This window comes from Notolepis coatsorum (assembly GCF_963971535.1).
Source record: "Notolepis coatsorum genome assembly, chromosome: 11".
Lineage (NCBI taxonomy): Eukaryota > Metazoa > Chordata > Actinopteri > Aulopiformes > Paralepididae > Notolepis > Notolepis coatsorum.
In genome coordinates, this window is record NC_140175.1 from 9,011,442 (window position 1) to 9,155,620 (window position 144,179).

At 43.1% G+C, this 144,179-nt stretch overlaps 1 protein-coding gene and 1 long non-coding RNA gene across 2 annotated transcripts; one reads left to right on the forward strand and one right to left on the reverse strand.

The window, feature by feature from the left end:
• Nucleotides 1–36,484: 36,484 nt before the first annotated feature.
• On the forward strand, nt 36,485–99,873 carry LOC311236494 (uncharacterized protein; the record flags this gene model as incomplete). The annotated part of the gene is made up of 7 exons (XM_084324172.1): nt 36,485–36,566; nt 43,907–44,022; nt 50,606–51,257; nt 94,477–94,620; nt 94,935–94,966; nt 99,311–99,422; nt 99,572–99,873. 7 exons carry the CDS (start codon nt 36,485–36,487, stop codon nt 99,871–99,873), a joined length of 1,440 nt encoding a protein of 479 aa, XP_084180298.1.
• Nucleotides 99,874–100,207: 334 nt separating this feature from the next.
• Nucleotides 100,208–100,606, reverse strand: LOC311236918. Its single transcript, XR_014620264.1, has 3 exons — nt 100,577–100,606; nt 100,426–100,491; nt 100,208–100,336 (listed from the first exon to the last, which is right to left on the reverse strand). It is a non-coding gene; the product is annotated as an uncharacterized lncRNA (long non-coding RNA).
• Between the last annotated feature and the right edge of the window lie 43,573 nt (nt 100,607–144,179).

Sequence of the window (144,179 nt, forward strand, 5' to 3'; positions counted from 1 at the left end):
CTCCTCGGCTCCATTAAGTCCCCCCTCTCCAACAGGCGCACCGCGCCGTGATTCGCTAATCAGGTAATCACTCTGATGGGTATTTAGTGACAGGTGCGTCCGGAAGCGGACGCCCAAACATGGGCAGCGCCCAGCCATTGGGTCGCCACATAGCGCCCATCAATCACCAAGCCCAGGGGTGGCTTGGGGTTGCCACAATATCCATATCTGTTGTTTGTATATACCTGCATATATCTTCATATAACTCTATGATAGCATGTACTATAGTGTTGTATATACCATATGTATATTTATATTTATCATTTATATATATATATCCATATCTGTTTGTATATACCTGCATATAATCCTTCTGTATACCCATTACCTACTTAAACACCTGCATATAACTATGATAGCATGTAGTATAGTGCTGTATATACCATATGTATATTTATCACATAATCTATATATATCCATATCTGTCTGTATATACCTGCATATAATCCTTCTGTATACCTACTAAAACACCTGCATATAACTGTATGATAGCATGTACATTAATCATAGATCCATTAGCACTTTGGGATCCTAGTGAATGAAAAGTGCACTACAAATATAATTTATTATTATTATGAGTTCTCAATGAGAGCAGAGGTGCAGCGATGCTGCTGAGACATTTAACTAGTTTATTAAACATGTTTGGTGAAAAAATAAACCAAACAGATTGTTATTCAATATAGAATAAACATTTTAAAGTGTTAAAACAGGGTCTATGCCCACGGTTGTGAAGTCTGATGGCTGCTGGCACGAAGGACTGGCCGAGGTGGTTAGGGGAGTGTCGGGGGGGGGGGGGGGGGGTATGAGTATGGCTGAACATGCTCTTCTTGGCTAGCTCCTCATGGAGGGGGTGGGAGGGGTTCTCCAGGATAGCGCCCAGCTTCCTTCTCATCCTCCTCTCTGCCACCACCTCTAGTTTGACCAGCTCGAAAAGGGTCTATTCACATAGTGTTGTTTTTCCAGTCTCTCTCTCTCTTTTTCACATTCCATGCATGTGTGGAAACAGAATCCCCTCTCTCTACTCACCAACTACATAATAGTTTCTCTCTCTCTACTCATCCTAGAGATCAGTTTCTCTCTACTCATAGATATCATAGTATCTCTCTGCTCACTCTAGAGATCATAGTTTCTCTCTGCTCACTCTAGAGATCATAGTATCTCTCTCTACTCACTCTAGAGATCATAGTATCTCTCTGCTCACTCTAGACATCATAGTATCTCTCTCTCTACTCACTCTAGAGATCATAGTATCTCTCTGCTCACTCTAGAGATCATAGTATCTCTCTACTCACTCTAGAGATCATAGTATCTCTCTGCTCACTCTAGAGATCATAGTATCTCTCTGCTCACTCTAGAGATCATAGTATCTCTCTCCACACGTACCAAGTGTTATCACTTCATCCACTCCAATGCAGTGTTTCTCCCGTTAAGCTAGCACAGCACCTCTCTCTCTCTGAGCTTCCCCCCCATTAACTCTGATTGGTAGCCAGTTTAAAAAGAGCTATAAGGACATGATTCTCACCAGTAGGTACAAACATGAACCAGTTTAAAAAGAGCTATAAGGACATGATTCTCACCAGTAGGTACAAACATGAACCAGTTTAAAAAGAGCTATAAGAACATGATTCTCATCAGTAGGTACAAACATGAACCAGTTTAAAAAGAGCTAACGACATGATTGTCACCAGTAGGTACAAACATGAACCAGTTTAAAAAGAGCTATAAGGACAGGATTCTCACCAGGTACCGGGATGAAGAAGGGCTTTGACAATCACCAGGTGTTTACATAGATTATTATTTATTTATTGACTTTAATATTGTGGGTACATATATTTAAATGTATAAAGAACAGTACATGTATGTGTAGATATGTGTATGTATGCATTTAGACTTAGAATGATGTATATCTACAATCACTTAGTAGTAGAGAAAGGGTAGGATTAAATATGTTTATACTTCTTCCTACTCCTTTTCAGACATAAAGTTAACATATATATTTATTGTTTGAACTATTTTGGTTTGTTGTTGCTATATATATATTGCTTTATATATTGCTTTATTTATTGCGGTGAGACAACACACTCGGCCACAACAGTGATATTTTGACGATGATGATGATGATGATGATGATGAACCCGTCAGGGTGGCGGTGTTGAGGCGGCAGGCGGTGGAGCCGTGCTTTCTGGCCGCCTCCAGGTTTCCAGCCAACCTCCGGTCCCTAGACTGGGAAGATAAAGTGGATGGGAGTTAAAAACCAGCACTAACAGCACCCATCACTTGTTCCTATAGTTAAAAACTAAATAAAGGGCTACAGGTCAAATAAATTATAATAAGAAGAACATTGAAATATATATATAATACTAGTACTACTAATAATAATAATAAAAAACAGCACTAGTCATTTCCGTCTTTAACAGGAAACTAGTCTAGTCTATTCTAGTCTTTAACTATAGGGGCGAGTGATGTGCTTCAGTTTTTCCTTCAGACAAGTCGAACCCCGTTTTTCCATCTCACTTCTTGTGGCACAGATCTGCATGATTATGTTTACATGAGTAATGGGATTTCAATTCCATGATGTCCCACATTTTGGACTGCCAGGACCATATCTGTGGAGGAAAAAACTATAAAAACCTTTGAGGAGACAGGACAGTAGACCATGTCACACCAATAGGCTGATGCATACAAATCTATGCCCCTCCTCCACCTGGGACCATCTGACCACCTCTCTTCGTTGATGCTCCCAAAGTACACCCCACTCATCAAACGTGTGAAGCCCTCAGTCAGAACAGTCATAATATGGCCTGAGAGGACAGACTCTGAGCTGCAGCAGCTGTTCCAACACACGGACTGGAGTATGTTTGACACTCAGGACACCCTGGACTCCCACACGGACTGGAGTATGTTTGCCACTCAGGCCGCCCTGGACTCCCACACAGACTGGAGTATGTTTGCCACTCAGGACACCCTGGACTCCCACACGGACTGGAGTATGTTTGCCACTCAGGACACCCTGGACTCCCACACGGACACCGACTCCTATACCTCCTCCGTTGTTGACCACATCAATTAAAATATCGATAGTGTCGCCACCATTAAAAATATCACTACATTCCCCAATCAGAAGCCGTGGTTGAACAAAGAGGTCCGTTCACTACTAAAGGCACGTGACACTGCTTTTAGATATGGTGACGAGGAGGCCTACTGTGCAGCCAGGGCTAACCTGTATAAGGGAATCAAGCAGACCAAGCACAGCCACAAGCTAAGGGTTGAAGAGCACGTCAACAACTCCGACCCCCGATGCATGTGGCAGGGCATCCAGGCCATCATGGATTACAAATCCACCAACAACTCTCCCCCAACCACTGACTCCTCCCTCCCTGATGAGCTCAATGACTTTTATGCCCGATTTGACAGAGACAACCAGGAGGCGCCCACCAAGGCTGCCCTCCCTGCCAACCTCCAACCCTCTCTCTCTCCCCCACTGACGTGTGTACGGCACTGAGCAGGACTGATGGACGTAAGGGAGCTGAGCTGGCAGTGTGCTCAGGAGGTGCGCTGAGCAACTGTCCGGGGTCTTAACTGACACTATTCAACCTGTCACTATCCCAGGCAGTTGTCCCAGCATGTTATAAAACCACCTCCATTGTGACAGTGCAGAAACACATCTCTGCCTCGAGCCTTAACCTAACCAGCCTGTCTTGTTAGTTTAGACAGTGGTCACTGAAATGTCACATGAGAGAGTGTGTTTGTGTGTGTGTGGTGTGTGTGTGCGCGCGTGCGTGTCTCTCTTCTATCAGGTTTGCCAAGGTCAAGCCAAACTGTGGTCAGCTAGCCATTCTGAATAATGCTATAATACTGTTGAAATAACTATTACTAATCAATCAAAAATACACTATAATATCAAATCTATTGGCCATATGAACATAAATTGTTACTACAGTTGTTTACATTACAATTACATAGTCATTTAGCTGACGCTTTTATCCAAAGTGACTCACAAGTTGTGTACAGCAAGTCAGCAGGAAGGGTACAGCTCTGGCAGCTAAGTAACATTGTTCCTCAAACAGTGTTGAACTTGGGTGCTACAGTCTTGGGTGCATAGTAGTATAGACAGATTCGCATAGTAGGTAGTAATATAGGCAAGGTAGATTACTTTGTAGCAAAGTGCATGATAGTAAGATGGTACAAAGGTTAGTAAGTAATAAAAAAAATATATATAAATTTCAGATATTGATTGAAGAAGTGTGGCGGCGGCAGAAAATTGGGCGGGTTTTGTCAGTCCTGACTGGTGGGAAGTTTGTTCCATCATTGTGGAGTGAGGACTGAGAATAGCCTGCTTCTCTTTGATGACCCCCCTGGAGCTCAGGTGGGAGTGGGTCTGAGGCGGCCAGAAGATGTAGAGTGTAGGGGTCTTGGGGGTGTGTAATTAGAGATTATTGACCGGAGGTAGGAGGGAGCTGTTCCCCTCCTGCATACAGTAAACATACAAAATAAATAGCAAAGACTATATTAAATAATAAGATAAAGTGAGTGGGCAGGTACACTATACCTGAAGTCTTTAGTGTCCAGGGTCAGGCAGGGTTCCCACTCGTCCTGGAAAACCTGGAAATCCAGAGACTAGATTTCCAGTCATGGAAAACCTGGGAAATTACCAAATATGCTGGAAAAAAGATGATGTTGTCCTGGAAATGTACAATTGTATTTTAGTCCCTAGATGTGCATTTTGATTGAAACTCAACTGTTGGTAGGATTATAGCAGTACCACCCAATTTTGGGCCTGCGGGCCAAGTTTGGCCCACGTTCCCTTTGTTTTGGCCTAACATGGTATTTGACAAGCACATGCTTATTGTCTTATTATTTAAAGTGCTGTAAAATCCTGATGTAATGACTACAAAACATACATTTTGTGATGGGTGTAGCAGGTACTTGTAATGAACATGAGACACTTCATCAGGAACCCTGCATAATTAAAAAAGGAGGAATACATTTGGGGTTAAATGTGTCAATACCAGGCCTACTGGTAAATTATATGACCGGTTGTGAGCAAGTGCTGTCCTGAATTGTCAAGAAAAAGTCCTGGAAAAGTCCTGGAAAACCTTTTCTCAAAAAGAGTGGAACGCCTGTCAGGGCAAATCTCTCTCCCTCTTTCTCCAGTTTGTAGGAGACTGGATGGCCACAGAGGCTGGACACGCTCCACCTCCAAGATAATAATAATAATAATAATAATAAATGTATTTTATATAGCACCTTACATAAGGTATCTCAAAGCACTTTACAGACATTGCATTACAGTACATGGACAGACACAGTACATGGACCTTTACAATGACAACATGGTGGTGACACTACAGAGAAAGGGAGACAGCTTAGAAACGAGACAGAGACAATTAAAAAATAATAATAATAGAAAATAATAATAATACTAATATGTGTGTACAGATGTGAAAATGTAAGTGATGCAGGGGTTGGAGGGTCAGGAGTGAGGGTATGCAAGTTTGATTCAAATGACAATACTCCCCATGCTTGATCATAGTCTACAGATCTGCATGTAAGACCTCACTCCACAAACTTGATGTCCTCTACCACTCTGCTATCCGGTTTGCCACCAGTGCCCCTTTCAACACTCACCACTGCTCCCTTTACTCCTCCGTCAACTGGCCATCCCTGCACACTCGTCGCAATATGCACTGGTTCATGCTCATTTACAAAACCCTCCTTGGGTTGTCCCCCCCCCCCCCCTTACCTATGTCACCTGTTGCAAATTACATCTGCCACTTACAACACTCGTTCTGCTCAACACATTCTCCTAAAGATTCAGAAAACATACACTGCACTCGGTCAAACGTCATTCAAGGCTGCTGCTGCCAGGGACTGGAACAACCTACAGAAATCTATCAAACTGGTCACCTTTATGCCTATAGTCAACATTCAAGCACTCTCTGATGAACATTCTCACTGATTCCTGCAACTGTTTCTCAAGCCAGTAACACCCCCCCCCCCCCCCCCCCCTGTCTGTCATGGTGCCCCTCTCACTGATATATTACTTGTTGTATGTATATTTATATTGTAATAACATATATTGTATGTCGGAAATGTTTAATCCTGAATTCCTTTTCATCCCCCCCGGCCCCCTCCCTTCAAGAGGCGTTGTCGCTTGTCAGGCCATCATTGTAAATACGAATTTGTTCTTAATTGATTTGCCTGGTTAAATAAAGGTACAAAAATTGAACAGGTGGGTTTTGAGGTGGGACTTAAATGTTTCTACGGACGGGGCTTCTTTAAGTAACATATCTTGGATAGTTTGGGGTCAAATAGAACACCAGAGTTGTTCACTATGGGGGAGGGGAGGACAGAGTGGTTGTTGGTGGATATGGAGCAGTCAGGGTTTTTACGGAGAAGGTGAGGTGGGCCTATTAGAAGGATTTCAGTTTTAGTACTGTTAGTTTGAAATGTCTTTATTGGGAATAACCCCTTGAGATGAAACCATCTCGTTTTCAAGGGGGTCCGCAAAGACAATACAGAGTTATTTGACAATCTTATATAACAAAAACACCAAACAACAAATAAAAAAATACAAATAAAAAAAACTAGACAAAACAAAACAGAAACAAAAGCAACAAAACAACAGAGTAAGCAACGCCAGCCAAGAAAATAAAAGAATCCAAAGATAAAAAGCATACAACAGTATGTCAACAACAACAACACAACGACAAGAACATGAACTGCAACACCAGCAATGGTTAATCTATCTCATATTATTCTATTGAGGTCCAAAGCATAAGCAGATAGTCTCACCGTGAGAGGACAACATATTTTTAAACAATTTAAAAGATGATGTTGAACGGATGTGGACAGGTAGATTGTTCCAGTTGGCTGGGGAGGGCATTCCAGATTGTTGAGTTGGAGAAGGTTGTGATTCATCTAGATTTGTATTTCAGGAGGCAGGAGGAGAGGGCAGTAGTAGCAGCAGTGGTGTCAGGAGGGGATCTTATGTTGACGTTTGTCCATCAGCTCCAGACTGCTGTGGAGCTCCTGCATGTTCAAGTTCAAGTTCAAGTTCTTTAATAGTTGTCATACAGAAGTACAGAATACTTTCATACAAAATGCTTCTTACTGTTACGCTCCAGAGACTGTGCTAGACAAGATAGTATCAAATAACATAATAACATAATATAGCATGAATTTAGAAGAAGAAAATGAGGTCACAGTGTTCGGTATAGACATATGTACAATGTTCTGAGTTACCATATAATATACAATACACAATACTATGCAGTGTACTAATGTACAGTACTATCTAGTGCAAAGCAGAAATGGGATGAGGTACAATTTTAGGTACAATTTACAGTAAGGTGTACGAGTTGTAGTGCAATCCTTCATCCATAAATATAAAGTGTGGGGAGTGGGTGCTACAGTGTGTTTGTTTAAAGTGGGTGTGTGCTATAAAGTGTGTGGAGTGGGTGCTACAGTGTGTTTGTTTAAAGTGAGTGTGTGCGTGTGGATGTGTGTGCTATGTGTGTTTGGTGGTTGTTGTTGTTGTGTAGTGTTCATTCATTGTTCGTTTAGCAGCCTGATGGCCTGGGGATAGAAGCTACTTCTGAGTCTTTCTGTGCTCGCCTTGAGACTCCTGTATCGCTTGCCTGACGGCAGCAGTTCAAAGAGGCAGTTGTTCGGGTGGCTCGAGTCCTTAATAATTCTCTTAGCCTTCCCCTTGCAACGCTTGTAGTAAATGTTCTGGAGGGTGGGGAGCCCCCCTCCAATTGTGCGTTCGGCTGAACGTGTCACTCTTTGTAGTCTGCTTTGGTCTTTTGCAGTGCTATTCCCAAACCAGGAGGTGATGTTGCCGGTCAAGATGCTCTCTATTGTACATGAGTAGAAGTTCTTAAGGATCTTCTGGCTGACTTGGAACTTCCTTAGGCGCCTGAGGAAGTAGAGGCGTTGTCGTGCCTTCTTCACCACACTGTTAATGTGTGTGGTCCATGTCAAGTCCTCGGATATGTGGGCTCCGAGGTACTTGAAGCTGTTGACTCTCTCAACCGGTGCCCCGTCGATGCTGAGGGGGCTGTAGTCCTTGACCCCCGACCTCCTGAAGTCCACAATCATCTCCTTTGTTTTGCTGACGTTCAGGGAGAGGCTGTTTTCCTGGCACCATCCCGCCAGGACCTTGACCTCTTCCAGGTAGGCCCTCTCGTCGTTGGCAGAGATCAGGCCCACCACCACTGTGTCGTCAGCAAATTTGACGATTGTATTGCTACTCCGCTGAGCCACACAGTCGTGTGTGTACAGGGAGTAGAGGAGGGGACTCAGAACACAGCCCTGGGGGGCCCCTATGTTGAGGGTGATGGATGAGGAGGTGCAGTTGCCTGCTCTCACCACCTGGGGTCTGCCAGTCAGGAAGTCCAAGACCCACTGGCAGAGGTCATAGCCCAAGCCCAGGTCCCTGAGCTTGGCTATGAGTATGGAGGGGACTATGGTATTGAATGCCGAGCTGTAGTCGATGAATAGCATTCTCACATAGTTCCCCTGCCTCTTGTCCAGGTGTGATGCTGCTGTGTGCAGCACATGGGATATGGCGTCCTCCGTGGACCTGTTGGGGCGGTATGCAAATTGCAGGGGGTCCATGTTGATGGGGAGGGAGGAGCAGATGTAGCCCTTTACTAGCTTCTCGAAGCACTTCATGGCTATGGAGGTGAGAGCTACACGGCGGTAGTCGTTGAGGCAAGCAGGCTTGGATTTTTTGGGTACAGGGATAATAGTGGACTTCTTCAGGCAGGTGGGGATGACAGCCTGTTCTAAGGACAGGTTAAATATGTCAGTGAATACTGGGGCCAGTTGGTCGGCACAGACTTTTAGGACGCGGCCGGGGATGCCGTCTGGACCTGCTGCCTTCCTGATATTCACTTTTTTAAAGGTCCGCCTCACCTCATGCTCTGTTACCCTGAACACTGCGCCTCCATCAGCAGCCGACCCCCCCCCCCCCATTGCCGAGGCTTGTGAGCTGGTGTTGTTATTACCAGCATCAAACCTTGCATAGAAGGTATTGAGGTCATTTGCTAAGGAGATGTCACTGTTCAGTTTGAGGGAGGCGCCTTTGTAGTCTGTCATCGTTTTGAGCCCCTGCCACATAGCTCTAGAGTCAGCTTGTTCAAACTGGAGTTCAATTTTATCCCTGTAGCGTCGTTTGGCCTCTGACACAGTCCTCCTTACGTTGTATCGCGCCACCTTGTGGTCATTCATGTTGCCTGCCTCTAGGCCGTCGTTGTATGCTTTGGTGCGCTCTCTCAGAGCTTCACGGACGGATTTGTCTACCCAGGGTTTTTGATTTGGGTAAACTTTCATTTTGGTAGTGGGGATTGTTTCTTTCACCCTAGTACAAACATAGTCCAGCACTGTCTCCGTGTAGGCATTAATGTTATCTGTGTCGCGGAGCACGTTCCAGTCTGTGTTGTGAAACACTGACCGGATCGTATCCTCTGACGTCACATCCCATTTCTGCACCTCTCGCGAGACTACGGGAGTACTTTTAATTTTCTGTCTGTACTTCGGTGTAAGAAAAATTGATGCGTGATCTGACTTACCGAAGCCACTATCAGAATGAGCCTTGTAGCCACCTTTAAATTGCGTGTAACAGTGATCTAGGATGTTACCGCCTCTGGTGTTGCAAGTCACATGCTGATAGAAGTCGGGTAATACCTTTCTCAGATTGGCGCTATTGAAATCTCCCAGAACTAAAATGGCGGCGTTAACATTCGCCTCTTGGATTCTGTTTACCTCGTCGTGTAGTCTGGAGAGCGCAACCTTGTTGCTGGCTTCAGCTTGCGGTGGAATATACACTCCGACCAGGACGATCGCCGTTAACTCCCTCGGGAGGAAGAAAGGACGACACTTGATGGTTATATATTCCAGTTCTGGGGAGCAGTGGTTGGATAGTTCCTTCACGTTCGTTGGGTCACTCCAATTTTTGTTAAACATGAAGGCAATACCCCCTCCACGTTGTTTACCGGACTCTGATGATGACCGATCCTTTCTATGGATAAAGAAGTGATCCGCTGGTTGAATCGCGTGATCTGGAACCTCCGGCGTCAGCCATGTTTCGGTGAAGCAAAGAACATTGCAGTCTCTAACGTCTCTCTGGAATTGAATCCTTGCTCGGATGTCGTCCAGTTTATTGTCAATTGATTGTACATTGGCTAGCAATATACTGGGTAGTGGCGTTCGGTGTCGTCTGGTTCTCAGTCTATTACGGATCCCAGCTCTCTTCCCTCTCCGCCTGATGATTCCTTTGTTCCTGGGGTCGGAATCTGGTCCCATTGTCCTCAAGATCTCCACAGGCCATTGCTGCGGTTCAGAAAGCTGATCCAGGGAGTAATCTAGTCGGTAAGTTTCCCGTAATCCGATGTCTATAAGTGACTGACGGTCATACACATTAAATGCACCTACTGTTGGTACAGACAAAACTCTTAAAACTATAAATATTAACAAAAGTAAGCACAATCTCGACGGAGCGCACAGACAGGCGGCCGGACATAGCGGCGCCATCTTTCTTCTTGTTTGATTGATTGATTGATTGATTGAAAGCTTTTGTGAGGTTTCTGTCCTTGCTCTCTCACCCGTTCTGTTCCTTTAACCACCTCGCTCTGTTTTCTGTTATCAATTCAATTCCCTCATTCACACGCTTCTCCCCAGTGACGTCGTCAGAGACGTCGCTGATTGGTTCTCTCAGGTCCGCACGCTTTTCAATCACATTCCCCAGCTGTCACTGCTTGTCAATCAATCAATCCCGTATTATTTATACCCCGTTTCTCCACTCTAAGTTTGTTGGATCGTCTTGATTTTTCTCTATTGCATTCCCCGTTTTGCTGCTGCTGCTGCTTTTGCTCTCTGTGCTTATCTCCAGGATAGTTCCAAGAAGCCTTCCTCTTGGACACCTTTCCCCGTGGCGCGCGCTCGCTCCGCTGTTGTTCCAGCACCATTACGCATTACGTCTGGGTGAGTTTTTATTGACTGTCTTGATCAATTCCGTTTTTCGTGTGTTACTATTACACTGAAGATTACCACCTTTTTGTCAGACAGTCACTCACCCAGCGATCCCTTTTTGTTTGTTCCCTCTGGGATATATTTTTGGGACTTTTCATCTCCCTCTGTGTGTTGCTCACACCGAAGATATTATTCACTTGGGATAGTGTTTGGAATTTTGCTCACTGTGTGTATTTACACGAAGATATTCACTTGGGGATTGTTTTGGAATTGTGCTCACTGTGTGTAATTACACGAAGATTAGTTCACCCTGTTCTCCTGCTCGTTCAACCTGCACCCTTGTTGACTCGTTCCCTCTCTCCCTCTCTCGGTCTCGCAACACATCGGAGATTCTGCCGAGAGAATTCTGCAGAGCGGTTCAGACGTCAACTTCTGCTATTCCCAACTACCACCACGGGAGAAGCTGCAGAGCAGCAGAACATTTCCCCCTTTGCTTATGTACCTGTCTTGTTTGACTTGCCTATCCTGTACTCTTTATATTAGTCTCAAATAAACAAGCCCTTGTATTTGGCAACTCTGAATTCCTACTCTCTTGTGTCGTGCGTTTGGGGTCGGTGTCAAACCATAACAGCTTTATCAGATTGCAGAATGGGTACAATACAGTACGGCTCAATACAAACAATTGTTAAGGGGATGCAGACCAGAAAAATACTTCCGTCTTGTTTACATCAGGGTCCCCCACCTGTTTCTCTGCAGTCGATCCCGCTGGCAGAGAAGAGGTGGGACCTCTGGCCAGAGACTGCAACACTGTATACCGTATACATTTATCTATATCAGTATGGATATATCTGCATATATACCTGTATACAATTCTGTACACTGTACACACTGTATATATACTTTATCTGTTACATGCACTCTGGTTAGAACTTATTTTCATTCTACTGAATTTGTGTGATGATAATAAATCTGAATCTAATCTGATCTAGGACGTTTGTTGTGAGAGTCAGTGTGTCTGTTTAGAGAGAATAAAGCATATCCTCCAAAAATGACTTTAGTTAGTCAGTGTTTTTGTGTAAACCTCCCATTGACTGTGACAATATTGTCACAAGGAAAGACGAAATTACCTACCTGGGTTCCATCCTAGAGGCAAATCTTTCCTGTGACAAAATGGCATCCAATGTAATAAAAAAAGTCAACCAACGAACTAGATTCTTGTACCGGATCTCCTCTCTGGTAAACAAGAATACCCTGAAGACTCTGGCAGGAGCACTCATTCAAGGGTACTATGACTATGCGTGCACCTCATGGTACCAAAGCACCTCAAAGGCGCTTAAAACAAAATTACAAACATCACAAAACAAACTGGTCAGACTACTACACCTCACCCCTGCCCACTTTGCCAACCTAGGATGGCTTAGAGTAGACGACAGAGTACAGCAACTTGCAATGGGCCTGGTCTACAAGATACACTATACGACCGGGGTGCCCATGTACATGTCAAAATACTTCCCAAAGGTCAGTGAATACCACAACCACTACACCAGAGGAAGCTCAACAAATCATGTTAAACCCAGATTCGGCTCAAACAAGGGACTAAACACGTTTCGCAATTATGCCACAACAATGTGGAACGCCCTACCCAAAGCTGTAAAGGAATGTGAATCCCTGCCCACATTCAAAACCGCCCTTAAAGAGCACCTACGGGAGGCTGCAATTCGAAACTGGCCACCGTAAATGCCCAAAACCCCCACCACCTCCTAATAGACAGTCTCCTCCCCACCGCATGTATATATTCCCTCCCCGCCGTATGTATATTTCCCTCCCACCCACCCACCCCCTCCTAATGTACAGTCCCCTCCCCATCATATGTATATACTCTGTCAGGATCTAGGGGTAACAGTACTGTATATTTGAATACCGCCTATGTCACAAATGTATCAGTACTAAATACCTATATGTCCCTATGCCATAAATGTCATGTATGTTGTGTATGTCATAAATGTCTATATGAATTGAAAATGGGGGACCCTGATGGAAACAAGACAAACGTCTTTCTCAGGTCTGCATCCCCTTAACAATTGTATGTATTGAGCCGTACTGTATTGTACCCATTCTGCAATCTGTTAAATAAAGTTTTCATTCATTCATTCATTCACTGCGCTTCATTTGACACTTACTGCACTTCGAGCGCCATCTGCTGGCAAAGTTAGAGTTGGTCCAAGGAGCGCATTGAGGAAGTCCCCGCCCAGCGGAAATGACGTCAGGCTTTGTGTAGCTTCTTCACCTCGTTGTATGTTGCTAATGGGCTAATGCTAACTTGTGATTCAATCTGAACAGATCTAGAATGTAGAGATCGTGTAAAGAACGGACTAACTAAAACCTGCAAACCCAAATAAACTGTTTCCTGGTTTACTGTCACCACCTTCCAGAGGGAATGAGCCCGAAGTCCGGCTACTTCTAACCAGTAGGTTACATGAGCGGTGTTGTTGTGTCGGACTCCCTGCAGAAGAACCACCTCGTGTTGTTAGCAGAACGCTGCTGGACTCTACCACGTTCAGAACAACACAGGAGAAGGGAAACAAAGGTAGGTTCACGTCGACCTCTCCGTTTTGTTACAGTAACATCTGCTTGTATTAATCTACTGACCGCACATCTGATCTGTTGGGCGTTTCTGCCACTTTTCCACCAGACTGGGCCTTGACCAGAGGTAGCTGGAGCAGCTAACACGCTAAGTTGCTATGCTAATGTTAAGCTAATGCTAATGTTACTACTGAGTTTGTAATGTGATCATATGTGACGTTAGGTCAGAAACTGGTGCGACTCTGTGTATAGAGAGAAATGTGCGTTTATTCAGCTCGTTAATCATAACGACCGAACATCTCTGTTGAGCGTTTCAGCCACTGTGTCGGCTTTACTTGAGAGGCTATGCTAATGCTTCTATTGAGCCGTACTGTATTGTACCCATTCTGCAATCTGGTAAATAAAGTTTTCATTCATTCATTCTAGGATGAGATTGGCCTCCAGTACGGCCATCTGCACCTCCTGCTTCTATTCACTTGTTTCATCTCCTCCAGTAAGGCCATCTGCACCTCCTGCTTCTGTTCACTTGTTTCATCTCCTCCAGTAAGGCCATCTGCACCTCCTGCTTCTCTTCACTTGTTTCATCTCCTCCAGTAAGGCCATCTGCACCTCCTGCTTCTGTTCACTTGTTTCATCTCCTCCAGTAAGGCCATCTGCACCTCCTGCTTCTGTTTACTTGTTTAATCTCCTCCAGTAAGGCCATCTGCACCTCCTGCTTCTGTTCACTTGTTTCATCTCCTCCAGTAAGGCCACCTCCTGTTTATGTTCCCTTCTTCGATGGAAGTGTGGATCCAAGTAACTAGCTTTGTTCAGCAGCATGAACACCCTCTTTTCCTCACTATACCGCTCCTCCAGATCGGTAATGATCTGTGTCTTCAGTGTTTCCCCTGAAAAAAAATTCAGCAGCGGTGCTGTGCCTCTAGGGGGGTCCCGGGGCATGCCCCTCGTAACGTTTTTTTTTTTTACATTTTAAAGTTAAATGCATCAATCTGGTGCACTTTGAGAGCAAAATAAAGAGGCTAGATCTATGATGAACTTTGTGCTCAAAACACAAAATCGACTAGACTGCAGCGGCAGTGCTTTCTCCCTGCAGCCTTTTCCTCAGGTTACATTAAGCACCCCCCACAGCCCAAATAAAATGATAATTTTTTTTTAATAGTCTAGACTCTAGTAAGTTCATAGCAGCGGCGGTCCTAATGCGCCGCTGCTGAATGCATATAGGGGAAACTTCTTCATCAACGCCCGTGGGTCGCCTGGCGTTCGCTTGCCCAGGCGAGAGTAGAAGGTGTTTTAAAGGCTGTGCGGCCGACGCAGTTCGATATGTTGCCACTTTGAAAGAACCCATGTATCTGTAGTAAATAAATATGCATTCATATTAGGACAGGTTTGCATTTGTCCAGCCTACATTTACAATATATTATTCACACAAAGTATTGTCAACAATTACAATTAAATTGTTACAATTAGGTCCACCATTCTACCTATTTTTTTGGATCAGCACTTGTTGAAGCATGCACGCCAGTGTTGAAAAGACAGCTCTGTTGATCCAGTATTTAAAAACGGGTAGACAAAACTGGTGGCCCTATTAATTGAATGGAAGAGACACAAGACGTAACTGACATAATTGCTAGCATTGTCCACTAGCATTGTCTGTTGTAAATAATGGAGTTCCACAAATCATGTCCAACCCAGAATCGGCTCAAACAAGGGACTAAACACGTTCCGCAATTATGCCACATCAATGTGGAACGCCCTACCCACAGCCGTAAAAAAATGTGAATCACTACTAGGGCTGGACGGTATGGTCTAAAATGTATATCACGGTATAATTTGAAGCATAGACGGTAACGGTATATTACAGTATATTAATTAATCTTAAAATGTCTATTTTTTTTATCCACTTTTTCTCCCCATTTTCTATTTTTCTCCCATCCCAATTTCGTATTATCCAATTCTACTCTCCCCTGTCTCGAACGTTGTTAGACCATGCCTCCCACTGGTCGGCTGCAATGTGGATGAAGCCTTGCATCACGTGTCCCCTCCGGTACACAAGGAGGCAGCTGTCGCATCTTTTCACCTGCACAGCACGACCTCTCAGTGGCGAGGAGTAACGCGTGGGAGGCTCACGCTGCCCCCGTTGCTTCCTGATTCTGCTGTACAGGCACACCAACCGACCTGTAGGAGTCGCTGTCCACAACGTCCGATCCCCACCCACCGGCTTTCCCACCCCCTAATACTGCCAATTGTATTAGTATGAACGACCAGCCAAGCCGGAAGCAACACCGAGAGCTGGGCTCGAACCCAGAATCTCCTGCGTTAGTGGCGAGCGCCTTGCCCACTGCGCCACTTAGCCGCCCTAAAAATGTCTATATAAATGCTTCTGAAGGGGTAAAGATCTGGCAGCTATTACTGTACTCTTGTATTACTAGGACATATTTCACATAGTACAGAGGTATTTTAAGAACATTTATTGTGCAAAACTGCAATAGAAAAATGCAAAACCTTTTCTCAAGTTACTTCCATCTCTGAAAAACACTTTTCATGAAATACAATCAAATCAAGCAGCACAAAGTGAAAATAAAAACTACTGCAGGACACGAGGTTTCTTTCCCTCAAACAACGCAAACACAATAAAACTCCAACATAACTTAACTTTAGTGTTTGACAACGTAGAGAGAGAGCGTGATGCAATAGGTTTACGTTTGAGGTTTGAGCGTCCTAAGTTGCTGTAGTTGATGTCACACCAGGATGTCAATGTTGTCAACACACAGAGTTGGAAACGAGAGTAGCCCGATGGATAAAGCGATATAAAGAAACGAATAGCCAATAAATGCGAAGTTATCTTTGAACCTCTGTTGTCAAGCCTTGTCACTATAACCTCCCTTTCCTCACTAATGAAACTGGTGCCGCACAGTCACGTAAGATCGTTAGCATAGCGGCTAATGTTAGCCCGTTGCTGCGCTAAAGCAAGTCTCCTCTCAGCCTCCTTAACCAAATTGAAATGCCCAAACTATATGACAAGGTCCGTGAGCAAGTGGAGAAAAACTCAGTACAATTAAACACTGCAACGACCACTGCAAACGTCGAGTGAATCGTCAAGTAACGTTAACGTCATTGCTACTGCTGTGACTAGCTGCTCTAGTCTACCGGTCACAAGGTATGAAGGTATAGTCAAAATCCATACCGTATACTAGGGGTGGACGGTATGGTCAAAAATTTATATCACGGTATAATTTTAAGCATAGACGGTAACGGTATATATCACGGTATATTCATTTATATAATTTCTTTTTTTTTTAAATTCTTCTGAAGGGGTAAAACACTGGTATGGCAGCTATTATTGTACTCTTGTATTACTAGGACATATTTCACATAGTACAGAGGTATTTTAAGAACATTTATTGTGCAAAAATGACAGCAGGACAGGAGGTTTCTTTCCCTCAAACAACTCAAACTAGTAAACACAATAAAACTCCAAGTCTCCAACATAACTTAGTGTACTGTACTGGTACTGTACATGTTTACTTGGCCTCATTGCTTGTACCCTTAAACAATAAAATATAGCAGCATAAAATCAAATTGAAAAGTAAATTCAAGTACAGCAGGACAGGGGGTTTCTTTCCCTGGCTCAAACACAATACAACTCCAACTTAACTTTAGTGTACTTGTTTACTTGGCCTCATTGCTTGTACCCTTAAACAATAAAATATAGCAGCATAAAATCAAATTGAAAAGTAAATTCAAGAACAGCAAGACAAGAACTTTTTTCCCCAAACAATATACCAACTCTCATAATACAAAATTACTAAATAAAACAGTGCAAGTGTTACTCTCTCTTATAGAGCCATATGGAATCCACGATCACGGAATCGCGGAATTGAGCAATAAAAATGGAATCCACAATTTTTTTTTTTTTTTTTTATTTTTTTTTTACTTTTTATTTTTTTATGTTGTGGGACTTGTACAGCACTTTGTTCAACTTTGTCAGTGCTGTAAAGTTTAAACCTTTTAAAATCTTAGACAAACAAAACACTTTGCTTTCATGAAATATTGTAAGCCGTCATTTGAGGCTTTATAAAAGCAGCACAATGAACACAAATCTGTCAGTGCCGAGTCCAACCTCATCTTAAATAACAAACAGCATTGCTTGTTGTAGTTAATAAAGAGAGGCAGAGTTGATTTTGCAAAAATATATATAATTTTTTATTTTTTTTTAAATAATCAAATTTTTTTTTCATATTCGAATCCCATGCCCATCGAACGAAGCTTCAAAGTATTTAAGACGGCCCTATTAAATGGACTGTTATATCTTATTAAATTGTGGACATTTATTCATTCCCACTTATTAGACACTATTTCTGATGGTAAAATGAGCGTACAAAGCAAAATACAGAATTCTGAAATATTAAAACGGGAAAAAACGGAATTTGGAAAAAAATTTAATGGAATTTGGAAAAAAATAAAACAGATTTCGTATGGCTCTACTCTCTTAGTGCAAAAATAAATAAGTAAACATTCCTTTTTGTGATGCTTACTTAACCAGCCTAATTTATTAAGCCAGCTACACTACAGGTTATTAGCCAGGAAGACAAGTCTGTCAACGGTATCTGGCTTCAGAGCAGATCTGTGGCAGGTCACAATGTTGCCACCAGTGCTGAATGCCCTCTCTGAAGGGGCACTAGTGGCAGGAATACAAAGGTACTTCCTGGCCAAGCCTGCCACTCTTGGGAAATTAGCTTGGTGCATCCTCCACCACTGCAGTGGATCTGTTAGAGCCATATGAAATCCGCGTTCACGGAATCGCGGACGGAATCGCGGAATTAACCAATAAAAATGGAATCAACTGCAAAACGTGGAATATTGCAGAATTTGGCCTAATCTGGACTGAAATTTCGTTTTTGGGTGGAACGTTTGGTGTACACGCGACCGGGGAGGCGGGGACGCTACAGCGTGTTACACACAACACAGCCGCGGTGCTCAAGCGTCTGGCTGCTTGTGTTAACATCGTCAAGAAGCTAAACTATTCCACAATAAGCCCTCAATTCAGAGCAGAACAGTATCCTAATGACTTTTATGCCTCCGGTGATAAGGTGTTTTGCTAATTCTTTCAACGTTCCGTGGACTGGACCCGCAAAAACACTTGCGACACTATTGTCATTAAATAGCTATAACGTTAGGACGTTTAGCTTCTAGCTAAATCTAGTGCACCCATCCATTTGTTTAATGCAAACGACTGCCCTTTATAAACTAAATACACTTAAATAGCTATGTAACGTTATAGGACTATATGGAAATGATAGCTTCTAGAAGTTCTAGCTAAATCTGGTGCACCCATCAATTTGTTTAATGCAAACGATTGTCATTATACACTGCCCTTTATAATCTAAATAAACTTAAATAGCTATGAAACGTTACATTACATAGGACTATAGATGGAAATGATAGCTTCTTGCTAAATCTAGTGCACCCATCCATTTGTTTAATGCAAACTATTGTCATTATACACTGCCCTTTATAATCTAAATAAACTTAAATAGCTATGAAACGTTACAGTACATAGGACTATAGATGGAAATGATAGCTTCTTGCTAAATCTGGTGCACTCATCCATTTGTTTAATGCAAACGTTTGCCATTATACACTGTCCTTTATAAACGAAATAAACTAAACTAAAGGTGCCTAAATTATGCATTACTATATTTCATCACAATATAATAGATATAGCTAGGTTACTGACATTGTCATTGTGATAATGTCAGTAGTAGCTAGCTGTATCTATTGTTTACACTTGAAATATGTATTTTTATTTTGTCACAATATTAATTGAAAAATATTGTGTAAAATTGAACTGTATTTCTGAGTTGAAGCACTTAAAAACATTAAATGGACTGTTATATCTTATTCAATTGTGGACATTTATTCATTCCCACTTATTAGACACTATTTCTGATGGTAAAATGAGCATAAAAGGCAAAATACAGAATTCTGAAATATTAAAACGGAAAAAATGGAATTTGGGAAAAAATAAAATGGAATTTGGAAAATAATAAAACGGATTTCATATGGCTCTAGGATCTGTCTCACCATCGACCTCCATTGCCTGCAGGTAGCTCTTGAGCTCAACTTCAATTGCATCTCTGTTGGAGAGGGCAACTGGGCCAGTTTGTTCAACTGTCTTTTTGAAAAAGCTACCCAGACTTCGCTTTGCTTTCTTCTGTGGTGCTGCAGTCGTCCCTGCAGTTTCTACTGCAGCTCCTCCCGCCTGCTGCTCCTCTGTGGATGCTGCTGCTGCCTGCCTTTCTAGCAATCTCTCAATCTCTGCTGCAGCTCTGGTTTTAATGAAATCTTTCCTGTTATCAGCGATGTACGTTGTTTTGAAACGTGGATCTAGGAGGGAGGCCATGTCGAGAAGGTCATCGGTTTTATGGTCATCGTATTTCTCGTTTAAATTAGAGATGTTCCGATACCATTTTTCCCTTTCCGATCCGATTCCGATACCTAAGCTTTGGGTATCGGCCGATACCGATATTTATCCGATACCAGTGCATAAAAAAAAGAAATAAAAAAAAAATTATATAAATTATACTTTTTTTTTTTTTTTTTTTTTTCAGATACTGTTATACTGTTTTTTAGTAATAACTAGAACGTATGGTATTTATTCAACAACAGGTGATTGTATAGATTTGTATTAGTATCATTAATCAATGAGTATGGGCTGCAGCACTGCAGATATACCCTACTCCAATGATCCACACGGACATTAAACGGTGTTGCACTCGCTACTCAGTGGCTCTGCAGATATACCCTATTCAGTCTGTAAGCTAGTGGCAGACGTTCATGTTGTGATTTTTGATGCAAAATAAATATTCAACATTCTCTTTTGAAACTCCGCCTCAGACTCTTATCCTTTGGCACTTGCTGTACTTTGCTTGCAGGTCTGCAGCCATTATTGCTGGATTATGTGAATAGCACCAACTTTAGACACGGTAACGTTATCAAGCTAAGCTAACTGACCTAGCTCGCCTTCCCGCATCGACATTAAGATAACGTTAGTAATAGTCAGCTAACGCTAGTCCGTAGCTACTTAAATACAATTCACCGTGGGTGCATTATTGTTGATAGACGGTCACGGACAGTGTTAGGTCCTGGAGAAAGGACAGGCGATCATCTGATTTGATGTAACGTTAAAAGCGGATGTTGTTCCAACTAGCTATCTTTCCAGCTAATGCTATCATAACACCAGCCAAACACATCCCGATTCCCGTCCGAGCTCCCCGTCACACCGCACTGTCGGGGACAATGGAATTTAAGAAAGTGTATCTGCTGTTAAAATGACACAGCATCACACTTTAAAACATGTTCATTTTATAATCCTCACTCTCCGCAGGACTTGGCAGGAGATAAATTACATCATGGGATCGGAGGCTAGAATTTACGTGTACTCGCCGATACCGATACTAGCATTTTAGGCAGTATCGGCGGCATTTCCGATACTAGTATCGGTATCGGAACAACTCTAGTTTAAATACTCGAGGATGGACCTCTTCAGCTCTTTTGTCAGGTCTGTGTCACTGTCATCTTGAGCTGGAGACAGAACAGTGTTGTTGAGAAGATGGAGCACAGGTTCGAGGTGTGACATACTGACGTATTCTTCCCCGGACAGTGCATCTGTGAACTCCAGCAGGGGGCCGAGGGTCTTGCTCACAGATGCCAAAACATCCATCTCTTGCCATGATGGTGCCAGGTGCCGTTTTTTTTTATCAGCTTTAAAGGTCAACCTCCACGTTGTATTTTTGTTCAATAAACAATGTGGACTAGGCCAACAGTGGCTTTCATGAAGAAGGGGGAAAAAAAGTATTGAAATTGACCCAGTTTTAGTGTTTTTATCAAACATTTTGTCTGCCCAACACAATCACCACGCACGTGCATATTTTAATCAATGGTTCATAACGTGCATGTGTAATCGAAATTATCGTCACAACAGGTGCAGGACAACAGGGGGCTCACCAGGGGGCGCTGAGAGTCACACAGCTAGTGGCAGGCAGAGAGCCTTGCTACCATAGATATATGCTTGCTACTACTAGCCGAATGGAAATGTATCTGTTTCACCTCACTATTGCTCCGTGATTATAGCCATCCATCCATCTCTAAAGCTAACCACTATTTGTAAAAGCCACAACCACGTTACCATATTTGTAATAATGTAAATCATTGTGTCGTTGTACACATATTGTTTTTATAACGTTAGTAGATAACATAGCTTAGCTTGGTAGCTATTGTGCTAACAACATATTTAAGTGCCGTTTTCTGTGTGTTTCAATAAATGCCCAGTTCTTGGCTTACTCTCATACCTGTCTTGTGTTGTGCGATTGGGGTCGGTTACAAACCATAACATATATATTTATTGTATTATTTAAAAAATTTGTATTCCTGTAGTTTTGACTAACCAGATTTATCATGACAAGAGCGTTACTACTATGAACAAAACCAAGACAACAGTTTTGACTCTTCAAATAAAGTGACCATATTTATTTTTCCAAATAAATATAATTTGAATCACAAAATTCACAATCCGTCAATAACTTGTAAACATAACACTGCAAAATGTAAACATTTGCCAATTGCCATAGTGAGGTTCATCACTCAGTGATGTAAAAATAAAATAAAGGCCTCTAGAACTGTTGCAAATCTTTGCATAAGCCTGGGATTCAAATTCAATAATGGCAGGTAAAATCGGACAGTCAGATATGTCTCTATGTAAACAAAGTATACAAACTGAAAGTGCATTCCTCACAGTATCAAAAACAAATAAATAAGCTACTGAAACAAGTTCCACACAGTAACAAACAGTCATTTTACAGAACAAAGGATTAATTATATTACTTATAATAATCCATATAAATGACAGTGAGTGAACCCTTTTTTCCACTAAACTACTAAAGCATTGAGGTTTCAAACTTTCAATTGTTTTTGTTTTTTTCTCAGAGAGAGATATTGTCTGCTCTGAGAGTGGAGACCACTAGTCACCACCACTAACTTGTGTTTCAGAAACCTTGTTTAAATATGCTGATACTAACGCATATACATGTGAAAAAGTAGAGCCAGGTACTAATATCTAATTGTGTGCCCAGGTAAACGAGAAGCCATTCTTCCTGTTTTCAATTATCAATATTAAGCCCAAATGCCAGTGATGTATATCCAGGAGCGGTCATATTCCACGTGGAGTGAACTCCTATTGAGCGGAGCATGTAACGCCTTACTTTTATACATAATAAAGTACCTTGGACCTAATGAGGAACTAAATGTTAACAAAGTATATAGAACAAATATTATTCACTTGATAGTTTTTGAATTCGAGGTAAACAGATGGATAGGTGTTTACTGAATGTGTCATTAGGAAGTGAAGTAGAAGCCATTCTGGATGGATTTCAGGTCATCCGGTCTGAGACTTGAGTGACGATAATCAATAGTTTAACATCAAATTCCTCAATGGGTGCTTAATCATGATTATTATGCCCTCTAAAGTAAATGTTACTGTATTTATAAAGGACCTTTCAATACAGTTAAGTAACAAAAGAGCTTCCCAAATCAAAATAAAAACAGGACTTTACACATTAAGAAAATGCCTGCAGGTTGTTTTAAAAATGGAATCAAACTTTATTTATATAGGGCCTTTTGTGCAAGATTAAAATACAAAAGTGCTTAACGAAGAAGTCATCAAATAAATGCAACACAATAATTGAAATGGGAATAAAACAACAACAAATAACTAGTGGTAATGAAGTAATGAATTAGATAAGAGCTAATAAAATAGCATGGTGAGACAGAGACTCTGACCGCTATGAGGGCCGTCTCTGTGGAGTGACCAGTCCTGAAGCCTGACTGATTAGGGTCTAGGAGGTCATTCTGTAAGAGATAATCAGAAGGTTGGTTGGATACAGCACGTTCAAGTGATTTAGAAAGGAAGGAGAGAGGGGGGGCAGGTGGCGCACGGAGATTACGTACGTCACCAACACCGGGAGACACTAGGATTCGCCTGTTCGAATCCAGCTCCCGGCGTTGCTATCAGCTTGGCTGGCCTCTCACACTGATACAATTGGCTGTATCAGGGGGTGGGAAAGCTGAAGGGTGGGTCCTGGGCGTTGTGGACAGCGACCCCTACAGTTCGGTCGGGGCGCCTGCTCAGCGAGGGTTGGAACTGAGGAGAGATAGTGTGGCCTCCCACACGCTACACTCTCCCCGGTGAGAACCTGCGCGGCCAGGTTGGCCTGCCCCAGGCTGCACATGCGTCGGAGGAAAGCATGTGACGGTCTCCGGTCTCCCGGACCAACGGTAGGGGAAAGTATGCAACAACCAGGAAGGGTGGGATGCAGGCCTGTACATTGCGACATATATGTCGCACGTGCGACACTGACGTCAGTCTGTGCGATGAATGAATTGACTTCAGTAGCACTGGTGCGATGGCCCGTGGAGCAAGCAAAAAAAAATAAAGTGTGACGGTAAATTGAATGGACCACAGCGCCACGCTATCCACTTGGTACTTGTAGTCTCGTGCGATTAAAAACAATGTCCCGTCTCGCGTAGAGTCCATAATCAAACACCAAATCCCATAATCCCTAGCGAACAATATCCCCGCGACTAAGTTGCGAGCTCAATGTACACTGACTGGGTGACTTCGACAAGATGAAGCGCTTTTTTAAGGTATTAAATCCAACAAAAGAAGTACAAGATCAAAACCCCAAACGAGCCCGAGAGGGACCACCGTTAATAGAAACGAGACAAAAGGAGAAGATTAACAAGATGTACAGATATAACGCAGAGTGGGAAAATGATTTTCCGTGGATATTTTTTAATGAGGAAGCACAGCTATTATTATTCTGTCACTGGTGCCGGGAGACTCCGGAAAAGATCCGATCAGAGAATCCCTTGACTCGCGGGTAACAATATCCTAAAAAGGGATAACATTAATAAACACAATACGTCCCATCGACACATTCTTGCCCGGGATGCCTTCAACGCTAAACAAACTCCTGAGCGCGGGCCGGCACCCTCTTGCACTCGCTGAGTAAACAGACGACCAGAGCGGATGATGCTGATCTCCGTGAGGTAAAGTTTAAGATGAATGTGGCATATTGCATCGCCAAGGAAGAAATGCTGTTCACTAAATTTAAGCCGCTAATTTTACTCTGTAAAAAGAACTCCATCGTATGGCTACTTAAATTCCCCTCCGGGATCAATAAAGTATTAATTATCTATCAATCAATCTATCTATCTATCTAATAACGAGACAATATGCAAATAAGGTAATAATAATAATAATTAATTTAATTTATAAAGCCCTTTTCATTCATGCAGAGTTCCTTGTACTTAGTTCTGATTAATGCAATAGTGTGTGTGTGTGTGTGTGTGTGTGTGTGTGTGTGTGTGTGTGTGTGTGTGTGGATCTGAAAAAGTGGCCAGCAGACATGATGCTGGAACTGTGACACGTGTGCAGTGCACACACACACACACACGCACGCACACACACACACACACGAATAATTATAATAATAATAATAATAATAATAATAATAATAATAATAATAATAATAATAATAATAATAATAATACATTTATTTATTTGGTTCCACAAATATGTACAGGTGTTTGTATGCATTATATCTATTTGTTATGTTGGTTTCTAGGTGTTTCTAGGTTGGTTTCTAGCTTTCCCTGTAATCTGAGTCCACACCAGCGCTGCCTGGTCTCGGACTGCTTCATATCGGTTATATGGTTATGTCCTTGTTCTTTTTGTTTTACATTATGGGCAAATAAAGAAAGAATTTGTCTAAAAGCATTTCTTGTTAAAGTTTGGATTTTGTGTGCCCTGTATGCAAGATTCATGTCCCTTGCCAGTCACATACCTATTTAAGTAATGAACTGCACTACTTGTGGTTGTTTTTAGAGATTTTAGAGACGTTTTATACTCGTGCTACAAGATTTTGGCCTGTGCTACAAAACTATCAACCTCTGTAGCACCAGTGCTATGTGCAAAAAAAGTTAACGTACAGCCCTGAAAAATCGGGAAAAAAAGGAGGGGAAGAAAGATTAAAAAAAAAAAAGAAAGGAAGGAGAGAAGAGAGACAGGATGATAGTTGTCTATGACGTTGGGGTTCAGGGTTGTTTTTATGAGCGGTGTGACTCTGGCTTGTTTCAGGGAGGTGGAAACCAGACCGTACCAAAGTAGTGCCAGACCGAATCACCCACGTCATTAGTTTAACCATTTATTATAATGCAGAATAAATGTCAATGGTAATAGTTATTCTTGGTGAGGTGGTTCTACTCTTAGGGGTGCTCCCTGCTGCAAGAGAGATTAAAGCATAAGGTTTAATGTTGCTCCATGTGAGTAGACCTTTTAGGCCGTGGTGGGACATCTTAAATCCAAATGAAAACCTATAGCGAGCTGAAAGGTCCCACTCTATCCTTCCTCATAATAACTATATGACTGAACACAGCTCTTCTGCTCAACGTTGACACTCTGAGCCTCCAGATGTGTTCTGCACAATTTCCACTAGAGGGCAGAATGTCCCCATGTATCACCTGAACGTCACTCCTTACAGTGATACAGGTATAAAGACACTATTGTAATAGTAGCTGCTCTAGGGACGTGTTGGCACAGGGTGAATGAAAGTGATGGTGAGCAGAGAAGAGTCACGGGCAGATGACTGGTCAGGTTTGAAGACAGGAGAGAGTTCCACTTGTGGGTTTTATTCATCACGGAAATGTGTGTGTGTGTGTGTGTGTGCTGCAACAGACAGAAAGATTTATCAATTAATGGATACAACTCATAATCTCACTCTTAAATGCAATAGTTATAGGCAAATTAGATACTTTAAATATAAGTCTTTATTTGTCATCAGATTAACACAAACGCACACATGCGATGGGCGACCTACAGGAACACGCATGCACTGAGTCGCTGACAAAATGTTCTCTGCACCTCCCATCCCGTCGTCCTTCCCCCCCAAGGGCAGCCGGAAGCAGACAAGGGCTGCAGCGTGTGCCGCCGGGACCAATCCATGTGCTCCTGTCCGTCTTCGTCAGGGATGCGACAGCATTAGCGATCTGTTGTGCATGTTTTTCCATTGGGGTTTATCTTATTGGGTAAGCCTTGCAAGCACGGGGAGAACATGCAAACTCCACACAGAAAGGCCCTGGAGATACCCCACCTGGGTACCTGGCAACCTGGTCCCCAAGCGGGATTCGAACCCACGACCTTCTAGCTCTGAGTTAACCACTATACCACCGTTTGTTTTATGTATGATATTGTAAGGAAGGGGCAGGACTAGATAAGTAATTGCTTCCTTCTGCTCCTTCTCGAACTCATTTAGTAGGGGGTGGGTGGGGGACACTACACTGTACATTGGAATATTGACAAAGCCATACTCGGTCATTTACTGTACATTGGAGGGGGTTGGGTTAGGACATTTGCAGGGGCCAGTTTCGAATTGCAGTCTCTCGTAGGTGTTCTTTGAGAGAGTTTTTGAAAGTGGGTAGTGATTCACATTCCTTTACAGTTTTGGGTAGGGCGTTCCACATTGATGTGGCATAATTGCGAAACGTGTTAGTCCCTTGTTTGAGCCGAATCTGGGTTTAACATGATTTGTGGAGCTCCCTCTGGTGTTGTGATCGTGGTATTCACTGACCTTTGGGAAGTATTTTGACATGTACATGGGTACCTTGGTCGTGTAGTGCATCTTGTAGACCAGGCCCATTGCAAGTTGCTGTACTCTGTCGTCTACTCTAAGCCATCCTAGGTTGTCAAAGTGGGCAGGGGTGAGGTGGGTTTTAGGAGTAAGGTCAAGCAGTAGTCTGACCAGTTTGTTTTGTGATGTTTGTAATCTTGTTTTTAGTGCCTTTGAGGTGCTTTGGTACCATGAGGTGCAAGCATAGTTGTAGTACCCTTGAATGAGTGCTCCTGCCAGAGTCTTCAGGGTATTCTTGTTTACCAGAGAGGAGATCCGGTACAAGAATCGAGTTCGTTGGTTGACTTTTTTTTATTATATTGGATGCCATTTTGTCACAGGAAAGATTAGCCTCTAGGATGGAACCCAGGTAGGTAACGTTTCTACAGCCAGACTGTTTACATTAACACTATCAGTGCCTACCTTGTTTACCTTTTTACCCCGTTGAATGCCATCATCCACTTCAATGTTAGCGCTAAAAACGCCTAATCTATGTTTTAAATTATGGCTGTGTCTAATCTGCCCGTCGCTTATCAATGACTTGTTTGCAGTCAACATTGTCGAAACGGATTGTTTATTCGGGTTCATTTTCGTTTTATAGCATTTTGAAAAGCCCTCGTTTTCAAGGAAAATATAAAGATTCTGTGATAAAAGACATTTACTGGAATATTCTAGAATACACAAAAACATTGTAATTTTTCGGCCTATTTATGAATCGTTTTCAAATAAACGCTAGATTATCGATAGTATATGTGTACGTATGCACGCTATAGAGGCGATCTGAAAAATCTATCTTATTTCCTCATCAGCGATCACAGCCAAACAGCCACATCACACATAGGGCAAACGCTGAAATCTCAGTGAAAACAGGTCTGATTATCCTAAGACTGGTAAAATAGATTCCTTACCCGAGATCAGATGTTATCCAAAAAGATTATTCCAATTCCTGATCGCCATTCCAAATATCGATCACGCTTATTGGCTGCTGTAAATATATATTCCAGGCTGATTTCCGTCTCGCGATCAGATCCCTCTTGATCAGACGTCTCGCCAGCACAATGGAGCCAGTTGGCTCCACCTCTACAGATCTACAGATCCCAGGTCAGTCTAATCGACTGACCTGCAGTTACACAGGGATAGACGATAGGGGGCGCTTTTTTCCCGAGGAGCTGCTGTACCAACGGGAGACTCGGTTGATGAAATATGAATTCAGAACGCTAACAAAAAATTAAAACTATAATTGTCGTCCCTGGCACTCAAAGTGTTAAGGAGCTTTTAACTCGCTTCTCTGGTACTTAACCGTTATCAAAGGACAAGTTAAACAAAACACATGCGTTATCGGTCACCGTCAACTCCTCCGTGCAAACTTTGAAACTTCTGACTTTGAACCCGATTATGAACCAGATCAAGCAGCTTTGTTGTGAGTCGGAGCAGAGACATTAACACTTTGATTGCCACGCCCGAGTTTTCTCGGGTTTACCCCCCGCGGGTTGAATGCCCAACCCGAGAATATTCGTATTTTCTCCTCTTTTTTTTGATTGGCGATCTGAAATCATATTGCATCAAGCAAGCCTACTGTTGGATATCCAGGCGCTCCCGGCGCGCAGATGTGAAAAAAGCGCCCCCTATCGTCTCCCAGATGGTAATTCACCCTTTTAGATTGAACTCAATGTAAATGGCTGAGAAAAAAGAACCCGCCCTCCACATTGTACTTCTCACTCATGCAACCGGTGTCTACCAGCGTCATGCTGGCCTCTTGGAGCGGCGGGGAATATCTGTTATACAGTATACATGGTTGATCACTAAAATGAGCGATTTTTTCGAATGCCGATCGGGAATTGGAATAAACCATTTGGGTACCATCTGATCTCAGGTAAGGAATCTATGTTACAAGTCTAAGGATAATCTGACTCGTTTTCATGGAGATATAAGCGTTTCCCATATGTGTCCCCCAGGCTGTTTCACTCTGCGCCCCGTCAGGAAATAGGATAATCGTAAACAAGACGAAAGTCTTTCTCTGGTCTGCATCCCCTTAACACTTTAACTGCCGAAAACGCCGGAACTCGTCATTCCCCGGCATGCTCAAGTTGCCGAGGACGCCGGAACTCGTCTTTGATATCAATATTTCAAAAATCTGTTATCGGAATCATATTTCCCCTCTGCAGCCTTCACACACAGTTCTGATCTCCTCTCAATCCTCTAGCGGTTCAAGAGCGCCATCTGGTGGCCGATCGGCAGATCGAAAAACCGGATGTCAACCTTTGAACCGGCAGGACTCACTCCATATAAGGTCCGGGCACTCGCTAATGTTAGAGAGACTCAGTCTTCACACAGTGAACATCGATCGGTGGAAATAACTCGAAAAAACAACATGATTTGGACGTATATACTATTATACAACCTGGAAATAGATCCGGTATTTCGACATCCCATAATTGAAAACTGTCAACTCCACGCTGATCGCCCAACGGACCAAGGAGACTGGGGTGAGTTTTAGCGTTATATTCTAACGTGTTCTTTACTAACTGCTATGATGAACATATGACCCACATTAGATGAATGGTATAACGTTGCCCACGGAATTATAAACGCCCCCTCGCCCATCCGGTCAACATCAGATGACGTGTAGTAAATTCTAGAAGTACGTCCAATTGAAATTTTTGATCTCGCACAGATTCCTACCGAACTGTATTTCATCATCAATATAATGCATTTGGGGCTATAAATCACGTTCTGGAGAAAGCTGCAGAAAGAGATGAAAACATACTTATACTTTAGACCATATTTTAGGATGAATATGTGAATGAAAAAGTTTAACGTTGCTACACCATGAACAATACATATAGGACCTTGAATGGGCCCTAATAATGGCAATCTAGCAATAGAATTTAAAAAGTTATAGCCCTGCAAAGAAGGGGAACTTCTCCATGTTAAATAGAGCTGGCAACGGATGGTATATCATGAATTTAACCTTAGGCCTAACAAAAATAATAGTTGGTTTCAGGTTGGTTGTCAGTTTGGCCATGGGTAGGTAGGGAATTTATTTTATTTTTTTATTTTATTCTTTCCCACGGCGACTATGGATAGGGAATTTCTTTATTTAATTAAAATGTTCACAACAACATGGATGCATGTACTCTGCCAGCATGTTTAATATCCATAATACTAAATGTTTGACTAAGATTTCTATGAAACTTTATTCAAAAAATACGGGTCGCACCTAAATCGGCAGGGTCGGTCGGCAACCTGAAACCAACCATTATTTTTGTTAGGCCTTAGGCAATCAAAGTGTTAACAATTGTGTGTATTGAGCCGTACTGTATTGTACCCATTCTGCAATCTGTTAATTAATGTAATCAATCAATTGCGATCTTGCGTTACTTGCGGTCAATAGAAAATAATACGCTCCTTGAGCTCACCCTCTGAACTCACCCCTTTCTCCTGAACTCACCCCTCTCTCCTGAACTCAGCCCCTCTCTCCTGAACTCACCCCCTCTCTCCTGAGTTCACCCCCTCTCTCCTGAACTCACCCCCTCTCTCCTGAGCTCACCCCCTCTCTCCTGAACTCACCCCATCTCTCCTGAACTCACCCCCTCTCTCCTGAGTATACAGTACTGTTACCCATAGATCGTAACAGAGAATATATACATATGATGGGGAGGAGACTGTACATTAGGAGACTGTACACAAAGTGACGTCTAGGGCTGACCTTCGAAGCTTTTTTTGGCAATCGAAGCTTCGGGGCCGAGCTTCAATTTTAATTCGAAGCTTCGAAAAAAGATTAAATTTTTTTTAAAAAAATATTATTTTAATTTTTTTTTTAATATGTTTTTTTTTTTTTTTTTTTTTTCTTATGTTGTGGGACTTGTACAGCACTTTCGTAAACTTTGTTGTTTTTAAATGTGCTCTATAAATAAAGTGGGTTGGATTAATTAATTAAGTAGCCCCTTTCGTGACTGTGATGCATCCAACAAGGTTTCACTCGGCTGTGTGATTTAATTCAAGGTGGATCGCTGTTGTCGTTTGAACAACTTCAGATTTCATGGGAACTACCAATCCCCCAAATCAAGAATGTTTAAGATGAATGAAGTAAGATTTTGATTATTTGAAATATGGCCTGTGTAGACTAAACTATGCACAGAATTATGTCAGTCTACAAGGTCCGGATTCTACATGGTCCGGCAATGTAGACCTTGTAGACTCCACTACAGACCAATTATCAGTGAATGTTCATGCATTTTTAAGAAGGGCAACTTCCACAAAAAAACAAAGAACTCACCAAAACATCTCAGTAGCACCTTATCTAAATGTTATATTTCATATATGGAGATTCATATTTATTTATGTATTGCATGCATTTCTACATTTTATTTCCTATTTTGTTTATTCATCCCAGTATCTTTCTTTCTTATGTGTGGAATTCTACAAGGCGCGCGCACACACACGCACACACACTTACACACACACACACTTACACACACTTACATTTAGTCATTTAGCTGACGCTTTTATCCAAAGCGACTTACAAGTTCTGTACGACAAGACAGCAAGAAGGGTACAACTCTATCAGCTGAGTAACAATGTTCATCAAAGTGTTGCGTGTTACAGTGTAGGTTAGTTTATTAGGACAAGTGCATGACAGTAAGGTTAGTCACGGTTAGTTTTTTTTTTTTTTTTTTTATCATTTCAGATAATGGTTGAAGAAGTGAGTCTTTAGTCGACGGCGAAAGATTGGACGGGATTCGGCTGTCCTAACTGGGATGGGTAGTTCACACACACACACACACACACACACACACACACACACACACACACACACACACACACACACACACACACACACACAAATCGAAGTAAAAAAAATAAAAATTACTTTTTTTTTGAATTTTTTTTTTTTTTTTTTTTTACTTCGATTTTTTTTTAATGTTCGAAGCTTGTGCCATCGAACGAAGCTTCGAAGTATTTAAGACAGCCCTAGTGACGTCAGACTACACCTCCCTATTTAGGAGCAAATTGTTTGCATGATTAAAAACGATGGTTCAAACATCCGTTCGAAAAACCCTTGCGAATGTTCGAATCCCAAAAACAGGCTTGGGGACAGCTCTAACTGGAGCTGAGCTGAATGTGTTAAAATAGACATAAAAAAGTGAAGGATTGGACTTTGTGAGCTAACTGTAATACAATGTTATTTTTTTACAATCATTTACATAACATCTTAAGAAATTACTGGGAATGGGAACTGACAAAAAAGGTGGAGGCTGCTGACCAGATTTTTAGGTGAAGCACAAATTATTATATTATATTATATATTAAATTATATTTTTAAAACATCCCCCACTGTGTGTCAGTGGTCAGTGGACACAGATGAAAACATATTAGCATTAGGTGACAGCGCACCTGACCAGATGAAAACATATTAGGTGACAGCGCACCTGACCAGATGAAATCATATTAGGTGACAGCGCACCTGACCAGATGAAATCATATTAGGTGACGGCGCACCTGACCAGATCAAAACATATTAGGTGACAGCGCACCTGATCAGATCAAAACATATTAGGTGACAGTGCACCTAACCAGATCAAAACATATTAGGTGAAGGTGACAAGGAAGCCACAGACTCATACCCCCCCGACACTCAACTAACCGCCTCGGACAGTCCTTCATACCAGTGGCCATCAGGCTCCACAACAGTGGGCAGGGACTGCTGCCAGACATTGACCTAGAACTAATAGGAACCCAAGTAGGACAATAACACTACCTTATGCATACTGTACCTTATGTGGATACTGTGATACTGTGAATAATGAATAATGTATATTTCAGTTAGTTAGATAGTAAATGATAACACTACCTTATGCATACTGCACCTTATGTGACATTGTGAAAATTTATTTCAGTTAGGCCCCGTTTAGACGGAAACGCTAGAAGGTGAATCCGCAAAAATATTTTTTCAGATGTGCCTTTCGTTTATACGGAAACGGCGTTTTTACGGGGTGAAACCGTAAAAAAGTGAGACCACCTTCCAGGGTGGAATTCCTAGAAACGGTAAACCTTTGCGCTCTCGTCTAAACTGTCAAACCGCATAAAACGGTGACGAAAGGGTCGTCAAGGCTCTCGTCGCGCCTACTGCTTACATCACAGGCATGCGCCAGTAGCCTAGAAGCGTAAACAAAGCATGTCTGATTCTATCCATGGCGATCACCTGAAGGCTACATTGGCAGTACTTTTAAATACACAAGAATCTGTCCCGTGGCTATCACAACTATTATGACTGGACCCACTGTCTGTGAGTGACTCTGCTTTGGTCCAATCACATTCCCCACCCACACTCTGCGAATCAGAGCTAGATGGCTTACCAGTGCTAATAATGTTCCGCAGCAGCATTAGAAGACTCATCGATACTTTATCTTCAACCATCAGCCATGCCAGATGTTCATGCATAAAACCAATACTTGTCCTGTATGAACAGCCTAGTACCAGGCGTGCCGCTTTATTCTGAGCAACCTGCAACTTTTTTAAATTCGATTTTGTAGCTGACGACCAGATAACAGGGCAATATTCTAAATGAGACACAACCAAAGAATGAATAACAGATTTCATTATGGAGGGAGTGATAAAAGCAGAACATTTCCTAGTCATAAAAATTCCTCTACCCATTTTAATGACAATATTATTTATATGTTCACTTGTTCAATTTGTGTGGTGCCAATTGACAGTTTTAATTGAGGATGCATGCCCAACATGTGTCTAGATCCAAGCACAATGGCGCTATGATGCCTGAATTTCCCCAAGGGGATCAATAAAGGAATATCTTATCTTATCTTAAAAGGAAAGATGAAATGACCTACCTGGATTCCATCCTATAGAGGCAAATCTTTCCTGTGACAAAATGGGATCCAATGTAATAAAACTAAGCCAACCAACGAACTAGATTCCTGTACCGGATCTCCTCTCTGGTAAACAAGAATACCTTGAAGACTCTAACAGGAGCACTCATTCAAGGGTACTACGACTATGCTTGCACCTCATGGTACCAAAGCACCTCAAAGGCACTAAAAACAAGATTACAAACATCACAAAACAAACTGGTCAGACTACTGCTTGACCTTACTCCTAAAACCCACCTCACCCCTGCCCAATTTGACAACCTAGGATGGCTTAGAGTAGACGACAGAGTACAGCAACTTGCAATGGGCCTGGTCTACAAGATACACTACACCACTAAGATACCCATGTGCATGTCGAAATACTTCCCAAAGGTCAGTGAATACCACGACCACAACACCAGAGGGAGTTCCACAAATCATGTTCAACCCAGATAAAATCATTTAAAAAGTTTAAAAAAAATAATAAAAAAAATTATAACTTTTTTTTAATAAAAGAAAAATCGTCATAACTTAGAAATGAGATTGCATAGGTCTATGAATTGATATCGCGATTCTGTTTCGATTAATTGCCCAGCCCTACTGTACAGTAAGTTAGCTTGGTGATCATCATTGTGATGTAGGCTAAGCTGGCTAGCTACTGTTAGCATACAAGCTTTTACAAACACTGTACTTACTTTTTCATCCACAACTTTTTTTCTGATCCAGATGCATAAGTCCACTTCTTCATGTTGCTCAGTTGCTGGTTTATACTTCGGTCCTAATGTTGGCGCAAAGTTTAATTTAGCCTACTGTGTTGTTATAGCTGTACAGCTTACTAAACTACTAGCTTGCTCTTTCAATGCTGCCTTGCACACAGTCAAACCAGTCCAGCTGCAGTTCCGTAGGTTAGGTTTAACTGGGGCCAATCTCAAGTTTCTCAAGTTTCTTTATTAGTTGTCATACAGAAGTACAGAATACTTTTATACAAAATGCTTCTTTCTGTTACATTTTGTATAAAAGTATTCTGTACTTCTGTATGACAACTAATAAAGAAACTTGAGAAACTTGAGATTGGCCCAGGAACTGCAGCTGGACTGTTTTGACTGTGCAATGCAGCAATCTCTGATTGGATTTGAAGGTTGTCAATCATTCAACCCGCGTTCGTGGGTGGCTGAGGCAAATCTGCACAGGCAGTGCTTAGATGACTCAAATAGCCTATTTTGATTGGGTAATAGAATGAAAAGAACTGCCTGTGCAGTGAAAGTTTCACTTAGTGATTGACAGCTAGCCATGACTGACTGCAGCTCTGACCAAAGAGCTCAGAGCTGTCACTTTTGGCCATTTTTGAAGAAAAAAAAATTCACTGGAATTTTTTTTACAGAGGAAAACATTTCTAATAATTTTTTTTATAATAATAATAATTAAAAGAAAATATATAATTATATATATATATATGTAAATTAATAATAATTATGAATTATGAGTGAATTTGTGTTTCACGTGTTGTCATAGAGAAACCTCCACTGTGGTAAAGGTAACGCTTAAAATGTATTATTGCAGCGGCAAAAGGCGCAGTGAAAATGTTGGGTGCACCTAAATTATGTGCTGGTGCACCTAAATGAAAAAGTTGCAACCAATGTAAAAAGTTAGTCTGGAGCCCTGGTCTGTGATCAGTACATAACTATCCTACATGTCTGTGATCAATACTATCCTACATGTCTGTGATCAATACATAGAACTATCCTACATGTCTGTAATCGATACATAGAACTATCCTACATGTCTGTGATCAATACATAGAACTATCCTACCTGTCTGTGATCAATACATAGAACTATCCTACATGTCTGTAATCAATACATAGAACTATCCTATGTCTGTGATCAATACATAGAACTATCCTATGTCTGTGATCAATACTAGAACTATCCTACCTGTCTGTACTTTTTACTGTTGCATGGTTTGGAGAGCTAGGAGGCAACATTACGCTCTAGCCTAAAGCTAACATTTCCTTTTTTTCCATTTTAAACCTTTATTTCAACTTGTTAGGAAGTGGCGGTTTCCCTCATGTAGATTAGATTAGCTGTCATTATACAGCACAAGTACAGTACAACAAAAAGAAGTTTGGCAGATGTAGGCTATTGTCGGTACATTATGAACCATGACATGAAGGTATCTTTTTCTCTTCACCTGCTGTAATTTAGCCTTCAGTTTTTTGGCAAATAATCCACTGCGTCCACCATGATTCATTTGTTTTGTGCATCTTTGTGTCAACGTCTAGAGAAACCCCTAATGGATTGTCCAGACGTCCACACGCTTCCCATCACCCGTGGCAACAAGGATGGTCTGCTGGACATAGATGAACTTACCAGAGGTGATCATTTTACCACTTCATTTACATTCTTTACATTCTTTAAAGTAATTCTGTTCTTAATTTTTATCATTCCTAAATACCTCATGGATGTCAATCAATCTACATTTTATTACGGACTCAGGGTCCATATAAAAGACAATACATAGAATGAATTACATATAAAAGCACCATAAAAAACATAGTTTAAAAGATAAGTCTCACATAAAGACAACGGTCTCTGGTGGGGTTGAAGGACAACCAAGATCTCATTTACCTGGCAAATACATTTCTACATACAATCTCTTAAGGCAGCTTGGGATGGAAGTCCTGCAGCCACAAACATCTTACTTGCACTACACCACCCTCACTGACACCCCCCACTGTGTTACATTAACACACCCTACTGGACTATATACTTGTCCACTGTATTGTTACTCTTTCTAATTAGTGTATATAATTGACCACATCTGCCCAGTTGCACAGCCCTGGCCTATTCCTATTACATTTTACATTTTTACTTATAATTATACTATATCTATTGTGCTATATTTAGTTATTTAGTTTATATCTCATATAATTGTATTCAACCTCTTATATACAGTCGTACAGCCCTGGCCTATATTTTATTTCATAAATATATTATTCGATTGTGCTTAACTCATTCAGCGCCGGGGATTAGACGGGCCCTGTTGTAGCTAGGCCAACGCTTTAAAAGATGGGAGTGCGTCACCTTGTTTGCAGGGCTATATTATATTCTATATTATAGCTATGGATACAATACTATGGCCCATTTGACATCAAATATCTATCGCTCACTATGTGAAAAAGAATAAATTTTTTCATCCATACGTTCCTGTGTTATACCGTGGTGAATATAAGTAGAGATGTTCCGATACCATTTTTCCCTTTCCGATCCGATTCCGATTCCGATACCTAAGCTTTGGGTATCGGCCGATACCGATATTTATCCGATACCAGTGCATACATAAAAAAATTAAAATAAAAAAATTATTATATAAATTATACTTTTTTTTTTTTTTTTTTTTTTTAAGATACTGTTGTACTGTTTTTTTAGTCATAACTAGAAAGTAATGGTATTTATTCAACAACAGGTGATTGTATAGATTTGTATTAGTATTATTAATCAATGAGTGGGCTGCAGCACTGCAGATATACCCTACTCCAATGATCCACACGGACATTAAACGGTGATGCACTCGCTACTCAGTGGCTCTGCAGATATACCCTATTCAGTCTGTAAGCTAGTGGGAGATAGAACGTTCATGTTGTGATTTTTGATGCAAAATAAATATTCAACATTCTCTTTTGAAACTCCGCCTCAGACTCTTATCCTTTGGCACTTGCTGTACTTTGCTTGCAGGTCTGCAGCCATTATTGCTGGATTATGCACCAACTTTAGACACGGTAACGTTATCAAGCTAAGCTAACTGACCTAGCTCGTCTTCCCGCATTGACATTTGATAACGTTAGTAATAGTCAGCTAACGCTAGTCAGTAGCTACTTATACAATTCACCGTGGGTGCATTATTGTTGATAGCCGGTCACGGACAGTGTTAGGTCCTGGAGAAAGGACAGGCGATCATCTGATTTGATGTAACGTTAAAGCGGATGTTGTTCCAACTAGCTATCTTTCCAGCTAATGCTATCATAACACCAGCAAAACACATCCCGTCCGAGCTCCCCGTCACACCAGCACTGTCGGGGACAATGGAATTTAAGAAAGTGTATCTGCTGTTAAAATGACACAGCATCACACTTTAAAACCTGTTCATTTTATAATCCTCACTCTCCGCAGGACTCGGCAGGAGATAAATTACATCATGGGATCGGAGGCTACAATTCACGTGTACTTGCCGATACCGATACCAGCATTTTAGGCAGTATCGGCGGCATTTCCGATACTGGTATCGGTATCGGAACAACTCTAAATATAAGTGGTTTTACAATGGTCTGGGGTCATTCCTGAAATGCTCAGGAATAGCCTTCTGCGTTTATTATACTATAACCGTTGCCGTTTCTTGCCTGGACCCGCTACTATTCTCAAATCAAATAGTTTTTTGATGCTTTGATCGTCACCAACGGCATACGTTGTGGAGTAACGTTACACACACACGTTCGGATCAAGGTGAAGACATGGTTGGATCAATGCAAGATTGATATCATATAGCCCTTACCTTGACTAGGATGTACCCCAAAAAGAATATTCCAATTATCTGATCGCGATTCATAGTATTGATGTCCATCGTCGCCAACATTATCCACCACACATCATGCATCGGGAGCATTTGACACTTCTCAATCCGACCGGTATAACTGCTCCACTTGCCCAAAAAAAAAGCTGACTCGGAGACATTTGATCGACGCACAGGCCAAGATACAAGGTTTCAAAGGGTGCTAGATACCGCCATCTAGCTGGATGCGGCCGGTATTGCACTTTGGCGATCTCAGACTCATTCCCTATGGTAACGCCAAGGTCCCCGGATGAATAATTAATAAAAATATCGAATAAACGACCAAAACCCGAGATATCTCTGGTCTGGCGCCCAACCGCTGGCGAGTTAACCCGACGTATCTCGGGTTTGGCGCCCAACGTGTTAACGTAGCTCATATTTCATTTTATTTTACTCCACCACTTTATTGTATTATCTGACTGTTAACACATTGAGTGCCACGCCCCTTCCGGGAAGTGACCCCTTCCTTGCCGTCCATTAATCCCATGTAAACGTAGTTGTAGTTTGTAGAGCTAAACCTATATTTTATAGTATAGCTAGGGGTCTAATAACGGGGTAGAGTCTCTGACAAAAACGGATTCTTTTTTCATCCGTACATTTCCGTTTTATACTGTTTTGAAAATATAGTTTGGGTGCTTCTGAGTCATTCCAGGGAAAAGACTCTGTTTGTGTAATTCAATAAACACGTCATTTTTCGCCTGATTATCGGATCTTCCTGAAATCAACGCTAGATCATAATTATTATCCTTCCTTGTGCACGCATGCCAGGGCCGCCTCAAGGGGCGTGCGAGCAGTGCGGTCGCACAGGGCCTCGCAGGGAAGGGGGCCTTGTGAGAAAAAAATAATAATAATAATAATAGTACTTGTTGTTCGGATCTTTCAAGAATGTTCTATTTGAATCCCTCCGAAAAGGCTGACAGGCACCACACAATGGATGACTCAATGGTTAGTCATTAGAGTTTGTTTATTTGAACAAACTAGTTGAGATGTTTTCTCCACAATACAACCTTTATAATTCCCACAGTTGACCACAGGCTTACCATAGGTCAAAAACCTGTGAAACAGAACAAAATGCAGTGCATACACATTAATCATAATATTAATATACAATATATATATTAATATCAATACCAATCAATCAATCAATCAATATTAATATTAATATCAATATACATATTAATATATCAATACCACTATCAAATATACATACACTATCCATTTTATATATTATATTATATATATAATTTATATTTATATTATATATATACATTACACTATACACTATCAAACCAGTATGTCATGTCCCCTTTAATTTGGGTGAGAGGAGGGAGAACTAGAATGACTTCATTTCCCAGAATGCATGGCAATGTTTACTTCCTCCTCCGTGAGATACGAGCCACTAAGCTCCTCACACACAACGGACAAGATAGCAGTTCTCATCAAAGCACACACACGCTCACACCAAAGTTCCCCACATGAATCTCACCGTGACAAACCGGGAAAGCCACCAGGACACTAGTTCAGTTTTGCACCTACGGCGAGGTGCGTTAGCCTAGCCATAAGCTAGCGGCAAACATTCAGACACAACGTTCATTCATTCAGCCAGCATCACTAACACCGTGCACTATGCAAATATTATCCGCAGGCTGCATTAGCAGCCAGCAGCCAACGTGATACATTACATTGTACATATGTGACACAGCCAAGTTAACATTGCAATCCCTTAATAAAGTCCACTTACCAATGGGCGATGTGATCCTGTCAGTGCTATAGTGAGAAGTGACAGCCCGCCACCATTTGAAAGGCAGCTGCGCGAACTGCGCATGCTCCGTCCCAATCACAAACACCTGTTAACTTATTTAGACCCCTTTACACATCTGATCCTTATATTAAATAAACCAAAAGTCTTGACACTTGTTAACAATGTTAACAATCACTTTCCATCACAGACCTAAAATCTAGTTTTGCTTACATGCTTATATATTTCACATTAGACACGTTTGTAGAATGTGTCTGACTTATGGGCTCTGCGGCTCTGCAGATATACTATTGGAGCTCTGCGGCTCTGCAGATACACTATTGGAGCTCTGCGGCTCTGCAGGTACACTATTGGAGCTCTGCGGCTCTGCAGATATACTATTGGTTTCAACGAGGGGAGGGGTTACAGGTACGGGGTCTGACTATTCGGCGCTATCCACGGGAGCGTCTTGGCCAAGAGCATCCTACTTCTGAAAACCAAATGTGCAGCATCGGAGCAGAAGAAATAACGGCGTGTGCCGTAAGCTTATCAATACCAAGTATAGTGATTAGGTTATGCCAAGACGAAGAGGACGTTCGGCAGATGGACTGAAGATGAAAGTTGTTGCGTGTTAGAAAGTTCAGTCAGGCTAGCCATGTCGGCTTAGCTAAAGGCAGGGACAGCTAACTAGCGTTAGCTACGTTATCGAGTGCTAACGTGTGGCAGATAAACTAGGAACAGACTCCCAAGTTCATCCCAATGGGGGGGACAATATGGACTGGTGAACTTTGTCATATCCATGGTTGTCTCCTTCCTCTTGGACGTTTGGTGAGTTTTTAATGCAATCTATTCTGTTCCCGCCGTGGATCTCTCTCTCTCTTGCTCTCTCTCTCGCGCTCTCTCTTGCTCTCTCTCTCTTGCTCTCTCTCTCTCGCTCTCTCTCTTGCTCTCGATTTTTGGCAATCGAAAACTAGATGAAAATATAGTACTGACAATAGATGGAGTTGATATAGAGAGAGTTAATGAATTTCGTTTTCTTGGTGTGATTATGGATGATAAATGAACATGGAAATCGCACATAGCACATGTTAAAAAAAAGATGTCCAAGAGTATTTTTGTTATTAATAAAGTAAAGGATGTGTTAGAGTATGAGGCAATGAGAACACTCTACTGTTCACTCATCTCACCTTATATCAGTTATTGTGTTGAAGTATGGGGGAATACTTATGGGACCAATATAAAACCATTATATATACTACAGAAGAGGGCCATAAGAATCACACAAAGTGAGTTATCGAGAACACACAAATACATTATTTATTAAATCTAGAATAATTAAACTTGAAGACATGGTTAAGTTTCAAACAATGTTAATTATGTTTAGGGCAAGAAATAATACACTGCCAGAAAAACTACAAAATCTTTTTCATTTAGAAAGTGAGTTTAGTAGGAGAAAATACAATTTTAAACATCAGTTTGCACGTACCACACTTAAACAGATGTGTCCTTCAGTTATTGGTGTAAAGTTGTGGAATTCTCTCCATAGCGAGCTTAAGGGATGTAGTAGTGTTTATCTATTCAAAAAAAATTATAAAAAAGAAATATTTAGTCGGTATGAAAATCAAATGTGATCTGAATAGTGAGATCTTTTCTTTTCTTTTTTTTCTCTTCTTTTATTCTTTATTATTATTATTTAATTTTTTCCTTGTTTAACTGTGAATTGTGAGTTTCTTGTATAATGGTATAAATTATTATTTGTATAAATTAGGTTGTACGCCGACCATTAAGAAAATACTTCTTTAGTTTAGGAATAAGGGGCAGGTAACTATAAGATTTATTCTTCTTCCTGCTCCTTTTGTCCATGGAATGTTATTTATGATTGTGTAATGAAGAAACTCTGATTGTATGATTCCATGTGGCAAATAAAAACTCTGAATCTGAATCTCTCTCGCTCTCGCGCGCACTCTCTTGCGCTCTCTCTCACGCGCTCTCATGGTCTCGCTCTCTCTCGCGCGCGCGCTCTCATGGTCTCTCTCTCTCTCACTCGGTGTGTTGCATCATGCAACAGGGTCTGCTCACACTGTACTCGTGCAGTTTGTGACGTGTGTACTAAGCTTATAGAGTTCGATTCAAATAAGGCAAAACTGCAAATCTGCATGTCGTGCTTGAAAAATGTACCTGGCTTTAAGCTTCCAGGTTCCAGGGGTGTTTTATGCATTTTCCCTGTTACTGCCAGGTGTACGACTGTACAGGTGCATTGCCACTAAACCTCGGGCAGCACTATTATTTAAGAATACGTTGACTGTATCATATGCCCAGCCTCGGGCAGCACTATTATTTAAGAATATGTTGACTGTATGCCCAGCCTCGGGCAGTGCTATTATTTAAGAATATGTTGACTGTATGCAAAAAGAAAATGTATTAATAAAAAAAAGAAAAATAATAATTATATAAAAAAACATTTCTTTTGCATTATTACCTTTAGGGGGGGGGGGGGGGGGGCTCACGTTTAAATCTCGCACAGGGCCTCGCATTTCTCCCAGACGGCACTGATGCATGCAATGTTGTTTAGACCGGCGTGCCGCCCCGTCCCCCCCCCCCCCCCCAGACACAGAGACAGCGTCGATCGGGGTAGAAATAAATATCAGATCAACGCAAGCTTTCATATAATGTCCTTACCTGGTCTCTGATGTAATGCAAAAAAAAGAATCCAAATATCTGATCGCCATTCCAGTTATCCACAGCGATCCTGTCTCGGACGTTGTTGGGCATTGCACTTCAACGTGCGGGTGGGGTCAGTAGTCAAAACCATCCCTACAAGCGTGTGTTTTGCCGGAGTGTTTAGGACCTGCCCCCACGCCGCAGCGCGGTAGAGAAAATAAACGAACCCGTTTCTAACAGGGTGCAATAATGGCCGGTATAAGAGGGTGGTATAAGACCGTCTGCCAGCTCAGACACATTCAGTACAGCATACACAAGGTGCCCCGCTGAATTATGAAATGACAAAAGCGAATAAAAGAAATACCGTGAGAAAAACGTAGATCTACGTTTCCGGCACTCAACGATCGGGCGACAGAAACGTAGTTCTACGTTAACGGCACCGGATGTGTTAATATCTGTCCGCTAATGTTGCACCAGTAACGTCCAAAGCAAATTCCTTGTATGTGAAAAGTACATGGCAATAAAGACCATTCTGAATATGTATGTATGTATATAGTTGTGTATATGTATGTGCGCGGATGTATGTATATTTGTATGTGTATATATTGATATGTGGGACTTCGGACCCCAGGAAGACTAGCTGGTGCCATTGGCATCAGCTAATGGGGATCCTTTTTAATAAACAAATAAAAATATGACTGTTCTCTCAGTTTCAGAAAAGGACACAGACTGGTTTGTAATCCAAGGTTATGAGGAGCTTGGAGAGAAAAGTGGAGCTAAACTACAGACGAGACTCTTGGATAACCCGCTCAAGAGATTGTCAGCGGTAAGATGGGGAAGAAAATATTACATTGGGAGTTGTTTTGCATAATCCATTTGCAGAGTTTAGACAAAAACCTTTACATAAATTATGATAAAAATATAGATATACTGTATTAATTAAAAAAAAATTATAATAATTGCTTGCCTAGTCTCGTTCTTGGCTGGCTCTTGCTTAACTAGGCTTGCCTAGTCTCGTTCTTGGCTGGCTCTTGCTTAACTAGGCTTGCCTAGTCTTGTTCTTGACTGGGTCTTGCTTAACTAGGCTTGCCTAGTCTTGTTCTTGCCTGGGTCTTGCTTAACTAGGCTTGCCTAATCTTGTTCTTGGCTGGGTCTTTCTTAACTAGGCTTGCCTAGTCTTGTTCTTGGCTGGGTCTTGCTTAACTAGGCTTGCCTAGTCTCGTTCTTGGCTTGGTCCTGCTTAACTAGGCTTGCCTAGTCTCGTTCTTGGCTGGGTTTTGCTTAACTAGACTTGCCTAGTCTTGTTCCTGGCTGAGTTGGGCTTGACTGGGTGTCTGTTTGTAGCCTAATGTCTCTTAGCGAGAGAGAGAGGTGTGGAGAGAGACACTAACCAAACACACTGCAGCACAGTTTGACACTGGTCTTGGTTGATCAGGTGGAGAGCATTAGAGAATCTGTTTGACACTGTGGTATTGGTTGATCAGGTGGAGAACATTAGTCTGTTTGACACTGTGGTCTTCGTTGATCAGGTAGAGAGCATTAATAATAATAATAATAATAATAATAATAAACTTTATTTATATAGAATAGAATAGAATGATCTTTATTGTCATTGTTACAATGTTACAACAACATTTTAAATGCAGCCCTAGGTGCTAGCCGTCACACAGTCCTAGATCATAAAAACACAGTCCTAAACACAGTATTAAATATAAAACAAGAGTAAGGCATAATAGACATAACATAAACATAAACAGGGGGGTATAAAAGATAATTGCACTATCCCTTAGTGTTGTGTGTGTGTGTGTTTGCATGGGGGGGGGGGGGTGCAGGCAGATTGTTGTTTTAAATTTTAGCTGAGTTTAGTGCACATATGGCCCTGGGATAGAAACTAAACTTCAGTCTGTTAGTCCGGGTGGGTATAACGCTGAAACGCCTGCCCGAGCGCAGCCGTATGAGGTGTTTGTTGCCAGGGTGGTGGTGTGCTTTGCATCTTCGCCATTCCTTTATGCCCACGTCGCGTTAAAGACAGAAATTGGTTTGGAGCGGGGCGCCCATCCATGCCGTGATGTGACCAACGAGACACAGCACATACACATTCCACACAGAGAGGCTTCGATCGTGGGAAAAAAATATCGGATCAACGCAAGATTGGTAATATATAGTCCTTGTCTTTGATGTAATGCAAAAAGAATAATCCAATTATCTGATCGCCATTCCAAATACTGGTCGCGGTAGTCTGTCCCACGTTATCCAGCATTGCACATGAACGGGCGGGCGGATTAACTCGTCGAGGCATCTGTGGTGACCGCTTGTCTTGCCGGAGTATTTAGACCCCGCTCGCACGCTGCAGCTCGGCCGAGAAAACAAACGACATAGTTTCAAATGGAGTGCAATAGCGGCTGCAAGACCATATTTAGTCATCATTTTAGTTGACAAAATTAACACTGGATGTATGCCGCTCCCGCCATATATCCAATGAATGAAGATCTATAAGTTATTTCTAAGGACCTTGGCCGCTGAGGTTAAAGCGTGGGGAAGGATTTATCCATTGCGGGGTCTAATATCAGGTTAAAATCACCACCAATTATAAGCTCTGAGGGGGTGCATGTCACTTTAAGAAAAAGGTTCACATAGAAGTTAGGGTCATCTTGGTTTGGACCATATACATTATCTTAACTGCCACCGACCCGGCCCGGGATGTTTTAAGGATTCGGGACACATCAGTAAAACGGAGTAGGTGGATCACTATGGCTCAGGGGAGGCTGCCTTCATCTGGTCGGCGTTGGAGTGTACGGTGAGCCTGTTCGATCTCAATGGATTGCCCGGTGTCTAGGTCTACTATTTTCGGGAGCCATACTTGTACGACAGCGATAGCGTTTTTACCCTCCACACCTTCCGGAAAGACTGCCAGTCTTAGGTTCCGTCTTCTCTCTCTGTTTTCCAAATCGTCAAGCTTTTCTTTCAGACCGCTGACTTCTTCCTCTGTATTTTTATTATGTTCGCTGAGGTCTTGTTGTAGGGAGTTGAGGCTATCACTATAGCTAGCATGCACTTCTTCTATTTCCTTAACACGGTGCCCTAGCGCCCGGTTGTCACTGATAAGACTTTGCACCGAGACATTTAGAGAGTTCAACTTGAGTTCCATCAAGGTTTGTATTCTGTCGAATACTTTTTCCAGTTCCCCAAGAAACCATGCCGGCGGGGTTTCACTGCTAGCCTCGGTGTTAGCTAACATATTAGCCAGAGAGTTAGCTAGAGAGTTAGCTCCTTGTGGTTTCACGCTAATGCTAGCACCACCGTTGGGCGATGCAGTCGGCTTCTTGCATTTATCTTACTTCGCTTCAGGTTTTTTGGGTGGCATTTCTTTGTTAGCGATGTGGTTAATAATATTCACCAGCGTGAGTTATCATATACTTACGCTAAAAGATGCGTCAGAGTTTTGTGTAGGAGCCCGTTCCACTACGTCCTTCCTCTACGCCGCCATCTTCATTCAGGCAACTGCATGTTGGGTTTTATCTCAGTATTTTATTAATGTTGGCCAGTTTTAAATAACCGCCCTTGGAGCAGATTTACTTTTAATTCGCATCAATAACTACATTTGGAGCATAAAACATTTTTAGAACTTGACAAATACAAACTGAACTAAATTAACTAAAATATTGTGAAAACATAAATCAATTCAAATCTAGACTAAAAAAATACAAGATACAAGAGTTTTATTTGTCACGGCATACAAGTATACAATGAAATGCGGGGGGTCTTGCTCGCAACGATGTGCATAATACAATAGTAATATATAATACGAATCCAATAGAACGACATTGTGCAATAACAAGTAAACAAAGTAGGGCATATCGGTATCTGTACATGAGTTATTTAGAGCATGGTAGGACATGCTAGGTCCTGTGGTAGTGCAATACACTGTTAGCTACGGATGAGGTACTGGGTCTTTATGTACACTGCTATACAATGCTATATTTTACAATCTCAAGCTATACTATACTATTCTTAAAGTGACCATAAGTGTGAGCGTGTGCAGCATGAGTGTGTGTGTGCTCATGTTAAAGTGGCTGCTAGTGTGTGAGCGTGTACAAGTGTGTGTGTGCTCATGTGTGCTTGTGCGTGGAGAGTTCAGTGTTCAAGGCTCTGATGGCCTGGGGGAAGAAGCTGAGCCGAAGTCTCTCTGTCCTAGTTACTGGTGTTCGCAGGCGTTTGCCTGACCGCAGCAGCATGAACAGGCTGTTGTTGGGGTGGTGAGGGTCTTTCATTATCCTGCAGGCTCTGGATTTGCACCTCTTGTTGTATAAGACCTGCAGGGTTGGTAGTGCAATACCCGTGGTACGCTCGGCTGAGCGCACCACTCTCTGTAGGGCCTTCTTGTCCTGTGCCGTGCTGTTTCCATACCAGGCAGTGATGTTTCCAGTCAAGATGCTCTATACAGCTCCGGAGTAGAAGGACTGGAGTATCTTCCCAGATACTCTGAACTTCCTTAACTGTCTCAGGTGGTAGAGGCGCTGCTTCGCCTTTTTTACGACTGAGTCTATGTGTGTTGTCCATGTCAGGTCCTCTGAGATGTGGACCCCCAGGTACTTGAAGCTGCTCACCCTGTCCATGGTAGCCCAGTTTATCCTCAGTGGTGTGTGTGTCTCCTGCTGTCTCCTCCTAAAATCCACGATCAGCTCCTTGGTTTTACCAATGTTCAGGAGCAGGCTGTTGTCCTGGCACCAGCGTTCCAGTACCTCAACCTCCTCCCGGTAGGCCTTCTCGTCGTTGTCCGAGATCAGCCCCACCACCACCACTGTGTCGTCCGCAAACTTCACTATGGAGTTGGAGCTGAACTTGGCCACACAGTCATGTGTGTATAGTGAGTACAGCAGGGGGCTCAGAACACAGCCCTGGGGGGACCCAATGCTCAGGGTGATGGTGTTGGAGGTCTGGCCCCCCACCCTGACCGCCTGGGGCCTTTCGCTCAGAAAGTCCAGTATCCAGGCGCTCAGAGCGGAGCTCAGACCCAGCTCGATCAGCTTGTCCACCAGTCTGGTGGGGACTATGGTGTTGAACGCTGAGCTGTAGTCAATGAACAGTCTCACATAGCCCCCCTTCTGGCGTTCTAGGTGAGAGAGGGTGCTGTGCAGTACTTGGGAGACCGCATCATCAGTGGACCTGTTTGGCCTGTATGCAAATTGCATAGGGTCCATATCACTGGCGAGGGAGGCACAAATGTGATCCTTGACCAGCCTCTCGAAACATTTCATGGCCACAGAGGTGAGTGCCACCAGTCTGTAGTCATTGAGACCTGTTGGGGAGGGTTTCTTTGGTACCGGGATAATGGTAGACATCTTGAAGCAGGCAGGGACCACTGACTCCGCCAGGGATCGATTAAATATGGTGGTGAACACAGGGGCTAGCTGGTTGGCACAGGACTTAAGTATGCGTCCTGTTCTTCCATCTGGGCCAGCAGCCTTTCTGGTGTTCACCTGCATAAATGCGCTTCTCACACTGTGTACCGACAATGAGAGAGCGTCCCCGCCCCCCCGCGTGAATCCTTTCGGCAACTGGCTTGTCCTTCCATGTTCCCGTTTGGCGCTCTGATTGGCCAGGTCATGTGACATGAGCGCCAATCGTGGGATGGCAAGTTTTTGCACGGTTAAGCTTAGGCACTCTTTCGAAGTTGGTTAAGGTTAGAGTTTGTCTTAGAGCATGGCGATAGAACGCCAGGTAGTTTGCAGGCTGTTTGACGCAGAAATGGGCAAACACGCTATTGGGCGCACATGTCACATGACCTGGCCAATCAGAGCGCCAAACGGGAACGCGGAAGGACAAGCCAGTTGCCGAAAGGATACACGCTGCCCCCCCCCCCCCCCCCCCCTCCACAACAGCCGGCGCGCCAGTGACGTCACTAGCCGTTGACCTAGCGGTGCCACTGTCTGCACCAAACCGAGCGTAGAAAGAGTTGAGTTTGTCCGCGAGAGAGGCGTCGTCGCTCCCCATTGAAGGGGCGCTGACTTTGTAGTCAGTTATCGTCCTCAGTCCCCGCCATAAGCCTCTAGTGTCATTCTGTGCCATTTGTGCCTCCATTTTGTCAGCATACGTCCGTTTTGCAAGTTTGACAGCCTTGCGCAGAGTGTAGACTGAAGTCTTGTACTCTTCCATATTTCCTGTCTCTCTGCCCAGTTTGTAGGCAGTGGTGCGAGTATTCAGAGCTGCTCTGATAGTACTGTTAGTGTCCACCCACGGTTTCTGGTTCGGGAACACCCGCACCTTTTTTTGGGGGACAATACTATCAGCAAGTGTTGTTATGAAGCTCACGACAGTGTCTGCGAACTCGCTGGAGCAAGATGGAGTCATGGTCCGATGTGCTTGTGGCTCCCGCTAGTGGAGGAGCCGGTACAGCTTTGTACCCGGCTCTGAATGGGGGTGTAGCAGTGGTCGAGCGTGTTTCCTCCCCTGGTGGAGCAGGCGATGTGCTGAAAAAAGGATGGCATCACTTTTTTCAGATTCGCCTGATTGAAGTCGCCGGCAATGACCATGGATTGTCTGGATGTTTAATCTGGTGGATGTTGAGATGCTCCGCCAGCTCTGCCAGAGCCCTGGCGGTGTTCGCTTGGGGAGGGATGTACACCGCCGACGCTCTTACCGGAGGCTTCCGTGCGATCCGCTCGGAAGACTGTGAATGAGTAAAACTTGAACCGGAGATTGGGGCTAACCCAACCGTTGTTGGTAATGAGGCAGACACCCCCGCCGACGCTCTTACTGGAGGCTTCCGTGCGATCCGCTCGGAAGACTGTGAAGGAGTCCGAGGGAGAGACGCTGTGGTCCGGAGTCGCTGGTTTCAACCATGTCCACGTAAAGCACAAGACGTTGCAGTCTCTCACTTCTCGTTCTCGTTGGAATCGGACTCGCACCCTAAATCGTCCATCCTGGTCTCAGCGAACGTGCATTTGCCAGGAAGATGGATTTCTCCTACCTCTATGCTTTCTCTTTGTCCTACCGCCGCCTTTGTCCCGCTTGATCTCCGATGGCCAATTTTGGCATATCTCACATCACATTATATATGTGCTGTATACACTATTATGTACTATATACTATTATATACTGCAGGTATACTATAAATGTAATGTGTGCTGTAATGTGGACTATATGTATCTACTATGTATGTATGTAAATAAAAACAAAAAAAAGAAACGTAAGTCTTCAGGGGTAGGGCCCGACAAGCCTAGTGCTTCAGCCCCTTTCGGACCATTGGACAATGCTGCAATATCAGCTGGTAAAACGTTTGTGGTTTATGGAATGACCGTTGTTATGTGTCCAAAGCCCGAAATAAAAAATAACTGAACTGAAACTGAACGAATGCAAAACACACAAAAAATATGAACTCTTAATTGGTGTACTTCTCTCTTCTCCAGGCACAATTGCTGCATTGCTCCTTGCGCATTCATACAGGAGAGAAGCCCTACCACTGTGACCAGTGTGAGAAGAGCTTCAGTACCTGTGGAAACTTAAAGAGTCACCAGCGCATTCATACAGGAGAGAAGCCCTACCACTGTGACCAGTGTGGAACGCGCTTCAGTCAATCTCAACACTTAAAGACTCACCAGCGCATTCATACAGGAGAGAAGCCCTACCACTGTGACCAGTGTAAGAAGAGCTTCAGTCAATCTGGAGACTTAAAGATTCACCAGCGCATTCATACAGGAGAGAAGCCCTACCACTGTGACCAGTGTTGGAAGAGCGTCAAGACCTCAGGACAATTAAAGAGTCACCAGCGCATTCATACAGGAGAGAAGCCCTACCACTGTGACCAGTGTGAGAAGAGCTTCAGTAACTCTGGACACTTAAAGAGTCACCAGCGCATTCATACAGGAGGGAAGCCCTACCACTGTGACCAGTGTGAGAAGAGCTTCAGTGAATTTGGAAACTTAAAGAGACACCAGCGCATTCATGCAGGAGAGAAGCCCTACCACTGTGACCTGTGTGAGAAGAGCTTCAGTCAATCTGGATACTTAAAGATTCACCAGCGCATTCATACAGGAGAGAAGCCCTACCACTGTGACCTGTGTGAGAAGAGCTTCAGTCAATCTGGAGACTTAAAGATTCACCAGCGCATTCATACAGGAGAGAAGCCCTACCACTGTGACCAGTGTGAGAAGAGCTTCAGTCAATTTGGAAACTTAAAGATTCACCAGCGCATTCATACAGGAGAGAAGCCCTAGCACTCTGACCAGTGTGAGAAGAGCTTCAGTACCTCTGGAGAATTAAAGAGTCCAATCCGATCCAAAATGGCGGATATCCATTATAAGAATGGAACTCTACTTACAGTAAATTTCATTCTCAGTTCTTGCTGCATGCCTGGTGATACTAAATCCAGATTGAACTTTGCCACTGGAAAGAGATTTGGGCCAATCCATAGATGTGCGAATTTGGCGAATTGGCTATAATATGGTAATTTATAGGCCTGATATTCTATATTCTATAATAATATTTCAAATTGCCTCTGTCCGGATGGCAGAATTCAGTACTGTATCTACAAAACCTTGTTTAATCATCTTCCCTTTATTCATTTCCTTAGATTTATTTGTACAGGTGATCTCAAGAAGGTGCTGAACGAGCTCAGTGGCCATTTTCCATGTCTGGTCATTTTTAGCATGGTGTTATTATGCTAAGAAAAATCATAATTTATATTGTCCTTTGTTGCATCACAATTTACTCAAGCCTAGTAACAGACACAATATACCTGAATACATTCCCTGAGATCCATAGATGTCCCTAGATATTAAAAATAAAAAGATAAATAAAATATGTCTAACCCTAACTAACCTTACTGTCATGCACTTGTCCTAATAAACTAACCTACACGGTATTACGCAACACTTTGATGAACATTGTTACTCAGCTGATAGAGCTGTACCCTTCCTGATGACTTGTCGTACAGAACTTGTAAGTCGCTTTGGATAAAAGCGTCAGGTAAATGACTAAATGTAAATGTATGTATTTAACGTTAAAATATTTCTTCTTTTCTATACCTGACATCGCTGCAAATGAGGGCAATCTTAACTTTTTTCTAGTTAAAATAAAGGTGTGCAATTAAATGAATTAGGATCAATGGTATTCAATACAGTGAAATAAGCAACCAACAGTGCAAAAAAAAAATGTTACATTGTGAAACTAAATTTTTTACAATCCAAAATGTTTATTTCTCATGAACGATTCATTTTGGAAGACGAGCAAACAGTTCACATTTCTGATTACTGTGCAGGTTGTCGGGAGTCCAGTGCATGTGTGAAAGGGGCTTCAGTGTGTTTTGGGGGGACAAGCATGCTACAGATCTTTTCCCCTCAATTTACTGTGTGTGTGCATGCGTGTATCTAGTAATTCATGCATGAAAATAATCTTTTAGTTACATCAAGATTGTGCCATGAAGGCAGTGTTATGTTTATATGTGATTCATTTACAATGATTACATGTCTCTGCATTTATAGATTACGGTAATGGTGCAGTGGAATATATTGGAGCACATAATCCTCTCAAAGTAACTCTGAAGTAATATGTTTATGCATTCAAGATATATCTCTTTTAATGGCTCTCTATGTTACCATACAGTGAATCTATTATATTACAATATATTTTTCACGTTTTGTTTAGACATTAAACAATATATAAATCTTTACATTTTATTCTCATCATTGAGCAGTCCTTGAATATATTGGTACTAATCTTGTAGTTCCACTTAGATGGAAAGACATGCAGGACACAACTGCCATAGACAATATTGTATTATGTGATTGAATGGAAGAAACGTCTTGATTTAAAACAATACAGCACTTTGGCAGAACATTTTCAATCTTTAGCAATCAAATGTACTGCAGTTCAGAAAGAGTCAACCATCAATATTGTCCGCTCTGGGAGTGGAGACCACTAGTCACCACCACTAGCTTGTGTTTCAGAAACCCTGTTTAAATATGCTGATACTAACGCATATACATGTGAAAAAGTAGAGCCAGGTACTAATATTGAATTGTGTGCCCAGGTAAACGAGAAGCCAATTTCTTCCTGTTTTCAATGATCAATATTAAGATCTGGGGGAAAGTCCAATGCCATCTATACAGATATCCAGGAGAGGTTATATTCCAGGTTGAGTTAACTCCTATCAAGCGGAGCATGTAACGCCTTACTTTTATAAATAATAAATGACCTTGGACCTAAATGTTAACAAAGTATATTAAACTGGACTTTGAAGAAGTCTCTATTCATTGCACACATTGACATGCAGGGGACCAATCCAAGTGCTCCTGTCCGTCTTTGTCAAGGACGCGACAGCGATCTGTTCTGCATGTTTTTCCATTGGGTTTATCTTATCGGGAGGGGAAACCCTTGCAAGCGCGGTGAGAACATGCAAACTGGGTACCTGGCAACCTGGTCCCCAAGCGGGAATCGAACCCTGGACCTTCGAGCTGTGAGGCAACAGTATTAACCACTACTACACCATGCCGCGATAGAACAAATATTATTCACCTGATGGTTTTCACTTTGAATTGGAGGTAAACAGATGGACAGGTCTTTACTGAATGTGTCATTAGGAAGTGAAGGATTTCAGGTCATCAGGTCATGAGACATCATGAGACTTGAGTAACGATAATCAATAGTTTAACATCAAATTACTCAATAGGTGCTTAACACATTGACCGCCAATCACGTTGTAATAATAATATAATGCAATAATGCAGGACCTGTTCAGAGGTCTTTAATTGGCATGCAATTATCCTCAATGTTTAGCGGTTAGCACACACGGTTAGCACACACACACCAGAACACACGCATGCATTGTCTCTTGTAGGATCGCCGATGCGATTCGTCTCTGCGATTAACCCATCCCATCGTCCTTCCCCCCAAGGGCAGCCGGGAGCAGACAGGCGTCGGCGAGGGCCGCGCCAGGGGACCAATCCAAGTGCTCCTGCCCGTCTTCGTCAAGGACGCCACAGCGTTAGCGATCTGTTGTTGTGCATGTTTTTCCATTGGGTTTATCTTATCGGGGGGAAACCCTTGCGAGCACGGGGAGAACATGCAAACTCCACACAGAAAGGCCTGGGAGATACCCCACCTGGCTACCTGGCATCATGGAAACCTGGTCCCCAAGCGGGAATCGAACCCTGGACCTTCTTGCTGTGAGGCGACAGTGTTAACCACTACACCACCGTGCCGCCCTTGTTGTACGACGTTGTACGACGGGTTTCAAGGTCATGCTAATTCCGCCATTCCACGGCGTACAACGTTATTGAGATCATATTTCATTTTTTCGCCATGGTATTCATAATTCCCTCACCCAGCCTCGGCTGATACAGTGGGAGCCTGCACAACTCTCCAACGCTTCAATACTGCCGCCTGGTGGTGATCGGGCGAGTTACAACCGGAAATGGATCTCTGGTGATCTCCGTGCACCGGGGAAATGCGTCCGGCACTCACATATTGTTGCAGGACTCTAGACACACATCCGTGTATATGGATCCCTGCCATAACTCAATAATCGATATGATTTGGGCGTTTATTATTATACAAACCGGAAATGGATCTAGTCGATCCACGTCAAATAAGTGGGATCTTTTTCCTCCAGTCTCATCGGCGAACGGTAAGAGGACGCTGATGTCATTTTCAGCGTGATCGTTTATTATTATTAATGCAAACTGCTCTGATCAATATATCACCCATACTACATAAAGCATTTACTGGCGATCACGGAATTATAAACGACCCCCCCCCCCGTTCATCCGCGCATGATGAGTCATAACGTTTATGTACAGTTGACATTTTTAATATAGCGTGTATCGGCAACAAACGGCAGTTGATAATCTATATAATTTATGCCTATAACTCACATTCTAGGAATTACTGCAGAAAACGATAACATATTTATATTCTAGGCGGTATTTTCGTATGAATCTATGAATGAAAAAGTATAACGTTCCTACATCCTGAACGATAGATAATCGATGTTGAATGGGCCATAGTAATGTCAATTTAGCAATACAATTTAAAAAGTTATAGCCCTGCAAAGAAGGTGAACATCTCCATAGGCTTAGAGTGGTGGCAGAGAGTGGTATGAGACGGGCAAACTCTGTGGCAGTTAATGTGTTAATCATGATTATTATGCCCTCTAAAGTAATTGCTTAACATATAAATATACAATCAATAAAATAAATGCAACACAATAATTGAAATAATAAAACAACAATAAATAACTAGTGGTAAGGAATTAGATCAAATGAGCATGGTGAGACAGACTAAAGCACCACAGTAAAAAGAGTAAAATTAAATGTATTATTATTATCATTTCAAATGAGCAACTGCTTGAATGGCTGATCTAATCCCAGCAACTGGTTGGGTTGATCTAATCCCAGCAACTGCAAATAGTCACCTAAAAGGTGAAAATCTTCTTTGTGATATCAACAACTTCCACATGCCCATCACCCAGCATCAGGAGACTAAATGCACCCATGGGGCCGGCAAGCCCAGTATATGTTTACATGTATTTAAACATGTTAGGGATGGGGTTATGAGAGTGGTTAAGGTTACTAGGTTAGGGTACACTGTGTAGGAGGTCATGCAGCAGGTGATGGCTATTCACCAGCTGACAGGCAGAGGGCGCACATGATTAATTTACAGTACAGGGTGTCCCAGGTGGGAGGAAGTTTCCCTTTCTGTACCAAACCATTACATAGGCCCAAGGGTAAAGAAAAACAACCCGGTCTATCTCAGGTTGTAAAACATGGGCATCCCTGATAAAAATCACGATTATAAAAATAGTGCAGCTATATAATTATATGTAGGGTAAACTAAGAGCAAAATGGATAACACTTCAGATATATCGCTAACATGTCGCCTAATAATCTATTATCCTCCTAATATATCACATTATGGTCATTTCTACTACTCAGCATTTTGGAGACAGGGTAAGGGAGAATTCTGCTATAGGATCTGATTCCAGACCAGAAGGGGTATGTGGCTCCAGAGAGTGGGGACGCTTGAAGCCTTTCTCCAACGTGTTCGTGTTTCCGCGTCTCTGATTGGCCAGGTCATGTGACATGTACGCCCAATCGCGGGACCGCAAGTTTTTACACTGGTTAAGCTTAGGCGCTCTTTCGAAGTTGGTTAAGGTTAGAGTTTGTCTTATAGCATGGCGATAGAACGCCTGCCCTGATTCCAAACTCTAACCTTAACCAACTTCGAAAGAGTCGCCTAAGCTTAACCAGTGATAAACTAGGCGTTAGGTAGTTTGCAGGCTGTTCGACCCGGAAATAGGCGCAGAACTTGCCGTCCCACGATTAATAATAATAATAATAATGGATTGGATTTATATAGCGCTTTTCTCTGACTCAGAGCGCTTCACAGAGTCCATTATTCGTTCATACACAGTCATACCGGTGGTGGTAAGCTACAATTGCAGCCAGAGCTGCCCTGAGGCAGACTCACGGAAGCGTGGCGAATAATCATCGCCTACGGCCCCTCCGACCACCACCAACATTCATTCACATGCATACACATTCATACGAGGCAAGTAGGTTAAGTGTCTTGCCCAAGGACACAACGGCAATGGGATGGATATGGGCTTGAGCGGGATTCGAACCACCAACCCTTCGATCATTGGACGCTCCGCTCTACCCCTGAGCCACGCCGCCCCACCCGATTGGCGCACATGTCACATGACCTGGCCAATCGGAGCGCAAAACGGGAACCCGGAAACATGGACGCGTTGGAGAAAAGCTACACGCAGTGGGGGCACCACTCGGCATTTCACATCTTGATTCTAGACCATCTCTCATCTCATCTCTCATCAGTAACAAAAAGTCAAAACAGGTCAACACTGACATCCAGTGTTGCGTTGCTGATTTCAAAGCTGGTTGCACAGTGTTTTAATGACGCCACATGCCTGCGCTCCCGCGCATGCCCATAAATGTTCCCTCACATAATCACAGACTAAAGACAATGCCTAATTGCCTATACGAATGGAATGTAACACATTTCATTTACAAGTTGTGTGAATGTATCTCAGAACGTATTTGAACACACCTGACGATCAGCGCTATTCTTATGCAAAGTAGTCAGGTGGGTACTTAACAAGTTGGCGCATCAGTCGAGTGCAGCACATTCCTGTGTGCACATCCGTGCATGTGCGTGCGCGTGCTTCTGCTCACAGAGCCGGGTGCACGGCGTGCAACCCCGTCCCATGAGCAACGCACCCCTGCTGACATCGTACACTTCTCACCACTAGAGGGCACAATCGCACACACTTTTCTTTTGTTATTGTACAGACTTTGAATCCAGTGAAAAAAAACAGTTAGATATAGAGACATTAAATATAGCCTCGTAAAGTCACATTTAAATAAATAAAAATGAGTCAATCAAGTGTTGCAGCGTCTGATGCAGAGTACAAAACACTGACAGAGTTCTTGATGCAGAGTACAAAACACTGACATACCGTAATTCCTCTAATAGTAACCGGGTCTCAAATACAAGCCGGGTCTCTATTAATGGCCGGGTGCGCTCTTGAGCTACGCAATTATAAGCCGGCCTCCTAATACAAGCCGGGTTACTAATATACTGAGCTGCATACTGAGCTAGTTACTTGATTTCACTTTGAAAACGTTGAAATGACCAGTGACCACCTGTAATTGCACTGTTTACTATTTCATACAGTACTTGGTTTCAATAAATGAACCCAGTACATTTTACTGGGTTCAAACTGACACAAAATGCTGATTTATTCATTATGATCCGTTTGAAAATTTGAAATATAGGCCTCCCTCTTATACAGGCCTCCTCCTAATACAAGCCTGGTACCCGCTACAGTTGAAACAAATACAAGCCGGGGTTACTATTAGAGGAATTACGGTAGTTCTTGATGCAGAGTACAAAACACTGACAGATTTCTTGATGCAGAGTACAAAACACTGACATAATTCTTGATGCAGAGTACAAAACACTGACATAGTTCTTGATGCAGAGTACAAAACACTGACAGATTTCTTGATGCAGAGTACAAAACACTGACAGATTTCTTTATGCAGAGGACAAAACACTGACCGATTTCTTGCAAACGTTTTTAGACTGGATGATCACACCCACAGAAAATGCTATTTCCTTAACCCTCTGTTAGGATTAGGGGAAGAACAGAACCCAATATGCAGCACGATGGAGGAGCCCCAGAACTACAGAATGACAGGATAACGGAGACGGTGGTGCAGAATGACAAGAGAACGGAGATGGTGGTTGCTCTTCACAAAAAGGTGGTGTTCTATTTATTTTAGAACCGAGGGAGCAAGGTTAAACTACAAATAACAAAAAGAACATAAACGGTGCAGCAGTGCTGGCACTAGTGAAACGGCGAACTTGAGAATACGGAAAATAAACCGGAACAACAAAACACTAACACTTACTTAGAATGAAAACACAGTGCAACACGACGTGGACAGGAACGGGGGGAAACTGGAGGTATGTCGCCACACGGAACAGAGGAAGGACACACACTTAAATACTAGACTAATTACAATTGACAACACCTGGCATGGCCAGTCCAAAAACATAGAAACAATTAAACACCAACTAGACACAAAATCAATTCACAACAACAACAACAACCAAGGCAATATCACAAACAACAACCAGACAGGGGGATGACAATTAAACAAGGAAAGGAAAAGCCCAGGACAACATACATGAAGAAATTAACTCAACTATTTTAAAGAAACACAAAATGGTGGCTTGCATCATCTGGCCCATCTGATGGTGACCACTAGAGGGAGGTAGGAGACCAGGTAGGAGACCACTGTTTCCATTGTGGCCAATGTTCACTTTGTGAACAAAGTTCTCATTGTCCTCCCTGGAACCGTTACACCCTCATGTTGTGTTAGGAATTGGCACCACTGACCGTTGTTAGCGGGTCAATGTTGACCCGGGGTCTAAGGGCCCGGGTCCACCTGCCTCATATTTCTGGGCGCAAGCGTCTTTTTTCAATGTATTCCAATGGGGAGGGAGCGTATGCGGCCGATTGCGGCCGCATACAGGTAATGCGCTGCAGTCAGCTTTTTTTTTCAGCGCCTTTCAGCTTTTTTATGCGGCCGCACACAGCCTAGAGAGTTGAAACTTTCTGAACTGCAGAGCGCATATTCAGACAACCAATCACAGCAGTGGCGCTATCTGTAGGGCTCGCGAGACAATAGGCGTGTTCGAGATTGATTTTGGCTCGCCTCGAAAATAGATGAGAGTAGCCGAGTGCAGCCGGGGGAGGAGTCAGAACGTCGGACACTTCAAATTTCACGAGAGTGTAGCACTTGTGTCACCTACTTGTAACAGCTGTTCGCCACTGGCACAGTTCTAGGTACGAAACGAGGAGAGGAGTAATATACACAATATAAGAATAGTGGACCAGAGACAGAGTTATAACAATAACCGGTTTATTAATTAAATGCGCGCTAGCTAGACATACAGACATACAGACGTAAACGGTAGCAGTGGTTTGAAGTATCCCTTTTTGGTTCTTTCAATAACCTCTCCTTTAAGGAGGGTTAGTTCGATATCAAGTCCTAGATTGATTAGATCAACACATTAGGTTTGGTTCAGACGTCTCTGAGGTTATCTCTAGCCAAGCTAGATTCAAGGTTGGATATTAGACGTATCCTTTTATCATCAGTAAACTCTATTTCAGTTTATCATTTCACCAGGTAAGTGTTTAAACATATTAATTTAAACCTTTAAATGTGCAGGAACCACAAAATACCTTAACGGGTGAAATGCTCCTTTAAACTCTTCCTTGGAAGGTGTAACACAACAAAAGTACCATTTGGAATATCCTAGGTCAGGGGTCTCAAACTCAATTTACCTGGGGGCCGCTGGAGGTAGAGTCTGGGTGAGGCTGCGCCGCATCAAATATTCCACAAAAAAAGGGTTTCAAGCATTCAAAAAAAAAGTACAACTGATCCAATCTTCTCAATTCTTAGCAATAACATTTCAGAACATGAACAGTTCTTCAGAACATGAACAGTTCTTCAGAACATGAATGGTTCTTCAGAACATAGGCTTCTCAGTGGTGTCAGTGGACTCATCCACAGCTATGGAAATGCACTGTGCATTTTCTTTTTATTCTAATACAAAGCTGTTTAATCAAATCACCAGCCAGTATTTCAGTTGTTCTGGTTGCTGTGCGATCTGAGGGGGCTTTGCTTTTGTTTGCCTTCAAACATGGTCTCCATCACTCAGTCATACATTCTTTTCAAATTGCCACCCTTCACAAGAGCTACCGTTTTTTGGCATATAGTCACATTGGTTTGGTGCTGGGACTCAGGATGAATGCATATTTTTCAGTCCATTCACCTTTGAATTGCAGTCGACTTTTCTTTTACTGACCATCTTTGAAAATGGCTAGAAACTAGGTTAGTAACTACATTTATCTCACAGAGATAAAACTGGGAGCGAGTTTACTGTAGATGCGCTGCCAACTGACTCGGACTGAAAGAGAGAGACGACTTGCATTCAGTGAAGACCCGCCCTACTCTGCATCTGATTCGCAGACTGTGGGTGAGGGGGGGGAACGCTGACAGGATGCTGAATGTGATTGGACCAGACCCGTACACAGACACAGACAGTGTGGCAGTGCAGCCAGCCGCTTATGCAGAGCAGTGCTCGCAGTCAGAGGAGATAGCGAGGATGCATTTGTCTTCCACTTTACTTGATACCACTCCGGAATCACGTTGCAACCAAGTCACTAACATAACGTTGCTGTCATGAACCTGCGCTATGGTAGCCTACAAGTGATAAAATAAATAAAACTTCCAACTCTTGCGCAACGTCTCGGCAAACAGTAGGGCGCGGGCCGCATTAACACTACACTTTGATGTCAAGTAGGGGGCCGCAAAATATCATCCCTCGGGCCGCAATTGGCCCGCGGGCCGCGAGTTTGAGACCCCTGTCCTGGGTTATGGGAATGCAATTACCATTTTAGGTGAAGTTACCCTTTAAACCTTCTTTCCTCACATGAGAAATATCAGTACCCATATATCAAGTTAAATCAAATACAAAATACAATAACAAAATAACAAAAGGTGAACGGGGTTGAAGCCCTCGAATGTCCTTGTATTCTCATTCAATCAGTTCGTTTATCATTCAAAGGATATAGGTCAGTTCAATCCGTGGGAGTTCTTATGGTTCAAGTTCTATCAGTTCAACCCGTGGGAGTTCTTATGTTCAAGTTCTTATGGTTCAAGTTCTATCAGTTCAATCCTCCCAGACTGTTGAGGCAACGGGGATTGAGCAACAGGGGTATTCGATTCAGGCTGGCATTAGCCTTGAGCTATATCAGAGGTTCAGTGGGTTGGCTCGCCATCTTGTATCATCCGGCACACCGCCTCCTTCCCTCATGGGCACACGTGGGGATGGAGGTGGTCTGGAACTGCTCCCAGAGTAGAACGGAGTGCTGGGGTATCCTATAAAACCTGGCCTGCGTATTCGCAGGCATTCGGAAAATAAAAGCTTATTTACCATTTTTATCAAATCACCATCTTTTCATTTCAGAATGAATAATCAACCAGGCTACCGTTAGCTATGCTAAGCTAAAGTAGGCCGTCTCATCTCAGCACGTGGGAATGTCCACCTGTCCCATGCTAAGTTAGGCTAAAGTGCGTTAGCATGTGGGACATTCCTCACGTTCATATAAAACTCTCAAAACATTCAAAACGTATATAGATCTTGTTCTTATCATAACAGCATATCAATACAATTATAAGTGCTTCTGAAATGGTTCCTTCCCAGTTTCCATTTAACCATATTGAGCTTGGGGCAGTTAGCTCAGAATGAAGCTACGTTTAACGTTACTAGCATGTAGCATGAAGCTAATCATTTTCATACACTCGACAATTGAATAGCACACAATATTGATTTAACTCACCAAAACCGCAGCTACAGCTACTTTACTGCAACGCTTCTTCGGTTTTGCAACTGGGGGAATCTTCTATAACTGTTTGATAACTGATTTTATCATACTATTTCGCAGACCCGGCGCCATGGGCGGGCATTAGGGGGCCGGGCCCGCCCACCTGTGCCCACCCTGGTAATTTTTTTATTTTTATTTATTTTTTTGTCAATCAAAGTTGACTATCCAAATCCTAGTGGGCACTGATGTCAACAACAACACTACTGAAGCTAGCACGGCACTCTGTGAGAATTTGTTTTCTACCCTCAATAACGTCTTTACAGAACATCGCCTTAGTATGCTATGCTTCATCGACGCAAGGCCAATTTAATTCAGTTGGCATTTGAGAAGGACTTAACAAAAAAGTTCAGGAATGAGTGGAGGGGCAGTGTTTTAAGAAGATTTCACTGTCCCCAAACGCTGCTTGCCACTCTACTAACGAGTAGCCTGTGGAGGAATTTTGTTAGCTTTTTTATGCACCTTATTTTTGTCAGTTCAGTTCAGTTTGTCAGTGAATTCAGAAGTGTTGAATAAATGGAGACTTTTCAAAGATATAGAATATAATAGAATATAAATGTATTATCCTGAGGGAAATTTGACACTGCAAATCACTCAACATTAAGACAGAACAAGTCACAAATAAGAATAACAAAACAAATGGCCTAAGAATAGAATAAAATGAAATAGAATAAAAATAGAATAAAAGATACAGTAAATAAATACCGTAAAAATATACTGAAGTCTACAGTAGGTGTAATATTGCACAGTGCTGTTTAAAAAGTAAGAGTCCAGGAAGATGGTAACTGTCACTCTGTGCTCAGTGATGCAGTGAAGCACAGTGATGCATTGTATAGTCTGATGGCTGTCGGAATGAAGGACTTCCTGTGCCGTTCAGTGCTGCATTTAGGTAGTGTGAGCCTATAACATGCTCCTCCTGTCAGCCAAGTCTGTGTATAGTGGGTGGGAGGGGTTTTCCCTGATGGCCTGGAGCTTAGCAAGGTTCCTCCTCTCCGCCACCCTCGCTAGAGTCCAGCTCCACCCCAACCACGCTACTGGCCTTCTTGACCATCTTATTCAGCCTGTTTGTGTCCCCTGCTCTCAGTCCGCTGCCCCAGCAGGTCTGTTATATATATCCGTTCAGTCTGTTTTTGTATAAGTGAAAGTTCTTAAGATAGAGAGAAATTAGATTTTTCAATTGCCTCTCTGCTGTTTAGTTCAGCACCGTGGGCAGCGCCAAGCAAGCCACAGCGCCGCTGTCCAAGCTGAAACGTATAAAAGGGAACCTGTGTTGAAAAACCATTGTGCCCCCCCGAGAACATTTTATGCCCCCCCACTCATTTGTTTCTGCAGCCTGGTCGTGACGGCAAGTTTTTTCGACGGTTAAGCTTAGGCACTCTTTCGAAGTTGGTTAAGGTTAGAGTTTGTCTTAGAGCATGGCGAGAGAACGCCAGGTAGTTTGCAGGCTGTTTGACGTGGAAATGGGCAAAGACACAGCTCGTCACGGTTTGGGCAAACGCGTCAGTGGCCAATCAGAGAGAGTCAGTCAGTGCCAGTCAGAGCGTCTCCGAGAAATGTGGCTAGGTTTCGTAATCACGCAGTTTGGTTTTAGGCGCCCCGCGTGGCGTCCCGTAAACCCCTCCCCTTGGTTTTTTGTGTGTCGCAAAACAGAGAGGCAGTGGAAACCTCTATGCTTCCAACCTCCAAGTGCATCGTCTCTATCTCAAAGAGTTGATATCTGAATTTAACAATATAATTAACAGTGCCAGGGCTACTTCTTTATCTCATCCAGTAAGCACAATCCTAGAGTGTTGACATTTACTCAATTGTCACCCTCCTACTGTATATTGTGTTTTGTATATTCAATCAATCAATCAAACTTGAAACTTGAAACTATTTTATATGTGACAAATAATAAACAAACTTGAAACGAACTCCTCCTCCCTCCTCCCTCTCTGTCCAGTTACCCAATCTTCCACATTTCACAAATACCACCACCAACCTGGTTGTGTGGCAACCCCCCCCCCACCTACCCAACCTCCTCCAATGTACAGTTTCTACGTCAAATGTATATACTCTCTTTTCTGGACTCTTTTCGTATCACAAACAGCACTGTATTTGCAAATCTGGTATGTCATAAATGTATAGATGTAGCAGTACTGTCTATCTGTATGTCATATATGTTATGATGAATTGAAAATGGGGGACCCTGATGTAAACAATACGAAAGTCTTTCTCTGGTCTGCATCCCCTTAACAATTGTATGTATTGAGCTGTACTGTACTGTACCCATTCTGCAATCTGTTAATAAAGTTTTCAATCAATCAATCAAAGGTATCTTGTTCCTTGACCAGTTTTTCGCCTGTCTTCCTGACAGACCTAGTCTCTGGCTCTGTCCCAGTTTATCTTAGTAATGTTGCATTCGTTCGGTACACAGCGAATACTGAGAACTGAAGATCCCAACCAAAACGGTTTGGTGAGAATATGTGTACCGTATATATATATATATGTAACGGATGGTATCGTGAAGCGCAGTCAAGAAGGGCTGGGGTGAGTAGCGGTGCTATGGGTTAAACTCACTCTCACATCCTCAAAAGACAGATAGACACGTTGCAAAGTAGTGAATTCACCTCTTGGTATAGCGGTCTGTGTTGTTGCCTGCGACGTGGGAGACCGGGGTTCGACTCTCACTCGGGGCATCAAAGTTTGAGGTGACGTTGTCACAACCGTTACAATGGTGCCGATTGACCCGGATGCCTTGGGTGGAGTGGAGTGAGTTTGAGAGGGTGAGTGTAACGGATGGTAGCGTGAAACGCAGTCAAGAAGGGCTGGGGTGAGTAGCGGTGCTATGGGTTAAACTCACTCTCACATCCTCAAAAGACAGATAGACACGTTGCAAAGTAGTGAATTCACCTCTTGGTATAGCGGTCTGTGTTGCTGCCTGCGACGTGGGAGACCGGGGTTCGACTCCCACTCGGGGCATCGAAGTTTGAGGTGACGTTGTCATATACAGTATATATAGCATAATGCAGGTGTATAAATAGGTATATGGAAGCATTATATGCAGGTATATTCAGACAGATATGGATATATATATACATGCAGTAAATATAAATATATAAATGTATATATCCAGCACTATTGTACATGCATCATACAGAGTTGTATGGGTAGACTATTTCACGTCTGGTCAATGTTAGCATGGTGTTATTCACCTTCAATGATGGAAAGAAAATAACTAATAATAATAAATATTATATTCTCCTTTGGTTCATTTACTCAGCATAGTAACTGATAGGAGTAAATGTAAAAGGTCCTCAGTTGTGCTATTATGTACTATATATATATATATCAATGTGTTCTCTGTATATATCATAAGTGCAGTAATGTTGTTGTAACACTATGGGGCGCTCTAACTAAAGGTAGAGGCGCACATCTGTTTCACAGTGCTGAGCTTATAAAAGGGGTGTGTCCACCTGCTCAGCTCTCTCTCTTCCTCTCAGCTGCACCTTGGAGTAGCAGGTGCACGCTGCAACAATGTTTATGACCAATGTGAAATAAACCAAGCCAAAAAGGCTAAAGAGTTCATCGTCTCTCATCGATTCCTTTCCTCCGAATTCAACGCAAAGATAAGCTGCAGTCATTATCTTAACAGGTTATGGGCCCAGGAGCCATTTGGAGAAAATTAAGTAAGGGATAATGTATCCAACGGCAGCCAGCACGAGACCTCCAGAGGAAGGGCCTGATGGTAGACACAGGATCTACATCGCATATCATCACGAACATAGACATGTTCAAGAACTTCGACGACACGTTCAAGCCAGAGACCCACTGTGTAGAATTGGCAGACGGCACCCTATGCAACGGCGTCGCTCAGCGCAGAGGAGACGCAGAAGTATGCCTGACCGATAGTGAAGGACGGTGGAGAGCCACGCTGAGGAAAGCATTGTTTGTACCTTCATACCCACAGGACATATTCTCTGTGAAGGCAGCGACCACCAATGGGGCAACGGTCATATTCCAGCAGGAGAAAGACGCTTTAATACACCAAGATGGTACCAGGTTTGATATTTATGTGTATGACAGACTGTATTATTTACATACCGATGATGAGAACAGTGACAAATGTAAAACATGTCACGACATACAGGGGTGGCATGAGATATTAGGCCATTGTAACTATGATGATGTCATTAAGTTAACAAATGTTGTTAAAGGTATGGATATAAAGGGCAAGACAGAAAGACCCGTCCAAGAATGTGAGGTGTGTGTTCAGGGAAAATTCACACAGACAAGCAGTGTTGGGAAAGTTCACTTTCTACATGAACTAGTTCAGTTCACAGTTGACAAATTTTAAAATGAACTAGTTCAGTTCATAGTTCATAATAAAAAAATTTGAACTAAAGTTCATGGTTTCAAAAATGAACTAATTTATAGTTTATAGTTCTTTTTTCAATACGTTGCTGCAAGCTATTATTTGTAAAATGTATTGCCACAACCCAGAATACTGGCATTTCCATAACGCTTTGCTGCCGTCCATTCAGTCCACACTAGTAGCAGCTGCAGTTATAGTATCGTATAGCTGCCGCTCTGCGTCTACTGGAATATATCCCTATATCAGTCTATACACTGAATAAATCTCCACATGCACCTATACACACCTATTCGCCTGGCCACACCCCCATCCGCTCCTCTACATAAGCAGGGGTGTGGCCATACTAACAGCTCCTTCCTTATTTTCACCACGGCGAGTGTCTGTACACACCACTTGAGTTTAGTGTAAAATAATTGTTGGAGAGGAGCTACGTGGACATTGTTTCTTGTTTTTTCTCTCTCTCACAGTTTATGAGAAAAAGCTAAGATATAATGTCTTCATCTAAGTCGGGGGGTTCGAACGCTTGCAACGTCACCCTTCACCAGCGGTTTTCCATTGCCGCCTCCGCCGTGCGTCGTGGGGCTGCTCTGACTCCACGGTCGTGGCAGTCGGATGCGCCCGATCGGCGTCCGGTGGGGAGTTTGCCTCTCCGAGGGGCTGTTGAGCCAAGGCCGTCTCCCGTGAGATGGCCTAGTTCCAGCTCTGGTTCCCCCGCCAGTGGACGGCTCCTCTGGTGGCTGAGGATTTGAGACGCAAGCTCTTCGCCTCTGCTCGCTCCCGTCATAAGGTGGTGAGTTGCAGGGGCGAACGGCCTGGCTTTGGGGAACTGCTGGAGCCAGACGAGGGTGCTTCTGCTCTGTCTCCGTATCCGATGGAAACTGAGGATTTTATGGAGGGAGTGGGAGCGCTCTTGTTTGATGCCCCGTTGGAGACGTATCACTCTCCCCCTCAGGGTGTGGCACTGTGGCAGGGACGCGGGCTACATGGAGGGAGGTGCGCAAGGGGAGCTACGTGAACCACGTGATCGCGTGGCGGCGAGATCAAAGCGTGTCGCAACTCTCTCTTCTATGGCTCTGGTTCAGACTAAGGGGTTTTACCTATATAAAAGAATGCTGGGATATCTAGTGTGCTCTACATGGAGGTGAAGGGTTTTTACCTATATAAAAGTGTGCTGTGATATCTAGTGTGCTCTACCTAGAGGTGAAGGGTTTGTACCTATATATGAATGAATGAATGAAAACTTTATTTAACAGATTGCAGAATGGGTACAATACAGTACGGCTCAATACACACAATTGTTAAGGGGATGCAGACCAGAGAAAGACGTTTGTCTTGTTTACATCAGGGTCCCCCATTTTCAATTCATAGTGACATTTATGACATACACAACATGACATCATGACATTTATGGCATAGGGACATACATGACATACAGGTATATAGTACTGTTACATTTGTGACATATACGATATGCAAATATACAGTACTGTTACCCATAGATCCTAACAGAGAGTATATACATATGATGAGGAGGAGACTGTACATTAGGAGGGGGTGGGTGGGTGGGAGAGAAATATACATACGATGGGGAGGAGACTGTACATTATGAGGGGGTGGGTGGGTGGGAGAGAATATATACATAGGGTGGGGAGGAGAATGTCTATTAGGAGGGGGTGGGGGGGTTTGGACATTTACGGTGGCCAGTTTCGAATTGCAGCCTCCCGTAGGTACTCTTTAAGAGCGGTTTTGAATGTGGGTAGGGATTCACATTCCTTTACAGCTTTGGGTAGGGCGTTCCACATTGATGTGGCATAATTACGAAACGTGTTTAGTCCCTTGTTTGAGCCGAATCTGGGTTTAACATGATTTGTTGAGCTCCCTCTGGTGTTGTGGTCGTGGTATTGACCTTTGGGAAGTATTTTGACATGCACATGGGTACCTTAGTGGTGTAGTGTATCTTGTAGACCAGGTCCATTGCAAGTTGCTGTACTCTGTACCCTCCTCTTAATTCTCCCCAACGTTGTACTAATCAGAGACAATGCCCTTCGGCTGGGCGATGAGGTCACCCCCCCTTGATTGGTGCACACGTCTGGTCAGCCCTGAGTAAAACACGGACTGGGAGGTCATGCAGGAGAGAGCATGAGACATGAGAACACGATGGACGAGTGCAAACCCAGAAAGGAGCTCTTCTTCTTCTTTTCCTGTCCATATACAAAGCTATTCAGCTTATATAACGTCCAGCCAGTGCTTGGTACATGGCTGTCCCTTGGTGTTGTAGAGTGCTAGGTCCTTTGCTGTGCAGGGTCCACCTAACAGAGGACATGGAAGGAGGTGCTCCATGGTCTGGGGTTCTGTGCCACAGTCGCATGTGGTTGGGCCACTAAGATAGCCCCATCTGCTTGGGGCTTCCCTGGAACGGCAAACACCTGGAAAGGAGCTAAGCAACTATGACCCACGTGGCGTGTGGCCGGGACTACACACAATATCGGACCTTAACAGGAAACCCAACAGCACAGCAAACATTGCTGCCTCCCTACCGGATGAGCTGAACGCCCGTTTTGAACGGTACCACCAACCTTCCAGGGGAAGCCCCCACCACCAGACCACGTGAGCGGATCGGCGCGGCCGAGAAATCCGCTCTTCGCTCTTTAAAGCTTGGTCCGCTCCGCTAATCACTCATGTTGACCCCGCCCCCAAGTCGCTCTCCGCTCGCTCCCCGCTCACCTTGAATCGAGCGCTCCCCGCTCCCCGCGCCAGATCGCTCGGCAGTTTTTTTTCTTCTTTTTTTGGAGCATGGTGTAAATGAGCTCAAACTACAACAGTCTACACCCCCTGGGCCCCTTAACAATTGTTTGTATTGAGCCGCATTGTAATTGTAGCCATTCTGCAATGTTAAATAACGTTGTTTATCCATTCACTATCTCTATTAAGCGATGATAGGCTAGCCGAGCCACAATGCTATGGTCGCTGCCATTAACGTTAGCATGTAAGCTAACGTCAACAACAATGGCGTCGATATACTTTTTATAACTAGAGTGAGTGTGGGCGTCTCTACAGTGACAAAGCCTGAACGAACAGCCTATCACAGGTTCACCCTTCTCATTGGTTGAAAATGGCCTTCATGTTTGTACATCGCCATCTGTTGCTTTGGCATTGTACTGCATGTATATATTACATCAGTGTTAAACCACTGTGAGCGGCCTGGAGTGGATTGGAGCGGAGGAGAACTCTCGCTCCGGACGTCGCGCCGACTCATTTTAAAACCCACTCCTCGCTCACGTCAAAACCGGCCGCTCCGCGCCCCGCGCCGCTCACGCTCCGATCCGCTCACATGCACTGCCCACCACTCATTAACCCCTCCCACAAGTCTGTACGATGAACAGTCCATGAGATATGAAAGGGGCGGGGCTTATTGCAATGGTCAATAATTTATTCATAAATATTTGTAATGCATGTAGTATATCAATGACAATAGGTTCACTATGACATGTCTATATATTGTTAACAGGTGCCAGAGAGCTGATTACCAGCGAACCTGTGCAATATCACCCTCTTGTGGTGAAAAGCTGTAACTTCATACTGAATATGCATTTCAATGATGGAAATGAATTAACTTAAAATACTTGTCCAAAACTGCCCTATTGTGAGGTTAGCTGCGGACAGAGATAGACAGGTGGACAGAACCGACCTGATGGAGATAATTATTATATTATATATAGTGTAGAGGCACTAAACCAACATTCATCTCTATGTGGGGGAATCGTATCCAACAAACAGTAAAGTAGCAATGGAGAATGAGACTCTTGTTTTAAATTAAACCATTATTTTATTTTATTTTTCTGCCTAGGTTACATCTCTAAACTCTTACTGACATAAAGAAATCACTTCCTTTTCCTTATATTACGGGGAGAGGGGGGGTGGGGCTAATTTTAACCTTTATTTAACCAGGAAGTCCCATTGAGATACAAGATCTCTTTTGCAAGGGAGACCTGGCCAAGATGACAGCAATAACATTTGCAATATATCAAACAGCAATGTGCGGTACATCACATAAGAACATAATAAAAGTGCATGTATACAATACATCACATGTAAACACAAAACAGAATAGTCTACATAATAGTAAACGTGTATGACAGTAAAATACAGAGTAATACAGTAATTTTGCAGTTGGGACCCGACTACAGAAAGCAGCGACATTCTTCTTGTAGGAAGTTATGTAATACAGATTTAAATTTGCAGAGAGAGACCAGGGTATCTAAGTGGATATGGTCCTGTAGCCCATTCCATGCCCAAGGTGCGAAGCTTGAAAAAGCTGTTCTTCCTAGTTCAGTATTTATTCTCAGTTTTTTTTTAAGTAGCCATCTTGTGGACCTGGTATGGTCGCTGCTAGAGGCAAAGCTAAGTAGGTTGGAAAGATATAGGGGAAGCTTCCCTAGGACGGCCTTATATATAAAAACAAACATGTGGGATTTCCTCCGTACGTACAGAGAGGTCCATCCTACCATTTGGTAAAGCACACAATGGTGAGTAAGCCCTTTGGCACTAGTGATGAAGCGCAGAGAAGCATGATACACACTGTCTAGCTTTTTAGCAGTGAAGAGGCAGCATGCATATTATATTATGTCACCATAGTCAATTACAGACAGGAATGTGGCTTGATCAAGTTTCTTTCTGGCCCCAAAAGAAAAGCATCGTTTGGGCGGCTGGGTGGCGCAGCGGACTAAGCGCTCGTCACCGCCGCAAGAGACATTGGTATCGAATCCGGCTGTCAGCGGTGCCTCCGGCTTGGCCTACCGTCATACTGACACAATTGGCGGTGTCAGCGGGAGGGAAGCCGGTGGGTGGTGATCTGGTCGTTGTAAAACAGCGACTCCTACAGGTCGGTCAGGGCACCTGCACAGCGAGGGAGGGAAGTGGTGAAGGTAGTGTGACCTCCCACGCGTTACACTTCACCAATGAGAGTCCGCGCTGTCAGGTGAAAAGAGAGCCGCTGGCTGTCTCCTATGTATCGGAGGAAGCATACATGTGATAGACTTCAGGGCTCCCTAGACAAACCAGTAGGGGGCACATGCGCGCAACAACCAGGTAGGGGAGGGGGGAATTGGCATAACGACTAAATTGGGATGGGAGGAAAAACACAGAAAATCAGGAGAAAAAAAATAAAAGAGCATCGTTTGTTGCGAAAGAAAAAAAAAAGTTTTTGTTTAAGTTTCTTTGTGAGGTTTCCAATATGCGCTTTAAAAGATAGCTTTTCATCCAGCCATAGCCCAAGATACTTGTATTATGAAAAATTGTCTATGGTTGCTCCCTTTAGCGTAACAATATGAACATGATTGACTGGCTGTGAGCGAGCCCTTGTGAACATCATGGATTTAGTTTTCTTTGCATTTAAAACTAGTTTAAGATCAAAAAGGGAGGTTTGAAAACAATTAAACGCGGCCTGGGCCCCGTTCCCCGTACCTGGCTAACTGAGTTAGCCGGATAATTCTCAGCATAGCTTGACTTAAGCCGGACCTTTCCGTTCCCCGAAGTCGGATTTTCTAAATCACCATGGTAACAGATCAGAAAGTTTGAACCTGGTCCGGAGCAGGGTTAAGTTCAGTTAGCTGGATAACCTGCATGGCCACGCCCTCGCAAAGAAATGCCAGCTCGCTTCCTGAAATATTTCTCACAGTCTATATCCCATTATACCATTCTAAATTATGTTTTTGTGCTTCGTTTTCCTAGAGGGGGCTTTTGAAATGTATAATAATAGAACTAAATGCTGATAATAAATCATTCAGCCTATAGATTTACTTTGTCCTAAATAAAATAATGCACGTCATATACGGCGCTCGGAGTCGCGATACACGCTGCATGTGGTTATTTTAATAACGGCGCATTGCAAATGTGAATCCCGCAGGGATATTTTTAATTAACCGTTTGGCTCTGATTAGTTTCATATATTCTCCGCTGTAGATTTGCTTAACGGAGCGCCCGGATTGTGTTTCATTCAAGCATAAAATTGAAGTGTCTATGCGTGGATTGTGGTTTTTGTGGATTATGAATTACGAGGAATCTGAGGATTGTTGAATTGTATCATCACTCACACGTTATTGTGATATTGTAACTGGGATTAAAATGTCTGATGAGATGCGCTGTTTGACGGATTTGAGCAATTGAATGAGCCGTTGACGTCACATTAATGCATTTGAGAATAAAGAGATAAAACTTCATTCAAAAGAAAAATATTAGAAACACGGGTCTCTTGTCCATTGACGGATACACAATGGATATATCCCGTCTGGCACAATGGTGCAACGGCTAGTGCTCATTCCTGTCAAGCGGACGACCCTAGTTCGAAACCCCGCGTTTCCAATATAATTTTTTTGGAGTATAATATTAATGAATATACGCAAAAGTAGCCTAGTTTTAAGTTAAAATATTATAAATCTACATGCATTGAGGATGTCATTCTTTATATCGCTCTCAAAGTGCACCAAATTGAAGCATTTACATTGCAAAAAATAGAAAAAGGGGGGATTCGAACGCGGGTCGTCCGCGTGAAAGGCATAAGTACAAACCATCAGACCACGGTGCAAGATAAATAAAACATCCACCATACATCCATCAATGGATAAGAGAGCCGTATCCTTATTCTGAAAGTTGAACTAATTATTTTCGCTAGCAAGATCTCATTTGATTATTCAATCCATAAGCCTACTGCCAGCAGGCACGTTTAAATAAATATAATCTGATTGATTGGGGTAATGAGGGACTTAAAATTAGCCTATAGATTATGCATTTAACTTGTCGGCGAGGCTATTGAGCCGTACTGCATTGTACCCATTCTGCAATCTGTTAATAAAGTTTTAAATCAATCAATCAATGCCGTTAGAAAATCAGGATTTCTGCGATCGACACCTGCTGTCTTTTCAGCTGAAGCGGCCGCGCGCAATTATCCTGAGTCTCAAGTCTGGTTCAAATGAACGAGACTGAATCAGCGTTCGAGGAACAGGAAAATCCCGGATTCAAACATCGGGTTAATTGAATCTGGATAATGGGACTCTTGATCGACTTAGTTGAACCAGGTATGGGGAATAGGGCCCTGGAGGTTCTCGATCAGCTGAGGGAGGGAGCACTTGTATACAGGACTGTATCGTCCGCATAAAGATCCATCTTGGCTGTCTGGATTTTATTTCCCAGGTCATTTATAAAAATAGAGAATAAAACCGGAGCCAAAATAGACCCTGTGTTGAATTCAAAAAAATCTATCCAGTAATAGTTTGTGGTCTACGGAGTCAAATGCTTTTGATAAATCAACAAACAATGCTGCACAATGTTGTTTCTTGTCAAGTGTGTTGATTATGTCATTAGCCACTAGCATGGCTGCAGTTATAGTACCATGTCCAGACCTGAAGCCTGACTGAACCTCACTTAGGAGGTTATTTTCTAATAGGAATTGCTTTAGTTGAGTGTTCACAAAGGATTCAAAAACTTTGGCCAGGACGGGGAGCTTAGAAATGGGGCGATAATTATTAACATCTGAGGGATCCCCACTTTTTAATAACGGAAGGACAAAAGCAGACTTCCACACTTTGGGGATGGTACTAGTCACAAAACTAAGATAGAAAATTGAGGCAATGGGCTCAGCAATAAAATCAGCAGCTGTCTTTAGGAGGACTGGGTGTAGGTTGTCCGGACCTGCTGACTTTTTTATGTCTTTCAAGGGTTTACAGACTTCAGTGACAGTGATAGGCTTAAAGTGGAAAGGATTCACAACAGAGCTTACAGCCGGGGGCACCATTGGGCATCCCACCGAGGTGTAGGGCACAGTATCAGAATTATTAAAAACGGATCCAGCAGAGATACAAATTTTAATTAAAAATCCTTACAATGTTACTTTTATCTTTGATCTCACTGCCATCGGTCCTAAGGTGGTCTGGAAGGCTGGCGCAGTCACTTGTACCAGCTACAGATTTAACCAATTTCCAAAACATTTTTGGATTATTCAGATTTTCAGTGACTGCTTTCAAATAGAATTCTGATTTTGATGTTCTAATCAAACGTGTACACTTATTTATTTATAAAAAAAACGAAAAGGAGAATACCTTCAAGGGACTGGTTTTAGCTTTTTTATTGTTGCACAACACGTTTCGCTATCTGCTTCCTCAGGTGCTTATTTATTTATATCAAATCAAATTAGATTAGTGTAAATGAGAATAAATGAATATAAAAACTTCATGAACACAAAATCACTATTCTGGCTGCTACATTTCCAATCCCTAATTGTTACCGTGGAACAATTATCAATGAATGATAATATTGCAGCCACATTCTACAACATTGATACATACAACATAAATATATAATATATACAGTAATAACATGATGGAAGTCCATTTCTTTTTTTAAATTGAAGTCCAGGTCCAATGTGATGTGTCCATCTTCCAACATTGAACACTGAAGTCTTCCTAGGGATCAGAGCTTCAAGCACGTGACCCACCAGTTCTGTGGTGAAACAGGCTCTGAGGTTTTGTCAGATGCTCTCTGGCGCCACCAGTTATTGAAGGAATACACTGTTGCTGTCACACCTCAGTCTTCTGACTGCTACCTTGAACTACTTATGAGTGAAGCTCACTAGGGCACAACATATCTGCAGTAGAGATGTCCGCTGTCACTCTGATACAATGTAGCTAAATGGCACCGGGTTTGTGCCAAAATAATACATTTGAAAAAATCAACATTAATGTCCAGACCTTTTTGTTTCATTTAGCAACTATTTTCTGTAGAGTATTCTACTTTTAACTTAAGTAAAATAGCATGTCCTAATGGCTACACAGCATTTTTTTTATTATAACACTCATAATGAATGAGTCAAAACAAGCACATGAGATACATTTTATTGACTCAATCAAAAAAGGAGGTACAGAATCTTTGTGTTTGATATGAATGAAGATAAACGGAAATCAGTCACAAAACAAAAATAAGTCCTAAGGATTCCTATTGGGTATACTACTTAGTATAAGTACATTGGGTTCCTATTGTGTATACTACTTAGTATAAGTACATTGGGTTCCTGTTGAGTATACTGCTTAGTATGGGAACAGAATTTTTGGGCAGCACGGTGGTGTAGTGGTTAACACTGTCGCCTCACAGCTAGAAGGTCCTGGGTTCGATTCCCGCTTGGGGACCAGGTTGCCGCGTTGCCAGGTACCCAGGTGGGGTATCTCCTGGGCCTTTCTGTGTGGAGTTTGCATGTTCTCCCCGTGCTCGCAAGGGTTTCCCCTCGAGATAAGATAAACCCAAAGGAAAAACATGCAGAACAGATGGCTAACGCTGTCGCGTCCCTGACGAAGATGGACAGGAGCACTTGGATTGGTCCCCGGGCGCGGCCCACGCCACAGCCCTTATCTGCTCCCGGCTGCCCTTGGGGGGGGAAGGACGACGGGATGGAAAAAGTGCAGAGACATTTCATCAGTCCATGTGTGAGTGTTCCTGTGTGTCGCCCATCTCGCATGTGTGTGAGTTCTTCTTCTAAAAAAGTACATGGGGTTTCTATTTAATATACTGCAAACTGTGTTTGGGGACCGGTTCTCTTTATTCTTTTCAAGTCTACTCTCAGCTTAAACGGAACAACTAAATGGTTTCTTTCCTGTATGAGTTCTAGTGTGTCTCTTCAGATGTGTTTGCTGACTGAACCCTTTCCCACAAACGGAACAGCTAAATGGTTTCTCTCCAGTGTGAGTTATCATGTGTCTCTTCAGATGCGTTTGCTGACTGAACCCTTTCCCACAAACGGAACAGCTAAATGGTTTCTCTCCATTATGAGTTATAGTGTGGTTCTTCATATTTCCTTTATATTTGAACCCTTTCCCACAAACGGAACAAATAAATAGCTTCTCTCCATTATGAGTTATAGTGTGGTTCTTCATATTTCCTTTATATTTGAACCCTTTCCCACAATGGTTTCTCTCCAGAATGAATTCTCATGTGTGTCTTCAAAATGTGTTTAAGCGTGAACCCTTTCCCACAAACGGAACAGCTAAATGGTTTCTCTCCAGTGTGAGTCATCATGTGTGTCTTCAGATGCGTTTGCTGATTGAACCCTTTCCCACAAACGGAACAGCTAAATGGTTTCTCTCCAGTGTGAGTCATCATGTGTGTCTTCAGATGTGTTTGCCGATTGAACCATTTCCCACAAACGGAACAACTAAATGGTTTCTCTCCTGTATGAGTTCTAGTGTGGTTCTTCATACTTCCTTTATCATTGAACCCTTTCCCACAAACTGTACAACTAAATGGTTTCTCTCCAGTATGAGTTCTCATGTGTGTCTTCAGATGTGCTTGCCGACTGAACCCTTTCCCACAAACTGAACAGCTAAATGGTTTCTCTCCAGTATGAGTTCTCATGTGTGTCTTCATATCTCCCTTCATACTGAACCCTTTCCCACAAACTGAACAGCTAAATGGTTTCTCTCCAGTATGAGTTATCATGTGTCTCTTCAGATTTGCTTGTTGACTGAACCCTTTCCCACAAACTGAACAGCTAAATGGTTTCTCTCCAGTATGAGTTATCATGTGTCTCTTCATATCTCTCTTCTTGCTGAACCCTTTCCCACAAACTGAACAGCTAAATGGTTTCACTCCGGTATGATTTTTTATGTGCATCTTCAGATCTCTCTTCTTGCTGAACCCAGGCCTGTTAGACAACGTTTGTATTTTCTGTGTCTTCTTTTGTTTTACTGCCAACGTTTGTATTTTCTGTGTCTTCTTTTGTTTTACTGCCATCAAACCTGGACCTGCACTCTCCTTCCATTCATCACAGTCATCAGTCTCAGCTCCAGAACTGTCATCAGTGTCAGTTAGAGAACAGTCTGAAGAGAGAGGCTGGCTATCTCTAGTTGGTTCTAAATCACCAGCTGGATCTAAGTTACTGGTTAGTTCTGCTACTCCACAGTCCTCTCCTTCAGGTTCTGTTTTCATGTGTTCAGTTGAGGTGCTGGGTAAAGAGTATGCTTCTCCGTTTTTCTCCCTTTGGGTTTGAAGAGGCTGGAAGGACAGAGCGTTCTCTTGACCATCTTCACATTTCACTGGGTCTACCGTGATCTTAGCTTCTTCCAGCCCTTGATCTAGTTCATCTTTAATTTGCTCTGGGTCCCGGTTTTGGCTGAGTTGTGAGGACAGAGTGTTCTCACCTTCATTTTCACATTTCATAGGTTGTAAGGTCATCTTGGAGCCATCAGCCTCCTCTAGATCTTGACACAGTTCTTCCTGTTCCTCTTTAATCTGGAGGGGCTCTGTGTCCTGGGTTTGGCTGAGCTGTGAGGACTGAGGTTTCTCTTCATCATGTTCACGCTTCACAGAGACAGGAAGCTGCTCTCCCTCCTGACTGATCCAGAGTTCCTCCTGTTCCTCTTTAATCTGTAGGGGCTCTGACTCCTCCTGGACCAGACTGGGGCTCCTCTCCTGCTGCTCAGGGGGAACCTCCTCTTCACAGATAAACAGCTGTAAGGCCATGGAGTCTAGAAAGAAGGGCATACAATCATTTAAATGTAATTTGTTGTAACCATCGCTTTTGAATTAACAAAGGGTCAGGCCACTATTTCACACTACACTCTTAACTCTTTGTCATGTCATCCTTTGCCCCTTTTCCTCCTATATAAGCTGCATTAAAATGTTTGTTCATTGTCCAACTCCGGGTAGAGCATTTTGCGTGCTCTGCCTCGGACTCGTCACCATTGTATTCTGCAGAATATAATAATAAATAACTTTTTGACTGTGAAGACTCTGTATCCTGATGACATTATTTCATGCACATACCAAGGTTTAAGATGAATTTCAATTGCCACAACAATCCTTAGATATTTTTCCTTTGATCCCGGTTCTAAACACCCGGAGCTCCCTGGGTCTCCCTGGCACAGCTGCCTATGTTGGAATTGCAATGATGATCGAATCTCGCCAGGTGGCAGTATTGCCTACCGTTTGAACTGGGATAGTTTAGTGTGGGGCCATTTTAGCACGCACACACACTGCAAGTACTCCTCCCCCTCAGAGGGAATCAGGACAGAGCGATCGCTCTGAGATTTTCTCGCCTCAAACCTATTCTCCACTTGCACAACCTGAAAGTAGGCACTTCCGGCTGACTTCCGGTTGCGAATGGTACTTCCTGTCCCATCCAAATACATTGTTTTTAGCTACTTTTCTCCCGTTATTTAAACAACTTTGTCGTCACAGAGAGGCAATGAAACGTTTGTATTATTATAGTATAGAATGTATTTAATAAGCAAACGTTTGTCAGCAGGGTTTTTGGGCTGTATTTCATGTAAAAACGTTTACTCTTAGTTTACTTGCTCACGCTAATTAAGGCTAATGCTGGCTAACAGAAGCTAGCGCAAGAAACAACGCCGCAAAGTATTGTTTATAGTGCATTTCTTGCCACCTTATAGCATTTGTACATTTGTATGACAGTCTATAATGCTCCTGTGAGGTTTTTCCGGACGTTTTGGTAATGATTTTCACTATAAAATCATATTTCTAAATGACAGGAAGTTGATGAAAATTGGACGGAATAGCTTTGAGCTAACGATCTTTGCCGATGCATTCCATTCTAAACGTAACGTTAGTTGTTCAAAACATTACCTGTCTATATAATTTGTTCCTCAACATTAGCTTCTAACTGTAGCAGGCTGCAGCTTGCTGGCTAACGTTAGCTTCTAACTGTAGCAGGCTGCAGCTAGCTGGCTAACGTTAGCTTCTAACTGTAGCAGGCTGCAGCTTGCTGGCTAACGTTAGCTTCTAACTGTAGCAGGCTGCAGTTAGTTTACAAAACATTACCCGTCTATATAACGTTGAGGAACAAATTATATAGACAGGTAATGTTTTGAACAACTAACGTTACGTTTGGAATGGAATGCATCGGCAAAGACCGACAGGGAGGACAGAGAGAAGGTGCTGAGAGCAGGAGAGGTCCTGGGAGCGAGGGAGGAGGACAGAGAGAAGGTGCTGAGAGCAGGAGAGGTCCTGGGAGCGAGGGAGGAGGACAGAGAGAAGGTGCTGAGAGCAGGAGAGGTCCTGGTAGACTCGGTTGATGAAATATGAATTCAGATCGCTAATAAATTAAAAAAAAGAGAAAAAACGAATATTCTCGTTATGGGCATTCAACCCGCGGGGGGTAAACCCGAGAAAACTCGGGTTGGGCAATCAAAGTGTTAAGGGGATGCAGACCAGAGAAAGACGTTTGTCTTGTTTACATCAGGGTCCCCCATTCTCAATTCATAGTGACATTTAAGACATACTACAGGTATATAGTAATGTTACATTTGTGACATATAGGATATGCAAATATACAGTACTGTTACCCATAGATCCTAACAGAGATTATATACATTATGATGGGGAGGAGACTGTACATTAGGGGGGGGTGGGTGGGTGGGAGAAAAAAAGATACATACGGTGGGGAGAGAATATACGGTGGGGAGGAGACTGTCTACAGATACACCTGTGTGATGTTGCTATGGAGTTAAGCTAATAAAGGATACTCGTCACAACCACAGCAGAGGACTCACGTATTTGTACTGTGAAGTAACACGACAATGACAAATGTGTTGTTTCTGTTTTTCTTTTGGACATAGTTGCGGAACACCGAACAAGTTAACAACTCACCACTGTCTACAGCCCCTGCATCATACTGTAGCCTAGCCAGTCTCTTGAAACACTGCTATCTTCAAACTTCCATTCCTCTCGAAACTTTCTTTTGTTGGGTGGTGCCAGGCCACGTGAGCGGATCGGCGCGGGCGAGAAATCCGCTCTTCGCTCTTTAAAGCTTGGTCCGCTCCGCTAATCGCTCATGTTGACCCCGCCCCCAAGTCGCTCTCCGCTCGCTCACCGCTCACCTTGAATCGAGCGCTCCCCGCGCCAGATCGCTCGGCAGATTTTTATTTTTTTTGGAGCATGGTGTAAATTAGCTCAAACTACAACAGTCTACACCCCCTGGGCCCCTTAACAATGGTTTGTATTGAGCCGCATTGTAATTGTACCCATTCTGCAATGTTAAATAACGTTTTTTTACGTATTGTGACTTGTGTTCGACGTTCTGACTCCTCCCCCGGCTGCAATCGTCTACTCTCGTCTACTTTCGAGGCAAGCCGAAATCAATCTCAAACACGCCTAATCTCAAACACGCCTAAACACAATAGCATATATCTGCAGAGCCCGGCTTGTACTGTGTGTGAGGGCTTGTACTGTGTGTGACTGTGCGTCAGGGCTTGTACTGCGTGTTGTTTCCTGTAAAACCCGGAAGTAGTCAGTTTGTGCTGTTTATTTTTACAAGCAGTGAGGACTCGACAGCATTTGCATTTCTGTGTTCCGTGTTGCAGGTTAGGGTTAAGGTTAGGTTTAAAAATAAACAGCACAATGGCGGTCAGGTGGTGTAGCGGAGATTGCGCTCGTCACCAACGCAGGAGATGCTGGGTTCGAGCCCAGCTCTCGGCGTTGCTACCAGCTTGGCTGGTCATTCACACTAATACAATTGGCAGTATTAGGGGGTGGGGAAGCTGGCGAGTGGGAATCTGGCGTTGTGGACAGCGACGCCTACAGGTCAGGTCTCGGCGCTTGCTCAGCGGGGGCAGGACTTGGTGGAGATAGCGTGCCCTCCCACGCGTTACACTTCACCAATGAGAGTCCTCGCTGCCAAGTGAAAAGACGTCACTGGCTGTCGCCACACGCATCGGAGGAAGCGTGCGGTCGGCTTCGGGATGCCCTTGTACCGACTCGTAGGAGAACATGCGAACAACAACCAGGTAGGGGAGGAGGGGAATTGGCACGGCGACTAAATTGGACGGGGAGAAAAACAGAAAATCGGAGAAAGAGAAATAAAAAAAAATAAACAGCACAAACTGACTACTTCTGGGTTTTACCGGAAACAACACACAGTACAAGCCCTCACACACAGTACAAGCCGGGGCTCTGCGGCTCTGCAGATATACCCTACTCCCTAAACACGCAGAGCAATCAAACAGTGTGGGGGAGGGTCGTCACAATTTGGTCATATCTGTCTGTCTTAGTAGTTACCTCTGTGCACATACATGTGAAATAAGGTGTTAACTAACTAAGTTATTTAGATATATTATGCTTATGTTGATCTGAAAAACACATTACAAACAAATGATCAATATGAAAACAAGAAAATACTTGTACTACGTCTGCAGCTCTTTTCTCCTTTATGACCCAATTCATTGAGGATGAATGTCAACAAGATGGCGCCGCACTGTCCGCCTTGTTGTGCTTAGGGCTGGGCGATATATCGAGTATACTCGATGTATCACGGCTTGTTCTACATGAGATGTAGTAAATTACTATATCGTGAACATCGAGTATATGTTGTCACGTCGCGGCTGAGATGAGACTTGCTTTAGCGCAGATCTTCCCTCTCATTTCATTATAGACACAGACCAGCGCGGATCTTAAATGACATGCAATTGTAATTTCATTAGACACAGACTAGCGTGGACCTTTAATGACATGCAATTTAATTGACGCGAGCAATGGGCTAACGTTAGCTGCTAACTAAGTTATCCCACAAAACTAGGCTAAGCTAACTAGAGTTAGCTGCCAACCCTGGAAACGCTCAAAGCGGATTCCACGACACTAGTTCCATTCGTGAGGAAAGGGGGTAGGGCTGGGCGATATGGCCTCTAAATGATATTGCGATGTTTTTTGGCCATATCACGATACACGATATATATTTCCTCTAAAGCACTTAAAAATGCTTGATTTAACCCGTTGATGCATACAGTCACGCCAATATGATGATTATAATAAGTCCCTGCAACATATGTTTGCATTATTAAACCATGAAGATGCTTTAAAAAATAATTTAATGAAAATGTACTAAGAGTAGTCTACTGACACGCTAATAAAAAAAATTATTTACATCTAAGACTATTTATATAAAAACTCTTGGGTGCCACCGTGCCTAAGACTTGCACAGTACTGTGTTTTCTATCCACTTTAGCCAAACACACACTATATATATGTATATATATATATATATATATATATATATATATATATATATATATATACACACTGCTGTGAGAAAATAATAATCACACACAAAGGGATAATGGCTTATAGCAGACTTAATGATTTTAGAATATTTCAGATAATGAAATTAAATGTTTATATCATCAACTATCCAGTTAGTATTTAAACTGTAACATTTGGCACTTTAAATCATTGAATGTAGAGAGAGAGAGAGAGAGCGCAAGAGAGCCAGCCCCCCCCCCCCCCCCCCCCCCCAGGTTTTGTAGGTTTGCGTTTTGAGCATATAAGCTGACGTAGGTGATGATGTCACACTCTAGTGTCAACACAGGAAGTTGAACACACGGTGATGCCGATATGAAGAAACGAATAATACGAACCAATAAATATGAAGTTATGTTTGAACTTCTGTTGTCAAGCCTCATCAATATTACCCCACCCCCGTCCAGATTGTGTTGATTTGGTTTTGATTGATTGATTGATTGAAAACTTTATTAACAGATTGCAGAATGGGTACAGTACAGTACAGCTCAATACATACAATTGTTAAGGGGATGCAGACCAGAGAAAGACTTTCGTCTTGTTTACATCAGGGTCCCCCATTTTCAATTCATCATAACATATATGACATACACGATATACAGATGTACAAGCAAAACTGTACATTGGAATATTGACAAAACAATACTTGGTAATTTACTGTACATTGGAGGGGGTTGGGTTAGGACATTTACAGGGGCCAGTTTCGAATTGCAGTCTCCCGTAGGTGTTCTTTGAGAGTGGTTTTGAAAGTGGGTAGTGATTCACATTCCTTTACAGCTTTGGGTAGGGCGTTCCACATTGATGTGGCATAATTGTGAAACGTGTTTAGTCCCTTGTTTGAGCCGAATCTGGGTTTAACATGATTTGTGGAGTTCCCTTTGGTGTTGTGATCGTGGTATTCACTGACCTTTGGGAAGTATTTTGACATGTACATGGGTACCTTGGTCGTGTAGTGTATCTTGTAGACCAGGCCCATTGCAAGTTGCTGTACTCTGTCGTCTACTCTAAGCCATCCTAGGTTGTCAAAGTGGGCAGGGGTGAGGTGGGTTCTAGGAGTAAGGTCAAGCAGTAACACTTTCTTTCAACCTTGACGTATGGAGTCAGACTCGGGTAACGGATGACTCTGCGATACGTCCGACGTGTCCTCGCCTTCTTCCTCCTTACAATCGGACTTGGAGGGAGCTCTTCTAAAGCTTTTCGGAAGCTTTTTGGAAAACCTTTTGGACAGCGTTAAATAGTGATATTTTGGTGAAGATGTTGCGTAATCAGAACTGTGTTCAGTTTCAGAGGTACTTAGCTCCCCATCATGTTCAGGCTCAGACTCAGTTTCACATGAAGGTGTCATCTGTGGCCTCGGGTTCTGATCCCCGGTCTGAATGTTGCCGTCCTCCTCCTCTGGGCCAGAGAAAATGGGACAGTGCGCATAATTGATGTTCTTGGCCTTTAGGAACCCGTCTAGAGAGTCGAACACCTCTATGTCAGTGGAGGGAGACGCCGCTGCTAGTTTTGAGGTGGAGTCTTGATCTATGGATTGTTCACGTTGCAGATCTTCATGTTCCAACCCTTGCTCTTTAAGTGAAGCTTCAGTCTTGACCGCACTTTCACACTGTGAAGAGTTAAAGAGTGAATGTTTAGAAGATTCAATATGTTATAGGCTCATATCTCTGATTCATATGTCCCATGCATACTGATGTGGATACACAGATACTGATGCCAGTACTGAGGGTGATACCAGGCTAAAATACTGCAGGTACTGAGGGTGATACCAGGCTAAAATACTGCAGGTACTGAGGGTGATACCAGGCTAAAATACTGCAGGTACTGAGGGTGATACCAGGCTAAAATACTGCAGGTACTGAGGGTGATACCAGGCTAAAATACTGCAGGTACTGAGGGTGATACCAGGCTAAAATACTGCAGGTACCGATATATTTGCAGTTGTGAAGTTGGAGTGTGAATGTGATATATCATAGGAGACTACTCAACCTCTATATATACTAGAGAATAGTCAGATATAACTTCAGTTAGTAAATATAAATGGTCATATTTAACCTCAGTTAGTAAATGTAGAGAATAGTCATATTTAACCTCAGTTAGTAAATATAAAGAATAGTCAGATTTAACCTCAGTTAGTAAATATAAAGAATAGTCAGATTGAACCTCAGTTAGTAAATATAGAGAATAGCTACTGATGTTTATATGATACTGTATGACTCCTACAATGTGAATGTAAGTAGGAAAAATGATTCACACATCCTTACATAAACATATTCTGTACACTATGTCACTCTATAGCTCCCGTCTCTGCTCAGTATCTGCTTCGGACACTATAATGTAAACGGCGTATGATATATAATCAGCGAAGGGAGATGTACCTTATGGATTAATATGGACAGTCGAGACACAGTAGATGCATCATGAGAACATACACATCAGAATTTACATGTTAAATATGTATCAAGTAATATGACTGTCTGTGAGAGATATAAAACATGTACACTGTTACTGTGTTACTGTCTCTTATATCCTCTGCTCTTTATCCTCTCCTCTTCACCACCCTTCTTCCCCACTCTTTTACTAACGAAAGAGCATTTTTATTTCACAAACTGTATGGATCCATATTATAATAGACAACCTTATTGAACTTTAGGAATTGTCTCATTCGGATATTAATTTCAATATTAGTATTCAGATTTCTATTCTTAATACCTCGGACCACAGATCTTGATTTAGATCAAAATACATCATTACAGTGATATAATCACCAGCATAAACAGTGGCTCAGGAGGTAGAGCGGTCGTCTGGTAATCAGAAGCTTCCTGGTTCGATTCCAGCTCGTCCCGGGCAGTGTGTCGAAGTGCCCTTGAGCAAGACACATAACCCCTAACTGCTCCCATTAAGCAGGTTGGCACCTTGCATGGCTGCCTCCGCCGTCTGTGGTGTTTAAGTTCTGCCTTTCTCTTGAAGCTCTTCCCACACTGGTCACAGCAGTAAGGTTTCTCTCCTGTGTGTACCATGTGGTGTCGTTTAAGACGTGTCTTTGTCTTGAAGCTCACGTCACACTGGTCACAGCAGTAAGGTTTCTCTCCTGTGTGTACAATGTGGTGTTTATTTAGGTTGTCCTTTCTCTTGAAGCTCATGTCACACTGGTCACAGCAGTAAGGTTTCTCTCCTGTGTGTACCACGTGGTGACATTTAAGCTCTGCCTTTGTTATGAAGCTCATGTCACACTGGTCACAACAGTAAGGTTTCTCTCCTGTGTGTACCATGTGGTGACGTTTAAGCTCTGCCTTTGTCTTGAAGGTCTTCCCACACTGGTCACAGCAGTAAGGTGGTTTCTCTCCTGTGTGTACCATGTGGTGACGTTTAAGATGTCCCTTTGTCTTGAAGGTCTTCCCACACTGGTCACAGCAGTAAGGTTTCTCTCCTGTGTGTACCATGTGGTGACGTTTAAGCTGCAACTTTGTCTTGAAGCTCTTCCCACACTGGTCACAGGAATGATGTCTTAATTCCTTCATGTCTCTATTGGTTGCCGGGCAGCAGGACAGGGGATGGATCTGGGGAACAGAGAGAGACAGAAACATTCAAATAAAGAAGTTTATAAACTGGCAGTCTAAGGATATGTATAGATTTATGCTTTAAGACCTGAGGAACCGTGCCTTACAGTGAAATTACAGAGGTTCATTCTCCATTGGACACATAGCATGAGGTGACTGTTCATTCTCCATTGGACAGTAAGTAAGATGGCGCCACATAAGTAAGTAAGATGTGTTGTGCGCTCCTTATCGACCTAGCAACTCTTTTAGTTATGATGTTGTTTTTTAGTAATGTTTTTACTAGGGATGTCCGATATTATCGGCATTCAAATGTAATATCGGATATTATCGGTATATTTAATTTTTTTTAACATTTATTTAACCTTTATTTACCCAGGCAAGCAAGTAAGAACAAATTCTTATTTTATTTATTGTCAAAAGTATGCATAATGTTTTGTTAAAGGAAAACTCCAACATTTTGGGAAATTAGCTTATTTGCCATCTACCCTGGAGTTAGACAAGAAGATGCATACCTTTTTCTTCTCTGTGCATGCAGTAGGAGTAGGAAGACGTGCACTGTTAGCCTAGCTTAGCGTTAGTCACTGGAAGTAGGTTCCTCCATTAGCCTAGTTCCCAACGTCTTCCTACTCCTACTGCATGCACAGAGAAGAAAAAGGTATGTATCTTCTTGTCTAACTCCAGGGTAGATGGCAACTAAGCTAATTTCCCAAAATGTTGGCGTTTTCCTTTAATACAACGATAAGAGATCTATGTTAATTACCTGAAATTATTCCATTTTTTGGGGGGGGGGGGGGGACCCTGCATATATCGGTATCGGTTGATATCGGTATCGGAAATTAAGAGTTGGACAATATCGGTATATCGGATATTGGTAAAAAAAATAAACAATATCGAACATCCCTACTTTTTACACAAAAGGTGACCAGCATTTATAGATATGACACGAGAGGAACTACTGGACATACAAGATTTGACGAGTCGATCAATCCAAAACTGGAGTTTTTACACAAAGATCCTTTGTTCATACGAACTGCAGCAGAGCCGTTCAACGCAGTGCTGCCGAGGTCAAAGAGACGCAGAAAGCGGGGATGCAGAGCCGGCCTCCTGGTGAGACTGAGAATAGCCCCCCGCCTCCCAGCATTCTGCTTGCCAATGTACACTCTCTGGATAATAAACTGTGCGAGCTAAGAGCATGGATATCATTCCAACAAGAAACGAGGGACTGCAACATCATATGTTTGACGGAGACATGGCTGGGCGAGGAGACTCCACGCCAGAACAATCAGCAACAAAGAAGGTAAACACCCAGAGGCTGCTTTCATCGTGGTTGGAGATAAATCTTTTTTTTTTTAAAGAACAGTTTACCTATCAGCCAGTTCTACAGGATCTGTAGTACAGATGAAATTCTTTCAGGAACAAACAGATACTTTAAAAACTATGTTTAAAACCAGAGGGTACACACAGGACATTGTAGAAAAAGCAGCTTTGAAAGTAGGCCATAAAACCCAAGAAGATTGCTTACAATCTACAAGAAACAAAACTACCTCTGCACAACCTACAGTGTGTTACACAATACTCACCTCTAGGCAACCTTTTTAAACAAACTATAAAAAAAAAACATTGGCATCTTCTCAGTTCTGATCCAACATTGGATAAATCTTTTCAGATCCTCCCTAGACTAGTATACAGGAGAGCACATAACATCAGAGACATTGTGGTCAAATCAGACCTGCCTCCTAAAAAAACACTTTTTTAGGTGACCTGCCAGATGGAAACCTCCTCTACTCCCTGTACACACACGACTGTGTGGCTCAGCGGAGTAGCAACACAATCATCAAATTTGCTGACGACACAGTGGTGGTGGGCCTGATCTCTGCCAACAACGAGAGGGCCTACTTGGAAGAGGTCAAGGTCCTGGCGGGATGGTGCCAGGAAAACAGCCTCTCCCTGAACGTCAGCAAAACAAAAGGAGATGATTGTGGACTTCAGGAGGTCGGGGGTCAAGGACTACAGCCCCCTCAGCATCGACGGGGCACCGGTTGAGAGAGTCAACAGCTTTAAGTACCTCGGAGCCTACATATCCGAGGACTTGACATGGACCACACACATTGACAGTGTTGTGAAGAAGGCACGACAACGCCTCTACTTCCTCAGGCGCCTAAGGAAGTTCCAAGTCAGTCAGAAGATCCTTAAGAACTTCTACTCATGTACAATAGAGAGCATCCTGACTGGCAACATCACCTCCTGGTTTGGGAATAGCACTGCACAAGACCGAAGCAGACTACAAAGAGTGACACGTTCAGCCGAACGCACAATCGGAGGGGGGCTCCCCACCCTCCAGAACATTTACAACAAGCGGTGCAGGGGCAAGGCTAAGAGAATCATTAAAGACTCCAGTCACCCGAACAACTGCCTCTTTGAACTGCTGCGGTCAGGCAAGCGATACCGGAGTCTCAAGGCGAGCACAGAAAGACTCAGAAGAAGCTTCTATCCCCAGGCCATCAGGCTGCTCAACGAACAATGAACACTACACAACAACAACCATCAAACGCACATAGCACACACATCCACACGCACACACTCACTTTAAACAAACACACTGTAGCACCCACTCCCCACACTTTATAGCACACACTCACTTTAAACAAACAGACTGTAGCACCCACTCCCCACACTTTATATTTATTGATGAAGGATTGCACTACAACTCGTACACCTTACTGTAAATTGTACCTAAATTGTACCTCATCCCATTTCTGCATTAGTACACTGCATAGTATTGTATATTATATGGTAACTCAGTTACGTCTATTCTGCATCGAACATTGTACATATGTCTATACTGAACACTGTGACCTCATTTTCTACTTCTAATTTACATGCTATACTATGTTATTTGATACTATCTTGTCTAGCACAGTCTCTGGAGCGTAACAGTAAGAAGCATTTTGTATGAAAGTATTCTGTACTTCTGTATGACAACTATTAAAGAAACTTGAAACTTGAAACTTGTTGTGGTTCGTGTGCTCAGTGTCACTTTACAGAAAAGTGCACTTTTTTCTATCACCCATCAACTGGGAAAGAGATAAAAATAAGAGGCAAAATAACATGTAAAACTACCAATGTAATCTATATGCTCAAGTGCCCATGTGGTAAAGCATATGTCGGTAAGACAACACGTGCTTTAAAAACACGTATTGCTGAACACAGGAGTACGATACGGAATGGGGATGAAAAAAGCCCAGTAGCTTTACATTTCAAAAAGGCACACCACAATGTCTCATCATTAAGATACCTTGGAATAGAGAGAGTGCATCTTCCAAGACGAGGGGGAGATATAGATAATCTCCTACTGAGGAGATAAGTGTGGTGGATCCATTACCTCAAAACTATGGCACCAACAAATAAACCAATAGAGGGAGACAGTCAATAGATAGTCTTCATTCTGGGTTACTTTGTTTTTTCCTTTTTGTTTTCAGTGGCTAGGACCTGGACCGGGTCCAAAAGAAAGTACTTTACACACTGCCGTCTATAGATGCAATAAATCATGTCTAATACTGTGTTTAATATATATATATTTCTCTAAAAAATCTTTTTCTAGAAAATGTCAAATGTAAAAGATAAATTGTTACTAATTCATGTCTAAAATCATGTAGGAAAATGCAATTTTTAATCTAGATTAATTACAGAATCTTGTGAAGCTTTTTTTTATCTATTGACAGCACTAAGGGCGCTTTCACATATAGTTTTGGTGGACTCGGTGCGGTTCTGGTGGTGAAGTTGCAACATTGTTGCATTCTTCATTTGGTTCGTCTGCATTCACATAGCAATTTGTCAAGCGCACCGAACTTTCTGAACAATGTCACGCGGTCGAAAAGGGCGCTCGTCTATTGGACACAATGGAGAGTGAAGATCCCTCCCCCTTCAGGAAGTGAGATCCGCAAAAACACAACAGCGGCAAGGTAGAATAGAAAGCACAAACACGGAGGAACAACAAATGTGTGCCATCGTGGGATTTCTGCTCTTGCTTTGGTTTTTCCAGCAACTACACATTTTTCAAGAAGGCGCACAATATGAGCAGCAGACGAGACAGCGAGGCAGAGACCGTTTCATTCTTCAAATGAGAAGAGTGAGATAATGCCGAAGGAGAAGGCGAGCCCTGGTGATAAGAGACTACGACGTGTTGGCTTTGTTATTACACAGACGACAAGCGAGGTAACGTAACGTTTACTCCAGGGACAACGATGGAAATAATGAATGAATGAATGAATGAATGAAAGAACTTTATTTAACAGGGCACAATACAGTACAGCTCAATACACAGGTTCGGTGGGGGTTGGGGGAACTGTACATTGGAGGGGGCCAGTTTCTAATTGCCTTTAATGTCCTTTTTTTCTAATAGAGGCCTTGCACGGAATGTTTGTGTCATTATATTTATTTCAGTATCGCTGCCTGTAACCATTGATGACCACTTTCAAAAGAAAATGACTAATTGATGTGCAGTGATAGAGTAGCCTAGGTAAAACACTAGAAAAGCATGACATTACAATTATACTGTGACTTGTTTACAAGATCCAGTAATAAGACACAAAATTATTATTATTTTGTTGATATATTTGTCATATATCATTTGTCATATAGCAACTATTATGAATTGAAAATGGGGGACCCTGATGTAAACAAGACGAAAGTCTTTCTCTGGTCTGCACCCCCTTAACAATTGTGTGTATTGAGCTGTACTGTACCCATTCTACAATCTGTTAATAAAGTTTTCAATCAATCAAATTATCTTTATTCATTGCTGTGACGACCCCCACTCTACCTGCAAATGGGGAGTCTTCTGACTCAAAGAGCAGGGTGGAGTGGGTAGGTTGTTACCCCAATTTGAATAACCTGTGCAGTGCAGAGAGCTGCCTGCAGCAACAGTATATGTTCCCCTGTCTAAACCTTCTGTCTGCTTCTCCCATCTGCTTCTCCCATCTGCTTTCCCCATCAAACAGGACAGGTTGTATCAGCCACCAAGTGAACCAACTTGTGATCCTCTGTCCAGTCTGTTATACACATTTGTTGTTTAACACTTTGACTGCCGGAAAACGCTTAAAAGCGTCATTCCCGGCCATGCTCAAGTTGCCGGAGGACGCTTTACAGCGTCCTTATATCAATATTTCAAAAATCTGCGATCGGATTCATATTTCCCCTCCGCTGGCCTGAGATCCACCAGGAGGACCCACTGAGCTCTCTGGCGGTTCAGGAGCGCCATCTGGTGGCCGATCGGCGCAATCGCCAAACAGGAAGTGCTATGGAGGTTGTGCTGGTCGGCCGTATTACTTCCGGGCACTCTGTTTGGCTACCGGGACTCGATCTCGACACAATACATAGCGATCGATTGCCAATAACTCGATAAACAACATGATTTGGACATATATACTATTATACAAGCTGGAAATGGACCCGATATTTCTACATACCATAATAGGTAAATGACACTCATCGCCCAACGGCGCGAGGAGGATACGGTAAGATTCAGCGTTATTTTTTATCGTATTCCATATAAACTGTTATGATGAACATATCACCCACACTAGATGAATGATATAACGCTGCCCACGGAATTATAAACGATCCCCCGCCCATCCGGTCATCATCAGATCATACGTAGATCATTCTAGAAGTACGTCCAATTGAAATTTTTTATAGCGCCCCGATTGCCATCAAACTGTATTTCATCATCAATATAATGCATTTGGGGCTATATATCACGTTCTGGAGAAAGCTGCAGAAAGAGATGAAAACATACTTATACATTAGAGATTAGACCATACTTTACTATGAATATGTGAATGAAAAAGTTTAACGTTGCTACACAATGAACAATACATATAGGACTTTGAATGGGCCCTAATAATGGCAATGTAGCAATAGAATTTAAAAAGTTATAGCCCTGCAAAGAAGGGGAATTTCTCCATAGACAAATAGCGCTGGCAATCCACAGTCATTTTCCGGATTTCTGGCCGGCACCCATAGTGTTAATTCGATTATTATTTGTTAAATTCTTTGTTAACTTTGTATCACGTGTGTTGACTCCCTTTATATGATAACCTCTGGTTCGTCATATATGGGGGCTCGGGCCGTTTGTAGGACCTTTTGGTAGAAATTGGGAATTCACTTTGTTTGTAATTTGACCTAGTGTGGTTAAATTAGTATTTGTGCTGGGTACTTTGGCTAGCATTTGTGGTTGGTAATTTGACTGGCATTTGTGATTTGAGTTCCTGTTGGGACGATTTGTTTGGGCTCTGTCTGTTTATAGAAGGGCTAATTTGAAAAAATATTTAGGCTAATTACTTAATCTAATCTTAATCTTGGACTAGTGTCTGTGACCTGAGGTTTGCAGCTAGTATTTGTGGCCTGTTGGCTAGAATTTGTTTGTAGCCTAATTATTTGTATGCCAGTGTTGGGGAGTAAGCACATGTGATTTGGTCTTTGTTCTTGGGGTTTGATTGTTTGGTATTTGGGGAAAGTAGCAGTTTGTTTGTGCAGATTTCTTGTGGTGGAGATTTGTTACTTTGTTTTGTTTGTTTGTTATTGCTTGTGTTGAGGCTTTGGAGTTTGATACCTTAATGACAGTCTGTGTATTTTAGGAACCATAAATCCCAAGTTAGGCAAAGATGGCAGGTTTCCAATAGGGGGACTGGTCTTGGCATTTTCTTTTTTAGGCGGCTACAAATGCGGGTAGAGTCAGGCACTGGCATTGGCGCTTGTGTCCTCTCGGGAGCACGTCTCTGGCTCAGAGGAGTGGCTGTATAACAGGTACTTCTTCTGCCCAGAGAGTTCCAGTGCATGAGTACCCCCTGCATGTAGTAGCATGAAGATTGAGCTTTTGAGGTAGTTAGTTAGGCACTGTAGCTAGTCAGGGGGGGAGGTTTCATTTGATCAGACTTGTTTTTCTTGGTATTCACGCTTCATTGTCCCAGCATAGGTTTTGTTTTGTAGGCCAACAGTGACGTATGGCACTTTGTTTGAGTGTGGCACACTTTGTTTAGGCCAGTAGTGCACTATGGCACTCAGTTTTGAGCGGCAGAAGGAACTTCTGTTACGGCAGTTGGCTTTGGATGAGGCAGAGCACAGACAAGAGTTCGCTTTGGAGGAGATTAAGCAAAAGGCTGAGCTTGCCAAAATAGATCTGCAACATAGGGAGCTAGATTTATTGTTTTCTCCTCGTCCAACATTGTCTGTGTTTCCTGTTCCTGTACCTAAAATTTCTCTCGTTTCAGGTTTGGGGAGTGGTGATATGCAGAGAGGTGTGCGCGCTGTGTTGCCTGTAGATGGTGTGGACAGTGGTGCAGTCGTAATATGGGAACTGCCCACACGCTACGTGCGCGCGCACGACATACATGTTCCCTCAGTTGCGCACAGAACAGATGATTATTATGCATAACAATGTTTTAAATGTGATTGTAGTTACAATTTCTTTAATTGAATTAACTTAAACTAGAAAAGTAAATACAAACTAAATTAACAATGTAACTTAGAGTTAGTTTACAGAAGGAATTTCCTTCAGACTGAAGCACAACTTGTCTCATCCTTCCAGTCGGGAGATCAAGCAGCCCCCCACCAATTGGTAGCCTACAGCCAGGGCTTGTATCCTATTATTATGCAAAGTCTAGGTGATAAGTGCCGGCGGGTAGCTTCATTGCTTTCTATAACGGCCGGGTACTTATCGCACCGCGCACTTCTGCCTCAGTGACCTACTAACATGCCGTGTAACCGCGTGTGTGCACGACTGCATGCCTGGGTGTGGACATCGATCTGGGTAACAATCTTGCTGAGGTGCGGGTGTGGGCCGAGGGGCCTCTCCCAAGTGTAGTCACCCAAGACTCTCCTAGTCCAGACTCACAAGACTCTCCTAGTCCTATGTTTGACGATGTTGACAATGACAACATATCAGATGTTGTCATTGAGCATCCAGCCTGTGCAGTGACACAGGCAATGACAGCAACGTGTGATGCGCAGGGGGCTTCCCAGGGCGCGGATGTTGAGACTGTTCATATTAGTTTGGTTCTGCCTGACCCATTTCAGTCCATGTCGCAGACTACGTTAGTTAGGAAGCAGGACAGTGATCCGGCTTTAGAAACGCTGTTATATACATGCCGGCCATGCCGTTTGGAAGGATTGATGAGACAAATGTTATTGCCAAAGGCAAAAATGCAATAACATGTGAACATGTGAACCTCCTAACGCCCACCAACTTTTTCCCATCTAAAGGGGGGGGGGGGGGGGGGAATAATAGGGACTACAGTCATGTTTCTCTCTGTTCCACTTCTCCAGTACCCGTTCCTGAGAGGGGACTGCCGTGGCTCCTACTGGCTTCCAGAGAGGTTGCCCAGGAGATCACAGGGTTTAGCCCTAATGACCTGAGGTTTGGTCAGAAAATTGGTGGTCCCAATGCTGTTCATGATGTGACTATTCAGAGTGAGATGGTTGGGAAGGAGAAAGTGAAAATGGGAAAAAAGAGAAAGGACAAGAGAAAGAAAAGGGGGAAAAAAGATAAAATCTCTTTATGGTCATTGTGCTGAGATGGATGATGTTGTTGTGCCCACAACTTTCCAGCACCTAATGACATGCGTCTGGGCGTGGTTGACCATTTAAATTTAAATGGTAGATTTTAATTATAGGATTGACTCGATTGTTTTGAAGTACATTTCATCTTTTAACATCCTGTGTTCTTCTCGTCTCGTTTGTTCCCCAATCCCTTCTGTCTCTTACCCTCTTAATTTGCTTCTTAGGATCCTATGTTGCAGAGAGCGGAGGCAGGAGGGTGAGGGGAAAGGGTGACCGGTCAGCAGGGGTGTTGGAGATGATTTGTGTCTGAAATTGTGTTGCTTTGTTTGTGATTTTGATATTGATGTTGTTTATTTGTATATACCAGGGATATCTGGAAAGGTTATAAACTATTTTGATTTGAATTTAGAGGGAGAAAATAAATAGTTACATTGTAGAGTTTGCTGTGAGGTTTTTGAACCAGTGACTCTTAGTTTGCTTTATTTAGCTCTTTCATAGGGCTGGGCGATATGACGATATTATATAAATATCGGGTACAGTTCATTAACGATACACTTTTTCAACGTATCGTGGATATCGTGATGTTTTGCCCAAGAGGATTGTGTCGCGTCAATCTGTCCACACGTTACTCGTTCATATCTCAGCCTGTGCTGAGATATGCCCATTCCGCGGTCTGTTAATAAAGTTTTCAATCAGACAGATGTATGGAAAGGCTTTTATTATAACATTCGTTGTAGTAAAATCATTATGCCTCATTTAGCATCCTGTGAAGCACTGGTCTCCTACTCAACGGCCGCGGGGAGCTAACGTTAGTAGCTTTGTTGATGTTCAGTGTTCACTTCAGCACACGGGACATTCAGGAAGTCATAACGCTTGCCGATTGGTGCTAAGAACAGCAGGGCGGGTGCAAGCGGTGTGACGTCATTGGCAGACTCGACTGTCAATCAAAATGATTATGTTTCCGTCAGAATGAATGAATGAAAACTGTATTAAAAGGTTGCAGAATGGGTACAATACAGTACAGGAGGATGAAGACCAGAAAAAGACTTTCGGCTTTTTTACATAAGGGTCCTCCATTTTCAATTCATCAAAACATTTAGAGACATACATATATACAGTAGTTTCATAAAAATGCTAAAATGCTATTTATTGATTGATTGATTTAAAACTTTAACATATTGCAGAATGGGTACAGTACAGCTCAATACATACAATTGTTAAGGGGATGCAGACCAGAGAAAGACTTTAGTCTTGTTTACATCAGGGTCCCCCATTTTCAATTCATCATATTTCATATCTAAATCATATAATATCTCATATGCAATATATAATCTAATAATCTAAATCTAATATAAAAATGCTAAATGCATGGGTATTTTATTTTGTCTTTAATGTTAGCTTGCAAACTCAAATACTGTCTTGGTAAGCCTCATAATGAATTGTTTGGGGTAAAAAAGAAAAACATCGTGATGTGTATCGTGTATCGCCGAAAGGTCAGAAAATATCGTGATATCATATTTAGGCCATATCGCCCAGCCCTACTCTTTCATATCCCTGTTTGACAAATGTTTTTGAGACATTTGTATTTTTGAAATTGGTGTGTGCTGTTATCTAATGTGTAACCCTTGTTTTGTCTGTTCCCTAATCCCTACTGTCTCCTGCTCTCTTAAACTGCTTCCTAGGGCCCTATGTTGCTGAGAGCGGAGGCAGGATGGTGAGGGGAATGGGTGAAGGATAAAACGATGTTTTTGATTTGAATTTGGGAAAAAGTATTATTGTTACATTTGGGTTAGCTTGTTTGTAAATAAAAATGTAATTTGTTAATAGGGTAGAACCCTTTTCTTTAGGGGGAGGGTGTGACGACCCCCACTCTACCTGCAAATGGGGAGTCTTCTGACTCAAAGAGCAGGGTGGAGTGGGTAGGTCGTTACCCCAATTTGAATCACCTGTGCAGTGCAGAGAGCTGCCTGTAGCAACAGTATATATGTTCCCCTGTCTAAACCTTCTGTCTGCTTCTCCCATCTGCTTCTCCCATCTGCTTTCTCCACTCACAGGCACAGGTTGTACCAACACCCAAGCTGCATCCTTTGACATATTATAGCACTGATACTTACACCAAACACACACCACAGCATACTTACTCACTCATCCACACACTGCACTCACCACTGATTCTTATACAAAACATTTCATTGTTCATGTCATTATGCTTTTGTTTGTTTAGATAGGTAAATTCTTTTTTGTTAAATTGTTATCACGTGTGGACTCCCTATTTGTCATAAATTACCTGTTTGTGACATTGCCTATAAAACATGTTTTACAGACAGTCATGCTGGAAGAAAGAGAACTACACAAAAATGCAGTGCAATTTAGAAATATAGAGTATAATATACGTTTAATTAAAATATGTCCACTATAAACATTTACACATTGAATAATCAATTAATAAACAAACAGTTCAATGATACTATGTACTTTATCTTTACAGGAGCATGTGGACCATTCCACGTCCCTGTAGTTGGTGGCAACATATCAGTGACAACTGGAACAACAGAGACTGGCAACTAAACTTCAGGATGAAAAGAGTGTCCTTCCTGCACCTGTGTGACATCCTGCGACCCAGTTTGACACGCCAGAATACCAGCTACCGACGCCCTGTCTCTGTTGAGCTACGGGTGGCAATATGTCTGTGGCGGTTGGCAACCAATCTGGAGTACAGATCCATCTCTCACCTGTTTGGTGTTGGCATGTCCACTGCCTGTCTCATTACCCAAGAGGTTGTGACAGCCATAAACCAGGTCATGCGACGTCAATACATCAAGACCCCATCTGATGCGGAGCTAAGGGTGATCGTCCAGGGCTACAGACATAAATGGGGGTTCCCCCAGGTTGTGGGCTGTGCTGCTGGGTGTGCTGTCATCATCTTTGTTAAACTCCACTGAGCTTTGATCCCCTGTTAATAAAATAAATTACAGTGTGTTTAATTAAATTAATTATGTGAATAACAATTTAACCAAGAATGGTTTAGAACATGTCATAGGCCTGGCATATAATTTATAAATTCATATCCTTACATACTGTCAAAGGCTAGATCATCTAAAGTGTTTGAAGCTTTGGTGTGTGTGTGTGTGTGTGTGTGTGGCTCGCAGAAGTTTGCCTGGGTTATTGTTTCCATTAGGTGCAGGGCTAAAGAGCTCAGGGCCCTGTTTCTTGTACCTGGATAACTGAGTTAGCCGGATAACTTTAACTGGATAACTGAGTTAGCCGGACTTTCCGGTTCCATGTACGTGGATTTTCCAAATCACCATGACAACAGATCCAAAAGTTTGAGCCTGGTCGAAAGCAGAGTTCAAGTTCGAGTTAGCCGGATCACGCAGAGCCACGCCCCCGCAAAGAAAGTGACAGGTCGTTTCCTGAAATTATTCCCACAGCCTAGGATCTGCGTTATATCATTCTGAATTACGTTTTTGTGCTCCATTCTTCCAGAGGGGTCTTTTGAAATGTAAAATAGACCCAAAATGCTGATACTAAATTCACTTTGTCCTAAATAATGCACGTTATATATACCGTGGCGCTCGCTCGGTGCGATGTACACATTATAATGGTTATTTTAACAACGCGCAGCATTGCAAATGTGAATCCCGCGGGGACATCCTTAATGATTGAAACCTATCGCTCGTTCGGCTCGGATTCCCTTCATATTCTCCGCTGTGTATGAGGAGCGAGGAAGGAGAGGAGCGCCTGGATTCTGTTTCATTCAAGCAGAAATTGAAACGTTAGGCGTGGATTGTGGCCACACCCTCGCAAATAATGGCATGTCCCTTCCTCAGAGATCCGATTGACGAAGGAGCAATCATAGTCCGATTAGCAGTTCATAGAGAGAGAGTGCTTAGAGATCGCCAAGATCCGTTAGCATATACTAATGAGTTCCTGTACGAGCGCTATAGATTTAGCAGACGAGGAATCATTTTCCTCCAAGACCTCCTCGGGCCACACCTTGTTAATCAAACACGCCGCAACAGAGCGTTGACTGTCACCCAGACCCTCTGCATTGCCTTGCGTTTCTTTGCCAGTGGTACCTTTCTGTACACCGTAGGCGATGCGGAGAACATCAGCAAAGCCACTGCATGCCGTGCTATTCGCAAAGTATATTTGGCCTTGAAGACGTTCATGGATGACTACATTACATTCCCTGGCCGTGTCCAAGTGAATGTAATCAAAGAGGGCTTCTATGGAATTGCGGGTAATTGAGTTATTCAATATTCCACCATTTAATTAAAGTGCATTCATATATCACTATTCCTTACGGAGCTCATTATTATTATGCAGAGTTTCCAAATGTCATTGGCGCGGTGGACTGCACGCACATCAAACTCAAAGCACCCTCTGGCCCAAACGAGGGTGATTTTGTGAATCGAAAAGGCTATCACAGCATTAATGTGCAGGTAGGCCAACTTATGACAATTCCCCTCAAATTACATTGCTATAAAAGCAATCATATTTGTTTTAACATAGGGGTCATCATGGACCTTGCAATTGCCTGCTGTATGGCTACCCATGTACTGTACAATAACCATGACTTGACCGCAATTCATCTTAGATGATCTGTGACTCCACCTGCCTCATCACCAATATTGAGGCCAAGTGGCCGGGCTCCGTCCACGACTCCAGAGTATTCAGAGAGTCTGCACTGTGCAACAGCTTCGAGCAAGGTATAGCAAATATCATGTCATCTATAAATGCTTATTTCATGTAGAGGTGATCTAACATTGTATATTATCTACTATAGGTCATTACGATGGACTCCTAATTGGAGACAGGGGTTATGCATGCAAGCCCTACTTCATGACCCCCTATCCAGAGCCAGCACCAGGGCCTGAAGCCCGTTTCAACAGGGCTCATGCTCGGACGAGAGCCCGGATAGAAATGACCTTCGGCCAACTGAAGGGCAGATTCACGTGTCTGCGCGGGCTGCGGGTGGCACCAGACAGGGCATGTGACATCACTGTGGCCTGTGCAGTGCTCCACAATATAGCAACACTGAGGAAGGAGAGGGTCCCAGTCATCCTGGACCATCCTGAGGATGACCTACAGCCAGTCCACTTGGACGAGCAGACCGGACAGGCTGCAAGGAACAGAATTGCCCACCATCATTTTGGTTAGGTGTTGAGTTCATTTAGGTTAATGTTGGACTCATCTTACGTATTCCTCTTTTCATGTTTGCATGTTTAATCTATATGGTTCTAGGCTTTGCCACCCTCTTTGCTTTCAAGTTATACCCATTCATAGAGGAACATGTACAAGAAGAAGAAGAGATCCACATGTTGTACAATAAAGTCTTTATTTTTTCTGACTGCTGCCCCGCCTGCCCGCCTGTAAATGAAAGTGCACACAAGAAAGAATTTCAGTTAAGTTGCATTTCATGCCAAAGCTCACAAATACTTTAGGCAAAGCTTCACATGGTTACACTTACATCCAGCTGCTGATCAATCAACTCCATCTCCTTGTGTAGTTTCCGTATCTTTATCCGGCGGTACTCATTCCGACCCACCGTCTCAGACTGTAGGAATTCAACCTCAGCCCGCAACTTCCGCTTATATAGTGATTTGACACTTTCACGGTCGTTCTAAAGAAAGAAAATGAATGTGTGGCGGTCAGATGGCAACTAAACTCAGACCTCCCCTCACAATGTGAGGGTATTAAATGATAACTCACCTCCCCACCCCCAGTTCCAGCAGAGTGAGAGGGGCCTGCAGGCTCCGGCCGTGATTCAGTACCTGGCTAAAGGAATGCATTGATTTAGTCCAAATACCACTCACAAGGAGTGAGTTGGATAGGAGTATTAGTTTCCACAACTTGTTTTTACCACATCACCGGAACATGCAGTTAGGGTGTCCTCGCCATCGTCTGCTGGACTGTCAGTCTGTTAGTGAATTAGGAATTATTAGGAACTTTGGAGAATTGTCTTTGGTTCTTTAAAGGACACACACAATGAACATGTATTGATGGTTTTATTTCGGTATTCTACAAAGCAAAGTAGTAGAACCTTTTATGAAAGAGAGAAAATGACCTACAACGTGTAGGCTGAAGCAGAGGCTTATAATTGCTAGATACCCTTTTTACATTACATTATTTACCAAAAACACAGACATAATTCAGTGGATGATATTGCAATGGTTTGGGATATTTTTCAATGATCATCTGATTATTGATTTCTTTATTGCTAAAATAGAACCATTACACAATGATGCAGCAATATCAACTTACATCAGTGGTCTCCTCTGCATCAGCAGGTCCAAACACTGCAAAATGTGACGATGGTTAACTAAATGAATAATCATGAAAGAGACTCATAGAATGAAGTGCACCTATACCTCTGGGATGAGGGCTCCTAGGATTACTCCCGGAGGCGGAGGAGCTGCCCCCAGCTACACCCTCCATTATGGGTCTTCCCCTGTTGTGCTGGAGGGCCAGCTCCTCCGCAGGAGTGAAGTCAGGGGTCTTCGGCCCCCCCCCCCCGTCTTGGCCATGTCGGACCTCTTTTTGTTTGCTGGAATATGAAGGATCATACGACATTGACAAGCTGTTCAATGCAATACCATGGCACAGATTGTATTAATTCACTCACTCACCATTCTGAATTATATTCTTATGTTTGGTTTTCACCTGCTCCCATGTCCGTTTGGACTCTGGGTTGTTTCTATACATGGGGGTTGAAAGCACTCATAATTATATGACAGTGTTGGTAGTACACCATAGCATATCATTATTGTAGGAAATTAATAAGGTGGACTCATGAATAATGTAAGAATAGAGAGGATCACACGCAATTTCATTTCACTGCTTCAATGTATTGAATGTCTGACCTAATACATATCCTCATATACGTATCTATTAATCCATATCAATTATATGAATACGCTTTGGGCTTTTGTATCTACTTATTCTGAAGGTTGTGATAATGAATAATATACATTTGCCCAACACTTACGCATTTAACGTATCCGCGATGTGCTGCCACGCACTCTGCCTTGCCCTCGCAGCGGTGGCAGTGTTGGACTTTATATTGATGATGCTCTTGTGGTCTTCATAAGTGCGCATGAGCAATTCCTGCTCAGCGGGGTGGAAGAAATTTGCTCTCGTCGCTTTCGTCATTTTCGCTCTGACATCTGCATTTCTGCACTCGATCTCTGATGCCTTTTGAGGTGACGCGGCCACGCGCAATTATCCAGAGTCGTCAAGTCCGGCTTGAGTTAACGAGAGTCAATCGGCCTTCTTGGAACCTGAATAGCCTGGCTTCAATCATCTCGTTAACTGAAGCTGGATAATGACATCTTGATCGACTTAGTTGAACCACGTACAAGAAACAGGGCCCTGGTGTGAAGTGAAGAGAGAAACACTGTACTAGACACACAGAAATACAGATCACAAAAAAAAACTCTTACCACTTCTGTCTAACTCCAGATCAGCGGAGGCAACACTATTTTCAGTCGGTGCTGGTGATGATGCCGTCTGGGTCTCATCTTCGAAAGACTCGACAATATGTTTCGGGCTGGATGTTGGTCTTGTGCCAAGTATAGCGTCCAGGTCATCATACCAAGGGAACTTGTCTTTCTCGTCCCCCGAACTCCCACTTTTTCGCAGCAAGTCGTGGACTTTAATGTATTGCTGGCGCAGTTTTTTTATTTTGACGTGGCATTGATCCATCGTTCTATTATACCCCATTACCGCCATCCTCTCGGTAAACAACTTGTACACCTCGTTGTTTTTGTGGGTGCCCACAAGCAGTTGTTTTATTTGGTCTTCTGACCATATGTTGATCAGGGCTTTCACCTCATCATTCGCCCAAGTCTGTCCATGAGACATGTTTATAAAATTATAGTGGGCGGCTACGTGGTGCAGTGGGCAAGGCGCTCACCACAAATACTGGAAACTGAGCAGGGAACACTGCATTATCGCGATAGCGCCCCTAAGAGGATCTGGCCGGTATTGCACCTTCTCGAATTCATAGAGTAGGGTAGATCTGCAGTGCCGCTTGGCGACCTTGAATAGGTTATTAAAATGGAATAAAAGCAATAACAACTTGCCACGGATTTATCCGTGCCTCTGTCCACGATGCACATAGTGCTGAAAATATACACTTTGACTGCTGTTTTTATAATAGGATTATGGTTATACTCTTGGCTACATTCGAAAAAGAAACACAACATTGTACTTATTCGGAGATCAAATGCCGGTTTGGCAACATGAAGCAAGGATACCTAACGTTACATTTTCAACAACAGAAAGGGGCTGTTCGTCCAGCACAATACATTTGGTTATTTTCTTGGTTATAAGCTCTGCTTTGTTACCGTCTGCAAGGAGTTTCTCGCACTTCTGAAGGGTTTCCAGTGACGTTAACGTTAACTGCTGCTGCAAAACATTTCCTCTCTGCATTCGTGAACTCGACATAATGTTACTCTGTTTCCATGAAGTGTTTAATTAAGTCCATGGAGTTTCCAGTGTTGCTGCCACCATCGCTTTGGAGATGGTACACTCGGCTGTGTCGTGTTATTCGACAAGTATACACGCGAGTCCTCTGTATTTGTTTGTGAGTTAGCTCCGTAGCTAATCCGCTTCTAGTAGTTAACGTTACCCGTCTGTGACCCCAGTACGGTGGCCAGTACTCTCGGTTAGCCCTTTTACACCAGCAGGGCTCCGGTTCAAGCTCCAGCTCCGTTCTGGAGACTCTGAACTTTGGTGCTCTCTGGCGAACCGGCCCGTGTTCACACCCATTTAAGCAGAACCAACATTCCACTGTGTCCGTCATCAACAGGGGCGTTACTCAGGCGGAGGTAAAAATAATGCGTGGAGAAAGGCTTAGCGAGCCTCAACGCGCGAGCGCACACACAAAAGCACACACACACTGTATACGTTTGAAATTAATCGTTCCAGCAAAGTAGGCTTCTATTATTCAAATTACTGTTTTAATGGGTATCATAGTAGTAAATCCTACTGTAGAACATGACATTAGCATGACATCTGATTTATTAATGCCAATACTAAAAATTAGGGACAAACGCAATTGGCACAAGTGTAAATGATGGATTAGTCACTTACAGTTAACATCCGACTGATTAGCCCAACTGGTTAGTCCGCTGGCTGTGGAACCTATGGTCACAGGTTAAATCTCTTGGTTCCAAATGTTTTTTTTTTTTAGGTTAATTCATTTATCCACTCTGGTTGGATGGTGTATTGTACTTGTGCTGTATAATGACAATACATTTTAATCGAATCTCATTTTGAAATCGCTACGCTGCCTATTTTCCCTTCCCAGCCTTCCCAGAGACAGTCACGTTTCTCTCCTCTCCCCAGGCTCCTCAAGGCCGTTCCTACCGCCTCCTCTACTGCCTCCATGAAGCCTGACGCTGCTGTGCTCTGTGCTTCGTGCCGGTTGTCGGACTATGCTCAAATCAACTCGAAATGGATCTAATCAGTGGATTGCATATTTTCGTCAAGGAAGCAGAATAAGGCTAACCCTCTCTGCCTCTGGGACATTTCAATCGGGCTACCAACTTGAAGTCGTGGACATTTGGATTATCGAAGCTTTTGGGATTGCAATAAGAAGATTTTGAATCTGTTTACCGCGCACAGGACCTACAAAAATGAACTGATTAAGACACTTGGACACTTGGACTAATGCAGTCATTTGGACGGAGTTGTTAAAACTCACTCCACTCAAATCAATAGTTATAATTCACTCTACTCAAAATCAAATTTAAATCGACGTGACTGGGAGAAATGTTGCCAGTCAGTCAGCCAAAAGCTTTGAACCTGTGACTAGTGATGCACGATATATTGGCCGCCGATATAATATCGGTCGATATGGCCGTTTTTTTTACACATTGGTGTCGGTCCGATATCAAGATAGGGCTGATATATATATATATATATATATATATAAAAAATAATTTGCTCTTTATTTGATTATCATAAAAAAGTGTTTTCTATACAAGATATCGACATCGGTAAATATCGGTATCAGCCAGAACAGCAATATTAATATCGGTTATCGGTATCGGCCACAATTTTCACATCGGTGCATCACTACCTGTGACCATAGAATCCACAGCCAGCGGACTTACCAGTTGAGCTAATCGGTCAGATGTTAACTGTGAGTGACTAATCCATCATTTACACTTGTGCCAATTGCGCTTGTCCCTAATTTTTAGCATTGGCATTAATAAAATCAGATGTCATATGTCATGTTCTACAGTAGGACTTACTACTATGATACCCATTAAAACAGTAATTCGAATAATAGAAGCCTACTTTGCTGGAATGATTCATTTCAAACAGTGTGTGCTCGCGCGTTGAGGCTCGCTAAGCCTTTCTCCACGCATTTCTGGAGCATTTCTTTATCCACTATGGTTGGATGGTGTATTGTACTTGTGCTGTATCATAACAATACATTTGAATCTAATCTCGTTTTGAGATCAGTCGCAAATCGCTTCCTGTTGAATGGATCGGTTGAGTGCAATGCCGACTCGCTACTTTCCCCCCGTTTACTCGTCTTCACAGCCTAGAATATGACACACCCACTGATGACGTCACGGTTCACGAGGAAAAACCAACTATTTTCCGGTGCCAGCTGAGCACCGATTTGTCACGTTCTGAACCAATTAATCCCGGTGTGAACGCGCTGGCCGGTGCGAGATTACGTTCGGGAACCGGCTCCAGCACGGAGCCTGGCCGGTGTAAAAGGGCTATCTGTGTCATATTAGTGTGCACACCATAGATATATAACACCACAGGCTGTTTTGCCTTTTTCTTCTTTGAGCTTAAAATAACTCCACACAGCTGACATGATCGCGGTGCACTGCTAACAAGACTCACGTTTAGCTAACGATAACGTTGTTACTGTTCACGTGATGGCATGCTTTACAGCATGTATCGGATGGGGTAATACTCAAATGTTTTTCCGATATCCGATCCCGTGAATTTGGCCAGTATCGGACCGATACCGAGTATCGGATCGGTGCCATCCCTAAGTGCAAGTAAGATGTTTGTGGCTGCAGGACTTCCTCCCCAAGCTGTCTTAAGAAATCTTATATTTACATGTGTTTGTCTGGTAAATTACTCTGTAAATGAGCTCATCTTGGTTTTGTCCTTCAATCCCAGCAGTGGAAACACAGACAGTTGTCTTTATGTTTATATGACATTAATCTGTATTTTATTTTAAACTGTGATTTTTTTAATGGTCCTTTTATATGTAATTTATTCTATGTATTGTCCTGTCTTTTATATGGACCCTGGGTCTGTAATAAAATGTAGATTGATTGACATCCATGAGGTGTTTAGGAATGATAGAAATTAAGAACAAAATTACTTTAAAGAATGTAAATGAAGTGGTAAAATTATCACCTCTGGCAAGCTTGTCCATGTCCAGCAGACCATCCTTGTTGTCACAGGTGATGGGAAGCGTGTGGACGTCTGGACAATCCATTAGGGTTTTCTCTAGACGTTGACACAAAGATCACAAATCCATCATGGTGGACGCAGTGGATTATTTGCCAAAAAAGTGAAGGCTAAATTACAGCAGGTGAAGAGAAAAAGATACGTTCATGTCATGGTTCATTATGTACAGAAAAAATTGCCTAAATCTGCCAAACTTCTTTTTGTTGTAGTGTACTTGTGCTCTATAATGACAGCTAATCTAATCTAAATGAGGGAAGCCTCCACTTCCTAACAAGTTGAAATAACGGTTTGCGACGGGAAAAAAGGAAATGTTAGCTTTAGGCTAGAGCGTGTTTACTTTAGTCTGTCTTACTCTCACTTTTACACTGAACTCAGAGTCTCTTCTAAGGAAGCCTCCTAGCTCTCCAAACCATGCAACATAAAATATGATTGTTCTAACAGAACAGAACAATCACAAACTGAGAAGGTTTAGTCAAGGTTTAGCAAACCACACATTGGATATGGGACATGTTACAATATGACTTACCAAGAGCAGATAACTTTGCGTCGTTAAGGTGTGAAAAAGTGTACTGATCCCAGACATGTAGGATAGTGTTATGTACTGATCCCAGACATGTAGGATAGTTTTATGGACTGATGCCAGACATGTAGGATAGTTATATGTACTGATCCCAGACCCAGACATGTAGGATAGTTCATGTACTGATCAGACATGTAGGATAGTTCTAGTATGATCATGTAGGATAGTTCTAGTATTGATCACAGACATGTAGGATAGTTCTATGTACTGATCAGACATGTAGGATAGTTCTAGTATGATCATGTAGGATAGTTCTAGTATTGATCACAGACATGTAGGATAGTTCTATGTACTGATCAGACATGTAGGATAGTTCTAGTATGATCACTCACAGACATGTAGGATAGTTCTATGTACTGATCATGTAGGATAGTTCTAGTATTGATCACAGACATGTAGGATAGTTCTATGTACTGATCAGACATGTAGGATAGTTCGTATGTTAGGATAGTTCAGGACTCCCTGGAAGAAGAGATCTTGTATCTCAATGGGACATTCCTGGATAAATAAAAAAAAATAAAAAATAATGTATGTACTGATCACAGACACAAGTGTTAATTTACGTATTATGATGTCCATCGGCACTTACTTTATCAATTTTGAAGATGGAATTGATTGATTGATGTAAACAAGACGAAAGTCTTTCTCTGGTCTGCATCCCCTTAACAATTGTGTGTATTGAGCTATACTGTATTGTACCCATTCTGCAATCTGTTCATACAATTTTCAATCATTCAATCAATTCGCCAATAAAGGGGTTATAGCATGCGGGTTAAGTGATCATTATATGATATTCTGTACGCGCAAAAAGCTAAAACAAAAGGCTGGCTGTCACAAAACAGTCACATCTAGAGACCTCAAAACCTACTCTAGCGAGGCCTTTAACCTTGAACTGGAGGGTCTGGACTGGTCAGATGAGCTCAATGGTACACTGGTTGAAGAAACATGGATTGTCTTCAAAACCAAATTTTCAACAATACTAAACAACATGGCCCCCCTAAGAACCACCAGGGTAAAAGATTGCGCGGAGCCGTGGATGCACGCTGAAATACTGACCGCTATGAAAACCAGAGACAAAAAATGCTCTGAGTTTCGTAAAAGTCAGTCAAAGCTTACCATAAGCACGAGCAGTGAACTCCAAGCCCACGTGACTGAACTCAAACTGGAAAGAAACAGACTAAGAAATGATGTAAACTCCATGATCAAAACAGCAAAAAAAAAATTCATCAATGACAAAACCGAGGAAAACAAAAACAAACCATGTGAACTTTGGAAATTACTCAATAACCAACTAGGCTGCAGTAAAAAACTTAAAACCAGATTCTCAAACATAAACATAAAGACGGACAACACGCTCATCACAGAAAAGCTGGATGTAGCCAATTACTTAAATAGTTTCTTCACAAACATAGCCACAACACTGGTAAACAAACTACCCTCCCACTCAGGGCATTATGGGGTAGAACACATAGTAGCATACTACAAGAACCTAGGGGTCCACAAAGACTACTTCAAACTGGAAATGGTAACAACAGATGAGGTACTCAAAAAAACTGAGCGCCCTCCAACCTAACAAGGCCACTGGCCATGACAACATCCCCTCCAAATTCCTCAGAGACTCAGCAGCCGCCATCACCCCAGTCATCACACACATAATAAACCTCTCCATAAAACAGGGACACGTCCCCAAGGACTTCAAAATTGCGAGAGTGACCCCTCTGCACAAAAAAGGCAGTAAATTAGACCCAGGCAACTACCGCCCTGTTTCTATCCTTACCTCCATCTCGAAAGTCATGGAAAAAATTGTATACGAACAGGTCGAAAAATACCTTGCGGAAAAAAATCGAATCTACGAATTCCAATCTGGCTTCAGAACATCCCACTCCACTGACACATGCCTTCTCTATTTAAACGACCACATCAAACAAGAGGTGGACGCGGGCAAATACTGCGGCATGGTCATGCTGGACCTACAAAAGGCCTTCGACACTGTCAATCACACCATTCTGATTGACAAGCTAAAAGCAATTGGTTTTGATAGTCTATCAGTGAGCTGGATGCAATCCTACCTGGAGGGGAGAGAGCAGATGGTGGAGGTAAACGGTACCCTATCCCCCCCCCCTCACAGTAAGCTGTGGTGTTCCACAAGGAAGCATACTAGGTCCGCTACTGTTCCTAATTTATGCAAATGACATGTCGTCAGCTTGTGACTGCAACTTGTTCCTGTTTGCGGACGACTCAGCCCTGCTGGTCTCTGACAAGAACAAGTTACAGGTTGAAAAAACCCTCAGCTCAGAACTAGGCAAAATCTGCATATGGCTCGCTGATAACAAACTATCATTACACATGGGCAAAACAGAGTCCATTCTCTTCGGTTCAAATAACAAACTAGCAAACAGCTCCACTGTACACACAGACAGTGGAGCTGTTTGCAGATAGCGAGCAAAAGGATTCTCCGGCGCTGCAGCGGGACCCCATTGGTAACGTTAAGTGCTTTGGTCATTTCACATTCAGCAAGCCCTCAGCTCGAATACGCATTCAATCAATGTTATAAGACATTGATATCAGGAGCTATCTGTAGCTACTGCTAGCCGGCTAGATGACGTTAAGACAACTATTTAGTTCAATCGGACATTTCGTTTTGAACAGTGAATTAACGTCAGCTAACGCGAGCTAACGGAGGTATCAACATGCACTACAAGACTTGCTGGAGCATTTGTTGATATCAGGAGCTATCGGTAGCTAGCCGGCTAAATACCGTTAGACAATGCCTACTAAAAGTGAATAGTTGACTGGGTAATTTTGTTTAAACAGTAACGATAGCTAGGTAGCTAACGTTAGCTCAGGTCGAATGCACTATCTAGACTCAGCAGAGGAGGTCCGCCTCCTCTGTGTTTACAAACTCTACACGGGTACGGGCGGGGCTAGGGAGGAGGAGCAGTTTGCAGGTCCTGTGCGTCTGAGACAAGCGAGTGAGATATCCACTTGATCAGTTTCCGCGATCGGCGAATATGACTAATTATCGGAATTCCCCGATCGCATATTTATACTGATTATCGGCCGATAACGATCGGTGGCCGATCGATCGGGGCATCCCTATACACTACACGACCAAGGTACCCATGTATATGTCAAAATACTTCCCAAAGGTCAGTGAATACCACGATCACAACACCAGAGGGAGCTCCACAAATCATGTTAAACCCAGATTCGGCTCAAACAAGGGACTAAACTAGAGATGTTCCGATACCATTTTTTCCTTTCCGATCCGATTCCGATACCTAAGCTTTGGGTATCGGCCGATACCGATACTTATCCGATACCAGTGCATACATAAAAAAAAAAAAAAACGATATTATATAAATTATATATATATTTTTTTTTTACAGATACTGTTTTATATATACTGTTTTTTTAGTAATAACTAGAAAGTAATGGTATTTATTCAACAACGGGTGATTGTATAGATTTGTATTAGTATCATTAATCAATGAGTATGGGGCTGCAGCACTGCAGATATACCCTAATCCAATGATCCACACGGACATTAGACGGTGTTGCACTCGCTACCCAGTGGCTCTGCAGATATACCCTACTCAGTCTGTAAGCTAGTAGCAGATAGAACGTGCATGTTGTGATTTTTTTCGATGCAAAATAAATATTCAACATTCTCTTTTGAGACTCCGCCTCAGACTCTTATCATTTGGCACTAAAAGCTAAACATTGTCACTGATATGGCTGTCCCCAACATGTCATTAATTGTGTACGCAAGGTGGTCGATCAATGACTACGTTAATGTGAGCTAGGTTAGCTAGCATGAGCTACCGGTATATGGAAAGACTAACGTTACTGGTGACATTGTGATTTAACTTGGAATACTCCTTTGCCAACTTGCTGTACTTTGCTTGCAGGTCTGCAGCCATTATTGCTGGATTATGAATAGCCCCAACTTTAGCCAAGGTAACGTTAAAGCTAGCTTTCGGTTAGCTGTTCAATGCTAATAACACCAGGCACCAAGCGAACCCATCAGAGCTCCCCGTCAACAGCGCTCTGGCATTGACACTTTAATTCACGGTCGATTAAGCACACGTTTGTTTTATAATGCTCACTCAACAGACCGCAGTGTTGTTGATAAATTACGTGGGAGCATGTCTATGTTCCCCGGGTTCTATGTTCCCTGCTTTGATTGATTGATAGATTGAACATTTTAGACCACCAGCCCTGATTCCAAACTCTAACCTTAACCAGTTCGAACGAGGGCCTAAGCTTAACCGTTCGAAACAAGGCGGACATTAATAATTAATAAAATAATAAAAAATTATAAAATGTTCAATCTATTAATCAATCAAAGCGGGGAACATAGAACCCGGGGAACATAGGACCCGGGGAACATAGGGATGATCCCAATTACGTCATATGGTATCGGAGCGCAGCATTAGAGCAGCATCGGCCGATACCGATACCAGCATTTTAGGCAGTATCGGCGGCTTTTCCGATACTGGTATCGGTATCGGAACAACTCTAGACTAAACACGTTTCGCAATTATGCCACATCAATGTGGAACGCCCTACCCAAAGCTGTAAAGGAATGTGAATCACTACCCACTTTCAAAAACACTCTAAAAAAACACCTAAGGGAGACTGCAACTACAAACTGGCCCCTGTAAATGTCCGAACACAACCCCCTCCAATGTACAGTAAATTACCAAGTATGGTCTTGTCAATAATCCAATGTACAGTTTTGTTTGTACAGTTGTACAGTGTCCCCCACCCACCCCTCCTACCCAACCTCCCCCCCCCACTCCTACCCAACCCACCCACCCAACCACCTCCAATGTACAGTCCCCCCCCACCCCCACCTACCCAATCCAATGTACAGTTTCTACGTCAAATGTATATACTCTTGTTTCTGGACTCTTTTTGTATCACAAACAGTACTGTAATTGCAAATCTGGTATGTCATAAATGTATAGATGTAGCAGTACTGTCTATCTGTATGTCATGTATGTCATATGTTACGATGAATTGAAAATGGGGGACCCTGATGTAAACAAGACGAAAGTCTTTCTCTGGTCTGCATCCCCTTAACAATTGTATGTATTGAGCTGTACTGTACTGTACCCATTCTGCAATCTGTTAATAAAGTTTTCAATCAATCAATCAATCAATCAATCAACATGTAGCCGCAACAGTTCCGTTGATTGATTGATTGATTGATTGAAAACTTTATTAACAGATTGCAGAATGGGTACAATACAGTACAGCTCAATACACACAATTGTTAAGGGGATGCAGACCAGAGAAAGACTTTCGTCTTGTTTACATCAGGGTCCCCCATTTTCAATTCATCAGGACATATATGACATACATGACATACAGATAGTCAGTACTGCTACATCTATACATTTATGACATACCAGATTTGCAAATACAGTACTGTTTGTGATACAGAAGGAGTCAAGAAAAGGGAGTATATACATTTGACGTAGAAACTGTACATTGGAGGAGGTTGGGTGGGGGGGGGGGGTTGGGTACATTGGGATATTGACAACCATACTGGGTAATTTACATTGGAGGTGGTTGGGGGGGGGGGGCACACTGTATAAACAAGTAAAACTGTACATTGAGGGGGGGGGGGAGACACTGTACAAACAAACAAAATTGTACATTGGACTATTGACAAAACCATACTAGGTAAATGACTGTACATTGGAGGGGGTTGGGTTAGGATATTTACAGGGAATTTACGTTCGAGCCGCTGCTGCAAGGAAGAAGCAATACGAGGAAAACAATGTGAACATAATTGTACTTACAGATGTTGTGGTTCCAGATGTGAAGTCTTGGTCCAGTACAGTTAGGTTCTCCACAGAGACGTTAGCAAGAGACTCGTTTCATTGTCTCCAACGTGGATGTCTCTGGTCCGACTCACAACAAAGACAACAACACACTTGATCTGGTTCACAATCGGGTTCAAAGTCAGTCGTGTTTGCACGGAGGAGTTGACGGTGGCCGATCACAAATGTGTTGTGTTTAACTTGTCCTTTGATAACGGTTTTGAACCAGAGAAGCGAGTTAAAAGCTCCTCAATGTAAACAGTCTGGCTGTAGAAACGTTAGCTGCTGCGACGCGCGGCCATCTTGCCAAACCACTCGTATTTCCGCGTTCCCGTTTTGCGCTCTGATTGGCCACGCACGTTTCTGGTCATGTGACATGTGCGCCAATCGTGGGACGGCAGCGTGATTACATATGCACGCCGCATTTCTCGGAGACGCTCTCTGATTGGCCGACGCCTGTTTCTACACTGGTTAAACTTAGGCACTCTTCGAAGTTGGTTAAGGTGATGATTCTGACCGGCCCGCGAAAGATTACATGATAATAAAAAAAAAAAAAAAAAAAAAATTTGGCCCGGCCCCCCAACATATTTTCAGTTGCTCATTCGGCCCCCCGGGAAAAATAATTGCCCACCCCTGTCTTAGAGCATGGCGATAGAACGCCAGGTAGTTTGCAGGCTGTTTGACGTGGAAATGGGCAAAGACACAGCTCGTCACGGTTTGGGCAAACGCGTCAGTGGCCAATCAGAGAGTGTCAGTCAGTGCCAATCAGAGAGCGTCTCCGAGAAATGCGGCTAGGTTTCGTAATCACGCAACTGGTTTTAGGCGCCCCGCGTGCCTCTATCCCTTCTACAACAGTGCTCAGGTTCCGGGTTCCTCTGATTGGCCACGACGCCCACGTGACCCTACGCTAGCCTGCCTCCTTCCTGCCGCGCGGAAAGCGCCGCGCTCCCTCAGCTTCCGCACTCCCTCAGCTTCCTCAATTTATAACGAATCATTAAAAAAATATACCGTTAACTGGAATATTGTAGTGACTACATTATTGGTTCGTGTTCTCCTCTGACTGTGTTGTGTAGTGGGAGGGAACTACTAATCTGGCACCGCGGCCAGAGGGGACATCTATTGCGGTGGCACTCGCTGTTGTCATTCATTACTGTGCTGGCGATTACATGTGCTGTTGTTCTGTGTTGACTGACGTGGCTTTGTACATTAAACAAGCATTCCGTTACCTCCGTTTATTCCTATTTCCTCCGGGCACTACACTGGTGACCCCGACGTGGATTTTTGTTACGGCGAATTGTGTACAATAATCAGCGAACGAACATTCTTACAAAATGTCCGGACGAGGAAGACGTTCTGGCCATCGGCAGCCATCACCATCCCCCGTCAGGGAAGCGTGTGGTGCACGCACGCCCACGCTCAAGCTACCCGAGTTCTGGGAGTCGACTCCGGCTGCATGGTTTGCTATTGTGGAGGCGAACTTCAACAAGAGCAACGTGGATGACGACGACGACCGGTACAACCACACGGTGGCAGTGTTGGGCAGCTCCACCGCAGCTCGAGTGGTAGGTTTTTTGTCTGATCCCCCGGCGACGAACAAATATGAGCGCCTCAAGACCCTACTGCTAGATACATTTGAACTGTCCGCTGCAGAGAGGGTGCGCCGCCTATTTGCTATGTCGGAATTGGAAGACGAGAGACCTTCTGCCCGCATGGAGAGGATGCTGAATCTGCTGGGGACAGAAGAACCCATGATCCTCTTTACGGAGCTGTTCATGCGCACGCTGCCGGCACAAGTGAGGATGGCACTGGCCAACACCGACATTGTGGGCCCCCGCGCCCTGGCCAGGGAGGCGGACCGTTTCATTTTGGCCATGCCTCAGCGGTCCACCGACCTGCTTGCTCCCGTGACCGCCCCGCCACCGGACCGTTGCAGGAGAGCGAGGGATGACGCCAGGCCTTCTGGTCAGCACGGTAACGCAGCGGGCCATTGCTTCTTCCATGCCACGTTTGGCGCCAAGGCCAGACGGTGCCACTCACCCTGCACCTTCGGACCTACGGGAAACGGCGGGGCCGGCGCTCAGTAGTGGCCCTGAGCGCTGGCGTAACCAACAGGCTGCTCTTCATCCGAGACACCGCCTCTGGTCGCAGTTTCCTTTGCGACACGGGTGCCCAGTGGAGCATAATTCCGGTAGAGAGGTCGGATGTGGCAAAAGAAGAGCGCGGTCCGCAGTTGGCGGGTGCGGACGGCACGCCCATCCGCTCTTACGGCACAAGGGTGGTGGACGTATGCTTCGGAGGACAATGTTTTTCGTGGGATTTTGTCGTTGCGGCTGTCACATTCCCCCTCCTTGGCGCGGATTTTCTGTGCGCCCACAACCTGCTAGTGGACGTGGGGAACAAGCGCCTGGTCAACTCGCAGACTTTCGCTTCCTTTGCATGTACGCAGGGGGAGGCCGTCTACGGCGGGTGGTCCAATACACTCACCGAAAGTGACCAGTACCTTCGGCTGCTCGCTCAGTTCCCCGACCTGGGCAAGCCCACTTATTCTGCGCCCACAGTGAAACACGGGGTGGAGCACCACATTGAGACCAGCGGGCCTCCCCTCTACGCCAGGGCCAGACGCCTCAACCCGGAGAAGCTGGCCGTCGCCAGGGCGGAGTTTGCGCACATGGAGCAGGTGGGCATCGTTCTGCGCTCGAACAGCCCCTGGGCGTCTCCCCTGCACATCGTCCCTAAGTCAGACGGTGGGTGGCGCCCATGTGGGGACTACCGCCGCCTCAACGACGCGTTCAAGCCTGACCGCTACCCGGTCCCGCATAACCAGGACTTTGCGGCGAACCTAGCAGGCAATCGCTTCTTCTCAAAAGTGGACCTGGTACGGGGGTACCATCAGGTGCCAGTGCACCCCGAGGAAGTCCCTAAGACGGCCGTCGTCACGCCCTTTGGGCTTTTCGAGTTCCTGCGAATGCCGTTCGGCCTGAAGAACGTGGCGCAGACCTTCCAACGCCTCATGCACTCAGTGCTCCGGGACCTACCATTCCTCTTCGTCTACTTGGACGACATCCTCGTAGCGAGCGCCACAGAGGAGGAGCACCTGTCCCACCTCTGAACCCTGTTCTCACGGCTCAGCCAGCATGGGCTGATCGTCAACCCGGCGAAGTGTGAGTTCGGGCGGGGCGCCATCGACTTCCTCGGGCACCGGGTCTCCGCAGAGGGGGTGACCCCCCTCCCCTCGAAGGTGGAAGCTGTCGCCGCATTTCCGCGCCCCCGCACAGTCAGCGAGCTCAAGGGGTTCATCGGGATGGTGACCTTTTATTATCGCTTCCTCCGCCACATCGCTCACATCCTGCGGCCTCTGTACGACGCCCAGAAGGGCAAGACGCTGAAGCAGCCGGTGGACTGGACGGCGGAGCGGGTCAAGGCTTTTCAGGACACCAAGGAGGCCCTGGCCCGCGCGGCCATGTTGGCCCACCCCTCGCCCTCGGCGCCCACCGCTCTCACCACGGATGCCTCTGATTTTGCTGTGGGAGCGGTGTACGAGCAGTGGGTTGGGGACGCCTGGTAGCCGCTTGCCTTCTTCAGCCGCCAGCTGTCGCCCAGGGAACAGAGGTACAGCACGTTCGACAGGGAGCTCCTCGGGCTGTGGCTTGCTGTCAGGCACTTTCGTTTCTTGCTGGAGGGACGCAAGTTTACGGCCTACGTGGACCATAAGCCGCTCACGCACGCCATGTCCAAGGCGGCAGAGCCGTGGTCCGACCGCCAGCAGTGCCAGCTCGCCTACGTGTCCGAGTTCACCACGGACATCCAGCACGTTGCTGGGAAGTCCAACCAGGTGGCAGATTGTCTCTCCAGGGCGGTGGTCGGTGCGGTGCAGCTGGGTTTGGACTACGTCAGCATGGCTGCGGACCAGGCCGCCGATCCTGCCGTCCAAGCTCTCAAGTCGTTGGACACTGGACTGCGCCTGGAGGAGGTAGTGTTCGGTGACGCAGGGGTTACGCTCTTGTGCGACGTCTCCATGGGTCAGCCGCGGCCGGTAGTCCCCGCCAACTGGAGACGCCCTGCCTTCGAGGCCATACACGGCTTGTCTCACCCTGGCAGGAAGCCGTCCTCGCGACTGGTGTCGGAGAAGTTTGTGTGGCAAGGGCTCAAGAGGGATGTTCATCCGTCACGATGGCCACAGGACTCCGCTACGTCCTCCTTATGACGGGCCTTTCCGTGTCATCGAGGCCAGGGCCAAGAACTTTGTGGTCGACGTGGGGGGTAGGCCTGAGTGTGTGTCCGTGGATCGCCTCAAGCTGGCCCACTTGGACCTTGAACTGCCCCTGGACTTGGCCCTGCCGCCGCGCAGAGGCCGGCCCCCGGTCCTACCTCCCCTGCCACGCCGTGGCCATTCCCCCCTGCGACCCCTCAGACCCCCCGCAGCTCGCAAGCGTCTGGTCACTGCCCCCCATCCTGCTCGGCAGGAGGATGTGACGGACGTTGTCACACCCCCTCCCGCACCTCCTGACTTTACCTACAATCGTAGGGGCCGGGCCATACGCCCTCCTCACCGTGAGGATTTCGTATATTGAGGTGAACACTGGGGGGGCTGGTGTAGTGACTACATTATTGGTTTGTGTTCTCCTCTGACTATGTTGTGTAGTGGGAGGGAACTACTAATCTATTGCGGTGGCACTCGCTGTTGTCATTCATTACTGTGCTGGCGATTACATGTGCTGTTGTTCTGTGTTGACTGACGTGGCTTTGTACATTAAACAAGCATTCCGTTACCTCCGTTTATTCCTCTTTCCTCCGGCACTACAGTACAACCATTAATAATGTACAGGAAATGTATTGCTCATGAAAAAAAATACATTGTTTGAATTAGTGATTATAAAAAGACAAATTTTTACAAAAAAGTCACTCAAGGATTACAATTATGAGTCCCATCATTTCTGCAGTGTCCTGTTTGTTGTGAGAGTCAGTCTGTGTGGTGCTGCCCTCTGTCTCTGAGCTGAAAGACTGCGGTGGTGGTGTCTTCTCCAGCCTCCATCTGATGCCGGGGAGCAGGTAACAGCCTCAGGATCCACTGGGTAGGAGCTTTTCCCCTCCTCCTGCTTCTTCTCTGACTCCCACTGACTCTCAGCTTCCAGCCCACCTGCTTGACAGACAGCTCCTCTGGGGAGAAGTCTTTAGTGTCCAGGGTCAGGAGGGCAAAGCTCCAGTTTGTATGAGACTGGCTGGATGGCCACAGAGGCTGGGACACACTCTATCTGCAGAACTCCACTAAGTGTGTCTGACTCTTAACCACCACTGGCTGACTGATTATGACGATTATGATGCCCTCCCTCCCACAGGTGATTTTCTTTTTTTTTCTTCTCCCCCCCCCCCAAAGAATAATGATGTATGATAAATATAATAATAATTTTAAAAGTCCTGCCTCTGAATACCATAGTCCAATCGGTTGCAGCATCTAATTTTGTTCAGGAATGAATCTCAGAATCACTGTCTGACTCCATGGGCGACTTCTCTCTGGCTGCCGATCGTCCCTCAGTCCTCTCGTACATTCATGTGCCTGGTGCCAGTGTATGGCAGCCATTGAGCCTGCGTAGCCCAAGGTTGGGTGCTACCAGTGGTGGTGAAGGAGGCAATTTCCACCCTACATTGTGGGGAGCGCTTTGAGTGTCTAGAAAAGCGCTATATAAATGTAATGAATTATTATTATGTGTTGGCATTTTTTATTAATTTTTTTAACACCACGACCTCCAATGCATTTCTATGGGTTATTTTAGTGCAAGCCCTTACGGGCTTTCGTCATATGTAAGTCACAATAATAAAACAAATAGTCTATTGGCTGAGCGTGTGGCATTCGTTTGACATCACATCCGGAATCACGCCAACCAGGAAATAACTAATAGTTGTCGTCGATGAAAATTGATAATAATCACAAGATACATTCAGTGCTGGATCTAACTAAATGGATTTATAGACACATTTATGGAAAGTTCAAGCCCGGACCACAAAGCTTCTGGAAGGGTTAGCGCGACACGCAACGGCTCTTCCAATTCGTTCGCCGATGTTCTACTGGCAGCAACAAACATGTCACCTTTTTCACCTCTTATCAGTTTGCAGGTCTGGTTATATACTGTAGTTACTGAAACTGAGTGAATATGGCACAGCCCCACCTAGAATATTTTTCACCAGCCGCCACTACACTGTTTTTCTCCTATTTTTATATTCAGAGTGAATTATATTGTTTACACTGTTTATTTGTTCTCATTTTATTGCCTATATTTATGTCTTTCTACTATTACCCTGCCCATACATGTACTTCCCCTCCACCATGCTGCCATGACGCCTGCATTTCCACAAGGGGATCAATAAAGGAATATCTTATCTTACAGTATCTTATCCTCCAAGATCTTGTGTTGAAGTTTGTGGAGCTGCTGCATGTTTCTCTGCAGTCGGTCCCGCTGGCAGAGAAGAGGTGGGACCTCTGGCCAGAGACTGCAACATTAATAATAATAATAATAATAATAATAATAATAATAATAATAATAATAATAATAATAATAATAATAATAATAATAATAATAATAATAATAATAATAATAATAATGATGATGATGATGATGATGATGATGATGATGATGATGATGATGATGATGATGATGATGATGATGATGATGATGATGATGATGATGATGATGATGATGATGATGATGATGATGATGATGATGATGATGATGATGATGATGATGATGATGATGATGATGATGATGATGATGATGATGATAATAATAATAATAATAATAATAATAATAATACATCTATCTTATATAGCGCTTTTCCAGGTGCTCAAAGACGCTTTACATGGGTAGGAGAGACAAAACTATGGCAAAACAAAAAACAGAACAAAAACAGAATAAAAATAATACATGACAAAATAAAATAAAACCGACAGAATTAGAGGTCAAAAGCAAGATTGAAAAGGTGAGTTTTGAGGGCTGATTTAAAAGATGTCAGGGTGTTTGCATCACAGATATGGCTGGGGAGGGCATTCCGGAGGGAGGGGGCAGCAGCAGCAAAGGCCCTGTCGCCCCAGGTCCGGAGCCTGGTCGTGGGAGGTGTTAGGAGGTTGGCATCTGCAGACCTAAGGCGACGGGTGGGAGTGTGACGGTGGAGGAGGTCAGACAGGTAGGGAGGGGCAACGTTGTGAAGTAGATTCTTTGAGTGTGAGCGCTGGTTTCAAGAAGAATTCAGACTGGAGATGGTTTTCAGAGGCAATGGCTCAGTTGATGAAAAAGGTGATTTAATGCAGCATACAAGCATAGGTTTCCACAGCATAGTAACAAAACGTCCATCCATGACCCAGCCTCGACTAGACTGAGTCCCTTACAATGGTCAAACCGGGTTCTTATCTAAATTGTTGACCCCTCTTCTCATCAAAAATGAGCTGCTCCAAATCACACGTATTACAAAGGTTTCTTTGATAAACAGGTTTTTAACAACAATGCTCTTGTGATCAGGGGTGGGTCAGGGCCCCACCCTAGCTGTCTGGGTTTCTGTGTGTGTGTGTGGGTGTCACCTGAGTCTGTGTGTGTCTCTCTCTCTCTGTGTGTGTCATTCATCAAGCTGGGACGATGTGTGTGTGTGGTCCACTTAACCTAACCAGCCTGTCTTGTTAGTTTAGACAGTGGTCACTGAAATGTCACATGAGAGAGTGTGTTTGTGTGTGTGTGTGTGTGTGTGTGTGTGTGTGTGTGTGTGTGCGTGCGTGCGTGCGTGCGTGCGTGCGTGCGTGCGTGCGTGCGTGCGTGCGTGCGTGCGTGCGTGCATGTCTCTCGTTCATCAGGTTTACAACAAAACGGGTTCCTGGGTGGGGGTGAGATAGTGTGTGGGTATGTGTGTGTGTCAATTCAATCAGGTTTGCCAAGGTCAAGCCAAACTGTGGTCAGCTAGCCATTCTGAATAATGCTATAATACTGTTGAAATAACTATTACTAATCAATCAAAAATACACTATAATATCAAATATAGTGGCCATATGAACATAAATTGTTACTACAGTTGTTTACATTACAATTACATTTAGTCATTTAGCTGACGCTTTTATCCAAAGTGACTCACAAGTTGTGTACAGCAAGTCAGCAGGAAGGGTACAGCTAAGTAACATTGTTCCTCAAACAGTGTTGAACTTGGGTGCTACAGTCTTGGGTGCATAGTAGTATAGACAGATTAGCATAGTAGGTAGTAATATAGGCAAGGTAGATTACTTTGTAGCAAAGTGCATGATAGTAAGATGGTACAAAGGTTAGTAAGTAATAAAATATATATATAAATTTCAGATATTGATTGAAGAAGTGTGGCGGCGGCGGAAAATTGGGCGGGTTTTGTCAGTCCTGACTGGTGGGAAGTTTGTTCCATCATTGTGGAGTGAGGACTGAGAATAGCCTGCTTCTCTTTGATGACCCCCCTGGAGCTCAGGTGGGAGTGGGTCTGAGGCGGCCAGAAGATGTAGAGTGTAGGGGTCTTGGGGGTGTGTAATTAGAGATTATTGACCAGAGGTAGGAGGGAGCTGTTCCCCTCCTGCATACAGTAAACATACAAAATAAATAGCAAAGACTATATTAAATAATAAGATAAAGTGAGTGGGCAGGTACACTATACCAGAAGTCTTTAGTGTCCAGGGTCAGGCAGGGTTCCCACTCGTCCTGGAAAACCTGGAAATCCAGAGACTAGATTTCCAGTCATGGAAAACCTGGGAAATTACCAAATATGCTGGAAGAAAGATGATGTTGTCCTGGAAATGTACAATTGTATTTTAGCCCCTAGATGTGCATTTTGATTGAAACTCAACTGTTGGTAGGATTATAGCAGTACCGCCCAATTTTGGGCCTGCGGGCCAAGTTTGGCCCACGTTCCCTTTGTTTTGGCCTAACATGGTATTTGACAAGCACATGCTTATTGTCTTATTATTTAAAGTGCTGTAAAATCCTGATGTAATGACTACAAAACGTACATTTTGTGATGGGTGTAGCAGGTACTTGTAATGAACATGAGACACTTCATCAGGAACCCTGCATAATTAAAAAGGAGGAATACATTGGGGTTAAATGTGTCAATACCAGGCCTACTGGTAAATTATATGACCGGTTGTGAGCAAGTGCTGTCCTGAATTGTCAAGAAAAAGTCCTGGAAAAGTCCTGGAAAACCTTTTCTCAAAAAGAGTGGAACGCCTGTCAGGGCAAATCTCTCTCCCTCTTTCTCCAGTTTGTAGGAGACTGGATGGCCACAGAGGCTGGACACGCTCCACCTCCAAGATAATAATAATAATAAATGTATTTTATATAGCACCTTACATAAGGTATCTCAAAGCACTTTACAGACATTGCATTACAGTACATGGACAGACACAGTACATGGACCTTTACAATGACAACATGGTGGTGACACTACAGAGAAAGGGAGACAGCTTAGAAACGAGACAGAGACAATTAAAAAATAATAATAATAGAAAATAATAATAATACTAATATGTGTGTACAGATGTGAAAATGTAAGTGATGCAGGGGTTGGAGGGTCAGGAGTGAGGGTATGCAAGTTTGATTCAAATGACAATACTCCCCATGCTTGATCATAGTCTACAGATCTGCATGTAAGACCTCACTCCACAAACTTGATGTCCTCTACCACTCTGCTATCCGGTTTGCCACCAGTGCCCCTTTCAACACTCACCACTGCTCCCTTTACTCCTCCGTCAACTGGCCATCCCTGCACACTCGTCGCAATATGCACTGGTTCATGCTCATTTACAAAACCCTCCTTGGGTTGTCCCCCCCCCCCCCTTACCAATGTCACCTGTTGCAAATTACATCTGCCACTTACAACACTCGTTCTGCTCAACACATTCTCCTAAAGATTCAGAAAACATACACTGCACTTGGTCAAACGTCATTCAAGGCTGCTGCTGCCAGGGACTGGAACAACCTACAGAGATCTCTCAAACTGGTCACCTTTATGCCTATAGTCAACATTCAAGCACTCTCTGATGAACATTCTCACTGATTCCTGCAACTGTTTCTCAAGCCAGTAACACCCCCCCCCCCCCTGTCTGTCATGGTGCCCCTCTCACTGCTATATTACTTGTTGTATGTATATTTATATTGTATTAACATATATTGTATGTCGGAAATGTTTAATCCTGAATTCCTTTTCATCCCCCCCGGCCCCCTCCCTTCAAGAGGCGTTGTCGCTTGTCAGGCCATCATTGTAAATACGAATTTGTTCTTAATTGATTTGCCTGGTTAAATAAAGGTACACAAATTGAACAGGTGGGTTTTGAGGTGGGACTTAAATGTTTCTACGGACGGGGCTTCTTTAAGTAACATATCTTGGATAGTTTGGGGTCAAATAGAACACCCGAGTTGTTCACTATGGGGGAGGGGAGGACAGAGTGGTTGTTGGTGGATATGGAGCAGTCAGGGTTTTTACGGAGAAGGTGAGGTGGGCCTATTAGAAGGATTTCAGTTTTAGTACTGTTAGTTTGAAATGTCTTTATTGGGAATAACCCCTTGAGATGAAACCATCTCGTTTTCAAGGGGGTCCGCAAAGACAATACGGAGTTATTTGACAATCTTTATAACAAAAACACCAAACAACAAATAAAAAAAATTTAATTAAAAAAACTAGACAAAACAGAAACAAAAGCAACAAAACAACAGAGTAAGCAACGCCAGCCAAGAAAATAAAATAATCCAAAGATAAAAAGCATACAACAGTATGTCAACAACAACACAACGACAAGAACTGCAACACCAGCAATGGTTAATCTATCTCATATTATTCTATTGAGGTCCAAAGCATAAGCAGATAGTCTCACCGTGAGAGGACAACATATTTTTAAACAATTTAAAAGATGACGTTGAACGGATGTGGACAGGTAGATTGTTCCAGTTGGCTGGGGAGGGCATTCCAGATTGTTGAGTTGGAGAAGGTTGTGATTCATCCAGATTTGTATTTCAGGAGGCAGGAGGAGAGGGCAGTAGTAGCAGCAGTGGTGTCAGGAGGGGATCTTATGTTGACGTTTGTCCATCAGCTCCAGACTGCTGTGGAGCTCCTGCATGTTTGATTGATTGATTGAAAGCTTTATCAGATTGCAGAATGGGTACAATACAGTACGGCTCAATACAAACAATTGTTAAGGGGATGCAGACCAGAAAAATACTTCCGTCTTGTTTACATCAGGGTCCCCCACCTGTTTCTCTGCAGTCGATCCCGCTGGCAGAGAAGAGGTGGGACCTCTGGCCAGAGACTGCAACACTGTATACCGTATACATTTATCTATATCAGTATGGATATATCTGCATATATACCTGTATACAATTCTGTACACTGTACACACTGTATATATACTTTATCTGTTACATGCACTCTGGTTAGAACTTATTTTCATTCTACTGAATTTGTGTGGTATGGTGATAATACATCTGAATCTAATCTGATCTAGGACGTTTGTTGTGAGAGTCAGTGTGTCTGTTTAGAGAGAATAAAGCATATCCTCCAAAAATGACTTTAGTTAGTCAGTGTTTTTGTGTAAACCTCCCATTGACTGCACTTCATTTGACACTTACTGCACTTCGAGCGCCATCTGCTGGCAAAGTTAGAGTTGGTCCAAGGAGCGCATTGAGGAAGTCCCCGCCCAGCGGAAATGACGTCAGGCTTTGTGTAGCTTCTTCACCTCGTTGTATGTTGCTAATGGGCTAATGCTAACTTGTGATTCTGAACAGATCTAGAATGTAGCGATCGTGTAAAGAACGGACTAACTAAAACCTGCAAACCCAAATAAACTGTTTCCTGGTTTACTGTCACCACCTTCCAGAGGGAATGAGCCCGAAGTCCGGCTACTTCTAACCAGTAGGTTACATGAGCGGTGTTGTTGTGTCGGACTCCCTGCAGAAGAACCACCTCGTGTTGTTAGCAGAACGCTGCTGGACTCTACCACGTTCAGAACAACACAGGAGAAGGTAAACAAAGGTAGGTTCACGTCGACCTCTCCGTCTTGTTACAGTAACATCTGCTTGTATTAATCTACTGACCGCACATCTGATCTGTTGGGCGTTTCTGCCACTTTTCCACCAGACTGGGCCTTGACCAGAGGTAGCTGGAGCAGCTAACACGCTAAGATGCTATGCTAATGCTAAGCTAATGCTAATGTTACTACTGAGTTTGTAATGTGAGCATATGTGACGTTAGGTCAGAAACTGGTGCGACTCTGTGTATAGAGAGAAATGTGCGTTTATTCAGCTCGTTAATCATAATGACCGAACATCTCTGTTGAGCGTTTCAGCCACTGTGTCGGCTTTACTTGAGAGGCTATGCTAATGCTTCTATTGAGCCGTACTGTATTGTACCCATTCTGCAATCTGTTAAATAAAGTTTTCATTCATTCATTCTAGGATGAGGTTGGCCTCCAGTAAGGCCATCTGCACCTCCTGCTTCTGTTCACTTGTTTCATCTCCTCCAGTAAGGCCATCTGCACCTCCTGCTTCTGTTCACTTGTTTCATCTCCTCCAGTAAGGCCATCTGCACCTCCTGCTTCTGTTCACTTGTTTCATCTCCTCCAGTAAGGCCACCTCCTGTTTATGTTCCCTTCTTCGATGGAAGTGTGGATCCAAGTAACTAGCTTTGTTCAGCAGCATGAACACCCTCTTTTCCTCACTATACCGCTCCTCCAGATCGGTAATGATCTGTGTCTTCAGTGTTTCCCCTGAAAAAAAATTCAGCAGCGGTGCTGTGCCTCTAGGGGGGTCCCGGGGCATGCCCCCCGTAACGTTTTTTTTTTTTACATTTTAAAGTTAAATTCATCAATCTGGTGCACTTTGAGAGCAAAATAAAGAGGCTAGATCTATGATGAACTTTGTGCTCAAAACACAAAATCGACTAGACTGCAGCGGCAGTGCTTTCTCCCTGCAGCCTTTTCCTCAGGTCAGTCTTTTACATTAAGCACCCCCCACAGCCCAAATAAAATTATAATTTTTTTTTAATAGTCTAGACTCTAGTAAGTTCATAGCAGCGGCGGTCCTAATGCGCCGCTGCTGAATGCATATAGGGGAAACTTCTTCATCAACGCCCGTGGGTCGCCTGGCGTTCGCTTGCCCAGGCGAGAGTAGAAGGTGTTTTAAAGGCTGTGCGGCCGACGCAGTTCGATATGTTGCCACTTTGAAAGAACCCATGTATCTGTAGTAAATAAATATGCATTCATATTAGGACAGGTTTGCATTTGTCCAGCCTACATTTACAATATATTATTCACACAAAGTATTGTCAACAATTACAATTAAATTGTTACAATTAGGTCCACCATTCTACCTATTTTTTTTGGATCAGCACTTGTTGAAGCATGCACGCCAGTGTTGAAAAGACAGCTCTGTTGATCCAGTATTTAAAAACGGGTAGACCAAACTGGTGGCCCTATTAATTGAATGGAAGAGACACAAGACGTAACTGACATAATTGCTAGCATTGTCCACTAGCATTGTCTGTTGTAAATAATGGAGTTCCACAAATCATGTCCAACCCAGAATCGGCTCAAACAAGGGACTAAACACGTTCCGCAATTATGCCACATCAATGTGGAACGCCCTACCCACAGCCGTAAAAAAATGTGAATCACTACTAGGGCTGGACGGTATGGTCTAAAATGTATATCACGGTATAATTTGAAGCATAGACGGTAACGGTATATTACAGTATATTAATTAATCTTAAAATGTCTATTTTTTTTATCCACTTTTTCTCCCCATTTTCTATTTTTCTCCCATCCCAATTTCGTATTATCCAATTCTACTCTCCCCTGTCTCGAACGTTGTTAGACCATGCCTCCCACTGGTCGGCTGCAATGTGGACCAAGCCTTGCATCACGTGTCCCCTCCGGTACACAAGGAGGCAGCTGTCGCATCTTTTCACCTGCACAGCACGACCTCTCAGTGGCGAGGAGTAACGCGTGGGAGGCTCACGCTGCCCCCGTTGCTTCCTGATTCTGCTGTACAGGCACACCAACCGACCTGTAGGAGTCGCTGTCCACAACGTCCGATCCCCACCTACCGGCTTTCCCACCCCCTAATACTGCCAATTGTATTAGTATGAACGACCAGCCAAGCCGGAAGCAACACCGAGAGCTGGGCTCGAACCCAGAATCTCCTGCGTTAGTGGCGAGCGCCTTGCCCACTGCGCCACTTAGCCGCCCTAAAAATGTCTATATAAATGCTTCTGAAGGGGTAAAGATCTGGCAGCTATTACTGTACTCTTGTATTACTAGGACATATTTCACATAGTACAGTGGTATTTTAAGAACATTTATTGTGCAAAACTGCAATAGAAAAATGCAAAACCTTTTCTCAAGTTACTTCCATCTCTGAAAAACACTTTTCATGAAATACAATCAAATCAAGCAGCACAAAGTGAAAATAAAAACTACTGCAGGACACGAGGTTTCTTTCCCTCAAACAACGCAAACACAATAAAACTCCAACATAACTTAACTTTAGTGTTTGACAACGTAGAGAGAGAGCGTGATGCAATAGGTTTACGTTTGAGGTTTGAGCGTCCTAAGTTGCTGTAGTTGATGTCACACCAGGATGTCAATGTCAACACACAGAGTTGGAAACGAGAGTAGCCCGATGGATAAAGCGATATAAAGAAACGAATAGCCAATAAATGCGAAGTTATCTTTGAACCTCTGTTGTCAAGCCTTGTCACTATAACCTCCCTTTCCTCACTAATGAAACTGGTGCCGCACAGTCACGTAAGAACGTTAGCATAGCGGCTAATGTTAGCCTGTTGCTGCGCTAAAGCAAGTCTCCTCTCAGCCTCCTTAACCAAATTGAAATGCCCAAACTATATGACAAGGTCCGTGAGCAAGTGGAGAAAAACTCAGTACAATTAAACACTGCAACGACCACTGCAAACGTCGAGTGAATCGTCAAGTAACGTTAACGTCATTGCTACTGCTGTGACTAGCTGCTCTAGTCTACCGGTCACAAGGTATGAAGGTATAGTCAAAATCCATACCGTATACTAGGGGTGGACGGTATGGTCAAAAATTTATATCACGGTATAATTTTAAGCATAGACGGTAACGGTATATATCACGGTATATTCATTTATATAATTTTCTTTTTTTTTTTAAATTCTTCTGAAGGGGTAAAACACTGGTATGGCAGCTATTACTGTACTCTTGTATTACTAGGACATATTTCACATAGTACAGAGGTATTTTAAGAACATTTATTGTGCAAAAATGACAGCAGGACAGGAGGTTTCTTTCCCTCAAACAACTCAAACTAGTAAACACAATAAAACTCCAAGTCTCCAACATAACTTAGTGTACTGTACTGGTACTGTACATGTTTACTTGGCCTCATTGCTTGTACCCTTAAACAATAAAATATAGCAGCATAAAATCAAATTGAAAAGTAAATTCAAGTACAGCAGGACAGGGGGTTTCTTTCCCTGGCTCAAACACAATACAACTCCAACTTAACTTTAGTGTACTTGTTTACTTGGCCTCATTGCTTGTACCCTTAAACAATAAAATATAGCAGCATAAAATCAAATTGAAAAGTAAATTCAAGAACAGCAAGACTCCAAGACAAGAACTTTTTTCCCCAAACAATATACCAACTCTCATAATACAAAATTACTAAATAAAACAGTGCAAGTGTTACTCTCTCTTAGTGCAAAAATAAATAAGTAAACATTCCTTTTTGTGATGCTTACTTAACCAGCCTAATTTATTAAGCCAGCTACACTACAGGTTATTAGCCAGGAAGACAAGTCTGTCAACGGTATCTGGCTTCAGAGCAGATCTGTGGCAGGTCACAATGTTGCCACCAGTGCTGAATGCCCTCTCTGAAGGGGCACTAGTGGCAGGAATACAAAGGTACTTCCTGGCCAAGCCTGCCACTCTTGGGAAATTAGCTTGGTGCATCCTCCACCACTGCAGTGGATCTGTCTCACCATCGACCTCCATTGCCTGCAGGTAGCTCTTGAGCTCAACTTCAATTGCATCTCTGTTGGAGAGGGCAACTGGGCCAGTTTGTTCAACTGTCTTTTTGAAAAAGCTACCCAGACTTCGCTTTGCTTTCTTCTGTGGTGCTGCAGTCGTCCCTGCAGTTTCTACTGCAGCTCCTCCCGCCTGCTGCTCCTCTGTGGATGCTGCTGCTGCCTGCCTTTCTAGCAATCTATCAATCTCTGCTGCAGCTCTGGTTTTAATGAAATCTTTCCTGTTATCAGCGATGTACGTTGTTTTGAAACGTGGATCTAGGAGGGAGGCCATGTCGAGAAGGTCATCGGTTTTATGGTCATCGTATTTCTCGTTTAAATACTCGAGGATGGACCTCTTCAGCTCTTTTGTCAGGTCTGTGTCACTGTCATCTTGAGCTGGAGACAGAACAGTGTTGTTGAGAAGATGGAGCACAGGTTCGAGGTGTGACATACTGACGTATTCTTCCCCGGACAGTGCATCTGTGAACTCCAGCAGGGGGCCGAGGGTCTTGCTCACAGATTCCAAAACATCCATCTCTTGCCATGATGGTGCCAGGTGCCGGTTTTTTTTATCAGCTTTAAAGGTCAACCTCCACGTTGTATTTTTGTTCAATAAACAATGTGGACTAGGCCAACAGTGGCTTTCATGAAGAAGGGGGAAAAAAAGTATTGAAATTGACCCAGTTTTAGTGTTTTTATCAAACATTTTGTCTGCCCAACACAATCACCACGCACGTGCATATTTTAATCAATGGTTCATAACGTGCGTGTGTAATCGAAATTATCGTCACAACAGGTGCAGGGCACCAGGGGGCGCTGAGAGTCACACAGCTAGTGGCAGGCAGAGAGCCTTGCTACCATAGATATATGCTTGCTACTACTAGCCGAATGGAAATGTATCTGTTTCACGGTTCACCTCACTATTGCTCCGTGATTATAGCCATCCATCCATCTCTAAAGCTAACCACTATTTGTAAAAGCCACAACCACGTTACCATATTTGTAATAATGTAAATCATTGTGTCGTTGTACACATATTGTGTTTATAACGTTAGTAGATAACATAGCTTAGCTTGGTAGCTATTGTGCTAACAACATATCCCGACATCCGGCTCGCTGGCCGGCATGAACGGCCGACCCAAAATGGTTCTCTCCTCTCTGTACACCCCGACCCGTCCCCACGGGTGCCCTGCCGGGGGGCCCATGGACGCGACGGCGGCGGCAGCCGCAGGGCGCCCGAGCCCGCAAAGGCTAGTGTTACACGATAGCTATGAGCTAACTAGCGCTGCGGGCTCCGGCGCCCCGCGGCCGCCGTCGAGTCCACAAGCTCCTCCGCGGGGACGGGGGCACACAAAGAGGAGAGAACCACCCGCAGGGACGGCGGGCTATAGGCTAACGTCAGTGAGTGTAGTGGTCCCGACTGCGTGTAGCAGGGACGGCGGAGATATAGGCTAACTGTGATGCACCGAGTGAGCCACCATTGATCTAGTACTATGACCCGGACGGACATAAGGCATACGTTTCCTGAAGTGACGTCACGGCCGTGCTAGGTGCTAGCGTCTGATAAGCTTTTAGATTCGGCTCATTAATATGCACCTGTTGTCCTGTTGACCTGTTGTGACGTCGGCGTTTGATAAGCTTTTTTGATTCGCGCGTGCTTGTTATTCGTGCGTGGAGCTTTTTAACTCTTTCAGAGTGGCATGTCCGGTGTCAAATGGAAAAAAATAAATAATGAAATTATATACCAATGATGTAAACTACCCATAATTGATCAGTAGGGTTTAACCTGGAGGTTGGGCTTTAAGGACCTGAGATATGGCCTTCTCCTGTTCAATCACCCTCTGGATCATTTGCTGTCGAGACCCCCATCTGGTTGGCGATTCAGTGATGAGGCGGTGAGGAGGTAGTCGAAGTTCAGCCTGGGCATTGGCCATTTCTCTCTTCCTTTTCCATGAGTAGGAAAAGCTGATCACAATTTTCTTGCATATGACAACTGCACGTTCAACACGGGGCTCTTTGGCACTTCTCTCTGTAAAATAATTCATATTCATTATTCTAGATGTACATATTTGACAACACGCATAAAATAATATACATAAAATGTATGAGGATGTGTTTATAAATATATAGAATAATGAATATTATGAATTATTCTATATATATATATTTTTTTAATTTTATTTAACCTTTATTTATCCAGGTTTTAATTTTTTTTTTTTTTTTTTTTTATAGAATAAAGTTTCGTAGAAATCTTAGTCAAACCTTTAGTATTATGGATATTAAACATGCTGGCAGAGTACATGCATCCATGTTGTTGTGAACATTTTAATTAAATAAAGAAATTCCCTATCCATAGTCGCCGTGGGAAAGAATAAAATAAAGCTCGGCGTTGCTAATAAACATTTTAAATAATTTTTTATAAACTGGTCAACTCTGCTCAAAACGTCTGTATTTCCGTATTTGGCTGCCTGGTGTGCCGTCACAGCGCATGCACATCATGTACCCAACGCCGGAAATACAGTCATTTTGAGCAGAGTTGACCAGTTTATAAAAATTTTTTTAAATGTTTATTAGCAACGCCGAGCTTTCAAACCCCGCCGCATGTGTGTGTGTGAAACCCTAATGGAACGCTGGGTACCTTTTGAAATTTATATTTGATATATTTTGGACCCACCGCTAGCTTTTAAGCAGTGCATGGTGGTGCAAATTAACCTGGCTACTACGGAGGAATAAGTGACTGCGTATTCGAACCCCTGGCTTGCATCTCAGTCACTAAAGGGGCTGGCTTACAGTAGACGACAGAGTACAGCAACTTGCAACGGGCCTGGTCTACAAGATCCACTACAGCACACAGGTGTCGTGTTGCTTCACACTGTAACAAATACGTGAGTCCTCTGCTGTGGTTGTGAGTATCTTTATTAGCTTCTCCATAGCTCCATTACACAGACTGTGTTCTTCCTTGCCTCTCTCGTACACTACTCGACCCCCGAGCACGGTGGCTTGTACACTGTGTCGTATAATGCACACACGTTAACATAACACCACATCTCCCTTTCTAGAAAGTTTTCATTCATTCATTCGCTATGTGACCCTGATGTAAACAAGACGAAAGTCTTTCTCTGGTCTGCATCCCCTTAACACTTTAACTGCCGAAAACGACGGGGAACTCGTCATTCCCCGTCATGCTCAAGTTGCCGAGGACGCCGGAACTCGTCTTTGATATCAATATTTCAAAAATCTGTGATCGGAATCATATTTCCCCTCTGCAGCCTTCACACACAGTTCTGATCTCCTCTCAATCCTCTAGCGGTTCAAGAGCGCCATCTGGTGGCCGATCGGCAGATCGAAAAACCGGATGTCAACCTTTAACCCAGCAGGACTCACTCCATATGTTGTCCGGGCACTCGCTAATGTTAGAGAGACTCAGTCTTCACACAGTGAACATCGATCGGTGGAAATAACTCGAAAAAACAATATGATTTGGACGTATATACTATTATACAACCTGGAAATAGATCCGGTATTTCGACATCCCATAATTGAAAACTGTCAACTCCACGCTGATCGCCCAACGGCCCGAGGAGACTGGGGTGAGTTTTAGCGTTATATTCTAACGTGTTCTTTACTAACTGCTATGATGAACATATGACCCACATTAGATGAATGGTATAACGTTGCCCACGCAATTATAAACGCCCCCTCGCCCATCCGGTCAACATCAGATGACGTGTAGTAAATTCTAGAAGTACGTCCAATTGAAATTTTTGATCTCGCACAGATTCCTACCAAACTGTATATCATCATCAATATAATGCATTTGGGGCTATAAATCACGTTCTGGAGAAAGCTGCAGAAAGAGATGAAACATACTTATACTTTAGACCATATTTTAGTATGAATATGTGAATGAAAAAGTTTAACGTTGCTACACCATGAACAATACATATAGGACCTTGAATGGGCCCTAATAATGGCAATCTAGCAATAGAATTTAAAAAGTTATAGCCCTGCAAAGAAGGGGAACTTCTCCATGTTAAATAGAGCTGGCAATGGATGGTATATCATGAATTTAACCTTAGGCAATCAAAGTGTTAACAATTGTGTGTATTGAGCCGTACTGTATTGTACCCATTCTGCAATCTGTTAATTAATGTAATCAATCAATCAATCAATTGCGATCTTGCGTTACTTGCGGTCAATAGAAAATAATACGCTCCTTGAGCTCACCCTCTGAACTCACCCCTCTCTCCTGAACTCACCCCCTCTCTCCTGAACTCACCCCTCTCTCCTGAACTCAGCCCCTCTCTCCTGAACTCACCCCCTCTCTCCTGAGCTCACCCCCTCTCTCCTGAACTCACCCCCTCTCTCCTGAGCTCACCCCCTCTCTCCTGAACTCACCCCATCTCTCCTGAACTCACCCCCTCTCTCCTGAGTATACAGTACTGTTACCCATAGATCGTAACAGAGAATATATACATATGATGGGGAGGAGACTGTACATTAGGAGACTGTACACAAAGTGACGTCAGACTACACCTCCCTATTTAGGAGCAAATTGTTTGCATGATTAAAAACGATGGTTCAAACATCCGTTCGAAAAACCCTTGCGAATGTTCGAATCCCAAAAACAGGCTTGGGGACAGCTCTAACTGGAGCTGAGCTGAATGTGTTAAAATAGACATAAAAAAGTGAAGGATTGGACTTTGTGAGCTAACTGTAATACAATGTTATTTTTTTACAATCATTTACATAACATCTTAAGAAATTACTGGGAATGGGAACTGACAAAAAAGGTGGAGGCTGCTGACCAGATTTTTAGGTGAAGCACAAATTATTATATTATATTATATATTAAATTATATTTTTAAAACATCCCCCACTGTGTGTCAGTGGTCAGTGGACACAGATGAAAACATATTAGCATTAGGTGACAGCGCACCTGACCAGATGAAAACATATTAGGTGACAGCGCACCTGACCAGATGAAATCATATTGGGTGACGGCGCACCTGACCAGATCAAAACATATTAGGTGACAGCGCACCTGATCAGATCAAAACATATTAGGTGACAGTGCACCTAACCAGATCAAAACATATTAGGTGAAGGTGACAAGGAAGCCACAGACTCATACCCCCCCGACACTCAACTAACCGCCTCGGACAGTCCTTCATACCAGTGGCCATCAGGCTCCACAACAGTGGGCAGGGACTGCTGCCAGACATTGACCTAGAACTAATAGGAACCCAAGTAGGACAATAACACTACCTTATGCATACTGTACCTTATGTGGATACTGTGATACTGTGAATAATGAATAATGTATATTTCAGTTAGTTAGATAGTAAATGATAACTACCTTATGCATACTGCACCTTATGTGACACTGTGAAAATATATTTCAGTTAGGCCCCGTTTAGACGGAAACGCTAGCAGGTGAATCCGCAAAAATATTTTTTCAGATGTGCCTTTCGTTTATACGGAAACAGTGTTTTTACGGGGTGAAACCGTAAAAAAGTGAGACCACCTTCCAGGGTGGAATTCCTAGAAACGGTAAACCTTTGCGCTCTTGTCTAAACTGTCAAACCGCATAAAACGATGACGAAAGGGTCGTCAAGGCTCTCGTCGCGCCTACTGCTTACATCACAGGCATGCGCCAGTAGCCTAGAAGCGTAAACAAAGCATGTCTGATTCTATCCATGGCGATCACCTGAAGGCTACATTGGCAGTACTTTTAAATACACAAGAATCTGTCCCGCGGCTATCGCAACTATTATGACTGGACCCACTGTCTGTGAGTGACTCTGCTTTGGTCCAATCACATTCCCCACCCACACTCTGCGAATCAGAGGCAGAGTAGGGCGGGTCTTCACAGCACGTCATGTGACATATGCGCCAATCGTGTGACAGCGGGGCTCCGTTGTCTCGAGTTGTTACAGCCTCGTCTGCACAGAGAATTCCACCCCAAAACGCTCGTCTAAACGCAAAATTAAAAGTGAAACCGCAAGACTACTTTTGCGGTTTCTGTTCAGACTTCCATCCCAACACGCTCGTCTAAACGTAGCCTTAGTTAGATAGTAAATTATATTGACCTATTTGTTTACACTGCTTGTGTTGTTTTTACTACCTGTACCAGGGTTTCCGTTAGAAAAAATTGTTGCCGGCCTCAGTCAAGGCATGTAGATTTATAATATGTTTACTTAAAACTAGGCTACTTTTGCGTATAAAGTCATTATATTCCAAATAAAATAAGTCCCGAGACTCGTGCTGCTGCCGACTTTAAATCAAATAGGTGTCTGTGGGCAGTCGCCCGACATTAATAAACAACAGTCTGTTATAATCACATTTTTATGAGCTAACGAATTCTGTTATATTGGACATTTGTATTAATTATATCAAGCGAAGAACTGAGAAATTTGGCAGAGAGAGACGGCAACATTATCGTGGGTTTGCGTGACGACTCTCTCTCTCTCCACCTCCCAATGACTTATTTGCGAGAGTGTCGATGCAGAGCAGCAGATTCAGCTGTTATTGGCTCTTTTCTGGGGACCGCACAGCAGCGCCCCCCACCCAACATTGAATTGAAAATGGCTGAATTGGAGTACTGCTGGAGTACTGCATTGTGCTGCTGCTGCTCCGGCTCTGCAGCTTCACAAAAGTTCGCACACCCAGCACTAAGCTCTCGCTGACGACGTCGTTGTCATTATTAGAAGCAACGATGAAACAAATGTAATGATTGTTTCGTTCATCGCATAGGCTATTTAATTTGAGCCTATTTTAATACAATTCAAATAATCAAATTGTGCTTAGACTCAGGGAATTATTTTCACCGGACATTAAGACCGGAGAGATTAAATATGTCGGACTTCAACAGATTTTGCCGGTCAAATACCGGTAATTACCGGCTAACGGAAACGCTGACCTGTACCCCCTTCCCCCATGCTGCTATGTTTATGTTTATTAAAGGATCCCCATTAGAGACTCATGAAAGAGCCTCTAGTCTTCCTGGGGTCCTAGACAAAAAAAATACAATACAAATGTACAACAAAGAATACAAATAAAAATTTAAACAAAACACAAATTAAAGATTAATACAAATATACAAATTTACATTATAAAATCTAACATTCCAGTCAAACAAAAAAAAGATAAAATACACAACAGTTACATACTTGACAAAACACAAATTAAAAATTAATACAAATATACAAATTCACATTATAAAATCTAACATCCCCGTCAAAAAAAAAAATATATATATATATATATATATATATATATATAATACACAGATAACAGTTACATACTTGACATGTTTGCAAGATATCTCTTAATATTTGTTTTGAAAGTAATTTTATTATGTATTGTGGATGAGATGTTTTTCGGCAGAGCATTCCAGAGTGCTATTGACCTATATATGCCAGTGAGTTTGAGAGAATTTGATTTTGGTACTGATTTTGTTCTGATGTTACCAGAAGCGGCCCCTCTAGTGTTGTAACCATGTTCAGAAGTCATCTCTAACTGCTGAGCCAAGCTAGATGGCTTACCAGTGCTAATAATGTTCCGCAGCAGCATTAGAAGACTCATCGATACTTTATCTTCAACCATCAGCCATGCCAGATGTTCATGCATAAAACCAATACTTGTCCTGTATGAACAGCCTAGTACCAGGTGTGCCGCTTTATTCTGAGCAACCTGCAACTTTTTTAAATTCGATTTTGTAGCTGACGACCAGATAACAGGGCAATATTCTAAATGAGACTCAACCAAAGAATGAATAACAGATTTCATTATGGAGGGAGTGATAAAAGCAGAACATTTCCTAGTCATAAAAATTCCTCTACCCATTTTAATGACAATATTATTTATATGTTCACTTGTTCAATTTGTGTGGTGCCAATTGACAGTTTTAATTGAGGATGCATGCCCAACATGTGTCTAGATCCAAGCACAATGGCGCTATGATGCCTGAATTTCCCCAAGGGGATCAATAAAGGAATATCTTATCTTATCTTAAAAGGAAAGATGAAATTACCTACCTGGATTCCATCCTATAGAGGCAAATCTTTCCTGTGACAAAATGGGATCCAATGTAATAAAACTAAGTCAACCAACGAACTAGATTCCTGTACCGGATCTCCTCTCTGGTAAACAAGAATACCTTGAAGACTCTAACAGGAGCACTCATTCAAGGGTACTACGACTATGCTTGCACCTCATGGTACCAAAGCACCTCAAAGGCACTAAAAACAAGATTACAAACATCACAAAACAAACTGGTCAGACTACTGCTTGACCTTACTCCTAAAACCCACCTCACCCCTGCCCACTTTGACAACCTAGGATGGCTTAGAGTAGACGACAGAGTACAGCAACTTGCAATGGGCCTGGTCTACAAGATACACTACACCACTAAGATACCCATGTGCATGTCGAAATACTTCCCAAAGGTCAGTGAATACCACGACCACAACACCAGAGGGAGTTCCACAAATCATGTTCAACCCAGATAAAATCATTTAAAAAGTTTTAAAAAAATAATAAAAAAATTATAACTTTTTTTTTAATAAAAGAAAAATCGTCATAACTTAGAAATGAGATTGCATAGGTCTATGAATCGATATCGCGATTCTGTTTCGATTAATTGCCCAGCCCTACTGTACAGTAAGTTAGCTTGGTGATCATCATTGTGATGTAGGCTAAGCTGGCTAGCTACTGTTAGCATAAGCTTTTACAAACACTGTACTTACTTTTTCATCCACAACTTTTTTTCTGATCCAGATTCTTCATGTTGCTCAGTTGCTGGTTTATACTTCGGTCCTAATGTTGGCGCAAAGTTTAATTTAGCCTACTGTGTTGTTATAGCTGTACAGCTTACTAAACTACTAGCTTGCTCTTTCAATGCTGCCTTGCACACAGTCAAACCAGTCTAGCTGCAGTTCCGTAGGTTAGGTTTAGCTGGGGCCAATCTCAAGTTTCTCAAGTTTCTTTATTAGTTGTCATACAGAAGTACAGAATACTTTTATACAAAATGCTTCTTTCTGTTACATTTTGTATAAAAGTATTCTGTACTTCTGTATGACAACTAATAAAGAAACTTGAGAAACTTGAGATTGGCCCCAGCTAAGCCTAACCTACGGAACTGCAGCTGGACTGTTTTGACTGTGCAATGCAGCAATCTCTGATTGGATTTGAAGGTTGTCAATCATTCAACCCGCGTTCGTGGGTGGCTGAGGCAAATCTGCACAGGCAGTGCTTAGATGACTCAAATAGCCTATTTTGATTGGATAATAGAATGAAAAGAACTGCCTGTGCAGTGAAAGTTTCACTTAGTGATTGACAGCTAGCCATGACTGACTGCAGCCCTGACCAAAGAGCTCAGAGCTGTCACTTTTGGCAATTTTTGAAGAAAAAAATAATTCACTGGCATTTTTTTTACAGAGGAAAACATTTCTAATAAAAAATAATAATAATAATATTAATTAAAATAAATATATATAATTATATATATGTAAATTAATAATAATTATGAATTATGAGTGAATTTGTGTTTCGCGTGTTGTCATAGAGAAACCTCCACTGTGGTAAAGGTAACGCTTAAAATGTATTATTGCAGCGGCAAAAGGCGCAGTGAAAATGTTGGGTGCACCTAAATTATGTGCTGGTGCACCTAAATGAAAAAGTTGCAACCAATGTAAAAAGTTAGTCTGGAGCCCTGGTCTGTGATCAGTACATAACTATCCTACATATCTGTGATCAATACTATCCTACATGTCTGTGATCAATACATAGAACTATCATACATGTTTGATCAATACTAGAACTATCCTACATGTCTGTAATCGATACATAGAACTATCCTACCTGTCTGTGATCAATACATAGACCTATCCTACATGTCTGTAATCAATACATAGAACTATCCTATGTCTGTGATCAATACATAGAACTATCCTATGTCTGTGATCAATACTAGAACTATCCTACCTGTCTGTACTTTTTACTGTTGCATGGTTTGGAGAGCTAGGAGGCAACATTACGCTCTAGCCTAAAGCTAACATTTCCTTTTTTTCCATTTTAAACCTTTATTTCAACTTGTTAGGAAGTGGCGGTTTCCCTCATGTAGATTAGATTAGCTGTCATTATACAGCACAAGTACAGTACAACAAAAAGAAGTTTGGCAGATGTAGGCTATTGTCGGTACATTATGAACCATGACATGAAGGTATCTTTTTCTCTTCACCTGCTGTAATTTAGCCTTCAGTTTTTTGGCAAATAATCCACTGCGTCCACCATGATTAATTTGTTTTGTGCATCTTTGTGTCGACGTCTAGAGAAACCCCTAATGGATTGTCCAGACGTCCACACGCTTCCCATCACCCGTGGCAACAAGGATGGTCTGCTGGACATGGATGAACTTGCCAGAGGTGATAATTTTACCACTTCATTTACATTCTTTACATTTTTTAAAGTAATTTTGTTCTTAATTTTTATCATTCCTAAATACCTCATGGATGTCAATCAATCTACATTTTATTACGGACTCAGGGTCCATATAAAAGACAATACATAGAATAAATTACATATAAAAGCACCATAAAAAACATAGTTTAAAAGATAAGTCTCGCATAAAGACAACTATCTCTGGTGGGGTTGAAGGACAAAACCAAGATGATCTCATTTACCTGGCAAATACATTTCTACATACAATCTCTTAAGGCAGCTTGGGATGGAAGTCCTGCAGCCACAAACATCTTACTTGCACTACACCACCCTCACTGACACCCCCCACTGTGTTACATTAACACACCCTACTGGACTATATACTTGTCCACTGTATTGTTACTCTTTCTAATTAGTGTATATAATTGTATAATTGACCACATCTGCCCAGTTGCACAGCCCTGGCCTATTCCTATTCCTATTACATTTTTACTTATAATTATAGTATATCTATTGTGCTATATTTAGTTATTTAGTTTATATCTCATATAATTGTATTCAACCTCTTATATACAGTCGTACAGCCCTGGCCTATATTTGATTTCATAAATATATTATTCGATTGTGCTTAACTCATTCAGCGCCGGGGATTAGACGGGCCCTGTTGTAGCTAGGCCAACGCTTTAAAAGATAGGAGTGCGTCACCTTGTTTGCAGGGCTATATTATATTCTATATTATAGCTATGGATACAATACTATGGCCCATTTGACATCAAATATCTATCGCTCACTATGTGAAAAAGAATAAATTTTTTCATCCATACGTTCCTGTGTTATACCGTGGTGAATAAAAGTGGTTTTACATTGGTCTGGGGTCATTCCTGAAATGCTCAGGAATAGCCTTCTGCGTCTATTATACTATAACCGTTGCCGTTTCTTGCCTGGACCCGCTACTATTCTCAAATCAAATCGTTTTTTGATGCTTTGATCGTCACCAACGGCATACGTTGTGGAGTAACGTTACACACACATGTTCGGATCAAGGTGAAGACATGGTTGGATCAATGCAAGATTGATATCATATAGCCCTTACCTTGACTAGGATGTACCCCAAAAAGAATATTCCAATTATCTGATCGCGATTCCAAGTATTGATGTCCATCGTCACCAACATAATCCATCATGCATCGGGAGCATTTGACACTTCTCAATCCGACCGGTATAACTGCTCCACTAGCCCAAAAAAAAAGCTGACCGGAGACATTTGACCGACGCACAGGCCAAGATACAAGGTTTTCAAAGGGTGCTAGATACCGCCATCTAGCTGGATGCGGCCGGTATTGCACTTTGGCGATCTCAGACTCATTCCCTATGGTATGAGGTCCCCGGATGAATAATGAATAAAAATATCGAATAAACGACCAACACCCGAGATATCTCTGGTCTGGCGCCCAACCGCTGGCGAGTTAACCCAACGTATCTCGGGTTTGGCGCCCAACGTGTTAACGTAGCTCATATTTCATTTTATTTTACTCTACCACCACTACAAACTGGCCCCTGTAAATGTCCTAACCCAACCCCCTCCAATGTACAGTAATTTACCTAGTATGGTTTTGTCAATATCCCAATGTACAATTGTGCTTGTTTGTACTGTGTCCCGTCCCCCCCCAATGTACAGTTTTGCTTGTTTATACAGTGTTTCCCCCCCCCCCAACCACCTCTAATGTAAATGACCCAGTATGGTTGTCAATATCCCAATGTAAATATAGTTTGGGTGCTTCTGAGTCATTCCAGGGAAAAGACACGAAAACTGTTTTTGTGTAATTCAATAAACACGTCATTTTTCGCCTGATTATCGGCTCTTCCTGAAATCAACGCTAGATCATAATTATTATCCTTCCTCGTGCACGCATGCCAGGGCCCCCTCAAGGGGCGTGCGAGCAGTGCGGTCCCACAGGGCCTCGCGGGGAAGGGGGCCTCGTGAGAGAAAAAATAAAAATTATAATAATAATAATACTTGTTAACCCTTTTCTCGCCAAGAACGTGTTACCACGTCATTGCTCGCCATGTGTAATCTGCCATTAACGCCGTAAAGCGTCTTTGAGATCAATATTTCAAAAATCTGTGATGGCAATCATATTTCACCCACGGAGACTTGAGACTTGCTGTTGATCTCCTCTCAACTCCAACGGTTCAAGACCGCCATCTGGTGGTCGATCGGCGAATCGCCAAAACCGGAAGTGACGCGCCGGAAGTGGTGCTCAACCATATTTCGTCCGGCCACTCGCTATCGCTAGCGGGACTCCAGCTCGACACACTGGATAGCGATCCGTTGCCAATAACTCGATAAACAACATGATTTGGACGTATATAGCATTATACAACCTGGACATGGATCGCATATATCAACATCCCATAATAGCGAACTTTCTGCTCGACGCTGATCGCCCAATGCTACGAGGAAGCTGCGGTGAGTTTCAGCGTGTTTGATTATTATTAAACGTGTAATCTGCTCTGATATATATATCGCCCATACTAAATAAATGATTTAATGTCGGCCACAGACTTATAAACCCCCCCTCCGGTCACCAGCAGATGATGAGGCATGACGTGTAGGACCATGTACAATTGAAATTTTTATCTGACGTCAATCGGTATCTAACTACATTTGATGATCTATATGTATTTAGGGCTATAACTCGCGTTCTGCAGAATGCTGCAGAAAACGATAAAAACATATTTATACTTTAGACCGTATTTTAGTATGAATATGTGAATGAAAAAGTAGAACGTTGCTACATCCTAAACGATAGAAACTTGACGTTGATTGGGCCATAGTAATGTCAATTTAGCAAAACAATTTAAAAAGTTATAGCCCTGCAAAGAAGGGGAACATCTCCATAGACTTATAGTGGTGGCAGAGAGTGGATTAAGATCAGAATAATCTGTGGCAGATAAAGGGTTAACAATGTTAACAATCACTTTCCATCACAGACCTAAAATCTAGTTTTGCTTACATGCTTATATATTTCACATTAGACACGTTTGTAGAATGTGTCTGACTTATGGGCCCTGCGGCTCTGCAGATATACTATTGGAGCTCTGCAGCTCTGCAGATACACTATTGGAGCTCTGCGGCTCTGCAGGTACACTATTGGAGCTCTGCGGCTCTGCAGATATACTATTGGTTTCAACGAGGGGAGGGGTTACAGGTACGGGGTCTGACTATTCGGCGCTATCCACGGGAGCGTCTTGGCCAAGAGCATCCTACTTCTGAAAACCAAATGTGCAGCATCGGAGCAGAAGAAATAACGGTGCATGCCGTAAGCTTATCAATACCGAGTATAGTGATTAGGTTATGCCAAGACGAAGAGGACGTTCGGCAGATGGACTGAAGATGAAAGTTGTTGCGTGTTAGAAAGTTCAGTCAGGCTAGCCATGTCGGCTTAGCTAAAGGCAGGGACAGCTAACTAGCATTAGCTACGTTATCGAGTGCTAACGTTTGGCAGATAAACTAGGAACAGACTCACAAGTTCATCCCAATGGGGGGGACAATATGGACTGGTGAACTTTGTCATATCCATGGTTGTCTCCTTCCTCTTGGACGTTTGGTGAATTTTTTATGCAATCTATTCTGTTCCTGCCGTGGATCTCTCTATCTCTCTTGCTCTCTCTCTTGCTCGCTCTCTCTCTCGCTCTCGCGCGCACTCTCTTGCGCTCTCTCTCTCTCTCTCTCTCTCTCTCTCTCTCTCTCTCTCTCTCTCTCTCTCGCGTGCTCTCTTGGTCTCTCTCTCTCACTCGGTGTGTTGCATCATGCAACAGGGTCTGCTCACACTGTACTCGTGCAGTTTGTGACGTGTGTACTAAGCTTATAGAGTTCGATTCAAATAAGGCAAATCTGCATGTCGTGCTTGAAAAATGTACCTGGCTTTAAGCTTGTTTATCAGGTTCCAGGGGTGTTTTATGCATTTTTCCTGTTACTGCCAGGTGTACGACTGTACAGGTGCATTGCCACTAAGCCTCGGGCAGCGCTATTATTTAAGAATACGTTGACTGTATTAGGGCTGCAACTAATGACTAATTTGGTAGTCGACTAATCTGCCGATTATTTTTTCGATTAGTCGACTAATCGAAAACCAATGTAATTTTTTTTTTTTTTTTTTTTTTTTAATTACCTATCTTTGTGAAAGTGGCTTCTCAGCTCTGGTCCAGCTGAAGACAGAGCAGAGGAACAGATTGGACATTGAGCATGACCTCAGAGTTGCTTGTCTACCATCACCCCAGACTTTGAGACCAGGGTTTCCGTTAGAAAAAATTGTTGCCGGTCTCCGTGACCTGCAAGATTTCAATCTACCGGACAAATGAGATTAATTCCGGTCATAGTTTATTGAGCTTTAAAACAATTGATAGGCAGGCTATATAAAGAATGTCATCCTCAAGGCATGTAGATTTATTTATTTACTAGGCTACTTTTGCGTATACAGTCATTAATATATTCCAAATAAAATAAGTCCCTCGATACTCCGTGCTGCTGCTGACTTGAAATAAAATAGACCGCGTATGTGGGCAGTCGGTCTGACACTAAACAGCAGTCTGTTATAATCACATTTTTATGAGCTAACGAATTCCGTTATATTGGACATTTGTATTAATTATATCAAGCGAAGAACTGAGAAATTTTGCAGAGAGAGACGGCAACATTATCGTGGGTTTGCGTGATGTATATCTCCACCTCCCAACGACTTGGTGCTGGTCATAATGTCCGGTGAAAACAACTCCCTCCAAGCACAACTTGACCACCCGAACCGTACCAAAACAGGGCAAAATTAAATAGCCCATGCGACGAACGATTCATTACATTCGTTTCATCGTTGCTCCACCAAGCAGCCGGTCCAACAATGAAAGCTGTTATCAGCGCGAGCCGGCCGCAGTTAGTTTGCAAGAAGTATCCAGCTGCAGACCCGCAGAGCAGCTTTCCAGGTCTGGGGACCGCACTGTGCCAGCAAAGCTGGTGGGTTCTGTGGGTCTGCAGCTGCATGCCTTCCGCAAATCCAGCAGCAAGCTCTCGCTGAGCGAAGCAACGACAACAAACGCAATGATTGTTTCGTTCATCGCATAGGCCACCCAAC